This window comes from Salvia miltiorrhiza, chromosome 2 (genome assembly GCF_028751815.1).
Source record: "Salvia miltiorrhiza cultivar Shanhuang (shh) chromosome 2, IMPLAD_Smil_shh, whole genome shotgun sequence".
NCBI lineage: Eukaryota > Viridiplantae > Streptophyta > Magnoliopsida > Lamiales > Lamiaceae > Salvia > Salvia miltiorrhiza.
Genome location: NC_080388.1, coordinates 40,272,812 through 40,416,990, shown reverse-complemented (window position 1 = coordinate 40,416,990; position 144,179 = coordinate 40,272,812). Strand labels below are relative to the sequence as shown.

Here is a 144,179-nt window from a genome sequence, read left to right as displayed (position 1 = left end):
ATTTTAATAGATTTTTAAAATTCAGAGTAATCTACATATTTCACACAGATTTTTCATGTATTTTGAAATTCTAAATAGATTTTGAACGGATTTTGTAGGGATTTTAACAAGAATTTGACGTAATTTTTACGGATTTGAAATCTACCATCTCAGCGCTCGTTAGAATTAATTGAGCGATGGAACAGAACCCAGCGAATCAGCGATCGCTGGGTTCCAGCGGCCGCTGGCCTCGTGCGATATAAAGCTTTAAACAGGCCCAGCGACCGCTGGCTTCTTCGAGCCACGGCCGCTGGAACCTAGCCGACGCTGAAATATGAAGATTTCCGAAATCTTGTGGCCTGAGGTCGAATTTGTTCATGTGTATTTTTTGAATGAAATCAATGAAAATCAGACCAATTTTAAAATCCATAAATTTTTAAACACCTCTAGATTTTCGTAGATTTTTAAAAGTCTGAAACGAATACCTCTGAATTTTTATACTCCCTCCGTCCCGTTAAAAGCGGCCACGTTCTTTTCGGCACGGAGATTAAGAAGAAGATTGTTATGTTTTAATTAAGTGGTCCACCAAAATTAAAGAGTTAATTAAGTATGGTCCTCTTTCTTCTTCTCACTTCGTCTGAACCATTTTCTGGCCGCCGGCGACGCCGGCGACGCCGGCGACGGCGACGGCAACGATCGCCCTACGCCCCTCTATCAAATCGCATAGCCAAAAATTAAAAATCAAAAATCAAAATCAGACCAAATCGCAAATTAGACGGAAACCAAAATCAGACCAAATCGCAATATAGAACTCGTCTCTTCAAATTCCAAATTGAAGCTGCTGCTATGGTCGCCGGAAATCGAAGCTGATGCGGTAGATCTAGGGTTTGTGAGAGAAGGGCGGCGCCTGGGGAAACGAGCGGCGGTGTGTGTGTTCTGAGGAGGAAGATGGCGCGCCCTAGATCCTCCATTCTCTCTTCCTATTTTCGATCTACGCCTCGCCGCCGTCGACCACGCCACCTCAGATCTAGGCGGCGGCGGCCATGGGGGTGGCGAGAGGGAGGGAGTAGAGGCGAGGGACAGGGAGTTCAGGGGTGGGGCGAGAGGGAGAGAGTAGCGACGAGGGACAGGGAGTTCAGGGGTGGGGCGAGGGGGGAGAGCAGAGGCCAGGGAGAGGGAGGTCGGGGGCGGCGACCGACGCCGGCGTTGGTGTCGTCCGCTTCTCGCCGGAGAAGAAGAGAGAAGGGCGAGGGGAGGGGCTGTGGGGGGGGGGGGGGGCGAGTAGAGAGAGAAGATGAATGTGTGTGTTTTGTGTGTGTGTTTGTTAAGTTAATGAGGGTTTAAGTTTAATTAAATTGATTAATTAAACTTAATTAAATACTAAATATTTCCATTTTAGGAAAGTGGCCACTTTTAGTGGGACAAACCAAAATGAAAATGTGGCCACTTTTAGTGGGACGGAGGGAGTAGAATTTTAAAAGTCTTGAACGAATACCTCTAGATTTTCATAGACTTTTAAAAGTCTTAAACGAATACACCCCTAAATCTAATTTGGATTCATCAAATCTCAATCAAGATTTATTATTTTTTCCCTCCTCTTGGAACACTAGATTAACAGCATAGCCTCCATTTTTTCTATTAAGAACTCGAAAGAATGATCATTATCGTGTACCAAAGTGTTTAGAAGAGTAAATTATTGATACTTGAAATCAAAAAGAAAAAATACCAGATGCCGAAACAACAATACTATTCACTAGTCTAATCCCACAAAACTGGATTCATCATCTCAGGCCATGTACGTATAAAAATACAAGATTCCTACTACTACTATTCCAGCTATCAAATAGTAAAACACAATTGTTACACCCACTCCTCACAAATGCATCAAGCATCACTCCAATGCAATGCCTTCGCACACATTAATTTTACCCATTCAAAGCAACTCTTGTTTACTTCAAAGACAAAACTCCCATCTCATACACTTCAACGCCCCTTCCCATCTACCTCGGTTAATTGGCCGTTCAACAAACACCTCGATTCTCAGTCAATCAGAGGCCTTCACTAGCGCAGCAGTTAACCTCATGTTCCATAGTCTGATGATAATATAACTGTTTATCCCTTTGTTGCATTGGATTTGTGATTCTCATTGCACCTACCCAACGACATTAAGCTCCTTTCTTCTTTAGGTCTTTGTTTTGTTTAATGTCCTTGGTTAGCATTCTAGGAGCTATAGCCATAGCCATGAGCTCTTGGAAAAGTAGCTTGCAAGCATATGGAATATGAACCTGCAACAGAAAAAGAGGGCAAGCGACGTTTATAATCACCATAAAATGTCAGAAAGAACGAACAGGCTGCCAGATGGATCAAAGTAAATTTTTTACCTGAACGATGTCGGTTTTGTTTTTGCACCCTCTGCACTCAAATGAATTTTTCTTGAGGTTAGCAATAGCTATTAATCCACATCGCTCGCAAACATGTATCCTGTATGCATCACTTTGATCAAACAACCTCTCCTTGAGAAAATGAGCGGCCCCATGTGCAATCATACAGTCTCGTTCCATTTCACCAAAACGAAGACCACCATCGCGGGACCGTCCCTCAGCAGGTTGCCTTGTGAGAATTTGCACAGGGCCTCTACCACGAGAGTGAATCTTGTCATCAACCATATGCTTCAGCCTCTGGTAGTAAGTGGGACCAAGGAATATCATAGACGAAAGACGCCTGCCAGTATGGCCATTGTACATGGTCTCATAACCACGCATCTGATAGCCACATTTGTGAAGGGCTTTGCTGATATTGTCCACAGTTACATCAGTGAAAGGAGTAGCATCTCCTTCCTTCCCCATATGTGCAGCAACTTTGCCCATGATACACTCAATAAGCTGACCGATAGTCATACGAGATGGAATAGCATGAGGGTTGACGATGATGTCGGGAGTGATGCCTTCCAACGTCCATGGCATGTCTTCTTGTGTATAAGTCATACCCACTGTTCCCTTCTGCCCATGTCTGCTACTGAATTTGTCTCCAATTTGAGGAATTCTAACTGATCTCACCCTCACTTTGACAAATCTCAACCCATCAGCATTTGTAGTCAGCAGGACCTGATCCACCATTCCAGTTTCACTGTGCCGTAAGCTTGTACTATGATCACGTTTTGTGTAACGAGCAGCTTGCCCTTGGGCATCATCAGGAGCTATGGGAGACGTTTTCCCAATAATCACATCCTCGCCTGAAACTCTAGTTCCTGGGGGCGCAAGCCCATCATCATCCAACTTATCATAGGAGCCATGGCGCATGCCCATGGTGTTAGTTCTATCTGGGCGTCCAAAATCCTCTTTGACTAATGTCCCCATTTTCTTCTCTTCATCTCTGTATGAACGGAAAAATAAAGACCGGAAGAAACCACGGTCAACTGATGACTGATTCATGATAACTGAATCTTCTTGATTGTATCCGGAGTAGCATGCAATGGCAACTATGGCATTAATGCCAGCAGGTAGCTGCCTAAAATGCAAGTGCTCCATAGCCCGAGTTGTAACAAGTGGTTTTTGAGGATAGTACAGCACATAAGCCAAAGTGTCCTGAGACAAAAAGAAGCAGAAACAGTAAATACAAGAAATCGTCAACTTACCAGCCCAGACAGATAAATTTGGTGGAGAATCAGACCGTACCATTCGAAATTGGTAATTGGTGACATAAATGCCCATAGCTTGTTTACCCATAGCTGACTGATACGTGTTACGTGGAGACTGGGAAAGGGAAAACAGATCAGCAAACTGAAGAACAACTACAGATATGATAAGATTGCCATAATATTTACCTGGTTGTGATCCGGGAATGGAATAATTGAAGCACAAACACCTAGTATCAAGGAAGGATGAATTTCACAGTGCGTGTAAGTATCTGAATAAGCCTCCTGAGGTCTTTCCCTTGCTTGAACCAGATCCTAAGAAAAGAAACAAGCATTTCAGTGTCTCATGAATGACAATCTTTTTGTACGGAAACTGGCTTGCTTGATAATTGCTCACGTGTATTGTCATAGAAATCATAGTTGTTTCCTCTTCTTCTGTATCTATGTATTCTATGAAGCCCTTTGAAACTAGGTCATGCCAACCACCATCATCAGGAGATTCCTGAGACCAAAGCTCATGACATAAGCAACAGCCCATCAATGTAAACCAAATCGAAAAATTTCAGATAAACATGGCTGTTAAAAAGACTGTCCAACATACTCTCTGTTGCAAGGCCAAGATATCCTTCTTTTTTATAAGAAGTCTTTGCTTTTCCACAATAAATAATGGACGACTGCAGCGACCATAATCAGTGTATATCCTGAGTTCTTTCAGACGAATATCTCGGACCACCCCAACTTCTGTATTGACATCAACCTGTAAGCAGAATAACAACGTGAACCTTTGTTAGCCTGGGATATTGCAAATAAAACTATACATTACAAGGCACAAATCGTTCATAAGCAGAAGCAAGAACAATTCCAGTGAACTACTTAGGTATGACAATGACATTATGTTACAAAATACACCACTATCAAAGATCTGGAAGCCGGATTCTTCATCCAGCTTTACAAGTCCAGGATCCTAGGAACAGAAAAAACTTGACGAAAAACAGAAGTAGGAAAGGAATACTTACACGTCTCCTCAAGCGTCTTAGTGTAGACACCAACATATCAGGGTTGCGATGAATACCAACCCAACAACCATTTACAAAGATCTTAGTGGCTTGGGGAATTACAGCAGGAGATATTTCCTGAAATTAAAATATTTATATATATATATATATATATATATATATATATATTGTGATTAGAGATATATCAGCATGAAAGACATCCCAAAATTCAGCTTCACAAAGGTACATTTCGTGCAGCACCTCAAAGTTCTCAGTTCCCCATTCCTCTAAAAATTCTAAAATTGGATATGCTGCTGAGCCAACCGTAATATACACCATCAAAGCAAGGTTCTTCACCAACCCACATGCCTGCAAACAAGGCCAAAGAAAAGGTAGATTCATTACAGAAGGAAACATCAAAAAAAACTAAATTGTCCAATCGACACCTATACACAATCCACCCTTACCTGTCCTTCAGGTGTTTCTGCAGGACACATCATTCCCCACTGTGAATTATGCAACTGCCTTGGTTTAGCCAGTTTCCCTACAAAGATAAACAAAAGAGTTATATAAAAGGTAAAAGTAAATTATTAAAAAAAAAAAGGGAAATCACCACCAAAGCATTTAAAAATGAACCAAAATAGGCCAGCAGCTACCTTCACGGCCTATAGGAGAGTTGAGCCTTCGCAAATGTGACAAGGTAGAGGCATAAGTCAAGCGATTCAACACCTGCAACATTTCAATCAAAACAACTCATCCACCTTAGCACTGGATTTGGACTACAGCAAACTGAATGTTTGAACAGATGACAAGTACGCAATTCAACCTGAGATACTCCAGCTCTTGTGCCAGCTGCATTTGCTTGGCCCCAGTTACCAGTAGCAAGTGAGTATTTCAAACCACTGGTAATGGTTTTGGCTTTTATTGCAAATTGTAAATTCACATCCTTGCCATTGTCTACACACTGTCATTGTACAAAAACATGTAAATATATATTGAAACATACAAACATTTGCATGCTCTCCAAGTAACAAAGGAAAGAGGTAAATAAACCTTCTGAACGTAAGACCTCACATCCCTGGTCAACTTTCTGAATAGCTGCACCGTAGAGAGAAGATCAAACTTCACATCAACACCTCATTTCTAAGGTTAAATGACTGCAACAAAATGCATATAAAAAAGAAACCATTCGGAAGAGGCCACCCAACAAAGGACCAGCAAGATCCAGTCTTTTATTGCCATAGTGGTCTCTATCATCCTCTGCTCTTCGGCCTAGTGCACATAAAAGAAGTCGATGGATGATATACCTGGAGAGAACAAAATTTGGTACTGGTTCAGGAGCAGCAACCAACCACATACATGTAGATAGAGAGTTACAAAAGAAGAATGTCTTACCCAAAGTAATAAGCTTTTTTTGTTTCACAGTACTCCCCAACACCAACATGAGGAAGCATTTCCTTTTGAAGAATCTCTTTGGCATACCTGCATAAGAATCGGATATATAATTTAGATGAAAATGAAACAATAATGTCAAGTGTAACAACTTCAGCAACACAAACTTGATTCTTTTCTCTTTGGTGACACCAACAGTGGCACCTCTTTTCCCAATGTAGTCAAGAGCAACCTGCATTTTCGTAAAAAGGTTAGGTCATTACAATCCTAACGAAAGGAAACAGTTGAGGATTATAATAGGAAAAGCACAGACTAGATGCAGAAAACAGAAGCCGATGCAACAATGCACACAAGCACCTGTTGATTCTGGATAACAAATGCTTCTTCCAAGGAAGGCCGAAGCAGTTCCATCATTTGAGTATCCTGAAAATTGTAGCAGATATGTTCTAATATATCTTTGTCAGCAACAAATCCTAGTGCTCGAAACACAATAATAATAGGAATCTCAGTGCGTATGTATGGGAGGGTAGCACGTATATATTGGCCCGATGAACCCTGCAAGTATAAAAACATTATACTCATTAAAACTGCGTTAATAATATGAAAACTAATGGTTCATTTCACATGCTATTACCCCTTTGGCACTAGTTCGAGAAAGCATCCGGACGAACATGGTACTAGGTGGCCTGTTTTGTGTCTCCGCCATGGACCTAACTTCAGCCACATAGGCATACTTGTTTGGTTGCCTCTTTTTAAATACATAGACATGATTAGTGCTCATCTTCTCCTGAGCAATCAACACCTTTTCACTACCGTTGATGATGAAATAACCACCTTGGTCATATGGGCACTCTCCAAGCTCTGTCAAATCTTTCTCAGAATTCTGATATAGTGTGCAATAACTTGACCTCAGCATTATAGGAACCTATTCAGAGAAACAAAAAACGTGGTGTTACAAAGGCACTTTCACAATATCAGGAAGCCTCTCTGATCACCACTATATGTACCTTTCCAATAAAGACTTTTGTGAAATCCTGAGTCTCGGTAACTTCCTCGCCATCATGACCTTTCTTTATGACTTTCTTGGTAACATCAACATACAATGGAGCTGAATATGTCAAATTCCTTAGCCTTGCAGCCTTGGGAAACAAAGTAGCTGTTTCTCCATCAGATTCTGTCATCATTGGTTTACTGAGGTATATCTGACCGAAACTGATCTTGTATATAGTCTGCACAAGCGAATAAGACAAGGTACATTAGATCCTAATTTTGGAAAGTTCCTATAGTTGTAAGCGAAATGCAAAATGATGCTCTAAACTAAAAAAATTAACCAAGTTTCTACCAAACTATCAAGAAAGCTACTACTCTCCATCAATTTATTCTACAAAATGACAGCTAGTAAGTCCACGGATCATTGCTTTATCAATTCCCCCAACTTATCTCTAAAGTCGACATAAATTCGTATCCAGTAAAAGAAACCCACAGTACCGACTCCGCTTGTCTAATTCCAGCAACAACTTATGTTTGCAGACAGCAGGACTCATCCAACCATCAACACCAGATTCAGAACGTCAAGGTTATAGCTCCTCTGGTTCTTTGGTTCCTGGGCTAATGGTGTCTCTAGATGACATGTGAACTTAAGCATGTACGAGAAAGTCTAGAATCAATCAGGAGTTCAATACTCATAACAACTCAAACAACCAAAATCCAACACAAATGGTGCCATCACTAGGGCCTCATTGTCCTTCTGTTACCTTCTTAATTCAGGTCTAGCAGTTTCAGCTAAAGGCACCCGAATCGCCATAGAGTTCTCGCAATCAAACAACCAACACAAATAACTTAGAAATTCTGCCTTAGACCTCTTGCTTCCATCTAGCTTCACCTCAGCAGTTACATTTTGCAAACCGCATTACCATAAACCACTAAACAAAACCCAGATAAACCCTAACCACGGAACCACTCCCATTCACTAAAACAACCATTTTCTCAAAGCTCAAAAGCAACGAACAACCGCAAACTAAACAACCTCAGCGAAGTCCGGTTGATGGCCGGGGTTGTGCTGCGATTCGGGGCGGATCTCGATGTCGGCCGACTCGTCGACAATCTCCTGCATCGTGTTCTGGATGAACTCGTCGAAGGAGTCGAGCTGCTGCCGCACCAGACCCTTCTCCTCAAAGTAAGCGCTGATCACCGCCCAGGCGTCCTCCTGCGTGATATCCTCCTCACCATCGCCGTCGCCGTCGCCCTCGCCGTCTTCGTACTCCTCGCCAATGTTGTACCCTTGCTCCTCGCCGTTGTCGCCCTGCTCGTACTCATCATCCATATACATTTTTCCGAGTGTTTTTCACCGATTAATCTTCGAATTTTCGGATTTTGAAGTCCAATTGAAGTCAAGCTGAAAACCCCTCCGATTTGGGGGAGAACTGGAGCGGAAGCAAATAAACGAGATTTGTGAGAGGCGGCCCTTTTATAGGTCGAAACTCATAGGGCGGTGAACTGTTTTTTTTCCATAGGGGTGTAACGTTCTTCACATTCACATATATGAGGGGGAAAAAAAAGGTTAATAGTGTTTTATTATGTAGCATTTTTTCATAAATGTCTCAAACTTTTATTTTCTTTTAAAAAAATTTGAATTTTTAGTTTTTTCATAAAACATCCCGCTATACAAAATTCGATGACGGAAAGATGATAAAAAAAATCACAAACTTTCAGCATTTTCCAACAATAATAGTTCCTAATATGATTTTCCAACAATGACGGTCCCAAAATATTTCTTTTAGCGAGATAATTCATCTTTTTGTCATCAAATTTTGTATAACGGGACATTTTATGGAAAAAAATTGAAAGCTCAGAGTTTCTCATTGAAAAAATTAGGTAGTGTTTATTCTCTTCTTGTAAATAGTTTCTCATTGTAATAGTAAATACTCCTATTTGATAATATTTATAATATCAATGTAAATATAAATATTTATATAAATTTTTTAATAGATGAAGTTTAATTAGAGGTGGAGATTAATTAGAGATTTAGAAAAAAATAAGAATAAATAAATATTGATAATATTTAATAGGATTGTTTTAATACGCATGGAAGCAAAGAATTTGACGTTGGTGAAATAGAGATGTATTAACCAAATTAATTATTACTCCATATTGAGCTCAAAATTATCTGGTGGATAGAGATGTGTTAAACAAATTAATTCTTTTCATATTATTTAATGATTTTTAGATATTTAATTATTTTTAGATATGAAAATTGATTAGAAATTTTTTTAAAAAAATAAGAATGAATAAGAATTAAGAAAAATTAGAATGGAGTGATTATAACATGTACTATGATTTATTTTGCTATTGTATATATAAAGATCTACATCCGCGGAGGGTTTCTTGGGGTTTTCAGTATGCTTTGTGTGTGTTTACATTGTATAGAGTTGTTTCTTGAATAATGAATATAACACTACAAAAAAACGCGAAAATACCGGCGGGATTTACCAACGGCGGAGCCACCGCCGGCCCACCGACGGCAGGGGAGGCGACCCGCATTTTTTAAAAATTAAGTGGAAACACCGGCGGCATTTCTCGCCGCTAATCACCGGCGACAATGCCGTCGGTGAACAAGACGGCCGCCAGTGATTAGCTGCGGGACTCTCAGCCGTCGGTAAATGGACTCGGGTAGGTGATTAGCGGCGGCGTGGGCCGCCGCTAATTTTGAAAACCCATTTCCTAGGTCAGCAGTAGTAGCAACAACCCACACACACAACCCTCTCTCTCCAGCCCCCCCTCTGCCTCCGCCGCTGTCGCCGCCGTCCGCCTCCGTCAAGGTAAGCCCCTAGCCTTCCTTTTGTGTGTCTCTCTCTCTCTAATTTCAGCTTGCTCCTGCAGCGCCACCGCTACTGTTCTGCCGCCGACCACTACCGTATGCTCTCGTTCTCGCTATTTCATTTATTTATTTATTATTATTTTTTTAGATCAAAATTAATGTTAATTAGATTAATTTTAATTAATTTATAGTATGATTAATTTTAATTAGTTATATTAATTTTAAATTTGTTTACTATTATTTTGTTAGATTAAAATTAATGTTAATTAATTTTAATTAGTTTATAGTTTGATTAATTATGAAGCATGATTAATTTTAATTAATTTGTTAGTTTATAAAGTATGATTAAGTATGAATTTGTGAGATAATTTTGTTAAATTAAGTACGCTTAAGTGAATTTTAAGTATGCTAGTATGTCTCTAGGATGAAATTATATATTATTATATATTATATATTGTGGGATAGATTTAATCAATTTCTTAAGGATCTTTTCCCTTTGGGATATAAATTGATTAAGGATATTCTCCCAACAAATGATTGTTTTTAAATTACTTTATTTTTTATTGCTTAAGATTATTGTATTGTTTCGACAATGGGAGGCCGGGTAGACCTAGTATAAGCTTAGTAAATTAGGAGCACTATGGTCACTATAACTGCTGGTAGAGTCTATCACTTGGTAGTTAGGATAGTGGGATTATGCTGTAGAAATTTCGTTTGATTCAAGTAATTTATGATATATTTTTCTTTTTTTTAATTAGAAGTTACAAGAATGAGCGATAATCGTATGTGGATGTACGCGAGATACAATGATCGTTCTGTATTTGAAATGGGACTTGAGAGTTTCCTTGATTATGCGATAAATCAAACGGCGTACACAGATAGAGTAGGCAACATTAGGTGTATGTGTAGGAAGTGTAAAAATGAAGCATTTTTATCTGTACCTACAGTCAGATAACAAGTTATTAGGCGTGGATTTGTCCACAATTACACAACCTGGGTTTATCAAGGGGAAGCACCAGTGTATATGCCTACAGAACATTATGGAGTGGACGAGGATGATGGGTCATGCAGTAACTACCAAAGGATGGTGTATGATCATGCTGGACCTAGTAATTACCAAGATCTTCCAAATCTCGAGGAGCTGCCCAATCCTGACGCTCAACAGATTTATGACATGTTGAACGCAGCCGACAATCCATTATGCCCTTCCTGTGAGACTTACTCGCAATTATCCTTTATGACACAATTAATGAGCATAAAGGTTGAAAACCACATGTCTGAGAGATGCTACAATCAGTTGTCTTCGATGTTTCAAAAGGCTTTACCGAAGGATAACAACTGTCCCGATGACTTCTATAGTACGAAGAGAAATCTGCGCGGTTTGGGTTTGTCAATTGAGAAGATCAATTGTTGTGTTAATAAATGCATGTTGTATTGGGGGGACGATAGTGAGTTGCAATACTGTAACTTCTGTGGCAAGTCACGATATAAGGAGAACTTGCGTGCATCTGGAAGCCACCGAAAGAAACGTGTGACCACCAAACAGATGCACTACTTTCCTTTGACACCCCGACTGCAGAGGTTGTTTGCATCTCTAGCCACAGCCGAAAATATGCATTGGCATGCGACTTCAACAGACGATGGGATCATGCGTCACCCGGCAGACTCTCTAGCATGGAAACACTTGAATTCAGTCTATCCTGGATTCACTAAGGAGACCAGAAATGTGAGATTGAACCTCTCTACAGATGGTTTTACCCCCTTTGCACAATCAGGACGTCAGTATTCTTCTTGGCCGGTTATTGTCACACAGTATAACTTGCCTCCGTGGTTATGCATGGAAGAACAATTCATGTTCCTCACAGTCCTCGTGCTTGGGCCATCTAACCCAAAGAGGAAGTTGGACGTATTCTTGCAGCTACTGATACAAGAGTTGAAATATTTGTGGGAAGTAGGTGTGAACACTTACGACATATATTTGAAGCAAAATTTTCAGTTGCGGGCAGCTCTTATATGGACTATCAGTGATTTTTCAGCGTACACTATGTTGTCAGGGTGGGGTAAAGCTGGAAGATTGGCATGTCCACATTGTATGGAGGAAACAGAAGCATTCACTCTACCGAAAAGTGGAAAACAATCGTGGTTTGACAATCATCGAAAGTTCTTGCCTCGTAACCATGTGTTTAGAAAAAAATAAGACTTCAATTTTTAAAAATAAGACCTGCAATGTGAATCCACCAGAACAGAGATCACATGAATAGAAATATTGAATCTAATCGATGGGTTGGGCTTCCTGAAGGTTACAAAAGACTTTCATGGCAGAAACGCTCAACTCGCAAAAGATCAACACATTGGGTGGAAAAAGAAAAACATATTTTGGGATCTTCCCTATTGGAAGGATATTTTGATTCGACATAATCTGGATATCATGCACATTGAAAAAATGTGTTTGATAACGTGTTCAACACTGTCCTCAATGTGAAGGGGAAGACGAAGGATACAGAAAAGTCGAGAGAAGAATTGAACATCTTCTGTCGACGGCCTGAATTGAAGAAACTGAATGGAGCCCGACAGTATCCAAAAGCATGTTACACGCTTGAAAGGGATGAGAAGAATATTTTACTTCAATGGATCAAGAGTCTTAAGTTTTACGATGGGTACGTGTCAAATATTAGCAGATGCGTTGATTTGAATGCCCGAAAGATGCACAATATGAAAAGTCACGACTGTCACGTGTTCATGCAAATACTGCTACATGTTGCCTTCAAAGAACTTCTTCCTAAGAACGTTTGGCAGACAATTAAGTTCCTTCTTTAGGGAATTAACATTATGCAGTATCTCAATACATGATATGAGAATGCTTAGTGAGAAGATAGTTGTTACTCTATGCAAACTTGAGCGTATCTTCCCACTGAGTTTCTTTGACTCAATGGAACACCTACCAGATCATTTGGCAGATGAAGCACGACTTGTCGGTTCAGTTCAGTATCGAATGTATCATTTTGAACGATATTTGAGGACATTGAAAAACAATATCAAAACCAAAGTCAAGGTTGATGGATCCATCAGCAATGCATATACACTAGAAGAAATGACAACCTTCTCTTAGTATTACTTTGAGGATCATGTGACTACAAAGTGGAGAAATGTGCATCGCAATATTGATGAGCGTGTTGATGAGAATGATGATCCTAATGAACTCTTAATATTCAAACAAGTTGGACGTTCGATTGGCCGAATGACAAAGAGATACATGGAGCCAAAAGAATACATTGTTGCGCATATGTATATTTTGAGCAATTATGCGGAGATTGCAGACACATATGTCAAGTGATTATTCTCGTTTAATTTATGTTTATAAATATTCATCGTACATAGGTAGTAACTTCCTAAGAACTTTTTCTTTGTATCCAAGTATCTTCGAGGAGGAAATGCGATATGCAAATCCTTCAATCACCGAGGTTGCGTTTGATAACCATTTTCCTGAGTGGCTTCGTCATTATGTAAGATGAGACATATTTATGTTAAATATACATTTACTTAACTAAAATTGGCTTGCAAATTTAAATTTTTGTGTGTAACAGGTGAGTCGTCCTTGTAACGACGATTTGAACCTATATATTAAGTCGCTTGCAACTGGGCCCTTAAATGAGATTGAAACGTACTCCGGGTATTTTGTGAATGACTATTGATTTCACACCACTGATCATGATAGAGAAAGTGCGACTGTGAACAGTGGCATTTGCATTAAAGGCTCGATCTATGGCAGAGATGTGCTAGACTTTTATGGGCGTCTGTAAGAGATGTCCGTGCTGGAGTATCAGGGGTATCCAATTAAGAAGACAATCTTGTTCAAATGTGAATGGTTTGACTTGTCTGATCAGGGAACTACTATTGATACAGACTTCAAGTTGGTTTCAGTAAACCACACAAGGAGATATAAGAAGTACGATCCCTTTGTTTTAGCGAGTCAGATCGTTCAAGTGTTTTACTGCCCCTATCCCAGTACGAACCAATCAAAGAAAAACTGGTAGTCAGCATGCAAAGTCAACGCAAGATCAAAGGTTGAAGTCACTATTGTCGCATCTAACTCAACATTAGATCAATCGTTTCAAGAAGAGGCTGTTACTATTATGTCTACCCACACAACTGTAGACATTGACCCGCCATTTCTTGTTCATCCCCTCAGTGGAATCGTTGACATTGAAGATGAGGATGGACCAGTCACTAATCAAGACATAAACACGTCATCTGATGACGACAGTAGTTTTGATGACGGTAGTGATGGTTAGGAAACAGATTGGTGATAAGAATAATTATAAATGTACAATTTGAAATATTTGGCAATGTATTTGTTTGTTTGTTATTTTATGTGTTATGTTTCTTATTTATTTATTAATGTATTTATAAATTCATATAACTGGTTAAGTCGAACACTTGGTAGTTAGGATAGTGGGGTTATGCTGCCAAAAATTCATTTGATTCAAGTAATTTATGATATTTTATTTATGTCTATGCTTATCTGAATCAATTTGAAACAGGTAACATGTTTACTTGTAAAGGTTTACTTAGGTTTTCTTCTCGTGCTCGGTCTGCACAGGATGAGCAGTAGACTGATGACACATCTTCAAGGTTCGGGCTGCACATTTCTATGACTCCTGAGACTCCCCAGGCCTCTTCTAGTTCACGGGCTAGAAGGCCAGAGGCCCATCCCTAGCTGAGATCAGGGCCAACTCGACTAGGGACGGAGGGAGGATTGTCTTTGAGATGATGCCTAATGGGTAAGTATTTTAATTTAAATCATTATTTCTTGTATAACAAATAATTCCTTAAATTACTTTTACACAGTGAGTTGAAGGAGCCATCGGGCCTATCCGGGCCTGCACGAAAGCATTTAGGAAGATTGATAACCCAAACGGGTACACTTGGAGGTTGACTCCGCAGGGGTTGAACGACGCGTAACTTGAGGAATTAAAGGTATAATTGAATTTATAGTACATATAAATTTATCATTATATATTGTTAAAATGTTATATATTAAATTAACTATTTCTTTCAACAGAAAGAGTTTGTTTGGTCGCCTGATGCTGAGCTTGAGGCGAGGTAAATGCGGGAGCAGAAAGCCAGCAAAAGGTACAGTGACATGATGAGCGACTACAAGAGGAAGCATAGGGCGAAGATCGAGGCAGGGGAGACGATGGATAGACCCCTGGGCATGTCTGACGAGTTCCGGATGGGACTCCAGGCATACTGGGAACGGTAGGATGTTCGGGCCATTTTCCAGCGAGCACGTGCGAAGCAGATGTCTGAGCCCGATGGACCCGGTACAGGGATCAACAAGCACGTTGGAGGGTCTCAGTCCACTCGTATCCTGCAGCAGAGTCTGGTTAGTAATTATCAAATAAGTTCATAAGTAATATTATATATATATATATATATATATATATAGGGTGAGCTTCAACAGCAACCACTTGCTTAGATAGAGAATAAAGACCATATTATGACCATTAGATTAATATGAATCAAGGGCTCAGATTCATTCGATCATATCAGTTTTTGTGAATTAGATTTTCATGAAATTAAGGGCTCAAACAACTGGGCTCAGATTCATTCGATCATATCAGTTGTTTTCCTGTAATTCATGACAGATTGTGAAACTGGCAATGCATATAAATAACCTATTTTTCTAATTTGCAATCTCTTTCTTTTGCAGCGGATGAAATTCATCACAATATAACTGATCCTTCTCATTCGTGCATTATAACTATCCATCAAGGCAGAACAATCTCAGACCTTCGGGCATTATAACTATCCATCAACCAATAGTTCATCTTCCGTGGTAGATCTTGAATTGGGAGATCAAGTAAATGATCAAATCCTAACTTCGCTACAGCTTGCTGCTGGAGAGCATTCATCTGGTTCATTGCTTTCATCAATACACAAGGAGTGGTCCTTGTGAGCAATGATGGATAGTCCTCTGCTCGTTTCACAACCAGTTGTTTGTAGTTCACCAAATTATTACTTGTCTACAGACTATGAATTCACACTGATTATTTTACAGAATGCATTTCATTAATATATTTCTCTATATATGTTGTATGCACTAAAGATTCCAACAGCATGAATCACAAATCATAACGGTTTGCACCAATTTAATAGAACCATAACAACCAATATTAAATTAGATAGCACAAACTCCACCCGCACATCACTGTCCAAAATAAATTGAACACGTCCACATACTACACATCATGCATCACATACTAGCCAAAACACGTTACATACATTTTTGACTCGAGGCTTCTAGACACATCGGTTGTCAGTTTCATTCGCGACGCACGCACCCAACACCTTATTCAAGCAGTATTTAATACAACCATATCAAAATAGATTACAAACGACCACTACGCAACCTCTTTACCACTGTCTTAGGGTTTTCATAAACCCTGTTTTCTTTGCCATCTTTTCACTCAATTCCTGCAATATTGGTCTTTGGCCCACGCGGAGGTTGCACGTGCCGGTTCCCAGCCTGATCAGCCTGACGATTCACGTGGCAACACAACATATTTTCGTCTGCATCGTCATTGCTCTCTCCAATTATTATACCTTTACCCTTCTTCTGGGCCAGGTACGCTGCGATTCAAATGACACTTCGTAAGGTTGAGTTAAGGTTTCTATATTCAGTAATACATATAGTTTCATATGAACGATACATATGGTTCATGCTTCACAAGTTAAAGTTCATTCAAATATAGGAATATGGGTGACAACAATCCAAATTAATCAATACAAGATTATCATTGATCCAATTATCTAATGTACTGAACCAATGGTAAATGTCCATCAGCACGACAGAACAAAAAATAAATAAAAATGAACATAGATTAGGGTTTGCCAACAAAAGGTATATTCCAGCGGCACGACAAAACTTTAAAAAATGTATAACTGGGGAGACCACATGGGTCATGAATCTATGACCTTAAAAAAAATATACACAACATTAGATCCACCAAATCAGACACAAGACCACACAAAATTCAAATATCTGATAACGACAGTTCGAAGAACATTCTCCTTTCGAAATAAACAAAACCAATGAAGACTACTTAAATTTATGATGTTTAAACAAAAAAATCCTGTTTTTCGAAACCTATCACTATTGATTCATATGACTTTTTTTCCAAAACAGTAAACCAAACGAAGACCACAAGACCAAATCGCACCAATTCGCCATTTTGTTCAACAAAGACACCAAAACCAAAACAACAAAACAAAATACATAAATGAAATCACAGCATTATCGTCTACATACCTGCTCTATTTGCTTTCGTAATCGCCATTGAAGAACCTTATATCCCTTTTTTTTCACCCACCAAAAGCTTCGTGTGTTTTTCTTATAGTCGTCGGAATCGCCCTCTGACGGCATAAAACCTTAAATTTTTTGGCCTCCCTTTCACCTGAATCTGCCGCCGAGAAGGGATTAAGATGATTTATGAGAAATAAAACCCTACACCTTCTAATTCATACCATAAACAATAATTATTTATTATTTATCCACAAAATATATTAGCAATGACATTATTATTAAAGATTCGTCTAACCTAATCTAAACAATTGAAATTGCAGTCAAATCATACCGTATACGAATTTCCAAATAAATGGGGCACTATTTTCGGAGCTAGTTTGGTGGAGATAATCTGCCGTTTTTTTTTTTACCAAATTACCCATATCCTCAAAATTGTGTATGATTCAGAACATATATTAATTTGAACCGAGCCGTAGGTCGAAATCAAATCTGGACCGCAGGATTAATTAAATCTATGGTTAATATTCATTCCTATTTTAAACACTAAGGGGTGTTTTCACCATAGCCCAACCCTATATATATATATATATATATATATTGTTAGGTCCGGAGGGTCTCGAATAGGTGTATGGGGGGAGGAATACACCTATAGGCTATTTTTACTTAAAAATAGTGGGATCTCAAGATAGAGATCAGAACGAAACTTTACACGCAAACTTAGATGCCTGTTAATAGAAAAGAATTTTGACCAAACAGGGTTGACGACTGATACTGAAATACTCTTCAGTAGTGAGTTATCAGTTAAGTCACTGGAACTTAATTGATGCACGTTAAGGCTTCAGTCGAGTTTGCTAAAACAGAGATGTTACAAGTCTTCCTAACTATCAGAGGATAGATCAGTCATACTGATAACATACGCAGTGGAAATAACTTTGTTTCGAAATAGCCTTTGTTGAGCACGTTGTTAGTCTTAGGTTTCTCTTTGCATTTAACCAGTATTCAGTTTATCAATTGAAAAAGCACAAGTAAGAATGTAAAACTGAAAGCTGTAAATAACACAGAGATTTTTACGTGGTTCGAAAAACACTTCCTACATCCACGGTCGGTTGATCAGACCAACAACTTTACTCCGCAAGTGCTTTTACTGGTGCACTGTAAACCTATCCGTGTGCTTAGCCGGGTGCACACAACCGAATCAACTGAAGATCCAATCTTCAGTACCAACACTTCACTCGCGTTGGATTTCCCACTCCTAGCACGAACTTGCACTAGGATCTCACAGAGTCAGAGTACCTTCCTGAACTCCTTTTCAACTCAAACACTCGATTCTATCTTTCGAATGGAGATCTTGCCAACTATACTTCAAAGAACAAGTTCTTTGGAGTTAGTTTTGACCTAGGCTTTGGGTAAACAGAGGTTAGCCTAAGGTCTAAGAGAATGTATGTAATCAGCAGTGACTGATTTTTGGCTTTGGTATTCTCTTCTTCGATTCAAGCTTTGGAGAGATTTAAGTTTTTGGCTGAGAAACAATTTTGGCAGAGTTTCAGCTTAAGTTGTTGAATCGGTGAAGATTGAAGTGATCCTCGAGCGCTATTTATAGGAGAGGTCTTGAATAGATCCATCGGCGGAGAACATCTTCAAGATTTCTTCCGTTGGAGAGCTTTTCGAATTTGGGCTGAGGCTTCAATCTTCGAGGTTCCTTGTTTGGTGAGAATGACTATGTTGAAGAGCAGGAGATGCGACGTCTCTGATAAAGTAGCCACCAAATAGGAATAACCTCTGCAGAGAAAGGAGGATCCTGAGATCTCTGCATTTAGTGCGGCTGTACTTTTGGAGTACGTGGCTTCCTTTGAACGTTGGAGGTTCAGTCCGATGAAGAATGTTTAACTGATACTTGACTTTAGTATCAGTCCGCTGAATCCACGTGGCACGCATTAAGTAATCAGTTCCAGACTGATTCTTCAACTGATACTTCAGTTGGTAACTTCAGTCTTCAGTTCTTCGTCCTTCAGTCTTCAGTCCTTCGTCCTTCAGTCTTTAGTCTTCAGAACAACAAACTATACTAGGAAAGACCTCTAACACTTAAGTTCGAACAATTATAGTCTATTACAATTAAGGTCTATGGATTTTGGTATCATCAAAACAAGGATTATGATATTTCAATAAGTTTCCAACATATATATATATATATATATATATATATATATATATATATATATATATATATATATATATAGGAGGGCTAAAATAAAAACACTTCTTAAAATATAAAATATAAACAATTTTCAGCCCTTAGATCATCAAGATCTACGGTTGATTCGTAACCTTGTTGGATGAATTCGTGGTCCTGGGTTCGAATCCCAAAGGTAGCAAAAATTTATTTTTCACAATTCGTAACCATGTTGGATGAATTCGTAACCATGTTGAATAAAATTCGTACATTAAAAAACGTTTATATTTATATTTTAAGAAGTGTTTTCACTGTAGCCCTCCCCTATATATATATATATATAGAGAGAGAGAGAGAGAGAGAGAGAGAGAAATGTTATGCTACATACCTTATATGAGCACCTTATGTGAGCACCACTCATGTTTAGCTCTCGTTAGCGTTATCCTTTTTGTTTTAGGTATTTATTTTTATTCTAATACTTCATATATTGTTATTGAGATCATTAATTTTATAAATTATATAAAAATCAATGTTCGATTTGTTCATATTCCCTTTAACTTCAAATAATTAATAAAATAAAAAATTAGGCTTTGATTTTTATTTAATTTATAAAATTAATGATCTCAATAACAATATATGAAGTATTAGAATAAAAATAAATGCCTAAAACAAAAAAGATAACGCTAACTAGAGCTAAACATGAGTGGTGCTCATATAAGGAGCTCACATAAGGTATGTAGCATATCATTTCTCTCTCTCTCTCTCTCTCTCTCTCTCTCTATATATATATATATATATATATATATATATATATATATAGGAAGAGGTTCTAATAAAAACCTCTTTTAAAATGAAAACTAGGAACCACATCTTAGCCTTTAAAATTGAAGATCTAGTGGTTGGAATTAATTTAGAAAAATATGCGCCTAAAATGGTTCCAATAGTTGTAGATAGCCGTTTTTTTTAGTTTTTACTTAGTCAAAGGTTATATTTGTCTTTTACTATTTACTTAATTAATCCTAAATGTTTAGTTAGTCTAGTTAGTCGTGTGTTTCATTGTTTTGTTTTTAATCTTTGCTTTTTTTAATAAAAGAGTCATAATTGAAAAAGATTATTCTTTTTAATGAAAGAGGATTGTTTATTTTTGTTGAAAAAGATGATAATGCACAGATGATATTAAATTGCACATATGATAATGCACATGAATTAATGTATATAGCACAGATATATGATGATAATGCACATATTAGATAATAGAATTTGATCATTATTCGTACTAAAATACCTTTTGTAAATTTTTATATTTAAATGGTGTACTGGCTAAAAAAATAATGCACATATTCTACTATTGTATATTCATTGACACAACAAATAAGAAATAAGTATATTTACTGCGCATCTATGCAACAATAATTATAATTCATATGCACACCAACATGTTCTGCTGTGCAACTATAACATTTTATTGTGCACTGAAGAAATATGTATTTTACGCAATTGAAACCAACAATGTATCACATATTAGAAAAAAAAGACGTAAGATCAGATGTCCTTTATAAAATAATGCAAAAATTGATGTAAATGATAACAAAATAGTTTAAGAATAACTCGTCATACGTAATCATATTAGAAAACAAAATTTGTTCACACACAGTGTACTATTCAAACCAAAAGTCATCCAAAATATCTTTTCCATCTTCTCATCTGGTACGGATAAGAAATTTTGATTATATTTAGATGCACCCCTCATTACATCATTCTTGACGTAGTTACTTGTCCATCCTATTATAGTTGAACACTCTTGTACGAAGCCTAATCAAATGCCTTTTTGGATTTTAGCAGATGCTTTCTTCACATGAGGCATATTTAACTGTGCAACAACAAAAACATTATCAACTTTGTATGCTAAAAAAATTAGGGAATCATAACTATGCATTTAAATGTGGAACAATGCAATAAGACATTGAATCTGTACAAATAGTAACCAATAAATCAAATTTGTGCAAGTGTGCATCTATGCAATATTCCAAACTTTGTATCACTTAATATACTAATTTTATTTTTAATTATTGAAGTAAATGGTGTCCGTGCAGCATAAGGATTACTAGTTCCATCAAAACCTTATCCACTTAGAGGTAGAGTTTAAGATCTTTAAAAAGGGCGAAAATTTATATTTTATATAGGAATAAGTTTGGACAGATAAAATTACAATCTTATATATAATATATAATCACAGGACTTTCATCAAACACTTGGCATACGAAACACTTCATATTCCCAACATTTCAAGATTTGCGATACAAATTCTCAACATTTTGAGCATGTATGCATCTATGCATCTATGCATATGTGAAGAACCAATGAAAATAATTCATCCAAGTCCTTAACATTTTTACACAATTTAACTATCAATGAAGATCCAAGCTTGTCGTTGGCAATGCTCCCATTATTAACGAGCTTGCTTTTCCTACCCAACGGGTTTGTATAACAGTCCAAAACCTTAAACCTAGTTCAATTCCACACAAGGACAACACCGAATAATTCATCGAATTTCCAAATTAAAGATGCATCATGAATATGTGCAACCAAAACCAACATCTATGCAAGTTAAAATCAAAATCAATAACTAAATCAATTCCACCCAAGAACAACACTGATTATTCATCGAATTTCCAAAATTATAGATGCATCATTCATCTGTGCAACCAAAACCAAAATCTATGCAAGTTAAAATCAAAATCAATAACTAAATCAATTCCACCTAAGGACAACACCGAATAATAATGCATCTGTGCAACCAAAACCAACATCTATGCAAGTTAAAATCGAAATGGTTAAGTAATTACCTGTTTTGAATCGTCGAAATTAAAATCGACTTCAGTAAATATCTCCGCCGTCGCCGCCTTGTACAAATCGCTTTGCCTCTGCCGCCGCCTTCAACAGACCACTTAAGTAAATCGCTCTGCCTCCGTCGCCGCCTTGTTAGAATCACCGGGGAACAACCCCTTAAGTAAATCGCTCCGCCTCCATCGCCGCCTTCAACAGACCGACGCCTAAGTATCTCCCCGTCGTCGGAAATGCCTTCGTCTTGCACAGTTCTACGTCAATCGCCTCCGCCGCCGACGTGCACAAATCGGCGCCCAATTTTCCTTCAACCGCCTTCATCTTGCACAGTTAGATTCTAACACCGGAAAATTCGATCGGCGTCCAATTCTCCCTAGTCGGCTTTTTCACCAAACTCAATTTTGCCGTGGGAAACTTCGATCGGCGTCCAATTCTCCCAAGTCGGTGGATTTTAGGTGCATAGGCGACTCCTCAAGTTTAAACCCTAGATAAAAGTTCAAATGTGAAAATGAATTGGGAATGAGAGATCGTGAGAGTGATTTAATTATTGTATTACATTTTTAACCTTTGAATTTCAATTACATTTAAATTAGTAATTAAATTGTGCATCTGTAGTTTAATCTCAGCCATCTATTTTTTTAAAATCAATGGTTTAGATTAGGTTCCTAGTTTTCATCTTAAGGGGGGTTTCTACATTAACCCCACCCTATATATATATATATATATATATGGAGAAGCTCTATGAAAACACAAAGTTAGATGGAGAATGGAGACGCAATCTGGTTCGTTAGATCAATCTTGATCAATGGCTGAGATTAAAAATTAATATAATTAATTCCCATAATTAAATTGGTAAGATCCCTAAAATTACTCACTTCCCATTTTTTCTCCCTCATCCGTCTCCCTCATCCGTCTCCTTTGTCCTCTCTCTCTCTCTCTCTCTCTCTCTCTCTCTCTCTCAGACGCTTGTACGTCTCCATTTTCCATTCTCTAGCAAACTCACCATCTCTCACACACCGCCCGATTCGTCCGCACCACCGCTGCCGCTTTCGATCGCCCTCAAGTTCAGCCACCGCCGCCCAAGTTCAGCCCTCAAGTTCAGAGCCACCGCTGCCCAAGTTCAGCCACCAGAATCGTCGACCGCCGCCTCCCTCCATCATCTCTCTGTTCTCCACACCACCACCGCCGCCTTCGACCCCCGCCTCCCTCCGTCATCTCTCTGTTTTCCACACCACCACCGCCGCCTTCGGCTGCCCTCAAGTTCAGACACTGCCACCCAAGTTCAGCCCCCAAGTTCAGAGCCACCGTCGCCCAAGTTCAGCCATCGGAATCTTCGAACCGCCGCCTTCCTCCGTCCTCTCTATGTTCTCCACACCACCATCGCCGCCTTCAACCGCCGCCGCCCCTAATTTGTCTGCACCACCGCCGCCGCCTTCGACCGCCCTCAAGTTCAGAGCCACCGCCGCCCAAGTTCAGGAGAACTTTTGAACTTGTACATATAATTCTGTGAACTTATACATATAATTTTATTGAACTTGTACATACTCCCTCCGTCCCGGCCAAGACGCTACATTTACCTTTCGGCACGGGATTTAAGGAGTTGTAGATTAATGTTTTAAGTGTGTAATAATAAAGTGATAAAATAGGAGAGAGAAGTGGAGAAGGTAAGAAAGTGATAAAGTAGGAGAGAGACAATGCTAAGTAGAAACGCGAAGATAATCAAGTGATAACGTAGGAGAGAGAATGTAATAAAAAAATACTTAATTAGTGTTCATTAAATGTTTAAAATTCCTTATTTTTTGCCAATATAGACATGTAGCATCTTCGTTGGGACGGCCCAAAAAGAAATATGTAGCATCTTGGGCGGGACGGAGGGAGTATATTTCTGTGAACTTTTTATTTTCTGGTATTCTGAACTCCGGTCGCCGCCCCCTTCTCCGTACATTGAACATTCTCCGGAGAAGAGGAAGGGGGCGGCAGATTTTACAGATAATTTTATTGAACTTATACATATAATTCTGTGAACTTTTGAATTTATGGTATTGAACTTCTGAACTCCGGCCACCGCCCCTTCTCCGTACCTTGAACATTCGCCAGAGAAGAGGAATGAGGCGACAGAATTTACAGAGAGAGAGGAGAGAGAGAGAGAGGAGAGAGGGGACAAGAGAGAGAGAGATGAGGGAGAGAGAATGGAAAGTGAGTAATTTTAGGGATATATGAATCTTACCAATTTTAATTATATTAACTTCTAATCTCAGCCTTTGATCTAACGAACCAGATTGCGTCTTCTCCATCTAATATTGTGTCTCCATAGAAGCTAACCCTACATATATATATATATATATATATATATATATATATATAATAAACATAATTAATGAAAAGCTACTGTGGAAGAATGGCACACAAAATTTCTCCATTAACCCAAAACCAAAACGTAAGATCCATATGTCATGTAGGAAATAAATCTTGCGGGCGATTACAAATGTAATAGAAAATGTAGAAGATCAGAATACAGGAAAATAAACTGTATTGAAATTACAAAAAGAGAAACTAGGAAAAACAATAGGCTGAGTGAGAGAGAATCCTCTATCTGCAAGACGAGATACGTCCAGGTAGTGCTCACGGTTTGGACGCGTCGTCTCCAAAGATGAAACGGCTTCGTCGCGTGGGTAGCAGCACTGCAGACCAACGAGCTTCGACGAACTGAAATGAGGCGATGACAGAGCTCTGGACTATATGAATGCAGAGAGTGCTTGGAATGCTAGAATACAAGATTCCAGGCTATCCTATTTATAGGCACAATCCACCCATGGGGGAGCGTGCAACCTTAACTCCCATTAAGAGAGATTCAAATGTTGTTGGGGAGTTACTAGTGTAACACCAGGCACCGTGTGCACGTATGGGCCCAAACGAAATGGGCCTCGTTCTATTGGGTTGAGAAATCGGTGGTCCAAAATAATAAGTTCGTTGGGAGCTAAGGTTAGGCCTAAAGACCAATTGCCAAATCCAAGTCCAAGTCCACGGTCGAGGCCAGGGTGCCGAGAGCCGAGGCCGGCGGGCGGCGGCAGCGGCGCGTACGTGTGGGCTTTGCAACCCATCACTTGTGCACATAGTTTTATTATATGTACTGATGTAATAACTTATATACTGTAATAATTATTATCCACAAATCAATGTGAGATAAGCATTAATATCTCTTTAATGCTTATCACTTTCCCACAACTCCATGTTTCAAGTACCCAATCTTAATTAATTATTTTTCACTCACCGAAGATCGGTTTTGAGTAAATAAATATACTACGATCATCTACTCGAAATGTAGATCAATCATGTGCCATTTAATTCTATTAAATTAAATATTTTCGGTACTAAAAAATTAGTCAAATATTGGTAAACTCAATAACCAATTTTCTACATGTCATACATCCATAACAATGATCAATCAGTAGTACGTACAATCCTATAAGCTCAAAGCTAGCAAAAAAATACAGCACTCCAAAAATCAGAGGGTATTGTTGTCATGAAATTTAATCACAGTAGCTTAGAATTGGCTAATCCTCTAATCCGATCTGTTTCCAAATGGCATTCCTCACCCTCTCAAATTCCTGCCCTTCATGCACCCACAGACTAATTAAAGAGATGAAAGAAAACGGAGAAAGAGAGTGTGCGTGTGTTGGTCAAGCGGTAAAAAGGTTAATGTCCAATTCTAAAGGTATTGTGTAAGACTGTTTCAACGTGGAATAGGTCAAGATTCAGATTTACATCCATAACTAATGATATATTTGTAATTTAAAATATTAGCAAAATTACAAATATACCATTAAATATTACTATGTCCTTTCACAAGGAGTATACAACATTGGGTTTAGTATAATTTTTAATAAAATAGTTCGTATATGTGTGTTTAGTGGATATAAAGAGTATCATCATGTAAAAATGAGTGGTGTGGGTTGAATTGAGTGTGAGTTTTAATTTTTTGATAAATAAGATTGAAATATAAGGAGAGATTCATTCCTAAAAAAGAAATACTACTATAATATATGGATATCTAATAAGGTAATTATTAGTATATATTTTTTCGTGAACGGATGAAGTTTGAATTTTCTGAATCTTAACCTGTCTCATAGACTAGTAAGACGATGTTACACAAGTTTTTGTGTTATATCGTTAATGCTCTCCTCGTCAACTTCTATCAAATTCTTGATCACCGTATCCCCTGCGCTTTCGAGAAATTCCGACCAATCCCTATGCACATACATGATTAATCTTAGATAAAGCTACATTCACATATATCAAACTACTCATAATTCTAGATCAATATTCGGATCTATAATCATTAATCACCACAAAAACATCAATAAGATCTTATAACTATGTCATCTTATATAAATTTAGATATTAATTAATATGAGCATAGCCGGACAAATTTTGACCCTTAAAAGGATATTTAACGCAAGTTTTGTGATATATTTATATGTCATAATTCAGCTTCTAGGCTACAAATAATAATACGTTGACCTTGAATTTCAATCAATGTGTCATGTGTGTGAGTGTATATATATATATATATCTTCGAATATACAGCAAAATTTCAAATTTCAAATTGAATTGGCTTTTTTCAAGGAAATGGAAACAATTATAATCATATTGAATATTCAGCAACATTTCAAATTTATTTTACCAATAAGACCTTGTCTGGTTTTTTATAATGTTCAAGGAAATGGAAACAAACTTGAAACTTGTCTGTACAATCACGAGAATTAATTAAAACTTAATACAAACACACACCACTAGTGCATGCAAATATGCAATATAATTAGTTCAGGAAAATTTTGTATAAAGGGTGCATATATCCTGATATCCGGTTGAATCAAACAAAAAGAAAACCAAAAATACATATATAACAGTAGTTTCAAACCAGAATTAAAAAAAAAAAATCTCATATCTATTGAAATTTTAAAAATAAAATAAAATAAGGGTTTCTATCTAATTAGTGATGGAGTGAGATAAGCTGTCAAAATATCATTCGATAATTCCTACTAGACTCAACAATTTGCTGCTTGCAACAAACCTAAACCTTAATAAAGCAAATTATATTGAAATAGTATTAATTTGGTCCGATAAATTAATCAAAGACTCATTTAATTGAATCAAAGTCCTAAGTTAAAGGCAGGCCCGAATGAATTAAAAAAAAAGTTGATTCCGAGTTGAATTACTCTTGTGTTGATTAAAGAAATATATATATACATATATATATATGTGCATAGAAGCATACCCTCTAATAGTATCGAACGTTAGTCCAACCGTACACTTGGCATCTTCCAAAGCCGAGCGGAACCTGTGGAGCTCCGAGCCAGGGCAAGACCCGTCGTCCTTGACCCGGAGCTCCGAGGGTTTCACGTCACAAAAAATTGGGACGACCCTTTTCTCCCTCTCCACCATCAAACTCAACTCGTGCAGGCAAAAATATGAGTCGCAATACATCGGAGAGAACACGGCCACCCCGACCTTGCATCCCTGTATGGCTGCAGGGATCTTCTCGGAGAGCTTTTCGCCGGGCTTCATGCTCTTGCTGTCCAAGAATGGCCGGAGGCGGAGGCCGAGGAGGTGGTAGTAGAGGAGCCCTGCCACATTCCGCTTTGTGTCCACCCCACGGTGGTTGATGAACACATCGCAGGGCGCCTCCTGGCTCCCGCGGCCGCGCCTGAGTTGGCCGGAGATGGCTTTGAATCTGGCGGAGTATGAACGTTGCATGCCAAAAATAGGGGTTATTATTATTGTTGGATATGTGTAGTATTTGGTACTTTGTTTATTGAAATTCTTTTCTTTTCTTTTTTGGCAAAGTTTAATTTAGTGTTGTACTACTAGATAATTAAGCGACGTAGGGTGTGTTTATATATAGGTTTATTTGACGAGTTTGACTCTTGAAAACCGTGGTTTGGACTCTTGAAAATACTGGGGAATATTGGAGAAAAAATGGGCCAAGATTTCATTTGAACGATTCGACTCTCTTCTCCTCACATACATAAATTTAAATATAATACATACACACTAATTTTTTGCAATGTTTAATCCTTCAAACACGCTTATGCAATTTTTTATTGTACAAAATTAACACCAAGCTGGATGCATAGTATTGAGACTCATAATTAATTAATCATAATTATTACATGTTCACCTATTTAAGTTTTTTTTTTTCCCAAAGAAACCTATTTAAGTTATTTTGTTTGATCTAATGAAAACCAAAGCTAAACTAATGGGTTTTGTAGGTTGTACATGGGGTAAAAATGAAGAGTCTAGCAATTTTCAAAAACTATCTAAACTTTCATTTATGTTTTAGCACCCTAATGTAGCCAAAATCTTTTGGTCGTAGAAATTCTAGCCATACTAATAAAAATTATAGAGATAATAACATTTCTAATCATACTCTTATATAGTATGTAAATTATATTATTACACACTTTTGCTTTACATTGTTACACAATTTTCACAATTTCGTGTAATAATGTAAAAAGTGTATAACAATGTAAAAATGTGTAATACTTAATTAATATCATTGGGAAATGGCGGCAGCGACACTAGATAATCAAGGCGGCGAGGCTGTGATGGAGAGAGAGAGAGAACCGTGAGGGTGAGAGAAGGGATGTAGCGGCAAGGAGGTGGGAGAACCAAAGGCCCACGACGAGGGCGGCAACGCGGAGAGGTGGGAAAGATAGAAGCATGCTGCCCAGTGGCGGCTGGTAAAATTGTTGGGAGGGGGAGCGAGCGACTAGGGAAATTTGGGAGGGTTTTTTTTTTTTTTTGGGAGGGGGAATCTCTGTTAGGGTGGGGAGAAGCGGCACAAGGTATCTAGGGCTCTGACAGTGCGGCGGCTTACGGAACGGGGAGGGCAGCACAACTAGCCTCGTATAGGCGGGAGGAGCGCTGGAAGGGGAAGGTGAGAATGAGTGGGCTACACTGAGATTTGAGCATTAGGGTTGGGCAAGCGCGACAATCAGGGTTGAATAAACATAACTTTTTAAATTCATGATACCCGTAGATTTGAACTTGAGATTTTGAACTTCAAAAATTAATCAGGTCTACCATTAAGTCATACTATGTCAATACACCTACATTGCTCTTGAGATTCTTTGTCCTCTTGGGATGACTTAGTGGTACAATGAATATTTTTTTTAAGACATAGATTTTAGAGTCGATTAGTTTCAATAACACTTTGATAGATATGAGTTTGTCACACCTGATTTTTCAAATGTAATTTATTCGTTCTTGTTGTTTATATGCTTCTACACACGATTATAGTTCTCATAAACTAAAAAAAGGGTTAATTGTAGTTTATGGCTCGAACTTTAGAGTCATTTATAAATATAGCCCGAACTTAAAAAATATACAGAAAAATAGCCAGAACATTGAAGTCATTTGTAAAAATGATCCAAACTTTAAAAAGTACAGAAAAATGGCATGAGCTTTGGAGTCATTTGTAAAAATGGCCTGAACTTTGGTGTCATTTGTAAAAATGGCATGTTCTTTAACAAATACAAAAATAATTTGTATTTTGAAGATTTGTAAAAATGGTTTGAACTTTAAAAAATACAAAAAATAATTTATATTTTTAAGATTTCTAAAAATGACATGAACTTTAAAAAAATCTAAAATGACTTGATCTTTCACAAATACAAAAAAATGACTTTAATTATGACGACGTAGAAGGTCCGAAGTTGATATGAAAAGTATGTGAAAATTCGTTGCCTATGCGTAATTAGGATTTTATGAACTCGAATTTTAAAAAATTCGTGTTGTCAATAATATTTTACGAGAGAAAAATTATCTGTGCGAGATTAAAATTCATATGAGAAGAGAATTATTATACTTTCTTATGAATATTCCAAGTGAATTTATAATTTTCACATAATTTTCACACCAATGTCGAACTTTAAACATTGTCATAATTCGAAACCGAAAATGTAAGCTCAAACTATTTTTATACATTTTTTAAAAGTTGAGGCCTTTTTTTATATTTAATAAAGTCCTTGCCATTTTTATAAATAACTTCAAAATTAATGCCATTTTTTAGTATTTTTAAAGCTCGTGCTATTTTTACAAATGACTCCGAAATTCAGGTCATTTTTACAAATGACTCCAAAGTACATGCCATTGTTCCATATTTTTTAAAGTTCGGGTCATTTTTGCAAATGACTTCAAAGTTCAGATTATTTTTTAACATTTTTTAAAATCAGACCATATTTACAAATAATTCCAAAATTCGAGTCATAAACTACAATTAACCCCCAAAAAATCCTCTCTATTTCTTGTGCGGCCATACTAAAAAAATTCATATGACTTTTGAATAACTTTATGAATTTATTGATGCATATTGTCACAGTTATGACTGCTTCAAATTCCGTTTTCCATTTCTATTAAACGTTGCTGAAAGTTAATTCATCATCGATCGAGAAGGTCATTGAAGAGTAAGTAATAATCAATACTATTACTCATGAAAAATGTAGCTTTCTTAAATTTATTCAACTTGCATAAATGTTTGATCTAACGGTAAACTATATGCTAATTATTGTAATATTCTGGACAGTGATTTTTCTAAGGTTTTTCTCCCTTTATAACTTGAACTAATCAAAATTTTAATTTCAGAAATGGAATTATATTATTCTAGTCTTATTTAGTATATTCAATTTTGTTAGTTTTCGTTCTCCAACACACATATATACATGCATGTGCGTAAATTCGTTGAAACAAAAAAATTAGTACATGCAATCCACGCTTTTTTTTTCTTCTTATGAATTCCTATCAAGTTCGAGTCCAAAGCCGTGCCCCTCTTTGATATTCTATGCTCCTATTTGCATTAACAATGTGACATGTCTCATTTTCTTTGAATTTACATCGAAACAAGCGCAATTAATGCTTCAGAATATAATGAAATTAATTATGATACAAATAATTTATTTCAAATTTAATTGATTTTCTCTCAAACAATTGTGATCACCCTACACTACAGGGAATCCATATATGTTTGTCAATATACAATAGTGAATTGACATATATTGTAACTCCCTCCGTCCCGCCGAGCTTGAGGCGTTTCTTTTGGGCACGAGAATTAAGAAGTTGTAGATTAATTAGTGTTGTAAGTGTATAGTATAAACGTGATAAAGTAGGAGAGAAAATGTAATAAAGAGTAATAAAGTAGTGATAAAATAGAAGAGAGAAGGTAATAAAGTGATAAAATAGGAGAGAGAATGTAATAAGGGATGCAATTAGTTTTGTAAATTAGTGCTTTAAATTGCCTAGTTTTTGCCAAAAAAAAAAAGAAATGACTCAAGCTCGATGGGACAACCCGAAAAGGAATACGACTCAAGCTCGGTGGGACGGAGGGAGTATTAAACAACTGAATGTACTCTTTATAAATGATTATATCCATAAACATATTTATAGATACACTAATTCATGCATATCAATCATGAAAAAAAAATTAAATTGTGATTAGGGAAATGGGTTAGGCAAGTTAAACCCTGATTTGACTGGTCTATGTATAGTTATTGACATAGTCTTGGATATGGACCACATGCTTTAAAGATACGCATGCATGCTTCATTAAAATAATGATACTTGGACAATTCTATCCAAATACACTTTACAAATTAAACAGTCAGTTTTTTTTTTTTTTCTGAAATAGTATAAATTTTTAATATAATAATGCATACCTAAATCAAAACTTTAATTGGTCCAGTTAGGTTCTTAATTAAATTTTTGAATCGTGTTACAGGTTGCATGGGTAGTCATGCGATAATAACAATATACTGTAAAATATAATAGGACGAATTAATGTTTGATGACTCAATTATGATTTAACCAGTGTTTAATCCGTCCAAATTCGACGGATAGTTATTTTATTTTGTGTTTATGATTATAATAAGTAAAACAATTTTTAAATCAAAGTGATATATTTGAATTTGAAATGTAAATATGTGTTAACTATTCACACATATTTAAATGAAACAATAGGGCCGGATGGTCCTATTGGTGATTGAAACTTAAATTTTGTCCACAAAATTTAAAATATCAATATTTGGCCATCTTTTATGTGCTCTACCTAATCTATCCTTTAACCCAATAGATCCAACAACTTCATTTGACCCGGATCCAGATTTAGGGATTAACCCATGCCTTGTCTACCCCCAGACCCCCGACCCCACCCACCCCCCCCACCCCCCCCCCCCCCCCCCACTACCCACCCCAAGCCAAAAAAAAAAAAAAATTTACTTCCCCTGCTTGTCTACCCCCAGACCCCCGACCCCACCCACCCACCCACCCCCAAGCCAATTTTTTTTTTTTTACTTCCCCTGCCTTGTCTACCCCCCAGACCCCGACCCCACCCACCCACCCACCCCCAAGCCAAAAAAAATTTTTTTTTTTACTTCCCCTGCCTTGTCTACCCCCCAGACCCCCGACCCCACCCACCCCCCACCAACCCACCCCCAAGCCAAATTTTTTTTTTTTTTTTACTTCCCCTGCCTTGTCTACCCCCCAGACCCACGACCCCACCCACCCCCAAGCCAAATTTTTTTTTTTTTACTTCCCCTGCCTTGTCTACCCCCCCAGACCCCCGACCCCACCCACCCCAAGCCAATAATTTTTTTTTTTACTCCCACTGCCCTGCCTAACCCCTGACCCCCGACCCTACCCCCCACCCCCCCCCCCACCCACCCCCAAGCCAAAAGGAACTTTTTAAACACTTCCCCTAGGGTTTAGATATTCCATTTAGGGTTTAGATTATCCATTTAGGGTTTAGATGTTCCATTTAGGGTTTAGATTATCCATTTAGGGTTTAAATGTTCCATTTAGGGTTTAGATGATGCTGTTGTTTCTATATTTGTTCTGCATGTTTGGCACTTATGGCACTAATAGTGCCATAAGTGCTAAAAAGACCATTTTACTTTATTTTATTTTGGATTTTCGTTGGCACTTATGGCACTATTAGTGTCATAAGTGCCATAAAATAAAATAATAAAGTAAAATTTTTTGGCTTGGGGGTGGGTGGGGTCGGGGGTCTGGGGGGTAGACAGGGCAGGGGGAGTAAAAAAAAAATTTCGTTGGCACTTATGGCACTAATGGTGCCATAAGTGCCTAACCCGACCCGCGTGCCTGATCCTACCCGGCACGCGACCCGCGCTCCTGACCCTACCCAGTCCGCCCAATTAAGGGCAAAAACGTCCCAAAGCTATAAAAATGGCCAAAATTTATGTTTTTTCAATGAGTGGCCATAATTTGTGTTTTATGATTCATTTTGGCTATTCCAAAATTTTACTCTAGAAAAAAAAAACCGTATATGCATGTTGGTAAATGTCTGTAACCGTCAAGAATATATGTTACTCATGCCTCGGCATCAATCTCGTATCAAGGCCTTCTAATTTAGTAGGCAACTAGGCATCGCCTATTTCCAATTCAAACTAACTCATCAAGCCCATGGCTTTCGTGGTTATGTGGATAAACATAAATAAATTGTCCTTTCTTTTCCCAGGTTTTAGTTTTAATTTTTCTTAATTGAGAAATTATCTTTATTATTTCAACTTCATTTGTTTGAGCATTAGGATTGAGGCTTAATTACCTTTCATGAATGTACGGGACATTTAATTTGAAGGATTAGCTTTAATATTAAAAAATGGTAAGACTAATTTCTTATTTTACTTTGATTTATTGAAACTTTAAAATATCTCAAGACCCTTGATTATTTCTATCATTTAAGCTAATTTTATTGGATTCTTATCCCATTAAAATGGTGGGATTGAAAAAATCATACTCTTAAAAATAAAAATAAATTTAATCATTCAAAGTAAACATCCCATACTAATCATAGGGTTGGACGATTGTTATCAAAAGTTACGCAACAAAGAAATAACACTACTGTTTCTTAGATTATGCACCACCCTCTTAATTATCAAAAAAGTGTTAGCTTAGGAGCTACTTTACAAATACGAAAAAATTTGACAAATTCTGCTGCATTCTCCAACCCAAAATGTATGTCCACCGTAGCCTCAAACAGAGAAATAAAGAAGATAAAGCCTCTCGTGTGCGTGCGTTGGCTTAACGGAAGAAGGTTAATGCCCAAAACCTGAAATCCTGGATTCGAGTCCTCCGTCGCGCTTTTTAAATTTTCTTCATTTACTTATGTCATATATATAATAAAAATAAAAAAAGACGATAAAGCCTCTCACCCTCTTCATCAGTCTTCTCAATCCTAAGCTAATAACTAGAAACTCAAAAACAACACTAATGAGGAACAAAAAATCACAAGCCCGCCTCTTTGAAATTATGCTAGGTATCAGATAAGGGCACTAAATGAGGAGCAAAAAATAGAGACTATATATTTTCCACCACTCGATGAAGAGCAAAAGGTCTACAAAAAAGAGGATGAGCCACTGATATATACAATAGATGTGCATCTAAGCTACTTGATATACATAGTGATTTAGCAAAACAAAATCACTGCTCCAAAAAATCAGATCATGTCAACCTTGGGAAAATCTTTGAAAAAAGTCCCTGAGATGTTGCTGTGTATATATATGCTAGAGCTTAATTACCACTTTACGTTTCGACTAAAACTCTGCTGGTGTCGTTAGCTAATAAAGAATGCAGAAAGAATGTGAGCAAAGTGAACCTCGAAACGTCCCTAATCCACTCTGAACAGATACTTCAGATCTTCTACTGTAAGTCGACTCTGTCTGGTACCTGTTTCATCCTCTCCAAAGGCATACGCGACCATCTTCCTCTTTTTTTGCTGGAGTAGACCAAAAGCATTGCAAAAAAAGAAATGGAATGAGAGGATGAATTATAACCCATAAGGGGGTGATAGGTTAGATTGACAATGCATACAATTGGGTATTTGAAAAAGTTACATAATTAAATTAAGAGCAAAATTGGTTAATACATCAAAATATGTGATGGACTAGCAGATTATACTATTTTTATCGATCTAAGCTATCACCCAAAAGTTTGCGAATTTGCTAGTAAACAGAGGAAATTTGCAAATAAAACAAAATCTTGAAAAAAAAATGTACCTGTAGGGCCAAAATGCGATCTTCCACTGTGTCCTTAACAGTTAGCCGATAAACTGAAACAGGGCGTCTTTGTCCAATACGATGTGCTCTGTCTATAGCTTGATCTTCAGTAGTCGGGTTCCACCATAGGTCCAGAAGAAGCACATTACAAGCTGCCACCATGTTCAGCCCGAGACTCGCAGCCTTCAGGGACATGATCATCACAGAAACCTGAAGAGAAGTTTTTCACAATTAAAATCTCGAAGGTACAAGGCAAATCAATTATCAGACTGCCAGTAATCGTACAGACCTCAGGAAGTAAATTGAAGTCTTTAACAGCTCTGTCTCTAGCACCAATAGGCATTGTACCATCAAGTCTACGATACTGAATATTAGAACTTTTTAGACAAGATTCAAGCAAATCCAACATCCCCGTCCACTGGGAGAACACTATGGCTTTCTGCCCCACAGGCTGGAACGAATTGTTCGAGTCACTACGTTTATCTGATGTTCCACAGTCATCCCCGGAATCAATATGCAACTTTTCTGAGCCATTGCTTCCTTCAATATTCTCTGAGGAACTCGTTTTGGTGGTACAATCCTGTGGTTTAGAGAGGGACAACAAGATGTCGAGAGCAGCCCTAATTTTGGTAGAATCTTGAGGACTTCTTAACATTTGAGTTTCAGAAGCTTCAGCAAATCCGGAACCAGCGCAGTCGGCAGTACTTTCGGTACCCAGTTGACCGAACATAGCAGCCCGTAGGGTGGTTATAGTAAATACACTAGACATAGTAAGATGAGTTTTACATTTCTTGGCCGGACACTCGGTGTCATCACCTGATATATGCTCGGATATGCACTGATTGCAAAAGACGTGTCCACATACAGTTACAGCAGCATCTTCGGGTGGATCCTGTAAATAGTAACGTTTTAAGCACAAAATTTCAAACCCCAGTATTATGAGAAGTGAAGTAAGTAGTTTACAAGTAACATAAAAATATTTATATATAAAATCTTGGAATTATTAAGTTGAAATGGAAGATAGGAATTGATTGCTTTGAATATAATGGGAGAACCATCTGACAAAGATACAATGAAGACATCATTCTCGAGTTTCATTGCAAAGATTCCAATTATAAATTTGCATAGTGAAATACAGAAAACTGAGATTTGGGAGGTTTGTTAACTCTCGCAAGCTACCAGTACCTAAACCAAGAAATATCTAATAAGCATTTTTAGCTGAGCATTCTAGACGATTTATAAGAAGATAATTGTCTTACTGTCCAAATTAGTGCATCTACGTTTAGAAGCATAATCACACCTTTCAATGTGAGATGCGAACCTCCACAACAGAAACCGAGAACCACAAAAAAGAAAACAAGACAAGGGAAACAACGTTTTAATAGGGAACTGGCGAGAACCCCTAATGACAGAAAGAGCAGCAGTAACCAAATGACCCACAAAAAACTGCTTACACTGCAAATTCCACAGATTGCCAAAGAACCTTCCAAACAATCCAGAAGAAAACTCTGTTTCTCCTGAGGAAGCTTCTTAACCGTCTCAATTGATGAAGCAATTTTTGCATTAGAATTGTAGCCTTTAACAAGAAGAGGGTGATCACAAGCTTGTCGAAGCCTTAGAAGCATTAATAATATGTTGACATAATTCTGTTTCACAGTGCCAGCTGCTTGGTATTCCTATCATATGCATAAAAAAAGAGGTTAAGATTCAGATCGACTAAATATCCTTGTGTAACAAGAGATCTGATACAAGTAAAAAACATACTGCAAATTGAGCACGCGAATCAGCTTCGAGCCTACAGTAGAAATCACGCTCCTCCTTGGAAAATTCGACCTTCTTCAGTTCAATAGTTTTTGGCGGGAGATCAATAATCGGTTCTCCATCAAGAAGAGTACCTGGATTCAAAAATTCCATCCAAATAATATCAAGCTCTAGAAGGATGCTCATTTGGTCAAAGATACTTCATAAACATTGCAGAACCAAACAGGACTTTCAAATGACCAAACAAAGCTAGCATGGTTTCCAATATTATGCCAAAGCATGGACCTAAAACCAGTCCTATAGGTTAACAAGTAGAAAGAAGGCCTATAGTCGTTTTCATGATCTGCAGTAGAGTCACTTATAAAGTGCTACGTCGACACTATGCTTCACCTTATAGGACTCATAGAACCTAGCAACCGAGATAAACCACTAACTGACGTCATAGAATCTATAATGATTAAACAAGTATCTACCACAACCTCAAAAGAGAGTTTTCCTTTGCATGACTCACAAAATTAAAAAACAAAGACGAACCACTAACATGGACCCTAACCATATAGGATCAAGTCTGAATAGTTTCATCAGCTTGCATCATCTCCAGAGATCTGAGGGATTGTGGATCAACAGTTAAACGTATATTTTACTCACATAAGACAACCTTGAGCGAGGAAGACATCTCAAGAAACAGAAAGGCATATAATACTATAAAGGAAGACAACCAGCTTGTTATAACAGCAGACAACTGAAATAACAGTAAAACTAGATTTGAGGATAATTTTTACCTTTCGTTCGACGCAACATTATAGTCTTCAGCACTGCTTGTAATTTTTTGTAACCATTCCTCGGATTTTTATTGATTGGGACTTTTAGTTGCTCACAAAAAGTCCTAAAGACAGCATATGGCTCATGTCTGAGAAATCTGAAATAGCTATAAAGATCATCTATTGCATTCTGGATAGGGAGTCCCTGATAAGCACCATCTCCGTTTAGCACGAAGACCCCAGCAAGCCCTAGCTGCTTGAGTTCGATGATTCTTAATACTCTGAGCCTCATCCAATACAACCCTAAACCATCCAACCTGGGCAAGAGGACCAGATGCATCTTCAAGCAATTCATTGTCTACTCCTTTGCGACTCTTCTTGCTCTTAGAGGATTTCTTGTCAGACATAGTTTCGAGTAGCTTCCTTTTTCCACCAAACGAGGAGTCTTTATATGATGACGAACCTATAAGATCATCATTTTCATTAACAACAGGCTGTTTTGGCACCTCCATGCTCACAATTGCATATGTTGTAACCACCACATCATATTTAGCCAGCTCATGTGGATCCTTTGTACGATTGCTTCCATAATATACTAGAACAGAAAGAGCAGCTTCTTTAGTTACTTTGTTTTGCAACTCTTCGGACCACTGCCGAAGGACACTTGTTGGACATACAATAAGGGTGCCACCAGAAGGCCTGCCCTTTGCTTGCAAAGGTATCTTGCAGTTGTTGATAGGATATCCATTAACTCCTTCAGTAGCATGGCCTTTTTCAAGAACACCATCATCATCGTCATCCAAATTTAACATTTCTGTCACACTTTGTTTTACATTAGTTTTAGAAGCTTTAGACAAAGGGGCCCTCTCCTTTAAAATGAGTGCAATTGTTGATATTGTCTTTCCAAGTCCCTGTCAAAATTGAATTATGAGAATGGTTTCACTGAAATTACCACTGAATATACCCAAGATAGGTAATAAGCAAAACCACCAAAGGAACCTGATCATCTGCAAGAATCCCACCAGAGCAACACGCACTCCTTGTTTCCTTGTTAGCCATCCAAGATAGAGCAATACGCTGTAAGGAAACTCAAATAGAATCAGTAGAAATTTAATGTATAGTTAAAGAGATGTAATATATACCCCCGGCCCAGGGCCCGCCCGCAGAGAAGCATACAATCTTTCATTTATGCTAGAAGTTGCAGGGCTGTCACATAGGATGCTGGGTACCGGGGTATTACCCGACCAGACCCAAACCCGATCGGGTACCAATTTACCGGAAAAAAATGGGTACCGGGTCGGGATCGTGTAGTATATCCGCAGTTTAATCAGGTATCGGGTGTCATTTATTATAATTTTTTAATATATAATTATTTAATTTGTATCAAAATTACAATTTCAATATAACCAGGGGGCTTAGCCCACTGGCCACCGGGTCCTCACTTAAGTGAAGTGACCCGGGTTCGATCCCTCTTGGGAGCGAATTGGAGATTGGGGAGATATAAGGTGGATTTTGGTGAATGGAGAGATAAGGTGGTTCTTGGAGTGGATGGGGAACTAACTACTAACATCTAACATGACTTTGCCCGATCAAAAAAAATAAATTACAATTTCAATATAATTATTAATTTTACACAATAAATAAATACACAATCTCTCTCAGACCTTGGTCGCTCCGTCTCTCTCTCGTGCCTCTCTCGCCTCGCCTCTGACCTCTCGCTCACCGTCGTCTCCTCCAGTCGCCGCGCCCACCAGCACAGCCCGCACCGGCCACCAGCGCAGGCAAGCGCCATACCAGCTCCGCCTCCGCCCCGACGCCCCCCCACCTCTCAGCTGTTGTGCCGTCCCATCACTGCCGGCATGCCGCTCCTTTTAGGTTTGAATTTTTCTGTGTGACTGCCGAGAAAGATTTCTTTATTGAAATTTAAGGGTTTGATACAGAGATCGTAGAATTTTAGATAGCAATCGTAGGAATGATGATCATCAGAATCAGGGTATTTGGATTTGAGTTGGAAAATGGGTTATAGACAATAACGTTGAATTCGAGATTGATATATTTGTAAGAATTCTTAGGCCTTCATTGTGGCTGCAGTTTTGCACAAGCTATCGAGTACGAGCTTTTTCTTGCTCCAGATCTCTGAAAACATTTTTAGTGTTGTTTGTGTATGTGTCTGTTTTGGGATCTCTGCACAGTGAGTGGTTCTTTGAGTAAGAATCTGTGTGTTGTGTTGTATAGAGAGAGACGAAGAATGTGAAACTCTGTGTGTTGTGTTGTGATTCTTACTCCACAATGGTACCGCCCCTCTAAATCGATTCCTGCTGCATTTACCATAATTTATTTTAAAAATCAGATATTTTGGGTACCCTAATACCCAACTTGGGTACCCAAGTCGGCTATTAGGGTATCCGACTAGCATACTCGGGTGGAGGTGGTCAGTGAATTTTTGATAAAATTGGAGTTGGGTACCCGATATTTTCAGGTAGGGTACACGACCCGCACCGAATAGACAGCCCTAATGATAATAATATTATGATCATCATATTGAACAATTCAGAAGATGCATAACTAAGTGAACTATGCACCTTAAAGCAATTGTCTGTCAAGAAACTCAATTAGAATCATTGTGTTAAATAGTGATGCTGAGGGGAGATAATAATAACAACATAATAGCAAGAAATGTTCATGCCACACCCAAAGTAAGAGCATCTCTCATGGAATTATGCACTCTAAAGTGATATCCTAGATGAACATTTGTATTGTGGATAATATGTATGCAAGCTTACCAGCTGAGTAATTATTCTACCGTCACTGAAGCACTCTTTTAAAGATGCCATTTTAAGTTGTTTTATGTCAATCAACCAAGTATATTAGCCCAGCTACTCAATAAATAGATCCAAAGAAAATATGAAATACCAAGTTCCTTAATAATCTTCATGCAATCAAACATAACAATTGTGAAAATATATAAGCTGATAATGCAGTAGTATTTCAACAAGAAGGCATATTCATGGTCACCCGTATCTTGGGCAATCTAAAAATCGAGATAGTTGATAGTTATACCACAAAGAGTCAAACTTTGGATCAAATTCCTGACAGCCTGACAATTACAAAGTGCTTTATGGTCTCAATTACAACAGCATTCGATGAAATGAAAGATTGTTTGCAACACTATTCTTAAATGGACATAAACTAAAAATTTGCATCAGACTCGGTTCAGAAAATCTTGAGGATTGAAGACATACTCGAAATATATAGACAACACGAAAGTATTCACAATAAGGATACCCACAAAATATTGTTTCTACATGCTAACTTTTACCTTAACCAAAGTTACAAAACCACAAAATTATCATCAGATAAACATCAAATTCTGCGTTGTTCTCAAAATGAAGTGAACATATGTACCTGGTGTTTCAGCAGGGTCACAGACAAAACGCCATCTGGTGGACTAGCTTCTAATTTTGGCTGTGAAAGATCCTGTAATGGATCAAAATCTTGTGTAAGTATTTTCTCCAACTACTCAAGATCAAACACTCTCCAAGAAATGGCTCATGTTATTTCAGGTACAGTAAGTTCACCACCTCAGTATCAAAACATGAAACTACAACCGATAAAAACGAAATCCCTTGTGATATAGGAATGTTGCACCTCAATATTATCACTCCATGAAAATAATTTTCGGAGCATTCAGAAAGCCCAAAATGGATAAATATGCCAGTAAAACATGAAAGTTCGACAGAGTATGGGAAAAACGAAATCCCTTGTGATATAGGAATGTTGCACAAAATTTTAAAATATCTGCAGCACTTCTGTATCCTTTTTTCTACCCGAAAAGGCTCTCACCCACTTGACTATCGCCACCTCAAACTGAGGGCACTTTTGGGCACAAATTTTGGAAAAGGGAAGCGGTGCATATTTTTCGAAAAATATACATGGGGATTCGGCACTATGTATTTAACACGAGGGTTTTCATGCAACATTTTCTTATCACAAGGAATTTTCATGCATTTTACCCATTAATTTTTGTACGAGGAAAATAGAGCAACGAATTAGTTTAGATATATATCCCACACACGACGACCAAATAATAGCAGTCACCACCTACAACCACAAGCTTGATAAATTTCAAACGAGGACTGAACTTGCAGAAGAAAATACTTACTAACCAAGGAATATACTTTTATGATCACCACATCCAAAGGTTGAAGCCACCAAAAGTAAATAACATACATGAAAATTGGTTTTTTGAGTTCAATTGCTGAGGTACTCGAAGAATATGATTGTTAAACTGAACAAAGACATAGTCTAAAGGCAGTAATACATACATAGGCTCCACAAATTATACGTGAAATGTACAAAAGGTACTTATAGATTTCCAAGGAAAACAATAATATGTTCTCCTGAAAGGAAACTAAAGAATTATATGAATAGAAGCCACAGAATGATGGCAACAACAAAGGCAGAAAAAAAACAAAACGTCAATTCAGTTGTAGATCTGAGAACATCCAGTAATCACTATATTTCTCAATGCTTTACATTATAACAACTAGATTATAAATAGTAGAATTAGTGGTTAGGTACAGAAAAAGAAGTTAAAGGCATAAAGTAGTTAATTCGAGCTAGCAGAGACAGCATAAGGCTGATTAGAGATTCACCTGCAATGCAACTCGGAAAATGACTCTTTCATCATTTGGTTTCCGCCTTGAATGTGTTGTTACCGTTTGGGTGCCAGGCTCCCTGGACGTCAAAACTTGTTTAGTGCCGACTGACCTTTCACTCATTGCAACATGATTTGAACGTGCTGGAGCACTCATATCCTCGAGAATACACAAATCAGAATCATCCTCAGCATTGCTTTGATCGGATGTCTTACTCTGAACCCCTAGGAAATTGACTTTTGAAATATGACAATCGTAGAACTTTGGCACCTCTTTTTCCATCTTTATGGTATTATTTCCTGTGCTAACTGATGGGGGAGGCATGACTCCAGGATGCTCCGCAACCTGAAGAACAGGTGCCCGATTGTGAGCAACAGAAGCATCACCAGCCATAGCAGGAGAAGGGTGACCTCTCCTTGGCTGAAAAAGTTCCTCTTCTGTTTCAGCCTTTGAATTGATGCCATAGTTCTTAGATGAAGACCACTCTGTGCCTTGGACCCCGTTAATGGTATAATTAGCTACTTCAGAAGCTCTGGAAACTATGTTGGAGGACGGCGTTAAAATGTTCTTCTCAACCTTGATGCGACTTTGTATTCTGCGGTACCCATTGGAAAAGGTATCAGAAGACTTTTTAGTTTCATTTCTGCTGGCAGGTCCTCTGGCAGGCCTACCACTGTATTCCATTCGAAATGGATCCTTATCACGGTTCAACTGACAAAAATCTGAAGAATCTTGCTTATGAATAACATTACTAAAACTATTGAAGGAAGATGTCTCAGTGTAGTTGGGCGTCTCAAATGGAGTTAAGTTAGTGCCTTTTTCATCAGAAGACTGCTGAATAACAAGATTAGCACTGTTAAAATTAAATTGTTCTCTATGATTTGGTGTCTCAAATGGAACTTCCTCAGAGTCATTGGTGTAATAAGACGGGGAATTATGCAAACCACCACCTATATCCATATAGGAAAATCCATCATCGTGACTAATCTGGGATGGTGAAAGCTCAAGCATTTCACAATAGGGCAAGCTGGAACTCCAATCAGATTTCACTAAACTGTTGGCAGGTGCCCTCCTAGATTCTGAAGGTCCAATCTCATCTTCTGCCCATAGCAACTCAGGCATATTGAAAAGGTCATTGCCTTGACTAAACTGGGACGAAGGTTCAAGCACTTCACCATCCAGATTGCAAGAATTCCTAGCAGATTCCACAAAACCATCTGAAACTGTCCTCTTAGATTCTGAGGCTTCAAAGCCCCAGAACATGTCTCCTGAAGTCTGTATTCCTGTGAAAGTAGCATTTGATAATTTGAGTAGGTTGAAGTGTGGCACATGAAGATAGAATTTTTAATCCTATTGATAAAAAGAAACACAGGTATATGTATCAATTTAAGTGAACCGAAGGTAACCACTGCACTCTTAATGAAGACGAACCAAATATGTAGTTTGAATGAAGACGAACCAAATAGTAGTTTGAATGAAGAGATGCAGAAAAGAAAAAAAAAATGCTTACCAACCTGTTAGGTCATCAATATGAGATAAATTATCCAACCCATTACAAATATGAAGACGAACCAAATAGTAGTTTGAATGAAGAGATGCAGAAAAGAAAAAAAAAATGCTTACCAACCTGTTAGGTCATCAATATGAGATAAATTATCCAACCTATTATCCTGCAAATTGGAAGTAACAATGTTAAATTGAAACAACTTCCCATGTTCAAATTAGATCATATGCTCGACATGCATGCAGATGCACCACGAATACTAACAGAATGGCAGAAAGTCATAATGCAAGGGAGAAGCAGGTGGTAAATTGATGGAAAATAACGCAACAACGCCATTTATGAGACATTATTGTGAATATTATCTCAACATGCCAATGAATGCCCCAATTCAGTTAGTAAATATCCCGACTCCTGTGCCACTACACCTTGCAAATGATATACAGCCACATCCCTATATTCATGCCAAGGGTAAAAATCTTCTACACTGTCCAGTAGACCAGTTCAAAGTCTATACAGATACACCTCCAATTATCAATGCTTCAAGTGTGGAAGCACGGTAAACACAACATACATCTGGCAAATCGACTTAAATAAAATGGGTGTGCATAATTCTGGAAAAGCATGTGATAATATCATGCAAGAAGCCAGTTCAACTTGGATCGAACACAAAACCATGGTCTTGCATGAACTCGAGAAACAAGGAATGCTGCAACATCATACACAAAAATGCACCAAAACCAAACTTTACAACAAGTTCTACCTGGTAAATAACTACCCATCAATAACGGTTCCCTTCAGATTCCACCAATCGAAACAAAATTTCACTAATAAAATAGAAGGAGAAGGAGAAAACTTGAAGACAGAATTAACCTGTGGAGGATTAGAGGGCTCGTCCATGAGTCTCCAAAAATCATCAATTTCTATTAAATCAAACTGGTCGGCAGTTTCTTCCTTATCCGCTCTACAAAACTCCACCGCCGGCGATCCCTCTTCTGCCTCCAACATCATCATCTCAAACTCACCGCCACTATAATTAACTTTTTTCTTTACAAAAAAAAACCAACTGAATTTCCACCAAAACGCCTAACCCCCGAACTTCAATTCTTGAGCAGAAGACACAGAAACCGCGGAATTGGGAAGTATGAGTACAAAATTGAAGACAGAAAAACCGCGGCGATTTCGAGAATTGGTAAGAGCTAAAAAAAAGAATAATGATTAAAAGGGGATCGGTGAGTCAATATGCGCCGCGGTGGGCGTTTCCCAATTGGAGTAGGAAAAGATTAGGAAGTAACGTGTTTGGGAAAAAAGTCATATGCAGAGTGCCAAATATTTTAACTGCGTTTCTTAGAAGAAGACTATAATCCAGTGCAGTGTTGGTAACGTGTGAATGAATGTATGTAAAATCATGCTCTCTCTCTCTCTACGATTCCTCTCAACGACTATATGTACAATTCGCAATCCACAGCCGTTATTTCAGCTCATTTGGTTACAAAATTTTGAGAATTTATAGAGGATAATATCCGTTAATTATCGAACTTAAATCTAGATTTACATATTATATAAAGATTCTGATTCTGTGATCTTGAAAAATAAATCTAATATTTATAAACATTGATGACATATTTATATTTTATTAGTGTTTTGTTTTATTTGGATGCGTGTTTATGTACTTATTCAATGTATATGAATTATGCAAGATTGATTAATTCGGAATTTCACATTTCTATTCTTAAGAGCATCCACAATGGTGGTGTCTTAGGAGTGGGCCCCACCTAAGACACACCCCTCTCCAATGCATTGTGTCTTAGGTGGGTGCTTAGATCTTCATTTCCACAAAATTCATATTTCTACACTTTTATTTTTAAAATTCAAATTTCATTAAAATTAAAATTCTACATTACAATAATTTAAATAAAATTAAAAACATAATTAAAATACGATAATAAAATAAAAAATAACATAATTTCCTAATTTAAATAAGCCCTCGACGCTTGAGCACTTCTTGGACTAGGTGGTTGTGCAAAGCCAATTGTGCATCCGTCATACCCGTCGTATCCTTGTTCAAGAGCTTCATATCCATCTCCTCTCGTTTCATCTCGGCTTGCATTTTTTTGGCCTCGGCGATTTCCCCCGTTTTGAGAGCATGCTCCTTCATGCTTTCGGCCACCTTCTCGAGGGCGTCGGAGAACGTCGATCCTCCTCCCGAAGACCCTTCTCCCTTCTTCGCCTTGCCCTTGTCTCGCTTTGCCGCTTTTTGGCCTTGGGGTCTCGCCGTGACACTCGGCTCCGAAGAAGTAGTGGTTGCTCCACCATCAGAGCCCTTCGACTTTTGGCGGAGTGGACATCCCCGGCTTGCGACGTGAATCTTTGGCAGTCACGAAGCACTTTCCAAGCTTTGACGTAGGAGAATTGCTTCTTGAAATTCGCCTCGAACATCGTCTGGGCTTGTTGGAAGATTTGATCGTCGCTCATACCACTCCCCCAATTCTCCTTGCAAGTGTTGTAGAAGCCCTCGAAGAATTTTGTCTCCTTTTAGACACGGGCGAAGTGGGACTTGAGATGATCCGGCTTTCGCGGCGGCGCTCCCGACGTATTGAGCGCGTTGAACTTCTCGGCGATTGCTCCCCAATATTGGAGCAACTTTTGGGAGGTCCCCAAAATAGGGCTCGCGATCTATCACAGATTGAGGATAGAGAGCATGTGGTGGTGTCATTTGGCGGTAGGCAGGCCGGTTTGCCGATATCGCGGCGGGCGATTTCGGACCGAATGGGGAATTAGGGCTCGCCCTTGACGTTGAGCGTGTGCAGCCGGAAGCTCCGGGGTTTAGGGCCCAGGAGAGAGGGAAAGGTTGCGGCGCCCGTCGCCAGCCTCAGCGGAGCTTAAATCAGCACGGCGGCGGCGATCAGATTTTGGAGGAGGAGGGCCTTCCTGTTTTTTTGTGCGTGACTTTTTGAGAGAAAAGAGAGATGAGAGATAATTTTAAAAAAAAAAAAAAAGGAAAATGTGCAGATTAGCCCTTGAAGTAGTAGCCCATGTAGCGTAAAACCCCCCTTAGTCACTGTGTGTGCAACTAACCCCTGAACTCCGAGAAATGGTGCAAATTTCCCCCTCTGACCTAACGTCGTTAACAGCTGTTAGTCAGATGGGGGAATTTGCACTCTTTTCTTGGAGTTCAGGGGTTTAATTGCACACACAGTGAGTAAGAGGGGTTATACGTTATAGGGCTACTACTTCGGGGGCCAATCTGCACATTTTCCCTAAATTAAATGATGTATCAAATAAATATTAAATATAGTTAGAATATAAGTAAATGAAATTATTTTTTCTTAAAAAATAAAATAATCTACATCAATTACTCAGTAAAGATCCTTAATTTTATTTTATAATTTTGAAAAGTATCATTTTTAATTTTCCATCTATTTGATGGAAAACTTTTTTTCTTCCTTAAAATTATAGAATAAACACATCATTTAAGTTAAAAGAAACAAGAAGAAACAATAAAAAAAAAGAGTTTTCACATCATAATATATAGTTTTAAAACATAAGCTAATCATGCATAAAATTATTTTTTTTCTAAGTTAGCTCATTACCTATGTCATCTTATTAGAAAAGCTTCAATTGATAAGTAGAAAATAAATTATATTATTAGAATTTATTAGAATACTAATAAAAGAGTTGAATAATTATTTGATACCAAATCAAAGATCTTGCATTCATCTTTAATTTAAGATATATATATATATATATATATATATATATGATGTGGTTCTAGAGAGAACTACATTATTTGTGAGAACGGGAGAACCATCAAATCTAATGCATTCACTGTAAAAATTAATGCATCGCTGTTAAAATTAATGCACTAAAAAAATTTAAAAAAATGCTCCCTTCAGGATTCGAACCCAGGATCTGCATTCATCCAACAAGATGATGCATCCACCGTAGATCTTGATGATCGAATGACTGAACAATGGTTCTCCGGTCTTCTTTTATTTATGGTTCTTTCTTGAACCTCTCCCTATATATATATATATAGAATATTTTTTTATAAATAAAATTTGATTTTTTTAAAAAAATCATCAAAATATGAAAAGAGAGAATATGAGAGAGAAGAGAAATAATAGAAAATTGAAGAATGCGTAGATGAAAGAGAGGAGAGCGAAAATATATGAGATATGAGATTTGTTGAGTTTTATAAACATCCTTTGATTGATTCTTTTAATTACAATTTTGGCACAAACTGTGTTGTTTCATATAATAAATAGATTTGATTAATTTATGTTTAGTGTATTCCTTTAGCTTTTATTTAAATTTCAGTTGATAAATTAAAATTTATAAATTCATAAATTTTGAATATTTTAATTAATTAAATTATTATTATTTACTATTATTCATTTTTTTCTTATAGCACTATTACAAATTCAAATTTAAAGGTGGCAACATGTTTCCAATTTCAAATCCAAAACACAAATTAAAAGGACTTAACAATCCGAAGTTGAGCCAAAAAGAGGTGACAACCTCAAAAATTTCATTTAACTCTAATTCAATTTCAAAATTTCCCACCATTATAATAAGCCGTTATCTATAAAATGGCAAAAATATGCCAAAATACAACATCCTACACTAAGTTCATACTCCACAAACCAGAAGCTAAAAAGAAGAAGAAAAATGCCAAGAATGAAGGAATTGTCCAATGAAGAAAAGACAATCAATAGGCTTGTTTCTACTTCAAAATTCAATCGACGGCAAGCTCAACTACGAAACTCAAAAGGCTGCCCTCGAAAAGTTCGGCTGTTGTAGGAGCTCAGTAGCTCGTTTATGGAAGGCTGCAAGAGAGCAACATGCATAAGGTCAATTAATCAATGTTCAAAGCAAAAAAATCAATAAAGTAAGAAGAAAAAGTTCAAATCAACTTAGAATTCATTGCAAATCTGGAATTGCACAAAAGAGGCACCGTTCGAAGGTTAACAACAGGTATAGGCTGCTCGAAGAGTACAGTGAGTAGATGGATCACAAGACTGATCAGAGCTCATACAAGTGCTATCCGACTAAATTTGACAGCCTCCAACAAGTTATTGAGGCTAAGATTCTCTCTTGAACAAATAGAGTAGATAGAATATGCATGACCCTAAAGTTCAAGAGTATGCACAATGTAATGCACAATGTTAGTGCATATAGATGAGAAATGGTTCTACATCCCCAAAACTCAACCACACATTCTACTTGACTCCACAAGAAACTGAGCCACATCATACATACTAGAGTAAGAAATTTATAACTAAGTTAATGTTCATGTGTGCAGTTTGTAAACCCTTATTCAACATAGATGGAAGTGTTTTATTTTATGGCAAGATATGGATACTCCCTTTCACTGAGATGGTACCAGCAAAGAGATCGAGCAAAAAACAGTACAACTGGAACACTAGAGGTGAAACCTATTCAGTCCATCACTAAAGAAGTGATTAAGGATTGTGTCATATCCAAGGTACGGAGGACAAATGTATTATGCCTTCAATGTATAGCTAATATACTAGGATTTCATATGTTGATTTCATGTGTATGGTGAATAAACAATGTGTTGGGAACCTTGTGGAATATCCTATCCTAACCCTTGTTTTGATGATACCAAAATTCATAGGACTTATATGTAATAGACTAGAATCGTTTTGAACTCAAGTGTTTAGAGTTCGTTCTAGTTTAGTTGCGGTGTCGAAGACCGAAGACTGAAGACTGAAGAACGAAGACTGAAGACTGCAGTTACCAACTGAAGTATCAGTTGAAGAATCAGTTGAAGACTGATTATTTAATGCGCGCAAAGGACTGATACTAAAGTCAAGTATCAGTTGAACATTCCTCCTAGGACTGATCTTCCAACGTTCAGAGAATCCACGTACGCACAAGTACAGCCGCATTAAATGCAGAGATCTCAGAATATCTTATCTCTGCAGAGGTCATTCCTATCTGGTGGTTACTTTTCAGAGATGTCACATCTCTTCCATCAAAGAGAGCCGTTTCCACACAGACAAGGAACCTCGAAGATTGAAGTCTCAGCCCAAATTCGAATTGCTCTCCAACGGAAGAAATCTTGAGGACGATTTATGCCAACGGATCTATTCAAGAGTTCTCCTACAAATAGCGCTCGAGGATCACTTCAATCTTCACCGATTCAACGACATAAGCTGAAGCTCTGCCGAAATTGCTACTCAGCCTAAAGCTTAACCCCAAAGCTTGAATCGAAGAAAGAATTCTAAAGCCAAAATCAGTCACTGCTGATTACATACATTCTCTTAGACCCTAGGCATATATCTGTTTACCCAGAAGCCAAAGGTCAAACTTGCTTCAAAGAACTTGTTCTTTGTAAGTATAGTTGGCACTCGTTTAAACCTCTCCCCCCTCTTAAGAGTGTTTGAGTGATTCGGAGTTCAGGAAGGTACTCTGAACTCTGAGTGAAAAGTCTGAGCACGAGGTGTGCTTAGCAGGGAAATCCTACGCGAGGTGTATGGGTGCTGAAGAGGGGTTATCTTCAGTTTACGGTTTGCACCAGCAAGCACACGGGTACGGTTTGCAGTGCACCAGTGAAGCACTTGCGGAGTGGATTGTTGGTCTGATCAACCAGCCGTGGATGTAGGAAAGGGTTTTTCTAACCACGTAAAAGTCTCTGTGTTATTTACAGCTTTCAGTTTTATATTCTTACTTGTGCTATTTCAATTGATAAAACTGAACACTGACTAACAGCAAAGAGAAACCTTAATCCAACAACCTGCTCCACCGAGGCTATTGTGAAACTAAGTTTTTTCCGCTACGTATGATATCAATCTGACTGAACTATCCTCTGATAGTAAGGAAGAGTGATATCATCTCTATCTTAGCAAACACGACTGAAGCCCTTACTTGGATCAGTTAAGTTCCAACAACTTAACTGATAACTCATTACTGAAGAGCTTTCAGTATCAGTCGTCAACCCTGTTGGTCAAAACTGTTTCAGTAAAAACAGGAGTCCTTGTTTGCATGCAAAGTTTCGTTTCAATCTCTGACTGAGATCCCTCTGATTGAGGTCAGTAGATTGTTGTAAAAATAGCCTATAGTGTTTCCGACTTCCCCCCCCTTCGCCCCCCCTCCCTTCCCCCCCCCCCCCCCATACACCTATTCGAGACCCCCCGGACCTAACAATTGGTATCAGAGCAGGTTGTTCGCAAGAACTATCTGCTCTGACTAGGTTCTAATTGAACTAGATCCTTTTGGGGAATTGTTGTTTTTGATCAAAAATCTTTTCTCAAGATTACTCTTGAGATTGCTTGCTCTGTGTTCGTTTCCTGTTTCCTGTTTCTGTATGCTTTTCTTCTTTCTCTAACAATGTACAGGAACAAGAAAGATTCCTCCAGCGATTATATTTATACATACTTTCGAGGAATCAGTGGACTTGAGATGGGATCATTGGATTCTGATGAAGAAGAAATATCATTTTTCCAGAAGAAAACCAGAGTCCAACCCACTCACAATCAGAAGCAACGAGCAGATATGATCAAACTCGACTAGAGTATCAACACCTAAGAACGAGATTTGAAGATCTCCTTAGGGAGCACAAACAGATCATCAAAGAGACTGATCGTGTGCAAGATGCTCGAAGGATCGTCATGCGCCACTTCATTTCAGATGAAGACGAATCTGACAAAAGAGAAGTAAAGGAGCGCAGACTGATCAACAGACTGAAACTTCTTCAGTCTCAGAAACAAGAACTTCTACTACGTCTCAAGGAAGCAGAGACAGAATTCAAAATGGCGTCAGAAGTTTTTGAAAGAGTGATTCATGAGGAATCACTACAGCACAGAAGAAAGATGGAACGTGAAAGGAGCGTGCAGCAACAGCCAACGAACTTGAAATCAAGGGAGAATCAGTCATAAAACTCAGGGGGAAATTACGCTTCAATCAATGATGAAATTAGTGATAATCACTGTGTAAGCTTCTCTCAACAATATCACTTGTATCTATGACTGCTTTTCTTAATCATTTTTCGGCTGCATTGTGCTTAGTCTGACGTGTCTAAATGCTTACTATCTTTATTCTATGTAATAGACACGTGCACATTTATTTTAAAACGGTTGTCACACGATCACACGAACCCGCCCTTTTTACTAACAAGCGGAGTGATCCACGTGGCACGACTCCATTTGCACGGATTTCAAACGATTATTGAAACCGCCTTTTGCACGATCTTTCACACTCTCTTCAAAAACGTTTCATCTTCGACTAAAGATTTACTCAATCTCAGAGAAATCTTTGTGTGCCAAATTTCTTGAGAATACCTTTTTCTGCAAGACTAACAGTAAGAATCCACAGTTCTATCTCTGTGAGAATCGATCATCAGACTTTTGCAGAAAACCTCTCAAAGATTCAAATGGGAAAATCAGCATCGGAACAAGTTGTTTGTTACGAATCTATTGCTACATTGGAGTCACTCCAACTATTTGCTGATTTCAACAAGATCAACGAGATCTTAGAACGACATGGATGGATGAAGTTCGTCCAATGCTCACCTAGGTTTCTTCTCGACGAGTCGATCATCCGAGAATTCTACGACAACATCAAAGCAGATGAATCGACTGGTGAACTCAAAACAGAGATTTCTGTTTTCACGAATGAAGGCTTTTCAGAGTCAACCAAGATGTCCATCAACATATCTAAAGCAGTGAGAGATATTTCAATCTCCAACTATGGACCAGCTCCATTCTTCACCGATGAAGAAGCCACAGAGCACATGAAGAAGCTCTGACGAGCAATGCATCTACCGATGCGTCATCACCAATGTTCTGAGCATTTCAAGAATTCATCTTCATCTCAGACCCATTGCCAAAATGATCAAGAAATGCTGGTTCGGCACTCTTGGATCCCCTGGTCATCTCTCAAGACCACATAAATTAGTGTTGATCGCCCTGATGCAGAAAGGCCCATTCAACTGGGAGAAGGCCTACATTCAGATTCTCGCTGAAGAAAGAAGGAATCTCACTCCACCAAACATCTGCGTCAAGGAACAAGAGTCTCAGCACTCATTCTTTATTGTGCTAAGAGACACCTTGCTTCTGGAAGAACACTACTCAAGTGTCTTCCACCATCCATCTGTTTGAAAAAGAAAAGTTCACTCAGAGGGAATATCAGTATCTCGACTGAAATTCCTCTCCTCACTTCTGAGCCACGATACAAGACTCGAGGCTCAACCAAAAGAAAGTTCGACAGCGTATCGTTTCCAGTCAAGATCTCGCTGGACACTCCTCAGAAATCTCACAATGAGGAACATGAAGAAGATGCACCAAAATCTTCTGAAGAAGTTCCAATGCCAAGTACGGAAACTCCTCAACAACAGGCTCCGTCTGTCCCTCCAGCAGATGAAGGAAATCAACCGACAGAGGAGACACAAGCAACCAATGACAGAGAAACTGATTCTGAAGAACTTCCTCTCAGAGGTTTCTTCCATTACTGTCTTGAAGGGTTCAACAAGAAGGCAAAGTTTGATGAAGTCACTGACGTCAATGCCGCATCCTCATCCTCAACCTTTGTCAATCAAACTGCCCTTCTCAAAAACTTCGTGACACAACTGTCCGAACACTGTGTCACAACCCTTTTTCCCACTGTCTTAGCCTCCCTGAATCCTGAAGAGTTCCAAGCTCTTGTCAGCTATTTCTTCTTTATCTTCGTCAAAACCCTACCCAAATCCCAATACAGGAGATTGATGAAGTTCTCACTGAAAGAGAGATGGAAGCCTTGGAGAATAATCTTTGAGAAGTTCAGAGTCACAAATGTTTGGGATGGCATCCACGACTGGGCACCCAACTTCAGACTGTACCTCACTTCCAGAGGTCTTCTCAAAGAAGATAATGCTGAGGACTTCGAAGTCCACATGAATCTCCACGCACCAGACTGCTCCAGCCAAAGCAACAGAAGAAGGGACGCCAGCTGAAGAACAAGAACCTGCTGAAACTACCACTGATGAAAGAGTTCAGATGCTGGAAGAGAGCTGCTCATTCAAGAAGAAGTTTCATATGAGCTGAGAGTCAAGATTGCAATTCTTGAATCAACAGTCACTCACCTTCAACAGCAACTGGAAACCCAGAATAAATTCAGCGAGGTCCCTGAGTCTGATGACAAGGACAAACGAGAAGAGACAGAAAAGGAAAAGGGAAGCTGACTGAAGAACCAAAAGGAAGTCCACCAAGGAAGCCAAGCAAACAACTCCGCATCAACTAAGGACTAATGAAGATCAAGGAATGTCATCTAAACAGAAACTCATTATTTTGATATGATGTTCTTAGATTGTATTAGTTCGTTCTTCCTTATTAAGTCTTCCACACTTTTGTTTGATATATCGTTCTTTACTGAGTTTAAGCATATTCATGTTTATTCAGTCTTTGTTCCTTTTGCCCATTTTACTCTTAATGTTTATGGGTTATCTAATTTAGGGGGAACACTGTTTTAGTTTTTCTTTGATGCTAACTATTGTCCTTACTGATTGTTTGGGAACTTGTTCGTATCCTCTATGATTCGGACTAGTAATGGTACTAGGGGCTATGAGTGATTTTGTTTAAACTGATGACATTGCGTTCTGTTTTAGGTTTTCAATTTACAAAATCTCTTTTTGTGCATATCTTTTCAAATCATTGCATGCACCATACGCCGCCTATTTTCGGCAAGAGATCATGACAAATATTCTTATCAGTTTATATTTCATTTTTCTAGGCACTTATCTGACGGGCATTTATTACGGACGTCAAAAATTATTGTAATTGATTTGGCGCGCAGATTTCAAACCGCCCACGTCTTTTCGATTGCCCTAGGAAACTGTTCATCTCCCACGATCACACTTTCTCCATTACTGCCATTCCTCAATTCTCCTTCACCTCTGCTCTCTCTCTCTAACATTCAAAATCCACAGCACTCTACTGTGAGATCACTCTCTGCAAAATTCTCTTCACAGATTTCCTATTCAAGATGGCCAAAACTACCATGAAGAAGGTTGATAACGAGAAGGAAGCTTCAATAGAGAAAGAAGTCAGATATGAACAGACGGTGCATAAGGAATCCTTTGAAAAGAAACCGGAATATACAAAGGTCTCAGAAATTCTTCACCGGAACGGATGGATGAAATTTATCACCAGTGAACCGAAGTATCTACTCGACGACGCTGTCAGAGAATTCTACAGGAATCTCAAGTTCAACGATTCCGAAGAATTGATCTCTAAAGTCAGTATCATCATCGGAGCAAAGTGCATTAAAGAGACTCTCAACGTCTCTAAGACTGTCAGGGAATTGTTCAATCTCCCAAACAGCGGATATCTCCTCTCTCATTGACTGATGATGAAGCAAATGAAACTCTCAAGTCTGCACTGAAGGATAAATCTGAATCAACAAAGAGTCAAGTCACTCTTTCTCATCTTCATCCAGAGTTTGCCATGTTGGGTAAAATTATCCAGAAGTGCTGGATAGGTGCTACAGGGACTCCCGACAAAGCTTCTCAACCGCAGAAGAATGTCATGGCTGCTCTTATGGAGAAAGAATGCTACAACTGGGAAGAAGCTTACCTGAAGCTTCTTTACAATGAAGCTCACAACACAAGGCCTGCGACGATGGTCCGACAGGGGAACAGGGTATCCCAGATCATCATCGAGGGGACAAAGAAGCACAAATATGTGCAATGGCCTAAGATGATCGAATTCACAGACAGCCTGCGTCTCTTCAAACTGGCCAGAAGAGATCCCAAACCTTCCTCGAAGGCGAAGGTAATTGACATCTCTTCTCCTCCATCATCTGACTCTGATGATACACCTGATTCATCGCCATCAAATTATCCTGCTCACACAAATGTGCCACGCCGAGTTCGTACCAATCTCCCTAAAAGACCCTCCAAAAGACCTACTGAGATGCCTTGGAAACTGTCTCCAAAATCCAAAGGCAAAGTAGTTTTGGAAACTGTCCCAGCTTCAACCCCCATCCTTTATTCAAAAGGAACTCAGGAAGCAGTTGAACTTCAGACCGAAGCTCAACAAAATGCTACAGATTACCTCCGACGTATAGTTGGTGATGTTGATACGTCATCAAAAGTCTACCGGAACCTTCATAGACTTCTGACGTATACATTCCTGAAAACGGCGCCATGCCCAAGAATCAGCAGTCTTCACAGCCCTGAAGCCGAAGATTCGTTCGAAATGGAAGAGGCTTCCCTAATTAGCCTCTTTCATATTGAAAGTGTTTGGGATGTAATTCATGACTTTGACAAATTTGCCATGAATTACTTGTACATGTCAATCAACGCTGATGCTGAAACGCCAAAGACGACTGAAGAGCCTCTCACAATAGAACAAGTAACTTTGTTCTCAGCTCTCCAGTTGGTGACACTGATCAACCAGCAGAATCAATTGCTGATCCTGCTGCTGCTGAACAACCAATGACTGATTCGATCAGTCAACCGGATTTGCCATCTACGCCTCCAACAAATTCTGCTGAAGCAGAATGGACTTGTATCCCTGAAGTTGTTGCTATTCCACCTGAAGGCCACGATATCAGTCAAGAGCAAGCAGTTCCACAATCTGTTGAAGAAAGAACAGATCGCCCTGCCTCAACCAATCAAGCCGAGGCCTCCACATCCAAAACCAACAAAGAGCGTCAGCAAGAACAGAATTCTCCTGCCGAATCAGATGTTCCAATAGAACACGTCGAGCTTCCTCGCGCAGAAGGACCTGTTCTATTTGATTCGGATGCGGAAACTGATGAGCGCCTCACCGTCTGGAAACATAATCGGCCGCGCAGACATCTATTACGGATCTCTGATAATGAAGAAAGACCAATGGATGTACTGCTGAACCAGCTTGCTGATCAACGGTTTGAAATCGACTCACTCAAGCACGAGCTCGAACTACAGCAAATCTATGGTAAAAAGTTCGTGAAGAAGCTCAAAGAAGTCGAGAAACAGGCAACAGCAGACATGGTCTATCATGCCGGATTGATTGATAGGCTCAAACAGCGGATAAAGGCAGAGAAAAGGGCCCTGATCAATTATAAGATTGAAATGCTTGATCCAAAGACTGGTATCCCCAAAATTCGGAAGGATCACACGGAACTGCACACCCTCTTTCTCGAATCAGAGATTGAAAGGAAGACACAGTACGTTGGTCTAACTACAAAGATCCAGGAATTGGAACTTGAGTTCCTAAAGACGTTCATGCCGAGAACCGAGGTCAGGGAACTCGTTGCAACGACAGTACAACCTATCCTGGAACGACTAGCACAGGTGGAAAAACAACTCCAACAAACCAAAGAATCTCCTGACTCCGCTCTCGTTCAGAAGATGCTCAATGATCTTCAAGAGCTACAAAGCAGACTTCCTCCAGCTGATGCCAAAAAGGGGGAAGAGGATATATTGAGGCGTATGCAAAAAGCGGAAATGCTCCCCTGTCTTCAAAAGGGTGGAAAACAGGGCTGAGGAAATCACTGCAAGGGTTGCCCCCACTTTCGCCTCAGTTGAAGCCAGCAGAAAGAGAAGCAGAGAAAGCTCCTCAAATGAATCAGAACTGAAGAAGAAGAAAACTATCGACTTCATTTCAACTCTAAGGAAGTTCAAAAGCTTGAACATTATCTCAAAATGGATTGATTGTATCTCATCTGGAAAAGTTTGAGCGACCAGATAAATGGATACCGTCAGAGTTGAATGATTGGTGGGAACAAATCAAGGAACGCTACACCAAATTGGATGGTGTTTGCAAGTATCCAAGGCGACAAGGAGCGCAGGTATGAAGCCTGGAAGTACTTCCTCATGCATTTGGAAGAACGAGATCTTGTTCGTCGAATGCTGGACGCTCAGAAGGAATATGGACAAGGCATTCCTGACCCGCAGAAGAAAGCAGTGACTCCACCAAGGATCAAAAATGGAGTCGATAGAGAAAAGATCAAGAAAGAAGTCAGAACCGTTTGCAGGATTTGGAACTTTCATCCAGACTCCGATAATGCCAGAAAGGTATGGGAAGTAGTCTTCAAACTCTACAATCAGAAACCTTGAGTCAGTTGGTTGTCCTCTGTAATGTTCTTTTTCTGTTTTCAAGATGTAATTTAGACTGATGATTTATCAGTCTTTTCTTAAATAAAAGAACAACTTCCTATTGATCTCAACCTGAAGACAATGACTCTTTGTCCAGGCTCTGATTATGGTTTTTCTGTCTTCTTTTAGTTCTGTTTTTAGAACTGTTTTCGTTCTTGCTCTAAGTACAAGTTTTTAGGATCTATTGTTAAGGGGGAACTGCTTTCACCCCTTGTTTAGAACTTGTACTGTGAGTTCAGTCTTTTTGCTGTCTAGAACTGCTGTGTGGTTTTGGCATCATCAAAAAGGGGGAAATTGTTGGGAACCTTGTGGAATATCCTAACCCTTGTTTTGATGATACCAAAATTCATAGGACTTATATGTAATAGACTAGAATCGTTTTGAACTCAAGTGTTAGAGTTCGTTTCTAGTTTAGTTGCGGTGTCGAAGACCGAAGACTGAAGACTGAAGAACGAAGACTGAAGACTGCAGTTACCAACTGAAGTATCAGTTGAAGAATCAGTTGAAGACTGATTATTTAATGCGCGCAAAGGACTGATACTAAAGTCAAGTATCAGTTGAACATTCCTCCTAGGACTGATCTTCCAACGTTCAGAGGAATCCACGTACGCACAAGTACAGCCGCATTAAATGCAGAGATCTCAGAATATCTTATCTCTGCAGAGGTCATTCCTATCTGGTGGTTACTTTTCAGAGATGTCACATCTCCTGTCCATCAAAGAGAGCCGTTTCCACACAGACAAGGAACCTCGAAGATTGAAGTCTCAGCCCAAATTCGAATTGCTCTCCAACGGAAGAAATCTTGAGGACGATTTACGCCAACGGATCTATTCAAGAGTTCTCCTACAAATAGCGCTCGAGGATCACTTCAATCTTCACCGATTCAACGACATAAGCTGAAGCTCTGCCGAAATTGCTACTCAGCCTAAAGCTTAACCGCCCAAAGCTTGAATCGAAGAAGAGAATTCCAAAGCCAAAATCAGTCACTGCTGATTACATACATTCTCTTAGACCCTAGGCATATATCTGTTTACCCAGAAGCCAAAGGTCAAACTTGCTTCAAAGAACTTGTTCTTTGTAAGTATAGTTGGCACTCGTTTAAACCTCTCCCCCATAAGAGTGTTTGAGTGATTCGGAGTTCAGGAAGGTACTCTGAACTCTGAGTGAAAAGTCTGAGCACGAGGTGTGCTTAGCAGGGAAATCCTACGCGAGGTGTGTGGGTGCTGAAGAGGGGTTATCTTCAGTTTACGGTTGTGTGCACCAGGCAAGCACACGGGTACGGTTTGCAGTGCACCAGTGAAGCACTTGCGGAGTGGATTGTTGGTCTGATCAACCAGCCGTGGATGTAGGAAAGGGTTTTTCCGAACCACGTAAAAGTCTCTGTGTTATTTACAGCTTTCAGTTTTATATTCTTACTTGTGCTATTTCAATTGATAAAACTGAACACTGACTAACAGCAAAGAGAAACCTTAATCCAACAACCTGCTCCACCGAGGCTATTACGAAACTAAGTTTAATTTCCGCTGCGTATGATATCAATCTGACTGAACTATCCTCTGATAGTAAGGAAGAGTGATATCATCTCTATCTTAGCAAACACGACTGAAGCCCTTACTTGGATCAGTTAAGTTCCAGCAACTTAACTGATAACTCATTACTGAAGAGCTTTCAGTATCAGTCGTCAACCCTGTTGGTCAAAACTGTTTTCAGTAAAAACAGGAGTCCTTGTTTGCGTGCAAAGTTTCGTTTCAATCTCTGACTGAGATCCCTCTGATTGAGGTCAGTAGATTGTTGTAAAAATAGCCTATAGGTGTATTCCCCCCCCTACACCTATTCGAGACCCCCCGGACCTAACAATTGGTATCAGAGCAGGTTGTTTGCAAGAACTATCTGCCTCTAACTAGGTTCTAATTGAACTAGATCCTTTTGGGGAATTGTTGTTTTTGATCAAAAAAAAAATTATTTTCTCAAGATTACTCTTGAGATTGCTTGCTCTGTGTTCGTTTCCTGTTTTCTGTATGCTTTTTCATTCTTTCTCTAACAATGTACAGGAACAAGAAAGATTCCTCCAGCGATTATATTTTTACATACTTTCGAGGAATCAGTGGACTTGAGATGGGATCATTGGATTCTGATGAAGAAGAAAGAATCATTTTTCCAGAAGAAAACCAGAGTCCAACCCACTCACAATCAGAAGCAACGAGCAGATATGATCAAACTCAACTAGAGTATCAACACCTAAGAACGAGATTTGAAGATCTCCTTAGGGAGCACAAACAGATCATCAAAGAGACTGATCGTGTGCAAGATGCTCGAAGGATCGTCATGTGCCACTTCATTTCAGATGAAGACGAATCTGACAAAAGAGAAGTAAATGAGCGCAGACTGATCAACAGACTGAAACTTCTTCAGTCTCAGAAACAAGAACTTCTACTTCGTCTCAAGGAAGCAGAGACAGAATTCAAAATGGCGTCAGAAGTTTTTGAAAGAGTGATTCATGAGGAATCACTACAGCACAGAAGAAAGATGGAACGTGTTCATGAACTATCGAGGCTATCCAACAATCTGACTGAACTATCCTCTGATAGTAAGGAAGAGTGATATCATCTCTATCTTAGCAAACACGACTGAAGCCCTTACTTGGATCAGTTAAGTTCCAGCAACTTAACTGATAACTCATTACTGAAGAGCTTTCAGTATCAGTCGTCAACCCTGTTGGTCAAAACTGTTTTCAGTAAAAACAGGAGTCCTTGTTTGCGTGCAAAGTTTCGTTTCAATCTCTGACTGAGATCCCTCTGATTGAGGTCAGTAGATTGTTGTAAAAATAGCCTATAGGTGTATTCCCCCCCCCATACACCTATTCGAGACCCCCCCAGACCTAACACAATGTTTTATTTAAGTTTATTCAATTTTTCCATTCAAATACACGTAATACCTGCTATTAAGGCAAAATGGCCTCCAAATGCAAGCAAAACTGTATTCATACAACAAGATAATGCAAAACCGCACATAAAAGACAGTGATACATATTTTAGAGCGGCAGCAACACAAAATGGATTTGATATAAAGATTATACATCAACCTCCAAATAGCCCAGACACCAACATCAATGACTTGGGTTAGTTTAGGGCTATTCAAAGCCTGCAAGTCCAATCAGTTTGCACAAATGTGACAGATCTAGTAAAGGAGGTCCAAGATTCATTCGAGGAACTCAGCCCTACTACTTTAAATTCAGTTTTCTTGAGTCTACAAGGGTGTATGATGGAAATAATGAAAGTAAGAGGTCAAAATTGTTACAAGCTGCCTCACTTGAAGAAATAAATGCTTCCAAGACACAATGCACTTCCAATGACTGTGGAAGTTCCTAAAGAGATAGTAGAACAATGCATGTCCTATTTGGTTGAAAAAGAGTTGTAGATGGTATTCAACAACTGAAATGTTTGTTGCGGTTAGAATAATACACTTTTGAGACAATGGATGATGCATTCAATCAAATAAGGTTGATTGAAGATGCCTCCATTGTGTAGTTTAGTTTTAAGAGATACTTTTGAAAACATTTTGTGAAAAACAAGTGAATAGGTGCATACATTTTGTAAATGCATGCCTCTCATTTTGTTAAGTAATCAATGCAAATAAGAGTTTTTGGGGGTTTGAAAGCTCCGTTTTGTCAAGGAACACAGCCTGGAATTTTTCAAGCATAAAAAAACAGATGCATGCTAAAAAAAAATAAAAAACATAGGGACACAGCCCTCATACCAAGTATGCAAATCACAAGAGGAACACAACCCTCATACCAACAAATCTCATCACAAAACATATGAGCATAGAGGGACACAGACCACATTCAATTATAAATTCGTCACAAGAAAGAACCAGGCAAGAGGGACACAACCCTCAATCCAAACATAAGGACACAGCCATAATCTTATCAATTAAGGCAATTAATCATAGATTTTTGGATAAGGCAAACAAATTAAACACATGAGCATAGACTCGTCATCTCATTATAGTTTTTCCATCTACCACAATATTCTCGGCCAAAAAACCAAAGGAACACATGTACCATATCTGGGTGAAAACCCTAGATCTCATAGAAAAAAGGGCAATAAGAACAATCTCACCCTTTTAGAGCCGGAAACATGGTCTCGAGCACAGGGTCGGCCCTTATGTTAAATTGGTGGGGCAATGGCCTAGGGCCCCCAATTTTTGGGGGCCCCAAAATTTAGGCCCACTTGTATTATAACCCTACCATAAAAAAAAATTATTTACCTAATTCTAAGTGAATAGACGCCCTGAGAACGCAGCAGCATTAAAAAAGAAGAAAAAAAATTCAGAACGCACAACGGCTCTCTCTCTCTCTCGGTCTCTCCTCTCTGCTCTCTCATGCTCTTCTCTACTCTCTCAGTCTCTCAGTCTCTCTAACTCTCTCTCTTTTTTCCATCTCTCAACTCTCTCCTCCATCTCTGACTCTCAACTCTCTCTTCGACTCTTCCATCTCTGTCTGTGCTCTCTCTGTCTCTCAATCTCTGTTGTTCTGCTCCTGTCGGCTGTCTGGCTTCCAGCCTCCAGTGGTCGCCGGACGACGCCGGTGCTCCGGCCTACTGCTGCGTCGCCGGTTATGTAGCAGAAATAAGTCAATAAGGCGGTGTGTTGTTCCAATTTTAAATTTAATTTCTTTGAGGTTTATGGTATTTTTGGTGGATTTGTGTTTGATTGTGAAATTGTGATTCGAATTTATTTGTTATAGTGGATATTGCTAATTGTTATTGTTTTATTGAGGTTGAATTTTTTTGTGGTTATAATGTTGCCTAGAAAATATGCATCGGGTAGTCAAAAAAGAAATAAAAGAAAACGATTTGATGAGGTGATTAAAACTCAAAAAGGAGCCATTCATAAGTTTCTTATACCTAGTTCTAGTTCTTTGGTTAAAGAAGTTGATGTGATTGAAAATGAAGAGGTTGATGCTACTATTGAGAATGAAAATGATGCTTTGAATGGATTAGCGATTTTGTGCTTTAAAATTGATAAAATCGTATTTACGTTCTACTATGTCTCAAGAAAGGTTGAATGGATTAGCGATTTTGTGCATTGAACATGAGGTATTAGAAAAACTTGATCTTGAAGAAATTATTGATGATTTTGCTTCTCAAAATGCTAGAAGATCTAAGTTATTTTTGTAATTATTTCATCATTGTTTTTCTAGTTTATTGCACTTTATAATTAATAGGGGCCCCTTTTTTCCTTTTCGCCTAGGGCCCCCGGAATGTCAGGGCCGGCCCTGCTCGAGCATCCCTCGCAAAGCAGGGGAACACCAGGGCCACCACTCATTGACGCCAGCCTCTTTCCTCTCACTCACGACATCGTCCCAGTTCTCCGTGCATAGGAAGGGGACTAAATCTGACTCTTCTTTCTTCATCGCGATAGAGGGGCGGTGATAAATAGGGCGGTGGACTGGAGACTGAAGTGCAAGAAGACCGCCATCAACGGTCATCACCCCCTCTTCGGACGCACCGTCGGAGGACTTCTCGGCTTCCATCTGGAATTCGCCGCTCATCTCAACCCGACGGCCGTGACGGTAACGGAGGCAAGAAATTAAAAGACATGAAATTCTCTGAATTGGGGATGAATTCGGAGTTCAAATTGGCAGCCCAACCTATTTTATCTGCCATGGCACGTAGATCTAGGGTTCCAGAAATAGGGAGGCGGAGATTAGGGTTCGAGGCTGAGGGCGACGGATATCTAGGGCTCCAGAGGAGGGCGGCGCAAGAGGAGAGTTGTAGCTTTAGGATCGGCGATAGGAAATAGGCGGTGAAGAAGAAGGGTAGTGCAGATGAGGGCAACAGATGATAGATCGGAGAAGCAGGGTGGAGAGAGTGAGAAGAGAGAAGGTTCCAGAATGAGGGAGGCGGAGAGTGGACCAAGAGAGAAGTGACCAAATTAGGGTTTTTTTATATATTTATATCATAATTAAGGTTCAACTAATTAGAAGGTGTTAAGCCCTAATTATTTTCAGAATTAGAAGTGTGTCTTTATTATTGGGATAACCCTGGTGAGATAAGTATCAACACCTTTAAATAAAACGAATAAAGAGCAGAAGGATTTTACGTGGTTCGATCGAATGATCTACATCCACGGGAGATTGCCGAAAAATTCCACTATGTTTGAGAGAATTTACACTTTACATATTTTCTGCTCTTGAGAAAGAGATGACCCCTCCGATCTAAATGAATACAATGCCCTATTTATACAAAAGATACAAAGGGGTAAAACGGTAAATCTAACAATGTTCACGCACACTGCATGGTGTCTAACTAACTATAATCTGCAAGAGCACTAATGAAAGCCGATTGGTCAATTTTTGTCGGATGTCACTATGTCTCCAACGTTGATGTCTGGTCGTCAATGATGAAATGACGTTGATTTGGCCTAGCTCTCGGTTGCTACAGTGTCTCCTCATAACTAGTCAATGCTGGCATCTCTTCAAAGTCCATGTTCTTCTTGCAACATACTCATTTAGTCCTTCATTGAGGTCTCACGGTATTAGCATTACCTTTGAATCTTGGAAACTCCGTCTCTTTGTTTTCGAGTCAAATTCACCTATTAGACGGCGTTGGCTTCTTTGACAACGCTGACCTTTGTCCTACTTGAAATCGGTCCTCATTGACTAACTCTCGGCTAGTCGTGGATTATATATATATATATATATATGAAAAGAAATATAAACGATTAAAGTGTTGTCAAGGCTGATGTATATTTCACTCCTCATTAGCTACTCCCCCTAGTTACAAAAATGAACTATTTAGAAAGAATTTTTGTGGTATGTATTTCCTCTTTAGCCAACGCTGCCCTATCAAATAACTCTCGTTACATTGAGTAGCGCTATCCCCTTTTAATGATTTCGAACTCCCTTAATTGATGTGGGTCCCCTTTTCTGATTTGATAATTCCCTAGCCAACGCCCCTCTTTTTGGCGATTTATGATTCCTCAACCAAAGGCGGCCCCACTTTTACAATTTATAACTCCTTGGCCAAAGTCGGCCCCACCTTCACAATTTATAATCCCTTGGCCAAAGTCGACCCCACTTTCATGATTTATAACTCCTTGGCCAACGTTGTCAACGTTGGCGACGATACCCTGTTTAACAATCCTCGATAGTTTTTTCATCCTTAGCCAACGCTGTCGATGCTACCTGGTTTAATAATTCTCGCCTCTTTCACCAGCATTGATTTTCTTGTAACTTTCTTGGTGTTTTTTCTCCTTTAGCCATCGTTGACTTTTTTGATGATTTTATCCTCTTATTTAGCACGATTCTCTTTGACGTCCAACTTTGCCCCACCGAGCGACTTTCGTTACATTAAGTAACATGATCACCTTCTAGCGAATTTTAACTCCATCTGTCAGCGCTGACTCCCTCTTCGATTTTTCTTTCTTTCTCTCTCTTTTTTTTGTCAGCATTGGCTCTTTTTGTGGTCTCTAATGTTTTTTGTCAACGCTGGCCCCTTTTGGTGATTTTGGGCTTCCTATCCAGCGCTGGCCCCTTTGGCAATTTCCGACTTCTTAGTCAGCGTTGGTTTCCTCAGAAAACCTCTCAGCATTCGACTCCTCTTTTCGACTTCTCCACTTTTCTTTTTCTCTTTCTTTTTTCGATTCTATGTATGAGAGTGTCACACTCTATTTTTGCCTGGTCCACATACCCGTCAACACTGTTGCCGCATCATCGTTGGAAAACTTCATTCCAACCAACTTGACTGTGATTTTCCCAATTCATGAGTTCTTATTTTTTTAGTAATTTTATCATACTTGTTATGATTATCGAAGCTTGTGATTGGTTGAATCATGCATCAATGATTACTTGTGAGAGCATTGAATTTCTCCCCATACTCCCTATTTATTGATCTAAGTTGTCGCCTGTCAGTGTTGACAATCCTTGGCATTGACTTTAATTATCCTGTCTAGGGCTGTCGATCGGTTCGGGTTCGGTTACCCATACCCGAATTTTTGGTTACCCGAACCCAAAATTGTCATATTTCACTAACCGTTCCCGAACCGTTTTAGGTGTTCGGTTACCCAATAACCGCTTCGGTTACCCGATTCGGTTATTTGGGTATCCGAAATACCCATTTAAAAAATTAAAATTCAAATAATTTGCTAGATAAAGGATTTGACCCCTAGTCTCCAGAAAATACACAAAACAACTTATTTACTAAACTAAAGCTCATTCTTATACTTTAAATATATCATAATTTTATTTTACCTAATAATCGATTTTTTTATTTAAAAATAGATAAATTAATGAATTAATAATTAAAATGTATATAAAATATATATTATATAATTTATTAAATAATTTTTGGTTATTTCGGTTAACCCGTTTTGGTTATTGGGTTATCCGATACCCGAAATTTTTCTAAAAATGATACCCGAAACCGAACCGATAACCAAAAAATTCGGTTATTGGATACCCAAACCCGGAAATTTCGGTTCGGTTAACGGATTATCCAAAACCCGATAACCAATTAGACAGCCCTAAGTCCTATCGGTGTTGGCAATTCTTAGCATTGGCTTGATTGTCTTGATAGCGTTGGCAATTCTTAAGCATTGGCTTGATTGTCCTGTCAGCGTTGACAGTTCTTAACATTGGCTTGATTATCATGCTAGCGTTGGCTATCTTTAGCCTTGGCTTGGTCATTGTGCTAGCATTGGCAATTCTTGGCCTTGGCATTGGCTTGGTTATTGTGCCAGTGTTGGCAATTCATGGCCTTGGCTTGGTTATTGTGCCAGCTGATGAGCCCATGTTTGTGCTTGTTTTTCGTGTATGTTTTAGGTCTAGATCGAGTCTTTTTCTTTCATTTCGTTAGAGTCAGTCGCCTAGGAGGGCGTAGTTCCAGGGCAGGCCCGTTCTTTGGGCAGAAGGTGCTTTTAAGGCATAATGCTGCTGCATTCGGCGAAAGAGGCATGAGTTTGAAGCAGAGGAGTTTGGGACACTCAGAAGCTTGTTTTGAAGACCAAAAGTTCGAGAAGCAGGAAGTTGGGCAAACTGACCCTTTGCCCCTAAGTACCGCGCGGGATCCAGTTGCACCGGAAAAAGGTTCTGGGCATAATGCGACTTCGGTTCGGGAAAGAAGTATGAGGACAAATGCAAAGCCAATTGGAGCTTGAAGCAGCAGGTTACAAAAGTTTAAATGAAATTTGGAGTTGCTCAAGTCAACATAGCGTTTTGCCTATAAGCACCGCATGGGATCCAGATGCATCAGAAGATGATCAAGGGTAGAAGGTACAGGCGGGGCATAGAAGAAGAGTGCAGGAGATGAAGTACATAAATTCGTGTTGAGGGCAAAGGCAATGCAATCTGATCAGATGATGTAGATAAGGAAAGAAATCCAAGATCCTTATCCCTTGAGGGTTGGATAAGGACAAATCAGCCTGCAGATCTGGAGGCAATCTCTGGTAGAAAGAAGCCCTAATTCCAGCCCACTCCTTTGGGCCCAGCCTTTTGTAGCCCTAACTCATGCATATAAATACCACATAGTTGTGAACCATTGAGGGGATGAATTTTGGGGTGGAGAGGACACACCAAGGAGGACGAATTTTTAGAGACCAATGTTCTATTTTTACTTTCCATAGTTAGGGAGGAGCACTCGCCCTTTATGGGCATAGTTGTATTGTTTTCTATTCATGTTTTGTGCGGCACTTTTGGCCGTAAGTACTCTTTGCCTTAAGTAAGTTTCTATTTCAGTTATTACTTTATGTTTTCTATTATGTCTTTTGTCTTTGTTATTTATTTTATGTCTAGCTAAGTTTATATTCTGATTTGGGCAAGATAAGCTAAACATGAACACTTAACTCGAAAGATCTAATTTGGGCATAATAATTGCATGAGCATATTCCTGATATACTAGGTCTGAATCAAATATGGTTTGGGCAACTTGGTTAATTAATTGATTACTAGTTAACTAGGGAGTTTTGGCCACAAGTAAACTTTGGGCAAAGGCAACACGCCATCGACCTCCAAAGAGTACGACAAGTGTTGGAGCCGTGACTGTGGTGAAATACTCCACATAAGAGTCAAGTTGGGTCTATCGAAATCCTAATGCATCTTGGGCAAAACACTCTTAGCGAGATGCCAACGTAGAGAGTGGATGTTTCATGGGATAGTTAATTCACATTAGCTGATAACTTCTAAGGGATTATACACTGAAAGGATAGATTGGGCAGAGGGCTATTACGTGCGTGACGCGTGACAATGGGGGCATAGCTGTCTTTTGCCTATAACCAACTGGTATGCGAGTGTAGTAAAATATCTTTGCACCAATGATCGAGTGCCTAGTTCATGTTTAGCGAGTCAAACCCAAGTCAGAATTGTTTTGTTATTTGATCTAGTTACTTTTGTTATTTCAGTTTGGTCCGAAACCCTGTTCTGCCCATAAGCAAGTTATGGTCAAAACCATCAAGAAACAAACCCTTTTTAGTGACACCCTTGGAGGAAAGATTACAACTCAGTTCCTTGTGGATTCAACTCTGGACTTACCGCTAGCTAACCTAGTTGTGGGCACAGGATAAATTTATTTGCACGAAGCTCAAACGACGGCTTCGTCACTAGCTTTGGCAATTCTTGGCCTTGACTTGGTCATTGTGCCAGCATTGGCAATCTTTGGCCTTGGCTTGGTTTAGATTTAGTCGTTTTTAGTCTAGAATATATTTGAAATTATTCAAACCCTATTTATGGCTTGTAACCACAGTAACCCTTGCAGCTCATAATTTGAGCAATTTATTCTATGATTATAACTCGCAATTGGGGCAACTAGCATGACTTTGTTTCTCTTTTCTTGCTCGTGATTAAGGTAGCTTATCCAGCTCACGACTTAAGCAACTTTGTTCCCACTAGTAGCTCGCGGTTAAGGCAGTTTTTCTAGCTCACGACTTTAGCAGCTTTGTTCCCACTAGTAGCTCGCGGTTAAGGTAGCTTTTCTAGCTCACGACTTAAACAACTTTGATTATACTTGTAGTTCGCGGTTAAGGTAGCTTGCATAGCTCATGACTTAAGCAACCTATGCCCGCACCAACTATTCTTAAACATTCTGTCAGCTCTGCCCTCGTGTTCATGAAAAAAGTTTTTATTATAGGCATATGAGAGTATATACCCCACTCCCCCTTGATGACATGTGCATGACTTAATAAACATGTCGTATGTGGCGCTTGTTTGTGCCAAATATGTCAAAGATGACTTATAGCTCACGGTCAAAGCAGCTTATACCCTATCGGAGATAACTTGTGTCTCACGATTAGAGCAACTTCCTAGCTTGCGATTGGAGTAGTTTAAAGCATACTGAGAAGTGGCTTAGAATAGCTTGCGATTTAAGCAGCTATTTCCCATTTTCGAGTGCGCGATTTGAGCAGCCTAGGTCATGTCAGCGATGACTTATGGCTCGCGATCAAAGCAGTTATATCCCTATCAGCGGCGACTTGTAGCTCGCGATTAAGGCAGCTTTTGTAGCTCACGACTTAAGCAGCTTGTTCCCTACTCATAGCTCGTGATTAAGGCAGCTTTTATAGCTCGCGACTTAAGCAGCTTTATTTCATTTTCCTAGCTCGCGATTAAGCAGCTTTGATAGCTCGCGACTTAAGCAGCTTTGTTCCCTTTCCCTAGCTCGCGATTAAGGCAGCTTTGATAGCTCGCGACTTAAGCAGCTTATATTATGTTCATCCCCATTGTTTTTTTAAAATTTCTGTCAGCCCTGATCTTGTGCTCATTGTGAAAATTTTCCCTTCTTGGCAGCCTTATCAGCCCTGCGTCCAGATATTTTTAAACGATCCCCTGTCTTACGTTTTTCTCCCTTTACTAGCTTCTTTAGACAACAATTTTTCACCTTCCTCCACAAGATTCTTCGTTTGCGGGAGCTTTTTCCTCTAGAGCGAATTCGAGACCTATTAACCGATCTCGTGAAAAATGAGACCTTCTCTTGCAGCTTAGCAGCCTTACCGTGCTCATTCGTGTGCTTCACTGGTGTGGTTTGGCTTGTTGAATCACCCACATCCTCCATTTCCACACTATTGGTTACGAAAACTCTCATCTCAGTTTGTTATCCTTCATTTTTATTGAAGATCGTTGGCTTGGCCTGATCTCTTGGTTCGGCCGCGGCTTTCATGGTGGGGCCCTCTGGAAATTTTGTAAGACTTGGCGGTGCTGAGTTATTTGTGCACTGATCAATTCTCGGAACATTCAGTGGTGCAGAAGTGAATGGAGTTCCTATCATTTAGCGCAGAACGGCATAATTTAACATAGCTAACATTGACTCTGGCATAGTCACATTGACTAACCCTCCTCCTTGCATGCTCGTGCCAATAGCGTTTGTCTCGGTAATAGTAGGAATAGTTCTAGTTGGAGTAGAAGTCAGCCCTGCTGCAAGTAAAGATGTAAAAGTCTCTACATTAAACCCTGGGGGTGGCGTGAGGTGGATGGCGGTAGCAGTGGTGTTCGGCGTAGGTGAAGCCCCGATGGCTTTGTTGAGGTTGGGCAAAGTCGAGGTCTCTCCTTCAAAGTCCTTGCTTAAGTCTCGATTGGTGTTATCAACATCTATAGTAGTTCCCTGAAAAGAAAGAAAAATGAGTAATATTCTTAAGCGTCTGTCAGCGTTGCATGTCCTCTTGATGTTGGCAAATTTATTTATGAACTTTAACGCCACGTGAAATCTACAAACAGAAATAACTTGAACCACGTATAGATTAAATGTACGGGTTGAGCCATTTTTAAAAGCCAAATAAAGATTCCCTTCAAGAACGTCCTTCAAAGAGATAAGCCATTTTCTGGGAAATAAACCTAGAAAACGGACGAAATAAACTCCAATAATTCCAACTGTTAATAAGAATTCCGATCAATAATTTCACATATTCATAAGCAATTTCAACACCCAGTATCCGCATAACAAATTGCGGACTACAAATTGTTGTATTTGACGGATAACGTTGCAGAAGATCATACTATTATTTTTGTAATCCCTGTAATATCTCAAAACAGAGCACAAAAATCTAACAAGAACAGAAGTATAAACAATCCACTAATTCCTCACTCCTAAAGTCACACGGCAAGCCATCATAGAAACCACGAAACACAGCAAGATCAGTCTCATGAACTGGCACGCACACCGATGAACATAAAACATAGATTTCACAAACTACGAAGGCATCATAGGAAAAACCAAGTCTATGGAGTGGCACATATACCGATGAACATGAAATGCAAATCTCTCAGACTGCAATCAAGCATAAGAGAAACCCATATGCTGGCACATATATCGATGAACATGAACTAAGTTGCAATTAAACAGGAGAAAAACATTATGAAAAATCAGATCCATATGCTAGCACACATATCGGTGAATCATAAAGCATAAACCCCCCAAACTACATCAAGTGATCCCATAAAAACATTCTCAGAACAAGTCCAGGTAAAAACATTATGAAAAAGAACTTGAAACATAATCACGTCTTAACTCTACTTCCCACAGACGTCGCCAGTTGATAAGATAAGTATCAACACCTTTAAATAAAACGAATAAAGAGCAGAAGGATTTTACGTGGTTCGATCGAATGATCTATATCCACGGGAGATTGCCGGAGAATTCCACTATGTTTGAGAGAATTTACACTTTACATATTTTCTGCTCTTGAGAAAGAGATGACCCATCCGATCTAAATGTATACAATGCCCTATTTATACAATAGATACAAAGGGGTAAAACGGTAAATCTAACAATGTTCATGTACACTGCATGGTGTCTAACTAACTATATTTTGCAGGAGCACTAATGAAAACTAATTGGTCAGCTTTTGTCGGATGTCACTATCTCTCCAACGTTGATGTTTGGTCGTCAAGGATGAAATGGCATTGATTTGGCCTAGCTCTCGGCTGCTACAGTGTCTCCTCATAACTAGTCAACACTGGCATCTCTTCAAAGTCCGTGTTCTTCTTGCAACATACTCCTTTAGTCCTTCGTTGAGGTCTCTCGGTATTAGCATTATCTTTGAATCTTGGAAACTCTGTCTCTTTGTTTTCGAGTCCAATTCACCTATTAGACGGCGTTGGCTTCTTTGACAACGCTGACCTTTGTCCTTCTTGAAACCGGTCCTCATTGACTAACTCTCGGCTAGTCATGGATTATATATATATATTGGGTTTGGCTGTTTGTGGGGCGGCGAAAGGGTCCGAAACTTCTTGGGGGCAATGGTTAGGCCGGAGTTCCTGAAGTTGTTTCACCTTTCGTTGCCTTTTTGGCTGTCTCTTTTTTCTTGTTTCTTCGTAGACGGGTACTCTTTTTCCTTGCTAAGGTTTTTCCCCTTGGGTTTTCTTTAGCAAGGTTTTAATGAGGTCCGGCCCTTAGTCTGCTTTCTGTGCTTTCAAGGGTTTCTTTTAGGTTCTTTTTTATTAAAATCGCTATTTAAATATATATATATATATATATATATATATGAAAAGAAATATAAACGATTAAATTGTTGTCAAGGCTGATGTATATTTCACTCCTCATCAGCTACTCCCCTTAGTTACAAAAATGAGCTATTTAGAAATAATTTTTGTGGTATGTATTTCCTCTCTAGCCAACGCTGCCCCATCAAATAACGCTCGTTACATTGAGTAGCGCTATCCTCTTTTAATGATTTCGAACTCCCTTAATTGATGTGGGTCCCCTTTTCCGATTTAATAATTCCCTAGCCAACGCCCCCCCTTTTTGGCGATTTATGATTCCTCAACCAAAGTCGGCCCCACTTTTACAATTTATAACTCCTTGGCCAAAGTCGGCCCCGCCTTCACAATCCTTGGCCAAAATCGACCCCACTTTCATGATTTATAACTCCTTGGCCAACGTTGGCGACGATACCCTGTTTAACAATCCTCGATAATTTTTGCATCCTTAGCCAAATAACTCCCTAATATGTCTGTCGGTTGGTTCAGATTCGGTTATCCGAATTGAAAAATTCGGTTACTCGAAACCGATTTTCGCCCATTTTCAATAACTGTTCTCGAACCGATTTAGGTGTTCGGTTACCCAATAACCAATTCGGTTATTTGGATATCCAAACACTCATTTAAAAAATAAAATTCACATAAATTACTCGTTGGAGGAATCAAACTCAGGTCTCCAACAAGTACAAGGAACAACTTATCCACTGAACCAATACTCATTCCTTTTTTTATACAACATAAATTTATTTTAAGATATCCATTTAAAAAAAAAATATTATATATATATATATATATATATATTGAATTATCAACTAATTAAAAATCGGTTATTCAATTAACCGGAATCAATTATCGGGTTAATCGATACCCGAAATTTTTTAAAATCTAATAACCGAAAAAATTGATTATTGGATAATCAAATCCGAGTGGATCGATTTAGTTATCGGGTTAGCCAATACCGGTATTCGTTTAGACATCCCTATTCCTTAAGAGAGAGAGGGACATGAGTTTTAAGGCAAAATTGTTGAATGTATCGGAAGTGGTGAAAAGATGTTATAATTAATATTATACGTTGTGAAAATGTGTTATAATTAGTATTAAGAGTGATGAAAAATTAAAAAATAAGAATAAGTATGGTATTATTAGTGGTGAGGTAGTGTCGGGACAATATCTCAAAATTAATATGAACTTATTTGAGAAATTACTCAAAAAGAAAAAATAAGAAGTTATTTCGAAGAGGATGGAACATTTCTTCATATTTTTTTTCCTACACATTAATCTGTTATAAAACTTCATCGTATGAGAACTTATATAAATGAGTATCTCAATTATCTCAACAAAAAATTAAAATTTAATTGGTTAACATGGTTGGTGAAACTACAGTTGGAAAACCGGAGCTCAAGAGAAAACTAGCTGTTATATTCCAAAGTAAGAGATAGCGTAGTCACAATGCACGAGCTCAGGCTCTATTTATAGATTACATAGGAGGGCAAAATGATAAAATCATCTATGGTTCATGCGCTTGGCGTGGTAGAAGGGCATGTCGGTAAATTTGTCTTCACGCGGGAAATCTTCCGCGTCTCTGGCGGTTCCGCTGATGAAGGTAGTTTCTCTGGCGACGGTGACTTCTCTGGCGAGGATGACTTCTCTGGCGACGGTGACTTCTTTGGCGAGGGTGACTTCTCTGGCGAAGGTGACTTCTCTGGTGAAGGTGACTTCTCTGGTGAAGGTGACTTCTCTGGCAAAGGTGACTTCTCTGGCAAGGGTGACTCCTCTGGCGCGTGAGATGCCTTTAGTGAGTAAGATCCCTCTGGCGAGGATAATTTCTTTTGACGAGTGTACTTCCTCTGCCATGCTTATTCCGCTGGTGGAGTCCATTTCCCTACTCTGCACATATCACTCCTCATCAACCACTTCCCCCTCTAGTCTGGTTGAACCGGGTATTCTTCGTGTTCAACCAGCGAAGTATTGTTAGAGCCAGCGCTATGCTGTTTTCCTTGGTCCCTGCAAATTATGAAGACATGAGAGCTCTTATATTATAAGAAGATAAAGGTAGGCCCTGTAAATTGTTCTCTGGCATTTTTGTTACTCCCTCCCCTGGTCTGACTAGTTCACTGTGGGACGATGCAACTAGTCAGAGGATTCACCCGTGTGGATGACGTCACTATCATTAAATGCCCGCCCTTTCTACAGTGCTTTTTCCGTACCCCGAGGTTACTTTTTAACCTTCGCGTCTTTTCGTCTCTCCGTAGAAATCCTTAGCCATTGATTAATTCCCGTATGTCACACGTCATTCATCCCGTATGGTGGTAGTTGCCCGCGTACGTTACTTAGTCAGTTTCGAAATTTTGCTTCCCACTATTCATCTTCTTCACTTTTTCCCTAATTCCTTCATATGCGATTTCCGGCGATTTTCTTCCCGTTCCGGCGTGTTTTCCCGCGACTCCTCCGCTCCAGTTTTTACTGCCAATCTTTTCCTGACCTAGGTAACTCGCGTATCCTCTTCTCCCGATATTTGTGATCAGTTGCAGTGTAGTGGTATATTTGTTGGTGCTCTGATTGAGCGTGCTAGAAACCCTAGGATAAAAATTTCTGATAATGGCTTCCACTTCCGCTCCCCAGCCCTCGCGTTCGCCTTCTCCTTCTCCCCATGCTTCTTCATCTTCTTCCTCCCAGCTCCAAGGTCTCGAAAACCTTCCTTCCCCATCTGTCTCTCACGATTCCCAGGCTACTCCGAGTCTTTCCCGACCTAAAAAGAAAACCAGAAAGACACCCCAACCTCCCAAGTCTATTCCTTAGTCCCGCCTTAGCGTTGCGGAGATGGAAAAGATGAAGGCCAAATGTCGTAACCCCGCAGACCTGAAGTTTGAACCTTTTTCTAAGGCCTCAACGCCCCCTGAGAGAATGCGTAATCCTAAAATGGTGGTCATTTGGAAGGCCCAGATTGATGCTGGCCTAAGGCTTCCCCCCTGCTCTTTTGGCTGAGGTTTGCAACCATTACCGTATCCCCTTTTATCAAGTCACCCCCTCTGCTATCCGTAGGTTATACGCCTTCCACATTCTGTGTTGAGCTCACGGTGTTGGAGACACCGCCCAATTATTTTTTCAAACCCAGTCGCTCCGTATGCAGGGCAGCCCTTTATACAGTTTCGCTGGCCTCCAGAAGTATCCCACCACCTTCCTTTCCTCCTTAAATTCTTATGACGAAGATTTTTTGTTTCAATACTGTTACGTGCGCACTCTTGTTGGCTCCTGGCGCAATTACGGCGTTGCGGAGTTGGAATGGCATAACCCTCGTACCACCTATAAACCTGCTTCTCCGGGTTCCCCCTCCCCTTTTGACTTGGGGGTTATAGCTCACCTCAATGCCCTGAACGCCATCGAGCCCCTCCCTTGTAGATATCTTGCCGAGAACAATTCGGCTTTGGCTTTTAACGGCCTATTTCCCCTATATCCAAAGAAATCGATAGGTAAAAGAAAATATGAGTTAGAAAATATATTGACTTTTGTTACCCTGATTCTAACGGTGTAGAATTTTTATTCGCAGACATGTCTTGGAGGAAACAGTGCGGAACTAATTTGGCTGCCATTGTTTCTCCCACCCGCAGCGGGGAACATGGCTCGGGGGGCTCTGCTTCCCACATGGACCTTCCCGTTCAACCTACTGGGACCGAGATGGTTATCACTCTCCCTGTGGCAGAGATCCCAGAGAAGAACGTGGAAGCCTCCCGCACATTTGATGCAGAGGAGGTTGATGCAGGTGGTCATGTCCACGGGCACAGACGTTCCAGTACTGGTGACGCATCTGGTACTGGTGGGAAATGTGTCCAAGTTGTGGACATTACTGATGAAGCTGCCTCTCCCGACTCTGCCCAGGACACCGCCACTCTCGATCTCTCGAAGAAACGGAAGATGGGCTCTCTGATCTCCGTGGGTGAGAAGGAGAGACAGGAAAGCCTGAAGAAGGCTGGCAAGTCCGCGACTCCGGCCAAGAAGTCTGCTGGTGGTTCGAAGGTCCCTCCTTCTGCTGGGGGAAAGGGCAAGGGCAAGGCTGTGGTCCCTGCTGAAGATGAGTCGGAGGATATTGTCCCTGGCCCGATTTCAAGCTTGTCGGGGCAGGGATTTATTGATGCCTTGTCCTCTCGTGTTCATTCGAAAGACAAGGAGAAAATGGAGAACTTGACACGAGGGGCTTTGGCAAGTCTACTTGCCCAGACGGCTCTTCAGGTATTTTGCAGCTGGAATCCTTATCTAAAAATTTAAGTTATTAACCTTTTGACTGTTCTGGTGGAGCCCCTTTCTCTGAAGAAAATCATTCCTTTGGTGAAGATGGTTTCTTTGTTCTGACCTAATCCATTCTATTTCCCTGCAGGTGGAATCTCGGCTCTTGGGAGCTATCCAACGCATCCACGATTATGATGTGTTGGAGAAGGAGAGAGAGAAAGAGCAGGCAGACATTGCCAAGCGTGATGACGATGTCGCCGGGGTGGTGGAGCGCCTGAGTGGAGCTGAGGCAGAGATTGCTGAATTGAAGGCCAAGCTGGCCCAAGTAGAGGTGGAAAAATCGTCCCTGGCCTCTGAACTGACAAGGGTGACAAGGGAGAGCGACGAGAGCCTTATGAGGTTCAAGGCGGGGTACGAAAAAGACTATAGGGAAGCCAGGTGTGACTGGAGGAAGACACTGGTGGAGGCTCAGAACCGTGCCTATGTCCTGGGGGCACGAGACCAGCGTCTGGAATATTTCTTATCTCCACAAGGCCAGCACTTCCTGGAGGTGATGCTGGAAGATACATTGGCGGCCTTCAAACGAACTCCCGAGTATCTAGAAGATTTTGGGCCCCTCTTTGCTTATGTGATACAGTGATTCGCCACGAAGGCGTTAAAGATGGCGGGGGCATCTCCGGAGCAGCTTGCCACCCTGGATCTGCAGGCCTTGATGGAGAACCTCCAGGATGAGGACATAAACAAGCTGATGAAGATCCCTGAGAATTCCCCGGAGAGGCCGGTGTGGTGGTATCCAGTGCTGGAGAAGGCCCTTCCTTATTTTACCTTTGGAGTTGGGTCTGACTCGTTGCCCTCCGTTCCCAAATATATGCCTGCCTTCTCTGCTTCCCTGGTGGGCTTCGTGAATCGGCTACAGGATCCTACTGGCAAAGGCACCCGGAAATTTTCTCAATATAGCATGGTGCCTCCCCTGCCCTCTGACTTAGCGGCCTCAGCTTTTGAAGACTCGGCTTCCTCTTGTTCTGCAGTGGAACAGCTTTTTACCCTGTACAGAGACGAGAAAACATATGTACAAGAAGCTGCGAAGCTGCTGGACGTGGATTCCCGTCTCCCGAAGATGAAGGAAGCTGGCACGCTACCGGTGTTTACAGAGGGAGCCTCTGCTAGCCATATCCCCGCAATTGCCACCTCTGCTCCAGTCTCCCCTGCCCCTGCTGAAGATTCCTCTGTTCCTCCTGCTTGATAACCCTGCTCTCCCTTTTGGATTTGGCAAATATTTTTGTAACTTTTCAATTTCCAAAAACTCGATACTTACCTCTGATGTTCTATGTATAGCTTGTCTCTTTGGCATTCTTTATTTGAATGAAATTGCTTTGCTATTTGTCTTGCCTTTTTAGTTTCTATGCTGCTTCTGCCTTCCTTTGTACTTCGTGTTATTCTTGTTATCCGCTAATGTTGAGTTTGCGTTCCCGGATCTCCAACTGTGGTATATATTTTTGGTGTTGATGTTGATATCTGACTTTGTCGAAATCTGAATGACCTCTCTGCTGATTTTGACTGACTCCTCTGGCGAGGATTTTGATGGCTCCTCTGGCGGGGATTTTGGTGATTCCTCTGGCGAGGATTTTGATGACTCATCTGGCGAGGATTTTGATGACTCATCTGGCGAGGATTTTGATGATTCCTCTGGCGAGGATTTTGATGACTCCTCTGGCGAGGATTTTGATGACTCCTCTGGCGAGGATTTTGATGACTCCTCTGTCGAGGATTTTGATGACTCCTCTGGCGAGGATTTTGATGACTCATCTGGCGAGGATTTTGATGATTCCTCTGGCAAGGATTTTGATGACTCCTCTGGCGAGGATTTTGATGATTCTCATCCAAGCATTCCTTTGCTGCTTCCCATCCAAGCATTCCTTTGCTGCTTCCCATCCAAGCTTGAACACTCTGCGCGGAGCATGGAGGACCCGGGGGGGCGTAACCAACTTTCGCGGCTTACGATTAAATAGTAACCCTCTGCGCGGAGCATGGAGGGCCCGGATGGCGCAACCAACTTTCGCGGCTTACGATTAAATAGTAACCCTCTGCGCGGAGCATGGAGGACCCGGGGGGTGCAACCAACTTTCGCGGCTTACGATTAAATAGTAACCCTCTGCGCGGAGCATGGAGGGCCCGGATGGCACAACCAACTTTCGCGGCTTACGATTAAATAGTAACCCTCTGCGCGGAGCATGGAGGGCCCGGATGGCACAACCAACTTTCGCGGCTTACGATTAAATAGTAACCCTCTGCGCGGAGCATGGAGGACCCCGGGGGTGCAACCAACTTTTGCGGCTTACGATTAAATGAACCCCCTGCACGGAGCATGGAAGACCCGGGGGGTGCAACCAACTTTCGTGGCTTACGGTTAAATGCAACCTCTGCACGGAGCATGGAGGACCCGGGGGGTGCAACCAACTTTCGTGGCTTACGATTATGTGCAGTCTCTGCGCGGAGCATGGAGGGCCCGGATGGCACAACCAACTTTCGTGGCTTACGAGCGCTTCCCTCCCTCTGCACGGAGCATGGAAGGCCCGGGTGGCACAACCAACTTTCGCGGCTTACGAGCGCTTCCCTCCCTCTGCGCGGAGCATGGAAGGCCCGGGTGGCACAACCAACTTTCACGGCTTACGAGCGCTTCCCTCCCTCTAAGCGGAGCATGGAAGGCCCGGGTGGCACAACCAACTTTCGCGGCTTACGAGCGCTTCCCTCTGATGGCAGCATGATTCCTCTGCTTTTCCCCTTGACTTGCTGAGGAGTAATTTTTGGATTCTTGAATTTAAAAATTGGGGACTACGGGTGTACACCCTACTCCCCCCTGGTGACATGTGCAATACTCTGTTATGAACATGTTGGCCCAATTATTCCTTATTCCATCTCCGGCCCATAAACTCGCGTGAGCCCGTTACCTCTTGGCCCTTTTTCTTAAGCCCAAAACCATCTCTATATATACCCATCCACCCTTCATGACCTAGCTTAGAATCCCTCATTTTATTTTCGCCGCCCCAATCTGATCTCCTCTCAAACCCTAGATCTCCCGACCCTTTGTCTCTCATACCACGTATCCCTTCCTCTCTTGGTTGTAAAGCACTCAGTCGGGGGAGTGAGTCCTGTTAAGAAAGTGCGCAATGTTGAAGACTGAAAAAATAGGACTCTCCCCCGCCTGAGAGTTTTATCTCCAGGGTTCTAAGGTGTTGCGGTGTTGTGTCTGAACGGACATGACTTCTCCCCCACTTGAGAGTTTTGTCACCTGAACCCTGAAGAAAGTCCTCTCTGATTCACCCCTGACTTGGTTATAAGGCACTCAAGTACGGGAAGTTCCCCTCAGAACACTCACATCCCTGAAGGCTCTGCTTTTCCCTCTGTGCTTCCAGTGCAGATCTCTAGCTTTGTGGTTGTAAGGAGCGGACTTCCCGTATTTGAGAGCATTATTACCGGGTTCCCGAAATCTGGATGTTGGTTGATCTATTCCTCCGTATTCTTTCCTTTTGGCATTTTGACTTGTTTGTTTTTTCTTGGTGTTCTGCAGGCGTGAGGTAGATCTGGAGTAGATCTGAGAAGTGGGCATGTCTCCGCGAAGAAGAAGAGCTTGAAGTGTTGGCGTATGGAAGAGAAGTCGTCAATCCCTGATGTTTGCTTTCCCTTTGACCCGCTAAGAAGCAATTTTTGTATTTGTTTCTCCCTTGTCCTGCTAAGAAGAAGTTTGTATTTTGAATTTGTAAAATGTGGGCTAGGGGTATACACCCTACTCCCCCCTCTGGTGACATGTGCAATGCCCTGCATGAACATGTTAAGTAGCATATGTAATGTAAAAAAGCGATAATTTAAAGTAAATAAAACAACACCAGGGAATTCCCTAGAACCACATATCTGTTTTATTGATATTATGGCCCCGGACCTCGTTAAAACCCCTGTGGGGAAAAAGAGTATCCGGTCTACATTGGCATTAGTCCTGCTAAGTAGCAGTTATACATAGAACTTTTTGAGACTGTTAATATTCCATGGTCTAGGAAGAGCTCTGCCGTCTGGATCCGACAATGTATAAGCTCCACCCCCTATGACCTCTGTGATGATAAACGGTCCTTCCCAATTAGCTTCGAACTTGCCCACTGCCTTCAATGCATCAGCCCGCTTGAGAACCAGATCTCCTTTTGACAATTTTCGCGCTCTGACCCGCTTGTCATACCCTGCCTTGATAATGCCTTTGTATTTTGCTGCTCTGACCCGGGCTTCATCCCTCTGTGCTTCCACCAAATCTAGCTCTGCTCGGTGAAGTTCAGCATTGTGCTCAGTATCGTAGGTTGTTATCCGATATGATTCCAATCTTGCCTCTGCTGGTATTACCGCATTAGATCCATACACCAGGGTAAATGGTGCTTCACCCGTGGCTGTCTTTGGGCTGGTGCGGTAGGCCCAGAGTACAGTATCCAGCTCCTCCACCCATTTGCCTTTGCTCTGAGTCAGCCTCTTCTTGATCCCTTCGCATATTGTCCTGTTGGCCAACTCCACTTGGCCATTCGCTTGCGGATGGGCTACCGAGACGAATATTTGAGTGATGTCCATCCGATCACAGAAATCCGCAATCCTCTGCCCAGTGAACTGGGTTCCGTTGTCAGAGACGATGATCCTGGGCACGCCAAATCTGCAGCATATATTCCGCCAAATGAAGCGCTCCACAGTCACCTCATCTATTTTCCCCACAGCTTCAGCCTCGACCCACTTAGAGAAGTAGTCCACCGCTACGAGCAGAAAGCACTTGCCCCCTGGTGCCGTAGGTAGCTTCCCGACTATGTCGATACCCACTTGTCGAATGGACATGCAGCGTACATAACACCCATAGGCTCCCCTGGAACGTTGATTCTCCCAGCGTGTCTCTGGCAAGCCTCGCACTTGCGGACGAACTCTCTGGCGTCTTTATTGATGTTAGGCCAGTAGAACCCTGCCCGAATGATTTTGCGTATAAGGTCCCGGAATCCCGTGTGACCACCACAGCAACCTGCATGAACCTCATTTAAAGCAAAGTTAGCTTCCTCTGGGGATAAGCACTTTAGTAAAGGCTGAGTAAAGGATCGTTTGTAGAGTTGGTCATTAAGCAAGCAATAATTTTCGTATCGGGCCCTCTGGTTAGACTCTTTGTTCAATCGCTCCCCTGTCTTGAGAAAATGAATAATAGGAGCCCGCCAGTCATCTCTGATCTCCACGGAGAAGACCTGTGAAGTCCCCATCTCTCTGGTATCACAGAGTAAAATAATTTCATCGCTCCAGGTTTGTTCCACTGCACTAGCCATTCGCACCAGTAGATCTGCTTTCGTATTATCCTCCCGGGAAATTTGCTCGATTTTGAATTCCATAAACTTGTCCTTCATCTCGCTGAGCTTACGCCTTCATGCGTTCTTCTTTGACATTATAACCCTCTGAATATTGTTGGGCCACTAACTGGGAGTCTGTCTTGATAATGACACATTCGGCCTTGAGTTCTGATAAAATGTGCGCCCCTCTAACCACAGCTTCATACTCCACTTCATTGTTGGACAGTCGGCAAGTGAATTTGATTGCAAACTGATACGTACCATATCCCGGTGATGTGATGTATACTCCAATTCCGCATCCCTCTTTTGTCACTGATCCGTCCACAAAGGCAACCCAAAACTCTGGTATGGGACGGCGAGTTGTTTCTTGGATGAAATCTGCCAACGCTTGTGCTTTGATCGCTGTTCTTGGCTCGTACTCCACATCATACTCCCCCAACTCCAAAGCCCACTTCACCATTCTGCCCGACAAATCCGGGCGCCCCAGCACTTGTTTAAAAGGTAAGGCAGTGCGCACCACTACCCGATGTGACAGAAAATACGGCCTCAACTTTCTCGTCGTGACCATGACCGCCAGAGCAGCCTTCTCTATCTCCGTGTAATTCAATTCAGGACCCTGGATGATTCGGCTGACGAAGTAGATAGGTTTCTGGTGACTTTCTTCCTCTCTGATAAGCACAGAGCTGATTGCATCTTCCCCCACTGCTATGTACAGATATAACGTTTCTCCTGGGACCGGCTTGGTCAGAGTCGGGAGCTTTGCTAAGTATACCTTGAGATCTTCAAATGCCGCTCGGCATTCCTCTGTCCATAGAAATTTAGTGCCCTTCCTTAAGATTTTGAAAAACGGCATGATGCGCTCTGCCGACCGTGATATAAACCTGCTCAGAGCAGTGATGCGTCCATTTAGAGTCTGCACCTCCTTGATCCCTCTGGGTGGTGTCATCTCCATGATGGCCTTGACCTTTTCTGCGTTAACCTCGATCCCTGCAGGGGTAACCTTGTAGCCCAAGAATTTGCCTGTTGTGACCCCGAAAGTACATTTTGCTGGATTCAACATAAGCTTATGCTTTCTAACCACAGTGAAGATTTCCTCGAGATCAGAGACATGGTCCTCTGCCCTTATACTCCGCACAAGCATATCATCCACATACACCGAGATATTCTTGGAGAGCTGTTCCTTGAAAATTTTCTCCATCATCCGCTGATATGTGGCCCCCGCGTTTTTCAAACCGAATGGCATACTCTTCCAGCCATAAACCCCGCAACAGACGGCAAAAGCCGTTTTAGCAATATCTCCTCTGTTCATTTTAACCTGATGGTATCCCTGATACGCGTCCATCATGGATAATAAAGCACATCCCGAAGTGGAATCCACCAGTTGGTCGATCCTCGGCAGAGGATAGTGGTCTTTTGGGCAAGCAGCGTTCAGATCTCTAAAATCTACACACATCCTCCAAGTATTTGTCTTCTTTGGTACCATCACCGCGTTTGAAATTCACTCCGGATATTGCACCTCAACAATGTGCCCTGCTTCCAACAACCCATAGACCTGCTCCCTTATTGCAGCGTCCTTCTCGGCCCCAAAATTCCTTGTTCGTTGCTTTGCTGGCTTAACTTTAGGATCCACATTAAGGCAGTGCTCTGCCAACCCTCTGTCAATGCCCTTTAAATCGGCGGTGCTGAACGCGAACACATCCGCATTTCTGCGCAAGCAAATAATGAGCCCGTCTCTGACTTGATCACTCATAGAAGACCCAATTTTGGTCTGAAACCCTTCTTTTCCTGGGAACAATTCGATCATGTTGCAGACATCGCTGGTAGACACCAACGCGGTTTTTTCTGTACTATCCCTGTCTTTTAATACATCTGCCAATTCCTGGCGCTCTTCTGCCGAGGCATTCACCTCGCCCACCTTCCCCCTCTTCCGTGTGTCCAATCCCTCTGTCACTCTTTCCCTTTTTTGTCCCGCTGAATGTGTAAGCATTTGCACATGGCAAGCTTTTGACGTTGTTTGATCACCACAAACTTCTCCTACTCTCCCCCCCTCGATGGGGAATTTCATTTTCAAGTGGAACATGGATATCACTGCCCTAAACGCCATCAATGCAGGCCGACCAAGTATCACATTGTAGGAGGGCTTTGGCATGTCAACCACTGTTCGCTATTATTTTTACTACGCCGCAAGTATACGGTGTAGTTGCAATATAGGGAAGCAAGGTCGTATTCCACAAGGATTAGTAGTCAAATTCTAGTGATTACCTTAAGTCATTATGCTAGAGCTATTTAGACTAAACAAGGAGGTGAGTGGTTTGATTAACTAACAAATTCAAAGACAAAATAAGAACAATCAAACAAAGTGGATTAATTAAGTGATGAAGGTGGTTTAGGGATTAGGCATCGATGGATTAGCAATGGACTTCAAATTAGCTCAATATTAGTCTTGATATTCCTATTTATCTAGAGTGATCTCCCCACTAGTTCTAACCCCCTCCCGGACGACTAAAACGATAGATTACGGGTCATAGTTGCCGTCCCCGGTCAACTTCTAACCTATAACTCCCAAAAGCACAAAGGATCGGTAAACTCTCACCCAACTCTCAACCTCCCGGTTTATTGAGTCAATATGTTTCAAGCTCCTAATCTATTATGATTATCCTCTCCCAATTCAAATCACAAATTAGAAATGCATAGAAAGTGACCAACAATCCATACAAGAATTAAAGCTAGGGCTTGAAAAGATAATAACAAGGAAATAATCAAGACATATATTAAGCATAATAATCAATCCATCACATAATCAACTAGCCTAATCCCCAAACCAATGGGGGATTTTATCCAAACATGTTCACAAACAACAAACCTAAATCAAAGAAATACATAAATGAAAGAGAGAGTAAGAAGTGACAAATCCTATTAATGAGCTTTCTTCAATCTTCTCTCCTCTTCAATGCATTCAATCTTGGTAAAAAGATGTGGTAATGGAGGCTAGGGTTTGGTGTGGAGGAATTGGGGAAGATGGAAAAATGGGTGTGTTGAATGTTGGGGATGATGAATAGTGTGAGGAAAAGGGGGAGAAAGGGGTTTAAGGGGTGAAAAACCCGACTGGGGCCCACTTGGGGAGGCTCCGCCCTTTTCCCGCGGTCCTGGCCCGCGCCCGCGGCCGGCAAACGTGGGGGAGAGTCAGGGGACCCGCGGTCCCACCCCGCGACCGCGGGTGGTGACCGCGGGTGTCTCCTGAGTCGGGGGCAGCTGACCCGCGGTCCCACCCCGCGGCCGCGGGTGGTGACCGCGGGCTACTGGGCGTATTGCGCAGGCCGCTCGTTTTGCTCCGTTCTCCCTCGTCCGGACTCGGATTTGGTCGCCGTTTGCGCTCACGGATTCCTCTCGAGACGTACTTCAATCTCATATCTTCAAAATCCTCCAATTAATCATTGATGGTTCCTGAAATTACTCCAAAACTACACCAAGATATCAAATCTTCATAAAACTAAATATTCGGGCACAAACAAGCATTCACAAGCAAAACATGAAGGGAAATGACAACAAAACATGTGGAATTGAGGTACGAAAACCATGTTTGTCAACCCCCCAAACTTAAAGTGTTGTTTGTCCCCAAACGACGAAGAGAAGAGAAATAAAAGTAAACAAACATGTGAGCATGAATTGGTGTCATTTCAAGGGCTTCAAATTTTACAAAAAATCTTTCAAAAGTGCATCACAAGTAGAAATGCATTCCAAGAAGTCACAAGTGATAATGAGTTCAATATTATAACCTCCAAGCTTGAATCCTAACAAAGTGGATGTTTCAATGACGCACTCAACTCTCAAGTGTTTAGAATGGACGTGTTTGTACTCAAATTGAAACAAATATGCAATCTACCATAAGCTTGCCATTTATCCTAACTCTCTATACTTCAATGTGTTACAAATAAAGATCAAAAAGGGCTTCTATTCAGGTTGCAATGAGAGCTCTTTGGTGAGGTGAGGTGTTTATAGGCAAAGTGACTCATATCCCATACAATTCCCAAATTGAATATGTCATATTCACCATTGTTCTTATCAATCAAAAACCAAAATCCCCACATTTCTTCTTTTCACTCTTAGTGATACTTATCATGATATGATTCAAAAGGCAAATCACTCCCATTTATGCTCTTTTATTCACATTCATTTTCATTTCTTTTTCTTTCTAAGCTCATAGGGGACTAGTGATTTTCACTCAATCAAAGCTTGATAAGCAATTTCAATCATTTCCCAAACCTTTTCATCAAAGCCATCACTAACAATCTAAGTTCTACCCATCATTGGTTAATTCAAAGAAAAGTTATAAGGCACAAAAGTGGGTAAACTATGATCATATGAGAATTTGGACAAGATTTGGGTTAAGTGGTTTGCAAAGATGGCCTTCAATCATCTCAACATTCATAACACATCTACTTTTATTTTTTTGAGAGAGGACTTATGGCAAGTTCTAGAGATTAACGAACATGTTCAATTGATTTACACTCAAGAATGAAATGAGATTGTGATAATATGACAATCAATGGCTCAAATCTTACAAGCTCATTATCAAGTTCTTGGAGGCAAAACATTTAACTCACTTGTCACAAGTTCAAACTTTTCATGCATAATCCACAAGTGATACACACAATTTTTCCAAGAAACAATTCATATCATAAGCCCAATGACATTCAATCAACATCACAAAGTTTGATACAATTATCTCAAGCAAAACAAAAACAAAAATATCAACCCAACTAACTCTCAAGCTTTCATTTATTCAACAATAACAAAAACAAGACAACAATACTAAAACAAACAAAAACAAGTAAAGCTTAAGATAGATGAGACAACTAATCCATCTCTCCCCTCCCCCCAAACTTATTTCACACAAAGTGAAAATGAGTTTGGAAGAAAAGAGAAGGAGAAGTTGTCTCGGACTCACAAAAAAAAACTAACATATAAAAAAAAATAAACCATACAAAAATTAAAGGGTACCTTGTTGGGGTGCCTCCCAACTAGCGCTTAGTTTAACGTCATGAGCTAGACGTCTCCATGATGGTGTTATGGCTCGGGGGTGGTTCCAACGAACACTTCAACTTTTGGTTTCAAGGGCAAAAATGCCTTGATTCTTTCCTTCTCAACCACAAAGGTTCTTTCATCCTTCTTTCTCAATTCAATTGCTCCATTGTTGAAAACCTTGTTGATTTTGAAAGGACCCGTCCATTTTGATCTTGGCTTTTCCGGAGGTAGTGATTGACGGAAGGTGAGGAGAAGGACTTCATCATCGGGTGCAAACTCCCGTTTGTGCATCATCTCGTCATTAGCACTTGTTGTCCTCTCTTTGTAGAGGCTTGACTTCTCAAATGCGTGATACTCATCTAACTCTTTGAGTTGGAGTACACGGTCTTGCCCCATTGGATGTATCTCATTCTCACCAAAGAATGCATACTTCAAGTGTGTGGGGAGAAGCTTCAACTCCAAGCCTTGGGCTTCCTCCTCTTTCCTTTCTCCCTTCAATTTTTCTTTCATGTTGATGCAAGGTTCAATCACTTGCATCAATTTGCATTCCTCCACTCTCATTCTTTCTTACCCATCTTTGTGCTTGGGAGCTTTGTGGATTGAGAAGGTAACACTCTCATCATTCACTCTCAATGTGAGCTTGCCCTTTGCAACATCAATTAGGGCCCTCCCCGTCGCCAAGAATGGACGTCCAAGGATCAAAGGTACATCCTTGTCCTCAACCATATCCAACACCACAAAATCCACCGGAAAAATGAATTTGTCAACCCTCACCAAGACATCCTCCACTATCCCTTTTGGATATGAAACGGAACGGTCCGCCATTTGCAAAGCAATCGTGGTTGGCTTAATGGTTCATATTTCAAGCTTGTTGAAGATGGAGAGAGGCATCAAATTTATGCTTGCTCCCAAATCACACAAGGCCTTTCCAAAACGGCCATTACCAATATCACATGGAATAGTAAAGCTCCCGGGATCCTTGATCTTGAGGGGTATCTTCTTTTGAAGAACGGCACAACATTATTCGGTGAGGTTGATCGTCTCAAATTCTTCCCATTTCTTCTTCTTGGATATGACCTCCTTGAGAAATTTTGCATACTTGGGCATTTGTTGCAATGCTTCAACAAGTGGGATATTGATGTGTACCTTCCGAAAGATCTCAAGGAATTTAGAGAACTCACTCTCCACATTTTTCTTTTGAAGTCTTTGAGGAAATGGAATTGGTGGGCAATAAGGTGGTGGTGCCTTGTACACATCTTTCTTCTCCTCCTTATCGCCTTGCATTTGTGAGGAAATGTTCTCATCATTGTTCTTGACTTTCGGAGGTATCTTAGATTCTTCAAGTATCTTCCCACTTCTTATAGTGATAGCCTTGCAATGTTCTTTTGGATTCACAACGGTGTTACTCGGAAATTGCCCCTTTTGATGTTGGTTGCTTAAGGATTCGGCAATTTGTCCCACTTTCATCTCAAGCATTTTCAATTGGGTTGCTTGAGCCTCTAACCTTTCATCGGTTCTCGTCATGTGGGCTTGAGTGGCCGTCATGAATTTCATTAAGATTTCTTCAAGGTTGAGCTTCTTCTCTTCCTTGATCATGCCATCACTCACCGCAAAGAATGGACGTCCAAGGATCAAAGGTACATCCTTGTCCTCAACCATATCCAACACCACAAAATCCACCGGAAAAATGAATTTGTCAACCCTCACCAAGACATCCTCCACTATCCCTTTTGGATATGAAACGGAACGGTCCGCCATTTGCAAAGCAATCGTGGTTGGCTTAATGGTTCCTATTTCAAGCTTGTTGAAGATGGAGAGAGGCATCAAATTTATGCTTGCTCCCAAATCACACAAGGCCTTTCCAAAACGGCCATTACCAATATCACATGGAATAGTAAAGCTCCCGGGATCCTTGATCTTGAGGGGTAGCTTCTTTTGAAGAACGGCACAACATTCTTCGGTGAGGTTGATCGTCTCAAATTCTTCCCATTTCTTCTTCTTGGATATGACCTCCTTGAGAAATTTTGCATACTTGGGCATTTGTTGCAATGCTTCAACAAGTGGGATATTGATGTGTACCTTCCGAAAGATCTCAAGGAATTTAGAGAACTCACTCTCCACATTTTTCTTTTGAAGCCCTTGAAATGACACCAATTCATGCTCACATGTTTGTTTACTTTTATTTCTCTTCTCTACTACACCGTATACTTGCGGCATAGTAAAAATAATAGCGAACAAGTTTTTGGCGCCGTTGCCGGGGGAAGCAAGGTCGTATTCCACAAGGATTAGTAGTCAAATTCTAGTGATTACCTTAAGTCATTATGCTAGAGCTATTTAGACTAAACAAGGAGGTGAGTGGTTTGATTAACTAACAAATTCAAAGACAAAATAAGAACAATCAAACAAAGTGGATTAATTAAGTGATGAAGGTGGTTTAGGGATTAGGCATCGATGGATTAGCAATGGACTTCAAATTAGCTCAATATTAGTCTTGATATTCCTATTTATCTAGAGTGATCTCCCCACTAGTTCTAGCCCCCTCCCGGACGACTAAAACGGTAGATTACGGGTCATAGTTGCCGTCCCCGGTCAACTTCTAACCTATAACTCCCAAAAGCACAAAGGATCGGTAAACTCTCACCCAACTCTCAACCTCCCGGTTTATTGAGTCAATATGTTTCAAGCTCCTAATCTATTATGATTATCCTCTCCCAATTCAAATCACAAATTAGAAATGCATAGAAAGTGACCAACAATCCATACAAGAATTAAAGCTAGGGCTTGAAAAGATAATAACAAGGAAATAATCAAGACATATATTAAGCATAATAATCAATCCATCACATAATCAACTAGCCTAATCCCCAAACCAATGGGGGATTTTATCCAAACATGTTCACAAACAACAAACCTAAATCAAAGAAATACATAAATGAAAGAGAGAGTAAGAAGTGACAAATCCTATTAATGAGCTTTCTTCAATCTTCTCTCCTCTTCAATGCATTCAATCTTGGTAAAAAGATGTGGTAATGGAGGCTAGGGTTTGGTGTGGAGGAATTGGGGAAGATGGAAAAATGGGTGTGTTGAATGTTGGGGATGATGAATAGTGTGAGGAAAAGGGGGAGAAAGGGGTTTAAGGGGTGAAAAACCCGACTGGGGCCCACTTGGGGAGGCTCCGCCCTTTTCCCGCGGTCCTGGCCCGTGCCCGAAGCCGGCAAACGTGGGGGAGAGTCAGGGGACCCGCGGTCCCACCCCGCGACCGCGGGAGTCTCCTGAGTCGGGGGCAGCTGACCCGCGGTCCCACCCCGCGGCCGCGGGTGGTGACCGCGGGCTACTGGGCGTATTGCGCAGGCCGCTCGTTTTGCTCCGTTCTCCCTCGTCCGGACTCGGATTTGGTCGCCGTTTGCGCTCACGGATTCCTCTCGAGACGTAATTCAATCTCATATCTTCAAAATCCTCCAATTAATCATTGATGGTTCCTGAAATTACTCCAAAACTACACCAAGATATCAAATCTTCATAAAACTAAATATTCGGGCACAAACAAGCATTCACAAGCAAAACATGAAGGGAAATGACAACAAAACATGTGGAATTGAGGTACGAAAACCATGTTTGTCAACCACCAAGAACCGCACCATCCTAGTTTTGCTATTAGCAGCCGTAGTGCCGAGATTTAACGGTAGCTCCACATAACCCAGAGGCATGACCATTTCTCCTCCGAACCCAAACAAAGGGGCATTCGTTGGCTCAATGTGAACGTCGATTCCCATGTTTTGAAGGCACTCCCAATATAAGATGTTCACCGCGCTGCCCGAGTCTACGAAGACATGGTGAATGATACAGCCGGAAATATCTGCCATAATAACCAGTGCATCATCGTGCGAGTACATTAATGTACGTAGATCCTCTGCCCCAAAGGTGATCATCGGCTCTTATGCCGCGGTTGTAACCTCCATAACCTGCTTGTGGTAGTATCCTGACTTTACTGCTCTGACCACTTGTTTCTTAGCCCTATTTGATGTGGGCGTTCCATTCTCTCCACAGATCATATGGACTTCCCTCCGATATGGGGATGAGGTACTTGTCTTTCGGGCCCTTCCCTACGATTATCCCGATTGTCATTTCTCTGATCCCTATGATTCCCCTGTTCTTGTCGCTGATCACGGTTGTTTCTCTGATCCCTCTGATCTCTATGATCCCTCTGATCATTCCTCCTCTGGCCCTCATTTCCCCTGTCAATGAACTGGTCGAGATTTCCCTGGCGCACCAGTAGCTCTAACTGATGCTTGAGATGTCCGCAATGTTTTGTGTAGTGTCCAAAAGAGTTGTGATACTCACACAGCTTATTATTGGGCCCCTCCTGTGGTGGCCCATCCTGGTAGGTTCCCGGTGCCCGAAAGAATGGTTGATCCTTTACCAAATGAAAGATTTCCTCCTGAGGTTTATTTAAAGGCGTGTATTCAGTAAACCGCGTGACTTCATTCACGGTACGTTGCTGCTGGGGCGGCATTCCTCCCTGGGGTGGCAGTACCCTCGGAGGTAATCCTCTGAATGGTGCTCTATCCTGATGTCTCTGTCTCTCTGGGGCTTCCTCAGCTCTTTTAGCTTTATGTTTATCGTTTTCCGCTTTTCTTGCCATCTTGGCGTCTTCCAACTGTAGATAGCCTGACAACCTTGCCATAATATCATCGAAATCCCTCGCTGGTCGGATCTGTAGCTCGTCAAAGAAAAGCCCCGGCTTGAGCCCTCTGACGTAGGCACAATTCTTAATATGAGATTCCGCCTCTGGCACTTCCAGAGCGGCTAAGTTGAATCTAGCAGTGTATTCTCTCAATGTTTCAGTTTGATCTTGTTTGATATCCATCAGCGACAGAGCTGACTTCCCCACCCTTCGCGAGCTTGCGAACTGACGTAAGAAGCGGATCTGTAAATCCTCAAAAGAGTGAATAGAGTTGGGTGCGAGCGTTCCGAACCATAGCTGGGCTGGTCCAGTGAGAGTAGTGGAGAAGATGCGGCACTTGATGCCCTCCGTATACATATGCAGAGTAACCAACCCCTCAAAACGATTGAGGTGTACCTCTGGGTCGGTAGTGCCATCGTAATCTAGCGAGATGGGTTTATAGCTCCTGGGTAAAGTGTCTGCCAAAATATCATCAGAGAAAGGACTGCGGTTGCTGATAGGATGAAACCTTGAAGTCTTGGCCCTCTTGTCCTCCTTGTACCTTCCCTGCTCCCTTCTATCCCTTGGCGCGTCACGATCGTGACGCTTGTGAGCCCGGTGTCCTGGCCTGCCGGAAGAATACTCCAGCTCTCTTTCCTCTGATCTTTCGGTGTATCGTGATTTCTCTGGGCGGTGGGACTTCTCTGCCCTGTACGACCGTTCTGACCTCTGTCCCCTGTCATCCCTCCGGGATTTCTCCCTCAACGATTCTTCCAGATTCTCGAGTTGGTGTTTCAGCTGTGACACTTGGTTTTTCAACCGTGCCTTTTCCTTCGGTCTCTCTTCCTCAAACACAAGGGAGACGGATTGACTATCCGACTCGTCAACCCTCTCCCTCCTGACGACACTGTTGAGCCTAACACGGCTCCCCTCTGGTCTGGCTAGTTCTCTGTCAGCAGTGTTTCCTTGCATTTCCCCAGGCATCACAGCCTGTTTGTTGATTGCCAAAATGTTCGCCTCCTGAGCAGCGAGAGGCGGGGCCTCAGTGCCCTGCGGGTTGGCCGCTCCAGTCGAGAGAGCTACAGTGGGGATAACAGACAGCATCGGAGTTCCCAGTGCCTGATGCATGTTAGCATAGCTGAGTAATGCCATCATCTGCTCCGCAAGCCCGAAGTTAAGCGACCCCCCTCCCGACGTGGGAGCCAAGTTTGGCAGATCAGAGCCTGGTGTTACCAGAGCAAACCTCTGGGTGTTGACGTTCAACCCTGTTGTCGGAGTGGCGGAGATGGCCTGAAAGCCCGGTGGCACAGTGAAAGTGGGGTTACCCTGAAGACCAGTGAACAGTGAGGTAGGCACCTCGGTAGTGACAGCAGCAGAATCAAACTCCTTCTCCAAGTTCCGGTGAGCATCAGAGGATCCCATAGTACCTATATAAAAACAAAGTGAGAAGAAATCTAGATAACAAATGGATAGAGCCTCCCCTACTGATTGAAAACCCGATATGAGAAATTCCAAGCACCGGCGCAGAGGCCGTTAAAAAATTCCCTCAAGGTGACTCTATACACTGGGAAATAAACCCAGGGTACAGATTATAATAGCAGGACCCGAATAACAGAAATATCCCCTGTATACTCTTATCAAGATCCGGCAGAGGAAACAGAATGTCCAGAAAACCAAAGTAAGATATCCAAAGATGGGCATAAACATAACAACCACCAAAAAGCTTGTTAGCGCAAAACGTTAAGCATGATATATAATAAAGAATTTGCACGAAAACGCACATCCTAACCCGAAATTATCACGATCATGTGCTATTTTAACCACAGAAACCCAAAAACAACAGAGTTATCATGACAATCAGCCGGATTAGCAATATAACGTGCTAAACAGAGCCTATAACAAGGATTAGTCGAAGAAAATATGGAGCCCACCAACAATTATCATCCTCAGTCGAAATATAGTCGCAAATTAACAGTGCAAACCCAATCATCACAGAAACAAGTCATTACCCCATAGTTCACCGATAGAAAACGAAGATTAGCCACAAAAACACGAGAAATATCGACAATTATTACCCTTAAACGAAAAACATCCATAAATCAACAACACAAGCCCAATCAACAGCATTCTACCGAAGCGAAACCCCATAAATCGTCAACCGAAACCCAATTCAAGCAGAAACAGAGCGATATTCCACAATTCACCGGTATAAACATCAGATCTATAAATAAAATCCCGATCCTACGAAGAAACTTTGTATTCACCCATAACTGAACCGATCAATCGGTAAATAAACACATATTCCCCCAATTCATGATTTATGACTTTCGCCACCTTTCCCCATGCACCAAAAGCATAATTAAACACAGATCGTAAAGAATTGAAAGCATATCAACCCGAGAAAACGTAATTAACAGCTCGCAATCATCTGGGTGTCCGAATTATCGGCTCCCACGGTACCGACGCGTGCAAACCCGATTGGAATTTCAGATCTGCCCGCGCCGGCGTCCGTAAACTCACATCCTAACTCAGTAGCCTTCCCACAGACGGCGCCAGTTGGTGAAACTATAAACCAACACCTAATCTAAAGAGTAATAAACATGATTATACCTAGCGTAGATGATCGGAGAAAGTAAAGTAAACAGTTGGAAAATCGGAGCTCAAGAGAAAACTAGCTGTTATATTCCAAAGTAAGAGATAGCGTAGTCACAATGCACGAGCTCAGGCTCTATTTATAGATTACATAGGAGGGCAAAATGATAAAATCATCTATGGTTCATGCGCTTGGCGTGGTAGAAGGGCATGTCGGTAAATTTGTCTTCACGCGGGAAATCTTCCGCGTCTTTGGCGGTTCCGCTGATGAAGGTAGTTTCTCTGGCGACGGTGACTTCTCTGGCAAAGGTGACTTCTCTGGCAAGGGTGACTCCTCTGGCGCGTGAGATGCCTTTAGTGAGTAAGATCCCTCTGGCGAGGATAATTTCTTCTGACGAGTGTACTTCCTCTGCCATGCTTATTCCGCTGGTGGAGTCGATTCCTCTGTTTTGCATCATTTCCCTACTTTGCACATATCACTCATCATCAATGGTTGAGATTAATATAATTTAAAATGTAGTACTACTATTTATTTAAGTTAATCAAATTAAATTATTTATAAAAATAATTTATATAAAGATATTTGATACGTCATTAGCCATTATTATAAAAATAATATAAAATAATTATAAATTATAATATGAGTAATTAAATAACAATATAAAATATTTTTTCCTGTCGAATCGAATTTCGACGGATACACTGGTAATAAACCTTGGTTTACTTGAACATCATATTACGTGTGTGTGTGGGTTTTTAATAGTTGAGTTGTATTTTACAGTGCTTTAATCACACAAAAATGGCGTCAACCATTGTAGATGGTCGTAGCAGATAGCAGTATTTTTTTCAATCAATTTACAGCCCCCCCCCCCCCCTTTTTTTTTTGAGGAGGCAATCAATTTACAGCCTTGTTTCTTGTTTTCTAGACAAAATATTGACTAAAATAGTTACAGTAACAGAGTGAAAAAAATTGCTTTTTGTTACCAAAGGTTAATCAAGGGGAGAAATTAGTGTTAATGTTCCCTATTTTTTTTTTTTTTACATGGGGGCTGAAGACGAGGGGCGGTGGTGATTAATACTGATGTCATTGTTTTGGATTGTCATTCGCGAACTCGCTGAAATCCAAGCTATGGTAAATAAATCATCTCACTCTCCATCTCTCTCCTCGCCCAAAGAAAATTGAATTTCTCTAATTGTAAAAGAATCACATTTCGTTTGATAAATTATTTGGGTTTAATATGTGCTCCTTGTTAATCAAAATTTCTACGTTTTATTCATATGATGTTCGATTTCGTTATGGGCTTGTAATACGCTTCAGGGTGTGCAAATTATTTAGAATGGCATTTCGTATTCAATTTTAGTTTTGATTTTTATGGGGTTATTTTATTGCAGTGTTTTCTAAATATTCAGTGCGAGTAGGTTTTCTTTGTATAAACTTCTTGTAGTTACTGGTTTTTGGGATGGTTATTGCATTGCAGAATATCATAAAAAGAAGAAAACTTGTGAAGGAAAAATGCTGAGGAACATTTACTTTTTCTTATTTCAAGAATATGAAGAAATTGCTTCTTTTAGGGATTGGGTTATGCATATGATGGCAACAGTAGAAATGGTCTTGGTTCATTTTGTGTAATATTATAAATGTGTAAAATGATATTTAACCTGCAATGTACTTGAAATCTACTTCGTGAACTTATTACATATTGTTTCTGTAATTAGTGGGCATTTTAACTTGTTAGGTTGATTATACAATTATTTTGTGCCATTGACTTTCTTTCTGGTGCTTCTGTGCTATTATAGATGATTTTCTGTGCATCGAACTTGTTGGTGCCAATGCATTTTATTTGTGTACTTGGTTTTCTATTTGCAGGCTACATCGAAGAAAGTTATAACCAGAGTAGAGTGGGAGAAAAAACTCAAGGATGTTAAAGTTAGAAAAGACGATATGAATAAATTGGTTATGAACTTTCTGGTTACTGAGGGTTACGTGGAAGCTGCTGAAAAATTTAGACTTGAATCTGGGACAGAGCGTATCCTCTTTGAATTTTTCGGTGCCCAATTTTCTTTGACTCCATGTCATACATGACTTGTCTGTAGTTTTAAGCACATATGGATTTCCTTATTAGTAAATAGCGGACATAGATCTTGCAACCATTACTGATCGTATGGCAGTTAAGAAAGCTGTGCAGAGTGGTAATGTGGAGGATGCTATTGAAAAAGTTAATGATTTGAACCCCGAGGTGCTAATATTTTTGCTTTGTTCTCTCCTTCGTGTCAAATGGGTTAAAAAAATAGAACTAAAGCAGGACACTTATAGGTACCTTACATACTTGTTTTGTTTTCATTTCTTATAGATAAATTTGATTGTTTTTCTTGCAGATATTGGACACAAATCCCCAACTCTTTTTTCATCTCCAACAGCAGCGGATGATAGAATTGATCCGGAATGGGAAGGTTGAGGCAGCTTTAGAATTTGCTCAAGAGGAACTTGCTCCCAGGGGAGAGGAAAACGTAAGTATTCAATTGATTTGTCAACTTCATATAACCTTATTCTATTCTTTACTTGCACATGAATCATACTTTTCCAATTCTTATGCTGTTATCATTAGAGAGACGTTTGAATTTGAATTTCATTATTACATTGATATCACTTTAAATATCTGTAATTGCAGCAAGGCTTTTTGGAAGAGTTAGAAAGGACTGTTGCGTTGCTTGCTTTTGAAGATGTTGCCAATTGCCCCGTTGGTGAGCTGCTTGATATATCACAACGGCTCAAGACTGCTAGTGAGGTGAATGCAGCTATCCTTACCAGTCAAAGCCATGAAAAGGGTTAGTTCTTCAGCTGGATGCAATTACAAGTAGATGCAATTAAAGAAGACGTACAATACTTTCTAGTACGTCGAATCTGGTTCTTGGTTATACTTTATTACCAAGTAAAAGTCCTTACTGCCCAAGTTTTAGAGTTTTGGTGTCTTGACATTAAACTGTCTGGTCCTTTCTCTGAATAAATAGCTCTGCATGTTGTGGAGCAGTCTTAGGGGATGTTTGGCTGAGCTTATAAGCTCGTGAAAAGTGTTTGGCAAAACAAGCTTCTAAACAACTTATAAGATGTAAAAATAAGTTCCAACAATTATAAGCTCCCCAAAAAATAAGTTCATCAGTCCCAACTTATTTTTTCATAATCTTATAAGCAACAATCATTACAAAAATAATCATACTATGGTTTGTTATTTTCCAACATATATCCTTTCAATTTCATCTCTTTGATTTTCTCTTTCTAGCTTATAAGCTCATTCAGCCAAACACTTTGACAACTTATAAGCTCTTGAGATCTTACATCTTATAAGCTCTCTAAAATTAGCTCAGCCAAACACCGTCTTAATACACTCATGAACTATGCAAAATAATATTCTATTCCCTCAAATTTAACCAGGGAGCAGGAGCATTTAAACGAGATTTATAATTTCTTCATGCTGGTTCGATTCGTAGTTATAAATTTGGCTGGTCCTTCAAATATTGTTGATTGCTTGGTGCCAGTGGGATGTATCTCTGCTTGTAATTTGATTTAGCTTTGACTAATTAGTAATTTTGCCATATAAACTTATTTTCTGGAAAAATGGTATTTTTATCTTGTTTTCTAACATATTGCAATATCTCATCCTGATATGAAAGTCGGTCCTGCATGAAACTGAAATGCAGCTTGTCTATGCTTTTCCCTCTGTTTGTCTTGAAACTTAGCTAACACTAGTTCAGCTCTAAATTGAGTTCAGGAAAAATATCTTTCTGGCTTTCTTGTAGCTGTCAAAGCCTCAAAGGATGCACTTATTCTCTAACCTAAACCTTGCAAAATGCGTCTTTGTGCATAACTTTCCAGGGTTAAAATGTTTGCTTATCATTGTTTTGCCTTTTTAAAAGAAGTTTGTTTTGCATTTATGAGGAAGTGGTGAGATTGACTGTTGCATTAGATTCCAGACTTGACCAGTTTTCCGCGATGTTCTACAGATCCAAAGCTCCCGAGCTTATTGAAAATGTTGATACGGGTGCAAAACCAGTTAGACGAGAAAGCCTCTTACCCTCGAATAATTGACTTATCTACTGCAGCTTTGGAAGATCCTGTTGTTTGATGATAAGAGGAAAAATTTGGTGTGGTTGCAAGTTACATGGAAGAGGAGAGGTTATTTCCTAGGAATTAGTAAGAGTGAGTGCTGCATTTGTGGTCATAGCTCATGTATATTCTAATATCATACCTGGCATTAACTTCATCCAAAGAAATATATGTAAGGTTACATTTGCCCCTTCAATTTAGTTAACTCACTTGGTGTGGTTCACCAGATTATCTTTGCTCTTCAAGTGTGTGTGTGTGTGAGAGAGAGAGAGAGAGATAGGGTGTTTATTTATTTCAGTATTAAATGATCACAAGCTTAATATTATTGAGTTAATCGAAGTATGTTGCGGATTAGCATATATAATATTTTTATTTATCTAAGTTAAAGAATACTTTTACCACCTCATTGTCCATGGTTTAATCTATGGGCAATCAGAATGTTTTACAATTAATCATTAATAACACCTATGTGTGTGCCTGTGAACAAAAAATGAACACCTAGGGGTGGGAAAATAGGGTTCGGGTATAGGGTACCCGATTACCCGACCCGAAAAAATCGGGTATCGGGTACCCTATACTCGAAAAATTAGGGTTCGGGATCGGGTTTGGGTATTTAGGGTGTAAAAAAATTGGGTATCGGGTATACCCGAAAATACTCGAAATACCTGATTAAAAATAAGGCAGAATTTAAAATTATAAAATTATTTTTCAATTTCAATTTTCATCTTTCAATTCAGCCGAATCAGCCCTAATTCTCTCACTCCCTCCCTCAGTCCCTCCCGCGCCTCCCCACTCCACAGCTCCACGCCTCCGCGTCGAACCCGTCACCGATCGTCGTTCCCGTCGAACCCAGGCCACACCGTGCAAGAATTGAACCCCTCCAGGCTCCAGGCTTCCACCGCGCAGCAGCAGTAGTGACCTCCACCGCGCAGCAGCAGCAGCAACAGTCGTCGTCGTGCCACGATTCTTTTTTTTTTTTTTTTGATCGGTCAAAGTCATGTTAGATGTTAGTAGTTAGTTCCCCCATCCACTCCAAGAACCACCTTATCTCTCCATTCACCAAACTCCACCTTATATCTCCAATCGCCAATTCGTTCCCAAGAGGGATCGAACCCGGGTCACTTCACTTAAGTGAGGACCCGGTGGCCAGTGGGCTAAGCCCCCTGGTTAGTCGTGCCACGATTCTGCCGTCCCATCGCCAACCGTGTTTAGCTGAACCTCCGGCCTCGCAGCAGCAGTAGCGCAGCCTTCGCCCATTTTCTCCCTTTGCGCCTCCATAAATAATTCCCAATGACCTTTAGTTTTCCTTTTCTTAAATTCATCAATGGTTTCACTATGTACAATCTTCAGATGAGTGAGAAAATTATTTTTCTAAAATATTTGTATAGTTTTGGTTGTCGATATTTGGAGTTAATGGCGCCTATTTGGGAATTGATTTTTCATTCCGCACACATGTGTAAAGCTGCGCTTTTTTGTTAATTTGGTGAAACTGAGTGATCGATTACAGGTATGTAATTAATTGATTTCGTAGGGTAATTTCAATCGGGTAATTTAGGGTACCCTAATACCCGATTCGGGTATCCGAGTTCTTTGACTTAATGAGTTAAGCTTGAGCCTGACATTGTTTTTCTTAACAAGCTTGTTATGTGTACTAGCTCGAAAAAAAAATACTCCTATTAATTTTGTATGAACTTTTCATTTTATAAGGAAATGATGAATTTTAGTAAAATCATTATATTTTGAGAATTAAGTAGTTTATTTTTTATCAAATGATTAAACGTTACATCGAAAGGGGTGTTTTCTTTGATGGAACATATACTCCCTTCCTGCCTATTATATAAGCTAATTGAATTTTTCCACAAGGATTAAGAAAAAGAAAATTATACAAGTAACTTCCTAATATCTCTATATTTATTCTTTGATAATTCATTAACGCTGGAGCTAATCAAAACAATAAATAGGGGTGTTTAGTAAATGACTTAAAAGTGCATCACCTTTTATAGAAATCCGCTTATATATTTGAGACATTCAAAGAAAGAAAATGAACTCGTATAATTGAACGGATAAAGTATTTTTACTTTTTTTCCACTCTTTTCACACGTTCATACATAATTTTTCCGAACAACATAGAAAAAAATATTGACAATTTATTTATTCTCTATTTTCACTCCAAATCATTATACTATTTAGTACTTAAAAGAAAAGCTTTAGATATCAAGATATGAGTAGCTTGAGATACGTGCTCAAAAAAAAAGCTTGAGATATGTAAAGTGATCATAATGGAGTGCAAGAGGTGAATCAGAACCTAATAAGTAGTTCTCACATAATATCATTAGGGTGTGTTTATTTTGGTAGTAAAATTTTCATTTGAAAATGATAGATAAGAAAAAGTGAGATAATATTATATTTTTCTCCTTTTTTTTATCATGTGTTTACTTTGTTAGAAATAGATGGATAAACAAATTGAAATGTTGGAAAATATTTTCACACCTTCCCAATAGGATAATATTATCCAACATTTGTGAGAAAATGAGTGAAAATGGGCTGCCCGAATAAATTTTCCAGTCTGATCGGAGAAAATTATCCATCATAGGAAGCATGTGAAAATGATGCTTTTTTCTAACATTTTCTATCAAAGTAAACACACCCTTAATCACCTTCCAATTTCAAATTTAACCACCCCATACACTAATCAAATAGCACTAATTAACAGCAATTGAAAAAAAAAAATTATTCTAGCCAGCTAGGTTCATCCAACAACAAGATGGCTACTTGAGTAGTACAACATACACCAAGATTCTCCTATTTTGTGCAAATTCCTCAAAACCTTCTTCCCTCCTTCTCATCCCCTTCTCAAACCCATCATCAAAATTCATGGCATAGCTATATGGATCATACTGGAACCTCACTTGCCGTCTGCTCCTCGCCGCTCGTATTCTCCAGTACATCCTTCTGCACTGCCTCTCAATTCTCCCTACCCTTTCTATCAACCCCATTTCCCCACAACTACTATATTTTCTACCTTTTCTTCGAGACAAGAAAAAGTAATTTGAGTTTACAAAAGAGATTTCTTGAATATATGTAAGCAACAAAAATGGAGGGCCTCAATTATTCCATGAGAAATTGGAAGGAAAAAAAAAATATAATGGAGGTACAGACAAGAGAGAATATTTACAATGGAGTATAATTTTTACACACAGTGAGTAGGCTCATTTCACTATCAAGATTAGTTATACAGTGGCAGCCAAACGCTCTCACACATTTTCTTGATTTCTATACTTTTGAAAAACTTACCTACTATTCATCGCTAGCTAGTAAACAAATTAGAATTACACTCACCTTATTTTTTTCTTGATTTCTACTTTTGTACTCCCTTCGTCCCAATGTGATTACCTTTTCATTTTGATTTGTCCCATTAAAAATGGCCACTTCCTTAAAATGAAAATATTTACTTTAATTAAATCTAATTAATTAATCTGTGTAACTAAACCTAAACTCTAATTAAATAAACTCACACACACCAAAAACCACTCACAATTCACACTCAGCCCCCTCCCCCCACCCCAACCCCTGACCCCCGCCGCCGCCGCCAACTGACCCCCGCCGCCGGCCTCTGCTCTCTCCCTCTCGCCACCCCCATGCTTTCTCTCTCTCTCTCTCCCTCTGCTCTTTCCCTCTCTGCTCTCTCCCTCTGTTCCTCCTCGTCCACCACCTCCCACCACCGCTGACGGCGGCGCCTCCACCCCCACACCCTTCTCCGCCATGGGAAACTGCAACGCCTTATCCGAGCTCCCGAAGCCGACCTCCCAACTAGTCAAACTCAATTGCTTTCTCAAGAACCTCGTCCATGCCCACAGATTCGCCGACGCCCTCCATCTCTTCCAACAAATCCATTCACTCCGCCGCCTCAAACCCGACCACTACACTCTCTCCACCGCCCTCACCGCCTGCGCCAACTCCCGCCAAATCAGAGTGGGCGTTCAACTCCACGCCCTCTGCGTTAAATCCGCCCTTCAAAGCTTTTCCCACGTTGCCAATGCCCTGCTTTCCTTCTACTCCAAGACGCGGGACTTGGCATCGGTAAAAAGGGTCTATGCTGGAATAAGCGATCCCGATGTATACTCGCATACGACATTCTTGTCGGCTTGCACAAAGCTCGGAGAAGTTGATTATGCCCTTATGGTGTTCGACCAAATGCCTGAAAGAAACGTGGCAGTATGGAATGCGATGATCACGGGGTGTGCTGAGAATGGACATCAGGGGATTGCGTTGGATTTTTTCCGGAGAATGCGGATCCTTGATGTGCAAGCGGATAACTATGCGTTTGCTAGTGTTTTGAGCTTATGTTCATCTGGGCAGCTTGATTTTGGGAGGCAACTCCATTGCTTGGTTTTTAAGAATGGATTTTTGAGGCAGGGTTCCGTCGTTAATTCTTTGGTTACTATGTATTTCAACTGTGGAAGTGCTGGTGATGCTTATGGTGCGTTTGAGGAAATCGGGCGACAAGTTGGTGACGAGATAACTTACAATGCAGTTATAGCAGGTTTGGTGAATGTGGAAAGAGATCAAGAAGCTCTCTTGATGTTCAAAGATATGCAAACCCTTGGTCTGAAACCAACTGAATTGACTTTTGTGAGTGTAATGGGAGCTTGTTTCTATTCGGAGATCGCTACTCAAGTACATGGCCAAGCCATTAAGATGAGTTTTGGAGACTCTACTAAAGTTAACAATGCAGTGATAAGCATGTATTCTAACTGTGGGGAGTTAGCTGCAGCTTGTTTGGTTTTCAGAACGTTGGAAGAGAAGGATATCGTCTCATGGAATGCCATAATAGCAAGCTATGCTCAAGAGAGCTTGAGTGAAGATGCTATCTCCACCTACCTTCAGATGCAGAGGAACGGCATTGAACCGGATGAATTTACTATTGGAAGCTTGCTAGCAAGCTTAGATCTGATAAGGGTAGTTGAGATGATACAAGCAGTTGTAACAAAAAGGGCGCTCATCTGCAGAGTTGAAGTTGCAAACGCATTGCTTTCAGCATTCTCTAGGAATGATGAGATAGAGAAGGCGCACGAAGTCTTCTGCCAAATGCACTCCAGAAATGTGATATCTTGGAATTCAATGATCTCTGGATTTCTGTTGAATGGATTGCCAGATGAAGGGCTGCAACAGTTTTCGAAATTACTAGAAATAGGGTTGAAACCAAATCATTACACACTGAGCCTTGTTTTGAGCATTTGCTCGAGTATATCGGATCTTCTTCATGGGAAAGAGGTTCATGCATACTTACTGAAGCTAGGTTATTTCTTCCACACCTTGCTCGGTAATGCCCTCATCACGTTGTACTCCAAGTGTGGGACTCTGGACTGGTCATTGAGAGTGTTCCACAGCATGACCAAGAAAGATGCTGTTTCTTGGAACTCGGTGATCTCTGCTCACGCACTGCACGGAGAGGGCAAGGAAGCCATCCGATGGTTTGAGGCTATGCAGTGTTCGAGTGCAGTGAGACCCGATAAGGCGACCTTCACTGCAGTCCTCTCGGCTTGCAGCCACACAGGTTTAGTCGCTGATGGCATCAGGATCTTCAATTTGATGGTGAAGGGATATGGCATTGAACCCGAGATGCACCAGTTCTCTTGCGTGGTCGACCTCTTAGGACGAGCCGGGTTTCTTGATGTAGCAGAGAGACTGATCAAGGATAGTGGGACTGATATTGATCCGAGTGTCTGGTGGACTTTATTGAGTTCTTGTGCAGCCTACGGTCATCTGCAGTTGGGAAATATAGTTGCCAAGTTTCTTCTTGAAACAGGGCAAGACGATCCTTCGCTTTACATTCTGCTGTCGAATCTCCATGCTAATGCTGGGAAATGGGAAGAGGCAGCTAGGTTTAGAGAAGTGATGAAGAGATATGGTGTGATGAAGCAACCTGGAAGCAGTTGGATCTCTTCGTGCTGATGAATTGATGGGAAAACAAGGGGAACAACATGGGCTGTGATGAAACAACCGGTTCCTTCACCCTTTTAAACAAGGATTCAGAGAGTTTAAGGCCAAGGAAGAGATCAAGAATGAGGAATTGAAGAGAAGAAAGATGACGTTAAGGCTGATCGAGAAGAGAAAGAAGAGGTGGTTTCTCATCAAGTAGAAGATGAGTCCTCTTCTAGTACTAACGAGAAGATATCCGAGGGCAAGAACGACGTCCTTGAGGCAAAATGCAGATAAAGGGAATGAAGGAAAAGGTTTGAGCATGATGCATATATCTAAAATTTATATGAAATTTATCACATGAATTTGGATTGTGTTTGTTAATTCTTGGCATGATTGATTAATGTGGTTTTATGCATGTATTTTGATAATTAATCTTTCAAATTTATGTTGTAGTTTGGTTTGCAAAAGCGGGCCTTAAGGTGGAGGAGAGCAAAGAGTTGGATCAAGAAACAAAACCTTCTCCAGAAGAGAAGAAACCTATTGATCAAATGTATGAATTATATTTTGGATTTTATTTTGTATGAATATGTGTGAGTAAAGGTGATTGATGCTGGAAAACGAAAAAAATATTGCAAAGAAAACTCCTCAGATTGAGGCCAACAATAATTCTATTGTCCCAATTCTAATCAAGAAAAAGACTCCAAACAATGATAATAGAAGCTATACCTTATAGTTGCAGATATTGAAAAAGTTAATGATTTGAACCCCGAGGTGCTAATATTTTTGCTTTGTTCTCTCCTTCGTGTCAAATGGGTTAAAAAAATAGAGCTAAAGCATGACACTTATAGATACCTTACATACTTGTTTTGTTTTCATTTCTTATAGATAAATTTGATTGTTTTTCTTGCAGATATTGGACACAAATCCCCAACTCTTTTTTCATCTCCAACAGCAGCGGATGATAGAATTGATCCGGAATGGGAAGGTTGAGGCAGCTTTAGAATTTGCTCAAGAGGAACTTGCTCCCAGGGGAGAGGAAACGTAAGTATTCAATTGATTTGTCAACTTCATATAACCTTATTCTATTCTTTACTTGCACATGAATCATACTTTTCCAATTCTTATGCTGTTATCATTAGAGAGACGTTTGAATTTGAATTTCATTATTACATTGATATCACTTTAAATATCTGTAATTGCAGCAAGGCTTTTTGGAAGAGTTAGAAAGGGCTGTTGCGTTGCTTGCTTTTGAAGATGTTGCCAATTGCCCCGTTGGTGAGCTGCTTGATATATCACAACGGCTCAAGACTGCTAGTGAGGTGAATGCAGCTATCCTTACCAGTCAAAGCCATGAAAAGGGTTAGTTCTTCAGCTGGATGCAATTACAAGTAGATGCAATTAAAGAAGACGTACAATAATTTCTAGTACGTCGAATCTGGTTCTTGGTTATACTTTATTACCAAGTAAAAGTCCTTACTGCCCAAGTTTTAGAGTTTTGGTGTCTTGACATTAAACTGTCTGGTCCTTTCTCTGAATAAATAGCTCTGCATGTTGTGGAGCAGTCTTAGGGGATGTTTGGCTGAGCTTATAAGCTCGTGAAAAGTATTTGGCAAAACAAGCTTCTAAACAACTTATAAGATGTAAAAATAAGTTCCAACAATTATAAGCTCCCCAAAAAATAAGTTAATCAGTCCCAACTTATTTTTTCATAATCTTATAAGCAACAATCATTACAAAAATAATCATACTATGGTTTGTTATTTTCCAACATATATCCTTTCAATTTCATCTCTTTGATTTTCTCTTTCTAGCTTATAAGCTCATTCAGCCAAACACTTTGACAACTTATAAGCTCTTGAGATCTTACATCTTATAAGCTCTCTAAAATAAGCTCAACCAAACACCGTCTTAATACACTCATGAACTATGCAAAATAATATTCTATTCCCTCAAATTTAACCAGGGAGCAGGAGCATTTAAACGAGATTTATAATTTCTTCATGCTGGTTCGATTCGTAGTTATAAATTTGGCTGGTCCTTCAAATATTGTTGATTGCTTGGTGCCAGTGGGATGTATCTCTGATTGTAATTTGATTTAGCTTTGACTAATTAGTAATTTTGCCATATAAACTTATTTTCTGGAAAAATGGTATTTTTATCTTGTTTTCTAACATATTGCAATATCTCATCCTGATATGAAAGTCGGTCCTGCATGAAACTGAAATGCAGCTTGTCTATGCTTTTCCCTCTGTTTGTCTTGAAACTTAGCTAACACTAGTTCAGCTCTAAATTGAGTTCAGGAAAAATATCTTTCTGGCTTTCTTGTAGCTGTCAAAGCCTCAAAGGATGCACTTATTCTCTAACCTAAACCTTGCAAAATGCGTCTTTGTGCATACCTTTCCATGGTTAAAATGTTTGCTTATCATTGTTTTGCCTTTTTAAAAGAAGTTTGTTTTGCATTTATGAGGAAGTGGTGTCATTGACTGTTGCATTAGATTCCAGACTTGACCAGTTTTCCGCGATGTTCTACAGATCCAAAGCTCCCGAGCTTATTGAAAATGTTGATACGGGTGCAAAACCAGTTAGACGAGAAAGCCTCTTACCCTCGAATAATTGACTTATCTACTGCAGCTTTGGAAGATCCTGTTGTTTGAATTTGGTGTGGTTGCAAGTTACATGGAAGAGGAGAGGTTATTTCCTAGGAATTAAGAGTGAGTGCTGCATTTGTGGTCATAGCTCATGTATATTCTAATATCATACCTGGCATTAACTTCATCCAAAGAAATATATGTAAGGTTACATTTGCCCCTTCAATTTAGTTAACTCACTTGGTGTGGTTCACCAGATTATCTTTGCTCTTCAAGTGTGTGTGTGAGAGAGAGATAGTGTTTATTTATTTCAGTATTAAATGATCACAAGCTTAATATTATTGAGTTAATCGAAGTATGTAGTGGATTAGCATATAATATTTTTATTTATCAAAGTTAAAGAATACTTTTACCACCCCTTGTCCATGGTTTAATCTATGGATAATCAGAATATTTTACAATTAATCATTAATAACACCTATGTGTGTGCCTGTCAAAAAATGAACACCCTATGTTTGTTTGTTTGTAAGCGAGACAAGTCTGTGAGTTGTTTGAATATCGAGTTAGTGAAAATTCATTCATTAACTTAATGAGTTAAGCTTGAGCTTGACATTGTTTTTCTTAACAAGCTTGTTATGTGTACTAGCTCGAAAAAAAAAATACTCCTATTAATTTTGTATGAACTTTTCACTTTATAAGGAAATGATGAATTTTAGTAATAAAATCATTATATTTTGAGAATTAAGTAGTTTATTTTATCAAATGATTAAACGTTACATCGAAAGGGGTGTTTTCTTTGATGGAAAAAGATAGAGAACATATACTTCCTTCGTGCTAATTATATAAGCTGATTGAATTTTTCCACAAGGATTAAGAAAAAGAAAATTATACAAGTAACTTCTTAATATCTCTGATTTATTCTTTCATAATTCAATAACGCTAGAGCTAATCAAAACAATAAATAGTAGTGTTTTAGTAAATGACTTAAAAGTGCATCACCTTTTATAGAAATCCACTTATATATTTGAGACATTCAAAGAAAGAAAATGAACTCGTATAATTGAACGGATAAAGTATTTTCACTTTTTTTCAACTCTTTTCACACGTTCATACATAATTTTTTCGAACAACGTAGAAAAAAATATAGACAATTTATTTATTCTCTATTTTCACTCCAAATCATTATAGTAGTACTTAAAAGAAAAGCTTTAGATATCAAGATATGAGTAGCTTGAGATACGTGCTCAAAAAAAAAAAGCTTGAGATATGTAAAGTGATCATAATGGAGTGCAAGAGGTGAATCAGAACCTAATAAGTAGTTCTCACATAATATCATTAGGTTGTGTTTACTTTAGTAGTAAAATTTTCATTTGAAAATGATAAATAAGAAAATGTGAGATATTATTATTATTATTTTTTTTTATCATGTATTTACTTTGTTAGAAATAGATGGATAAACAAATTGAAATTTTGGAAAATATTTTCACACCCTCCCAATAGGATAATATTATCCAACATTTGTGAGAAAAGAAGTGAAAAGGGACTGCCCAAATAAATTTTCCAGCCTGATCGGAGAAAATTATCCATTATAGGAAACATGTGAAAATAATGAAAAATATGCTTTTTTCTAACATTTTCTGTCAAAGTAAACACACCCTTAATCACCTTCCAATTTCAAATTTAACTACCCCATACACTAATCAAATAGCACTAATTAACACCAATTGAAAAAAAAAATTGTTCTAGCTAGCTAGGTTCATCCAACAACAAGATGGCTACTTGAGTAGTACAACATACACCAAGATTCTCCTATTTTGTGCAAATTCCTCAAAACCTTCTTCCCTCCTTCTCATCTCCTTCTCAAACCCATCATCAAAATTCATGGCATAGCTATAAGGATCATACTGGAACCTCACTTGCCGTCTGCTCCTCGCCGCTCGTATTCTCCACTACATCCTTCTGCACTGCCTCTCAATTCTCCCTACCCTTTCAATCAACCCCATTTCCCCACAACTACTATATTTTCTACCTTTTCTTCGAGACAAGAAAAAGTAATTTGAGTTTACAAAAGAGATTTATTGAATATATATGTAAGCAACAAAGGGCCTCAATTATTCCATGAGAAATTGGAAGGAAAAAAGAAATATAATGGAGGTACAGACAAGAGAGAATATTTACATTGGAGTATAATTTTTACACACAGTGAGTAGGCTCATTCCACTATCAAGATTAGTTATACAGTGGCAGCCAAACGCTCTCACACCTTTTCTTGATTTCTATACTTTTGAAAAACTTACCTCTATTCATTGCTAGCTAGTAAACAAATTAGAATTACTCTCACAGCTATTACTCTCACCTTTTTTTTTTCTCTTGATTTCTACTTTTGTAGTATTTTTTTTTTGCATGGATTTGTACTGACACCTCTCGTCGGATACCCATCTAGATATTCATTACTTTTAGGTGTGTTTACTTTGGTAGTAAAATTTTCATTTGAAAAGGATGAATAAGAAAATGTGAGATAATATTATCTTTTTCTCATTTTTTTTTATCATGTGTTTACTTTGTTAGAAATAGATGGATAAACAAATTGAAATATTGGAAAATATTTTCACACCCTCCCAATAAGATAATATTATCCAATATTTGTGAGAAAATGAGTGAAAAGGGGCTGCCCGAATAAATTTCCAGTCTGACCGGAGAAAATTATCCATCATAGGAAATATGTGAAAATGATGGAAAATATACTTTTTCTAACATTTTCTATTAAAGTAAACACACCCTTAGTGCAAGGTAAGGAGTTCAAATAATGTTAACAGTTTTTTTGTATGACGCATCAATCCCTATTCTTGTTTTTGGCTGTTTGAAAGCTAAGTTTCATTTTTTTTGTTGGATGTATTCGAAGATTGGAGTTAGCTATGTAGGGTGGGGAATTGGGTTCTTGTCTTGTTTATTTGATATACAAAGGAGTCTACTTCATTGATTAAGATTCACAAAATAATACAAAGGAGTCTACTCCATTGATTAAGATTCACAAAATACCAAAAAATAATGCAAATAAGAGTGAAATTTTGTAATTCTAAAAAAAATTGTAGCTTATTTGATAATAGATACTTTTTGTAATTTTTAAAAAAGAAAAAAAAGTGAAATTTTGTACTCTTTTCATCTGCAGACTGAGGGATGAGCGGTGAACGGCGCCGAAGAAGAATCAACGACGACGTGCGACGATAGCGCGGGAAAAAAAATTCACCCCACGCGTGGCAAGATGTGAGTCCATCGAAACTTTCCGTCAATGACGAAAAGGCCGCTCAGATCGAAACTCACCTTCTTCTCCGGCAATGGGGACGCCATCGATCGCCCCTCGCTCCTCACCCTTGTATTTCTTCCCTCCTTCTCGCTCCGATTTGCTAGCGATAGGGCCGCCGCCAATCGGAGCCCTAGGCCCCCAAAACCTGACACCTAAATCGCAGCTGATCACTATTTTTTTAGCAACAAAAATACCACAACTAACACGGTGTAATCATAGCATAAATAGTAAGAAGAGTATCGTATCCACGAGGACTGATAAACGAAAATACTTTAAGTAATCCTGCCAAGACCCTACCAATATCCAGGCAAAACACTAATATGAATAAATGAATATTAAAACAAAGCAAATAAGAATCAAATATAAAATCACATAAAAAACGACTGACCCTAGGGATGTAAATTCATCAATCAAATTCACATAATCACCGCATTAATCCTAATTAGAAGTTTAATCCAACTATGATAAGAGATCACACAAATAATCAATTACTCTCGCTAGAGCAGCAATGACAGTAGGTTAGTAAATTATCTATCTCCATTAGGTCTCAAGAAATCTACTAACTCTCAATAGCTTCTAAGAATAGCTCTCTATGATCCACCTATATCCGCTAGGTCTCAAGGTTAAAATAATATCATACATTCCCGAATCCGCTAAACAGTTATATCTGTTAGGTCTCAAACCGAATAGTTAAACATGCAAATTATTGATCAGATAATCCACAATAAACCAAGCACCAGGAATTATGAATCATAAACTGGAAGGCAGAAAGGTATTAACAAGTTAATCACATGAATCTAATTGACTATTTACAAACCCTATAATTAGATAAAAAAAACTTAGCCAGACATAACAAAAGAAAACATAAACATAATTAAAGAGGCAACAATTGTAAAAATTGAATTATATAAAAACTCGTACTAAAACTCTTAGGTCTGAATTCCCTAGATTGTATCAACTTGCTGTTGATAAGGACAGCACTGTCGACGAATGGGGGAGTTGGGTTAATGGGGTGTGGGAGTGGGAGTTCAAATGGAGAAGGGACTTGAGGGATAGCGAGAGAGAGGCTGTAGCCCGACTTACTGATCATATTTCACAGTGCTCCCCTTGTGCAGGTCTCGAGGATAGATGGATTTGGGCGGTCGCACCGGACGGCAGATTTTCCACAAAGTCAGCATACACAACAATCAAGGCAAGCTGCCATGAAAATCCAAGGACGAATATTGATGTGAAGATGCTTAACTCGGTCTGGAAGGCAAAGGCACCACAGAAAGCTATTATGACAGCCTGGAGGGTGCTGAAAAACCGTATCCCGACCTGCGATAATTTGAGGAAAAGGCAGGTTCCGTTGTGCGAAGAAGACATCAAATGTAAAGAATGCGGAATGCAAGAAGAATCAGCCTATCATGTTTTCCTGGCATGCCCAAAGACGGAGGAGGCGTGGAACGATTTGCAGAAATGGCTGGGAACTGCTACGGTACGACCAAACTCGATCGAAAGTCATTTTGGTACGTTTGCCGCTTTTGGGAAAGAAAAGAAGGTTAAAAATTTGCTCTTGGCTATTTGGGTGTGTTGTATTTGGTTATTGTGGAAGAAGAGGAATGAGAAACGCTTTGAATATAAGGAGTGGGATCCTAAAAAACTTGTCATGGAGGTCAAAATTAGGATGTGGAGTTGGAATAGGATTTTTGGGATAGTTGAAGATGTTTCTAATTTGGACTCTTGGTGTGCTGATAAGTTTGTTCCCAGAATGATGTAAGATTGCTTCTTGGTACCTCTGGTACCTCTTCTTAATAAACTTCTCTTTTTCGATAAAAAAAAAACAATCTTGAATCTTCAATCCTTGCAGAAATCCAATTCAAACTCTAAGTTATAGAAAACAAATAAACTAAAAGCTATGAAATTGAATAATAAAGTCTAGAACCCTAAATAGGTCAATAATGAGCCCTATTTATAGTCTCAGGGAAAAATTCAGTACAAAACTCGAAAATAACTAAGAAAAACGCAAAAACCTAAAAAATGCGAATGAAACGGCGACCCGAACGGCGGTCCCCGTTTCGGTCGCCGTTTTCCTTCACAAAAAAAGCCAAATTCGGCGACCTACTCCACCGGTCGCCGTTTCTGGACTGTTGCCCGCAATGTTTTTGTTTCGGCCATATCTCCATTGTCCGAACTCCGATTTGCAATTCGTTTGCGCTCACGAACTCCTCTCGAGACGAACTACAACTTCTATTTCAGACCATTTTTCCAAATGCGATCTCAAGATTCCTGTAAATTCCATCAAAGTTCGAGCAAGCATCATATTTCACAAGATAAAGCAATATAAACACAAAACAATCAACCAACACTCAATTTCCTATAAAATTGACATCATATGAACATTAAAAACCATGTAAACATGAGTGTTATCAGAAACCCCATGCCTCGATTTCCAGCGACCACAGGGCGAAGCCCACCGCCGCCGATTCTAGCCCTCAAATTCCGCCGACGAGAGCTGCCATCGCCTCTCTCTCCCTCCATGCACATATCTTCCCCGACTGGACAGCTAACGGCGGCAGCAGAGGACCCACCGCCTGAACCCTAGCTTCTTTCCCAAACTTCGACCGACAGTGATAGGTTAGAAGAGACAAAGATGAGAGAGACGAAGAAATGTGGATAAGTTAGAAGAGAGAGAAATGAGGGTTTAATTAGACAACCCTAATTTTAATTAAGTGGGCTTAATTAAGCCCAAATCTTTACTACTCCCTCTGTCCCATTAAAAACTGCCACTTTCTTTTGGGCACGGAGATTAAGAAGGGGATGTTATGCTTTAATTAAGTGTGATCCACTAGAATTCTGACTTTTTCAATGACTTAATTAGTGTATTAATTACAACCAACTTCTTAACAACTTATTTCAATCATAACATCTCCAAGAAGCTTGCTTAGCTCCTCGTCGTTCCTCACGGCGAGATGAATGTGTCGGGGAACAGTTCTTGTCTTCTTATTATCCTTGGCATCGTTGTCGGCCAATTCGAGAACCTGAAATTGATGACAAATTGATGTTCAATTAGTCTGTTTTTTTAGCGAGAGTGATTCAAACCCTAAATTTTGGGAGTGCCATAAATTGAAAAAATTGTTCACATTGAAAAAACACACAAAAAGGAAAATCATCAAATCGAAGGAACTAGAAGCCAAAGTTTTAAACAAATTAATGAATTTAAGTGATAAATCACCATGAAAGTTAAGTCAGCCAACAATTGAAAAAAAATGGAATTAAGATAAACCAAAATTCAAAACCCTAGATTCGAAATTAGTGGGAAAAACGAAAATTGAAGATTATCACCTCAATGACAAGGTACTCGAGGACAACGACGAGGTAGACTGGAGCACCGACGCCAACTCGTTCGACGTATTTTTCGGCCTTAAGAAAACGGGCGATGCGATCGACGGGAAACTGAAGCCCGCCCTTTCTGTTTTGAGAAACGGAGAAGCCAACGACTCATCATCGACAACAAGGCCCATGGGAGATAAATCGGCCGCTATAGATCTAAGAATCGATGGCGAACAGCCGACAGAAACTCGATGGTGTTGTGCGGCGGATAGAGAGAGATGAGAGAGAAAGATGAAATGAAACAAAGTGTAGCTAGGGTTAGACCAAAAAATAGAGCAGATAGGTGTAATTTAAGAGGATAATTAAGAGTTAATCTAATGAGCTTAATTAAGCTCAAACCATGCTTTATTTTGGAAATGAGCAATTTTTAATGAGACAAACTTAAATAGAAAGATGTCCAGTTTTAACAGGACGATGGAAGTAGGGCTGACAAATCGTGTGTGTCGGATCGTTATCGGGTCGACCTGATATCGATACGACCTGATAAAGCCAAACCTGAACACGATCTGTTAAGGAAGTGCTCGACACGGATACGAACCCGACACGATTCACTCAAACCCGAACCCGACACGAATACGATAACAACACGATTTGAATCGTGTTGACACGATACGATAACGACACGATCTGATTAAAACCTGATTAAACACGAAATCCTAAAGGCTAAAGCGTAGAAAAAATTAAAAATAAATATTTAATAAAAATAATAATATTAATTATATTAGGTGACACGAATTCGACATGAAATTATCAGGTCGACACGATAAGGACACGAACCCGATAAGGTTTGACACTAACTCATTAATTTCGTGCGATTTTGTATCGTGCTTTCGTATCGTGTCAAAAATTGCCAACCCTAGATGAAAGTATTTTGAAAAAAAGGACCCCTAATAGTGAGACAAATCAAAATGGAAAGGTAGCTATTTTACTGTGAGAGGGGGTGTATTATAATATGACCGCATTCTTTTGATTGAAAGGCCAGAGTAGTGATGCAAGAGTATCATTTACAATTTTGTCGTATAAATGAGTTGAGTTAAGGTGGTCAAGATGATGATGATGATGATGCGAGCAGAGAATTGTAATCTACAACTAGTCAAACTCAATTGCTTTCTCAAGAACCTCGTCCATGCCCACAGATTCGCCGACGCCCTCCATCTCTTCCAACAAATCCATTCACTCCGCCACCTCAAACCCGACCACTACACTCTCTCCACCGCCCTCACCGCCTGCGCCAACTCCCGCCAAATCAGAGTGGGCGTTCAACTCCACGCCCTCTGCGTTAAATCCGCCCTTCAAAGTTTTTCCCACGTTGCCAATGCCCTGCTTTCCTTCTACTCCAAGACGCGGGACTTGGCATCGATAAAAAGGGTCTATGCCGAAATAAGAGATCCCGATGTATACTCGCATACGACATTCTTGTCGGCTTGCACAAAGCTCGGAGAAGTTGATTATGCCCGTATGGTGTTCGACCAAATGCCTGAAAGAAACGTGGCAGTATGGAATGCTATGATCACGGGGTGTCCTGAGAATGGACATCAGGGGATTGCGTTGCATTTTTTTCGGAGAATGCGGATCCTTGATGTGCAAGCAGATAACTATGCGTTTGCTTGTGTTTTGAGCTTATGTTCATCTGGGAAGCTTGATTTTGGGAGGCAACTCCATTGCTTGGTTTTTAAGAATGGATTTTTGAGGCAGGGTTCCGTTGTTAATTCTTTGGTTACTATGTATTTCAACTATGAAAGTGCTGGTGATGCTTATGGTGCGTTTGAGGAAATCGGGCGACAAGTTGGTGACGAGATAACTTACAATGCAGTTATAGCAGGTTTGGTGAATGTGGAAAGAGATCAAGAAGCTCTTTTGATGTTCAAAGATATACAAACCCTTGGTCTGAAACCAACTGAATTGACTTTTGTGAGTGTAATGGGAGCTTGTTTCTATTCGAAGATCGCTACTCAAGTACATGGCCAAGCCATTAAGATGAGTTTTGAAGACTCTACTAAAGTTAACAATGCAGTGATAAACATGTATTCTAATTGTGGGGAGTTAGATGCAGCTTGTTTGGTTTTCAGAACGTTGGAAGAGAAGGATATCGTCTCATGGAATGCCATAATAGCAAGCTATGCTCAAGAGAGCTTGAGTGAAGATGTTATCTCCACCTACCTTCAGATGCAGAGGAACGGCATTGAACCGGATGAATTTACTATTGGAAGCTTGCTAGCAAGCTTAGATCTGATAAGGGTAGTTGACATGATACAAGCAGTTGTAACAAAAAGGGCGCTCATCTGCAGAGTTGAAGTTGCAAACGCATTGCTTTCAGCATTCTCTAGGAATGATGAGATAGAGAAGGCGCACGAAGTCTTCTGCCAAATGCACTCCAGAAATGTGATATCTTGGAATTCAATGATCTCTGGATTTCTGTTGAATGGATTGCCAGATGAAGGGCTGCAACAGTTTTCGAAATTACTAGAAATAGGGTTGAAACCAAATCATTACACACTGAGCCTTGTTTTGAGCATTTGCTCGAGTATATCGGATCTTCTTCATGGGAAAGAGGTTCATGCATACTTACTGAAGCTAGGTTATTTCTTCCACACCTTGCTCGGTAATGCCCTCATCACGTTGTACTCCAAGTGTGGGACTCTGGACTGGTCATTGAGAGTGTTCCACAGCATGACCAAGAAAGATGCTGTTTCTTGGAACTCGGTGATCTCTGCTCACGCACTGCACGGAGAGGGCAAGGAAGCCATCCGATGGTTTGAGGCTATGCAGTGTTCGAGTGCAGTGAGACCCGATAAGGCGACCTTCACTGCAGTCCTCTCGGCTTGCAGCCACGCAGGTTTAGTCGCTGATGGCATCAGTATCTTCAATTTGATGGTGAAGGGATATGGCATTGAACCCGAGATGCACCAGTTCTCTTGCGTGGTCGACCTCTTAGGGCGAGCCGAGTTTCTTGATGTAGCAGAGAGACTGATCAAGGATAGTGGGACTGATATTGATCCGAATGTCTGGTGGACTTTATTGAGTTCTTGTGCAGCCTACGGTCATCTGCGGTTGGGAAATATAGTTGCCAAGTTTCTTCTTGAAACAGGGCCAGACGGTCCTTCGCTTTACATTCTGCTATCGAATCTCCATGCTAATGCTGGAAAATGGGAAGAGACATCTAGGTTTAGAGAAGCAATGAAGAGATATGGTGTGATGAAGCAACGTGGAAGCAATTGGATCTCGTCGTGCTGATGAATTGATGGGAAAAGAAGGGGAACAAAATGGGCTGTGATGAAACAACCTTTTAAACAAGGATTCAGAGAGTTTTAGGCCGAGGAAGAGATCAAGAATGAGGAATTGAAGGAAGGGAAGAAAGATGACGTTAAGGCTGATCAAGAAGAGGTGGTTTTCTCATCAAGTAGAAGATGAGTCCTCTTCTGGCACTAATGAGAACATATCCGAGGGCAAGAATGACGTCCTTGAGTGAAAATGCAGATAAAGGTAATGAAGGAAAAGGTTTGTGCATGATGCATATATCTAAAATTTATATGAAATTTATCAGATGAATTTGGATTGTGTTTGTTGATTCTTGGCATGATTGATTAATGTGGTTTTATGCATGTATTTTGATAATTAATCTTTCAAATTTATGTTGTAGTTTGGTTTGCAAAAGCGGTCCTTAAGGTGGAGGAGAGCAAAGAGTTGGATCAAGAAACAAAGCATTCTCCAGTAGAGAAGAAACCTATTGATCAAATGTATGAATTATATTTTGGATTTTATTTTGTATCAATATGACAGAGTAAAGGTGATTGATGCTGGAAAACGAAAAATATATTGCAAAGAAAACTCCTCAGATTGAGGCCAACAATAATTCTATTGTCTCAATTCTAATCAAGAAAAAGACTCCAAACAATGATAATAAAAGTTATACCTTATAGTTGCAAATCCTACTCCAAAGCACATGCAAAACATGAGCATGACTCTTCAATGAAAACATAATTGCAACCAAACCATAATTGAAAAATAAATAAAAACATAAAACAACAATTAAATAGAAACTAATAATTCACGATAGCTCATCTCACGCGTTTGTAAACCATCAACGATCGACTCTTGTTATCAACTGCTCCCCCATAAAAAATAGCCTTGTCTTCAAGGCGCAATTAGGGAAACTAACCTCGAACATCTCCAATAACGATCCATGTAGCTTATTCAACACTCAAATCATCCCATTTGATCAAAATTTGCTCTACCTGCTGCCAATCACATTGAACTGATCGATGCTCTAACATGATCGTGGACAAGTATGAGTGATCCACCGAGAAAAGCTCATCAGGCAGTTGAGGTTTGGCACTGGCAACCCCAAAATAGCTTTCCTCAATAGAGAAATATGAAATACAGGATGTACCGGCGACCCAACTTGAAGCTTAAGGCGATAAGCCACATCACCCATGCGTGCTTCAACCTCATACAAACCATAGAATTGAGGGGAGAGCTTGCGATTTCCAACTTTGAAGAGAGTAAACTATCGATACAGTCAAAACTTCAAGTAAACTAAGTCCCCGACTTGTAACACCAACAGCCTCGCGAACCATACGTTGTTGTGCACGTTCCAGGTGGAAACGCAAATGGTCCAAGACCTCATCTCAGGACTGTAGGGACTGAGTAAGTGCATGCACTCGCACTTCCCTTGGTAAAAATTGGTGCAACGTGGGTGGAGGACGACCATGCACAACTTCAAAATAAGATATGCCTACCATTCGGAACAATTCACGCCAAAAAGAGCTGAGTAAAATAGGACCACGATCTGAAACAACATAACTTGGAATGCTATGTAAACGAACCACTTCTCGTGTAAAAGCTTCAACGATAATCTTATCTGTGAAGGGATGACGCAAGGCTAAAAAATGTCCATACTTTAAAAAACGATCAACAACCACCAACACACAATCAACTCCTCTTGATCGCGGTAACAGCAAAATAAAGTCAAGGCTAATATCATCCCAAACATGAGAGGATATTAGCAAAGGAGAAAACAACCTAGTTGCGACTTTGTCTCATACTTATTTCATTGACTGACACATCACACTGCCACAAACTAAGTAACTTGCTTCATCATACCCGACCAATATATGGTAGTAGCCAAACGCCGATAGGTGTGGTATGTGCTTGCATGACCACATGATGGGGTTAATGAAACAATGTAATCAACTTATGTATTCAGTCGGTCTTTGTTGAAACCACCAATTCGCTCTTATAAAAAAGAATTCCATGCATAAGAGTGTAATTTTTAGTCGTCGTCTGCCCATTCTCCAACGCATTCACAATTGGTGCTAAACTCGAATTGGTCGATGCGAGTTGATGTATTGACTTCCAACACTTCCAACCAACTCACTATGGACACAAGATGGCTTTAAATTCACTATCCTCCCCGCGCCTTGATAATGCATCAATTTTCCTATTCATGTTTTCATCCTTATAAATTACCGTAAAATCATAGCCAAGTAACTTGGCTGCACAATGTTGTTGTGCTGGCGTGGTCAACGACTGAGTCAATAAGTGGCACAGGCTTATTTGATCTGTCTGAATAACAAAGTGTCCCCCCCCAAGACGGTATGCCCGCCAATGAATTCAACTATTTTATTAAAACTATTTTAATAAAATTCGTGCCATTTAGAAATTGATACTTTTTATATAAGGACGAAGATAGTAGTAAATAACTCAGAATCTTACATAAGAGGTACATCCTTATAGATTCCACCAACGCTGATCTTTGATCCGTAACATAAGACAACATAAAATTAGTTTGTATGGTTCTATGACCCAATTTAATCTCTTGGCCACATGATCAACTACGAATCAGTGACTCACCCGCTCTCGATCATCATTTTAAAGCGTGTGTCTCATATTTTACCGAACAATTTCATTGTTTGATAGCCATCCAACCATTGATGTCAACTCTGATTATTGCAGGTGTTGTGTAATCAGTGAATCATCCTTCTTGGTAACATCCAGAAGTACTTTTTCCGACACCATTAATTCATCGTCGAAATCTAGGGGTGGTGTGCAAGAATCAAACATCACCGAAAAAATCGACAAAACCGACTGATTTTAGTGCGTTCGATTCAACATGTATTGGTGCAGTTTTCGGTGCGATTTCTAAAATCAAGAATCAATTTTTTCGATTCGGTTTCGATTCGTCCAAATTTTATCGATCGAGCACCGAACTGAATTTATATATATGATTTATATTATATAGATATATTAATATATTATTAATAAAAGAAACAAAATTCAATTTGAAATGAAAAAACCTCAAATTGCATTTGCATTATGTTGCCTCCTTCTACAGTGACCATTCTGCTATTGCCGCCGCCGCTTCCCATTCTGCCGCTCCATCACCCGAAGATCGTCCATCCTCACCAGCACGACGGAGCCATCCTTGGTCATCGCGTTCACCATTGAGGAACCACTTCTTCTTCTCCATTTTCATTAACTCTTTCGCGTTCGCTGCTTTCGCCATTCACCGCCGCCCCGCCCTCTGGTCTCTTCCCCCTTCATAGTTAACTATGTATAATTAAATGGATTACTGAATAAACAAATGCAACAGAATATAAAAACCAGGCAATAAATTTTATTTTGTCCCCCTACTTTGATTTCCCTTTCCTTCATAATACATATATGTATTCTCCGGGTGTTCCATATATTCAATTTCTTTTATAGTTATTTCTAGGGATGGTAATCGGTTCGATTAAAGCTTATTTCACTAACCGCTAACCGAACCGATTAGTGATTCGGTTACCAATCGATTAACCATAAGTAACATATTTGAAATTTTTAAAAAAATACATGTACTGCCACTTGGTAGAAGAAGGATTCGAACTTATGCCCTTTAGAAAGAAACATAACACTCTTAGTTAGGGGTGGACTGGTACGGTATGCCGAATTTTTATTGTCATACCGTATACCGTACCGTAAATTGCGGTATGTGATTTTTCATACTGTTATCGTACCAAACTCTTCGACATATTGAAGATCGGTATACCGAAAAAATCGGTATGAACTTTTTCATGCCGATGTCGTACCAATAGTGCGGTATACCGTATCAAGGTTCGGTATACCAAAATTATTGGTATATCATTTGATGTCTAAATTACCAAAATTTTACGGTATACCATTATCTGTACATACCGAAATTACATCAAACAAATATAATTATAAAAAAATTATAATTTATCACTAATTTTTTTATGTACATATATATATATATGTATAATTTATTTCAATCGATACAGTATATCGGTATTCGATATATATCGGTACCGTGATATATACTGCGATATCGGTATATATTGGTATACCCTGGTAAGAGGAAAATCGATACCGTTATTATACCGAAATTTTTCGGTACGATACCATGCCGTACCAAAATTTACGGTATATCGAAAATTCGGTATTTTCGGTATTTTTTCGATACGATAAATGCGGTATACCGATTTTTCGGTATTTTGATCAACCCCTACTCTTAGCCACTCCACCAACTTGTTAATTTTTAAAATAAAATAGTAATATTTTAATTATTAATTCAGTTAATCGATTTTAACCAACCGGTTATTGGTTAAACCGATTAATCGAATTTTAGACAATTCAATAACCGAAAACCAAACCGAATCAGTGAAAATTGGTTATCGGTTAACCGATTAACCGAAAAATTCTGTTTGGTTACGATTATAACAGGAAAATCGAAACCGTTTTACCACCCCTAATTATTTCCAACATCTAGTTATAATCGGCTGTCTCAATTTGAAAACTAAAATTCAAATTTATAATAATTCAATCACTTAATTTAAGGAACAATTATATTATATCCTATATTCTATACTATTGGTTATTTAACAATTAAACTATTGATAATCACAATACATTAGATTGAAAATTAATAAAAAAAATATATATATTCTTCGTCCACAAGACACAAATTTTAATAAAAATTTAAGAAATGTATATGAAGTAGAGAAAGCGACCTACCAAAATTGAGTGGAAAATTGGATCCATCAAAATTAATGTTTAAATTAATAAATTTTTGTAAATATTGAGTATAAATTATTATAATTATTAATTGTTTTAGATATTTTTACTATTTTAAAAATAATTTGTGTATTTTATTGTAATTATAAATAGTTAACCAATAATTTAGAATACACTATAGTTTTCCATAATTAACTTATTATATTTTCAACCTACATCAAACCTTGATTAAGTCAAAAGCATCCGAATTTATCGGGGCTGCTCATAAAGTTCATTAAATTAAATTGAAATCTTTGATGAAAATTGGTTGCCGAAAAGGTCCAAAAAGTGTAAAGACGTTCTGATTTGGATGCCGTCTAAAACTCTAGCGCACATGGCGCATGTTATCCGTCTTCAATCATTCTCCAACCGATTTCATTCATTATTAATACTCATGTAAAAAATCTTTCCTCAAAAAAAAAAATACTCATGTAAAAAATAGTATTCCAATAAGTTACCATCTTTATGCATATATTTCCACAATTTAAACAAAAAATTCAAGAAAAAAATAAACCCAACAACTATTGCATATACATTCTCCAGTTAAAGAAGGGGGCTTGTGAATCTCGATCTAAATAGATTTCGGACAAACCCTAGGGTTCGATCACCCACCAGCCCTCTATTTCAGGGCCATTCATTATTTTTCTCAACAAAATTTATCTCCTTTTCGCTCATTAAGAGCTCGACTTCGAGTTAAATTTTGTTGTTTTTGTCTTTCTTGTTTTGTGTGATTGAGGTAGGTAGGTAGTGAATCTGAATTGGGATCCAAGTGTTGTTCTTGGACTTTGTTTTCTCAGTCTTGGTATTATTGCCCAGTTCAGGCATGTGACAGCATTTTTGCTGTACTTATATGCCATGATTTGCTAGGTTGGGAACTTTTAATCTGGGATTTTATCAGATATATATAATTTTTATATTTCAGTAGAGATTATTATTCTTGATTTTGGTCTGTTTAGTCAAGTGGGTCTGAGATTTTTAGTTGAATTCAGCATTATTAATGGCATGATTGGGTTAAGTTGAATTGTATTGCTTAAGTGATAAAGATTGAATCTTTGAGTTCGAAATACCATTGGGGAGTAAGTTTTGGGGATAGAAATTTGCCCTTCTTGAGCTGTGGTTGGAGATTGGATTGTGAAATAGTTGGATGAGGGAGAGGGGGAGATGAGAGGTGAAGTTTGGGGATTGAGGGGACAACAATGACTACAGGGTCATTGGGTCTTCGATCTTCGGGAAGTTATGGATCGTTGCAGCAAATACAGAATGCCGCATTCTGTTTGCCAATACAAACGACGCCACCTGTCTCAAGGAAGCCGCCTAAGATGCTCAAGGAGAAGGATAGATTCTTCCATTGGATCTTTAAATTCGCCCCTAGAAAGAAGATTGGAATGCTGCTATTGTGTTTTGTGTCCCTCGTCGTTTTCATGTGGGTGTTGATTGTTGGCAAAGGTTTGGTTTCCTAAGCTCCGCCTTGTTGTGCTTTTGGATCTGGACAACATAGAGATCATAGGATAGCTTAGTTTATTCGAATAACTGAGAGCATATTTTTGGGTAGAGAAACAAGATTGTGAACCCCCTGTGATGCTACATTTAACTATAGACGTTAGAAGAAATATCTGTGAAGAATTTGTGTGGTTTGCATATGATTTTGCTCGCTTGATTATTTTAGATAGCTTGGGTAAAGGTTCACCGATTGATAACAGTTTTGATGTAAAACCTGCTTTCAGATCTGATTTTGTTTTCGATTAATTTGATTGCTGACAAGTTATGATTTAGAAGATCTCTTTGCTAAATGATATAGGCTGCTATCTTGCAGGTGAGGAGGCTCGAGAAAACATTCTTCCGCGGATAAATATTGACTCTGCACCAACATCTGATGAGAAAATTATTGTGATTGGAAGTTCCGGTTCTCAAACTCTGGAACTGCTGGGGAGTGCAAATGTCACCCTGTTACCTCTACCTCAACCTCCACCTCCACCTCCACCTCCACCTCCACCACCACCACCTGTTTATTTTACTGGGTATAAACTCCCACCTGGGAATCCATGTGAGCATTTCACGTTGCCTCCGCCTCCAGCGGATAAGAAGAGGACCGGGCCACGTCGTAAGTTTTCTTGACTCTAATGTTTTAACAACTGGCGACCTTCTAGCTAGATATATTTACGGTTCTCCTTTTTGTTTCTCCTTGCAGCATGCCCAGTATGCTACCTGCCTTTGGAAGACGCCGTTGCTCTGATGCCAAATGCATCTTCTGTTTCTCCTGTGATTAGGGATTTGACATACATTCATGAAGAAAATTTAACTAAATCTGAATTTGGAGGGTCACTATTTGGTGGTTATCCTTCCCTGAGACAGAGAAGTGATTCATATGATATAAGAGAGTCGATGAGCATCCACTGTGGGTATGGTAGTTTCTTTTTTTGGACGTTTAGTGTGACTCTTTGGACTTATCAATCTGTTTTCTAACAAATAAGCTACGGGTATAACTGGATTTGACTGTTTTTTTTTCTTCTTATTTTTGGTGAACTTGTACTAGGTTTGTCAGAGGAGTGAAACCGGGTCGTGAGACAGGTTTTGACATTGATGATTCTGACCTTCTTGAGATGGAAAATTGTCGAGGAGTGGTAGTTGCATCAGCAATATTTGGTACTGGCCAGCTACATGATGTTATATCTATTTTCTTTAAATCTTTTTTTTTAAAATTAATATAAGAGAATTATTCTTGACCAGGGGCATTTGATTTAATACGACAACCAAAGAACATCAGTGAATATACCAAAATGAATGTCTGCTTTCACATGTTCGTGGATGAAGAAACAGCAGACTTTTTAAGGAACTCCACCGAGCTAGGCAGTGACAAGAAAGTTGGGCTGTGGAGGATTATAGTTGTCCATAACCTGCCTTATTCTGATCCAAGACGCAATGGAAAGGTAAAAGCTAGCTCGTATTTTTTGAGCTGAAGTCAGATTTATGTGTTTTGCCCTTGAAAACTGGCCTATTAATTGTTTCTCTACTTGTTGTTTGTGGTTCTGGTGAATTGTAATGGGGGCTAGGGTGGTGGAAAGAAATTCGCATTATTAAGATGATTATAGGAAATATATTTTCCTTTCATATTATTTCTCTCCTTGTTTGTTGTGATGATTAAGGGTTCAAGAAATAAAAAAGCAGATGATTTTCTCATAAAAAAGTAAGGAGAACTTGAATCATTATAAGAAACTACATCATGTAAAGTAAGGACATAAAGCTTGGAATATTAGAACAATACCATAAAATGTATTCCGTCCTAGTAATTTTGTTGAAACCTTTACTTTCTTTGTTTACCAAATTGTATACAAATAGAAGTTTGTTACCCCCAGGGCTAGTTACCATGCCGTGTTGATCTCGTCCGATGAATAGATGTTGGCTGATTATTCCATTCCATGGCCACGTCAATGTCTTAGCATGATGTTTGTACTTAGTAAAGTCTTCTGCATAAAATATGTGCATTGGAGGGAAATCCGGTTCTACCTTTTATAACTTTTCATGTTAAGTGTGATCATCATCCCCAGAAGATTACTCTGATTGGTGCTTGTTGATTCAGCAATTGGGTTTCTATTTTGTCGAATAAGGTTAACTTGGTTGCTTTCTGAATGCTGATTGTGTCTTCTATCTAGCAAACACTCACTGTCAACTGCTTGGATTTTCCATATCGTGGTATTATCAAATTCGTTAAACATATTTCAGCATAAATATCTCTGAGATGTGTTCTGTCTCATATGCAATAAGCATATAAGGATTCATGGTTGGAAGCTAAATGGTCTATTATTTGTTAAAGCACAATGTATTATTAGAGTCTCTTGTGCAAAGGTGCGACCTTGTATCAATCCATCATTTCCAGCAAAGGGAGTTTAACAAAGCTTGCATTATGTACGATGATCCATCTTTATACTAGGCTCTCGATTCTCTCCTGTACCATTTCCGTAGGCATGCTTTTTCTAGTTCCATATTTCTCTGTAGTGATTCGCTAAGTTCATTTTGTCCATTCTACTTTGTGACAGTGCTACCTGTGTCTGATATCTGCTAACTGATGTTTTGCTTTTTTGGTGATAGATTCCCAAACTTCTACTTCATCGGCTTTTCCCCAATGCCCGGTACTCATTGTGGATTGATGCCAAACTCGAGCTGGTTGTGGATCCCATTCAAATTCTTGAAAGGTCTGTCTGTATTTGTTATCACTTTCTATGATGAATTGCTTAACTGGTCGTCTAACCGTCAATCCACACTCTAGCTTAAACTGAAATTGTTGTCTAAGTGAAGCTTCTTCTGCTACTGTTGCAGATTTTTGTGGAGGAAAAATGCAAGCTTTGCGATATCAAGGCATTACAAGCGGTTTGATGTGTTTGTTGAAGCAGAGGCTAATAAAGCCGCTGGGAAATACGATAATTCTTCTATTGATTTCCAGATTGAGTTTTACAAAAAGGAGGGCTTGACACCATATTCGGCGGCAAAGTTTCCCATTACTAGTGGTATGACCGTCTTACCTTTCATTCCTGTAATCCTTCGATTTAGTTGTAAAGCCTGCTACTTGAATTTTCTTAACAAGCTCTCTAAAATAAGCTTAGCCATTCACCCTCTTAGTTGTGCCTGCTACTTGAATTTGCTTAATGACATTTAGTATCGTGCAGATGTTCCTGAGGGATGTGTTATTGTCAGGGAGCATATTCCTATCACCAATCTCTTCACCTGTCTATGGTTTAACGAAGTGGACCGTTTTACTTCGAGGGACCAGATAAGTTTTTCCACCGTAAGGGACAACATCTCGTCGAAAACTAATTACACGATCAATATGTTCTTGGACTGTGAAAGACGCAACTTTGTCGTCCAGGTAAATCTTATTCTATCAGAAATCTTTTCTATTAACGCCAGTAATCTAATTTGGATGTATGGTGCATCCATCCCAATTAGTTAGGGTTTATTAATCCCTCATTAGTGTTTATTAATCACAATTAGGATTTAATTAGGAAGGATGCACCAGAGTTTGCCTCCCCTCACACACATACACAGATACACCGTGCACATACGTATCTATTAAGAACGTGTTAACATTACTTTGCCTATTGCTTTATAGGAGGAAATAGGAGTGAGAAGTTCATGATCTTGAGTGGGGTCATCGAATCATTATTCGTTGCCAGTCATCGAACATTGACGAACTCAACGAACTTTTGAGTTTTTACTGACTCCTAGATCCATTTTCTAGCATTTAGAGAAATTCATAGCTGTTATTCCAACATCAAATTCGACATCTATCTTCAAATTGTTTCTTCCATTCACCATTCTATGGGTGGGGGCGGAGGGAGTATAGGTTTACCACGAAATTAAAATCCCCAAATTTTCGAATAGTGGTCTGTAATATAAATAAATAAATATATATATATATATATATATATTTGCATCGTTTAACTTGAATTTGTAGTGTTTTAGCTTGTTTTTTCAAACCTTTTCAAAGTCATGGATTTTAGCTTGACTTTTTTAGCATCATTGACTTTGAAACAAATTTAAATTCGACGATATTAGTTTCGTGGTAAAATTATAACAAACTGAAAATTTATATATTGTCATACTAAAATTAAAGTTCATCTCAATTCATGAATTGGCTGAAAGTTTGTGTATTTACTGGAAAATAGTATTCCTTAATGGTATATGATATTTTTTAGGTTAGTGGATAATTTGGAGTTATTTTGGATAATTTAGCCTTTACAATCCATGTCTAAAACCAAAATCATGTCAAAGTTTATGATTTTTTTTGGCATTTACCCTGTCTATGATAGTCATTTTTTGTTCATCGCATTCACAAACTTGTCAGTCCATTTTAGTTTAACTGGTGCTCTAGTTTATGTTGGTTTTGATGCACATTCCGAGTTCTCCGGTTACTATCGCAGGGTTACCACAGAGACTTGCTCGCGAGCTGGTCTCCGCCTCCGCCCCCCGCTGAAATTGCTGATGTTCATCCTCCGCCACCTATTATCACCATTAACGACAATAACGGAACCTCAGCTGCTGGGGTTGTAGCTGACAGCCTCAGAGGCAGTCAAGCTAAGAAGGTCCCCACGAAGCACGGGAAAGACAGACGGTCGAGGCGCCACCGGAAAGTTGTTAGTGGCAGTAGAGATGCCACCACCAATTCAAATTTTGTCTAGACATGATTCTTAGATTCTTTCCTCCCTTGTTTCAAGATGTGCAACGTAAGAATCATAGGTATATTTTTCAATATAAGGTTAAAAAAATTTCTTCTTTTTTCTGTATGTGTTGTACTTTTCATTCTTACAGATTACACATTTTGATCCAATTTTTTGATGTATATATACACAATGATCCTAATAATTATCACATGGGGTTATTTTAATTGTTGGTTATGCATAGCTGTTGCTGAAGTTGAATATTTGTTGGTAATGAAATAGTGGTGTTGATGTTCACAAAGAATATGATCCAATAATGTGGGTGTGCTGTCATTATTTTGTGAAAATTATTGGAACTTAGATAATGATTGTTATGGGGGTTGTGTTGTTACTATGAAATTGTTTGTATGATTAATTTTGAGATTTTATCTTTTGAAATCACCTTTTTTTTTTTTCCTTGCAGTAAGAGAAACCTGTAACTATAACTCAAGGTTCATTTTAGGTAAATTATGCTTTCATATGCTAGCATGCAAATGTTCACGAATTTAAATTTAAATGGAGGATTCTGGATTCAAAAGCACACGATCTCATTTACCAATTTTTTTCTATGATATTTGGTAAGGAGAAGAATTTGAAATGGAAAATATGAAGTAATTTCTTTCTTTACTAATATTAGAAGTATTAGTGAAAAAAAGTATTAGTTTATTACTGGTAATTGGTCATATGTAAGAATGGAATTAGGTCGAGAAATCCGCTGGATGACACTGACATCAATAAAGAACATATACGAGAATTTACGTAGCTCGATCTTAAACATCTATATTTATGGAAGGTCAACATAGAAAATTCACTATCATCGATAAAAAATTACAGTTATAAGATCGAGCGAGAATAAGATCTCAATCACAGAGACATGCACTACTTTCTTTCTATCTCACTCTAATTAACTTATCTCAATTTTTCATCCGTAACAAATGAAACAGAATATAATTGACTTTTATAGAAAAATCAGTAACTAGCATAAGTTAATAAACCCCCATCTTTATCAGCTGACTAATTTTATGAGATAATCCTATTAGCTAACTTCATCAGCTAATTGTCTTACCCTATAAGCTTAGGTGACTGACTTAGCTGATCTTCTTAACTGAGTGAACTAATATGTTGAATTTGCTCTCATGCTTCATACCATTCATCTATAAATGTAATAAAAAGATTTTATAAATAGAGAATAGAAGATCGGGCTTGCCAAGAAAAAGAAGTTCATTTAGCAAATTTCATAACGGAAAAAGCAAAAATGAAGAACATAGTTTGTTATAAAAAAGTAGTACCATACACAAACCGTGCATGCCGAATAATTAGTACATATTAGTTAATAATTATGCTTGAGAATATATTCCAATCATGGGTGTAAATTTTCGCAAGAGTAATTCAATGGCTCTAGCTGAAATGGACGCAGACAATACATATTGAGAGACATGATTAATTTCATTGCATATGAATTTGAATTTTCAAGTAATTAATTGATAAAAATGAGTTTAGAGATTAGCAGTTCAAGAAATGTGGGGGCAACTCCTCCCTTCTTGATCAAAACCTTTCAAATAGTGAATGATGCAAACACAAATTCCATAGTTTCATGGGCTCAAAATGGTGACAGCTTCATTATTTGGGATCACATCAAATTCTCTGCACAAATACTTCCCAATTATTTCAGACACAACAATTTTTCAAGCTTTGTCTACCAACTCAACAACTACGTAAGTATACAAATATGTTTATGTGTGTGTGTGATTGTCCATATAATTAATAAACAAGTAGGTGTTTAATTTGTTGTTGATGATGATTTTAGGGGTTTAGAAAAATAGGGGTGGAATATCAATGGGAGTATTCAAATCCATACTTTCAACAAGGAAAACCAGATCTCCTCCCAAACATGAAGAGAAGGTCAGAGCAGAATAATCCAACTCCTCCACGCCAAAAAAACAGCCTCAACCCTGACATCCTAAGGAAGTGTATCGAGGAATCGAGGCGCGAAATGAAGAAGCTGAAGCAGCAGAAATCAGACATGGAGTTGAAGATGGTGGAGTTGAGGCAAACAGCCAACAACGTCGAGGCCACCACCAAGAAACTCATAGTGCAGTGGGCCAAAGCTTGCGAGATGATGGTGAAGGTGGAAGAAGAAGATGCAGCAGAACCTCTAGTTTTACCATCGGCCGCGGATGATGAATCCAAATCCGCAGCCATATTGAGGGTTGAAGACTACTCGGTTGAGTTGGATAATATGGACAAGAGTGATGATCAAGTGTATGGAGTTGAAGCTCCAAACCAGCATGCCATTGCTATTGCCCAAGATTTTCAAGTATGGCTGATTGAGAATACTCTTTGATGAAGATTGGACGTAAGTTTATTTCTTTTATTATTATTATTATTATCTATATATTTCTTTGAGTTGTGCAGAAATAGATGCTGAATTGATTCTGTTACTGCAGGTGAAGCACGAGGTAGGAGAATGATGTTATATTAATCATTAGTTATATATATGCTTTCTGGTTATGTAAGTTGCTCTAATTTATAGTTATCCAGCTTTTATGCTAGTTTATATTATTGCTAATTACAATCAACGATGTTAAACAATGCTTAATTCTCGATATGCTTTTAGCTTTCCAAAAATTGGCATTGTTATTTCATTCTCGTTGTTTATGGTTTGAAATGCAATTGACAATTAGCATGAGAAAAACATCTATATCTCAACTTTATTAATATATCACCATTAATATCGATTAATTTAATTATTAATATAGAGATATTCTTTTGCAATCTCATATATATAGATACATGTAATTAATTTGTTTAAAAAAAATCTATATTTAAATTAATTAACCAACCTAATTTAGTGTTAATCAATAGATTTTCAATTTTAATTTTAATAATTTGTATAGATATTCACATATTTCATTATTTAAAAGTAATTAATTTAAATATAAAATTAGCACACATCTTACAAGTGTAGATATTCTCATACATGTAGGCATATATTAACATCCGTCAAATTTAAATGTATATAATTTTAATATAATTTGTGTAACTAAATTAATTAATTTTTATATGGATCTGAAATACAATACTATTAAATTTTTTCACCCAATTCATAATGTTAGAATTTGAAATTTGATTTTATTTATATAATAGTAATAAAATTAAAGCAATTTTTTTTCTTCCTAAACTGCAGCTATAAATTCCAAAAAACATTTCTTAGCCAAATCAATTATTATTTCGATTGGAAAGTTTAATTATTTGTTGGCCAAAATTGATTGAATTAATTTATCCATTTAACGCATAAAAAATATTTACAATGTCATGATCATTGCTCATCTATTTCAGGATAATTGTGCAAGGCTATATTTGTTACTCCCTCCATCCATGATATTGTTTCCACTTTTGCCGTTTTGGTCCGTCCATAATATCATTTTTACTTCCATTTATAGCAGTAGAGTTCAAAAATTCCACTCATAGTAATAGTGGGACCCAAACTACACTTAAAACAATACCCACTACTATCCAGCATTTTCTTAAAACCCTTGTCATCCACAAAGTGGAAATGATAACGTGGACAGAGAGAATATTACTTTATCAAAATACAAAATTTAAAATTAAACTATATATTCATTATATATATATATATATATATGAGTGGATTTTGAAAAAAGCCACTTTTATATAGCAAAAATAAATTTTACCCACTCAAATAAAAACTTAAAAAAATACCCACTTTTTGTGTTAAAGGACTAAATTACCCTTCTATATAAATGGGCAAACCCTAGCCTCCTCTCATTCTCTCATTTCTCTCTCTCTCTCTCTCTCTCTCTCTCTCTCTCTCTCTCTCTCTCTCTCTCTTCTCTCTCTCTCTCTACACGCTCTCTCTTTCTCTGGCTCTCTCTCTTCCAAGCGGTGCCGCCGCATGCTCCCACGGCCACCGCCAACTCCGTCGCCCACGACGAGGCCAGTAGCAGCGCCACCGACATCGGCGGCGGCGCATCCGCCGTCTCCGCTTCTCCGATCTCAGCCAGCGTCGATCTCTCTCTCTTCGTGAAAATTCACCTGCTGCAGGCGGCGGAGGTGGCGGTGAAGATGTTGCTCGTTGTTATTGTGATATCGAATCTGGCGATCTGTAAATTGGAATTTCAGATCTGGAGCTGCCTAGCCAAGTCTGCCGGAGAGGAGGCGGTGGACGACGATCAGTAGCCCCGCCACAACCCGCGGCGCCGCCTTGCTGCGGTAGGGCCGTGCGTTGCCTTCCCCTCCAACTCCCTCTGATAATCAGTATCCATAACCGATTGAATCTCTAAATTAAAACCTAATTTCAATTCAATTAAAACCTAATTTTCGATTGTGAGAGAGATGGAGAATTGGGGGAGAGTTGATTGTTGATGATGAGAATGATTGGGATGTAGACTTTAGTTATATTCAATTTGAATTTAATCGAAAAAATACAAATAACGAAGAAATTGATGAAAATCACGCAATTTTGTACAAATGTTCTTGAATTCACAACCAGGTTTATCAATTCACAACTGAATTATCGGTGTTGGTTGTGAATTCACAATTGAAATAGTGTTGATTGTGAATTCAAGTTTTATTGGTTGTGAATTCACAACTTGAAATAGTGTTGGTTGTGAATTTAACTTTTATCGGTTGTGAATTCACAACTCGAAATAATGTTGGTTGTGAATTCACGCGAATTCACAACCAACACTTGTTATTCACAACCAATACTTGAATTCAGTTGTGAATTCGAGTTGAATTCACAACCAGTGAACAGTGGGTATTTGTAAAAAATTTATATGTAAGGATAAAATGGTAAATGTGGGTATTTTTTAAAGTTTTTATATTAGTGGGTAAAATTTATTTTTACTATATAAAAGTGGGTATTCTTATATATTAACACTATATATATATATATATATATATATATTAGTATAATTTTTCTATAAGTTATTTTAATATAATGTGTGTATATTATACCAGCTTTAACTGCCATGTCAATTTTAATTTGGGCGATACTAAAATTCATGGCAAATTTGAAAATGGGCTAAAGTTTATATATTTATAATACAAATTTATAAAGTTAGAAAAACACTAAAATTCACTAATAGTTTATATATTTACAACTAATTAATGCCTAAAAAAATATGTTGTAAAATGCAAATCTACAAAAAGTAATTAAAGTTTTAAAATCTCTTTCTAGATTAACAGAAAATTTGAAAGATTAAATATCTAGATTTTTTGATGAAAATTTTAAATAGATAATAATAATGGACAAATTTTTTTAAATACCACACAACAAAGGAGAGAAGTTATTTACACTCATTCATAAGAGAATAAATTTTTCATACCAAAATGTGTTAAATTACAACACTACCTTTAGTATACACTAATAAGTTAAAACAAATAATAATAATAATAATAATAATAATAATAATAATAATAATAATAATAATAAACCTTTGGTCCCCCTCCAAGAATCGTCCCCACCCCCAACCCCACTCTTCCTCTCTCTATTCAAACTCACTTAACCATGACACTCACACACACTACACGATCGTTACCCTCGATGACAACATCATGAGTGGAAATCAATCGGAAGCCGACCACGATGAGGAAAAAATGGTGTTGAACTCGGTGTCGAATGGTGGGATAGGAGAATTTATTGATAATTGTAGTGGATAAAATTCGTAATAGTCCAATTAGCAAAAATTATAAGGCCCAACCGGCTAGCTCGATAAAACGGTTCATATCACACTCATAGCACAAGGCCCAAAGTCAAGCCTATATACGGGAGATACGTGAATCCGCAAGGGAAAACCCTAAACGCGGCAGTTGCTTGGCGATCAAGTCAAACGAGAGTCGCGGGAGATCGTTTCCTAAGAAGTCGGAACTGCTAGGGTTGCAACGGGTATTCTAGCAGAACCCTAACCCTAGCCGCCTCCCCGTAGGTCCGTCACCTATATATCCTAACTCACTAATGAAATTGAGCCATCGACAATTACTCGTATCCACTCTTGCACTTGCACACGATCTCTCACTCTTGTTATCTCCCGCTCTCCCCGCTCTTTCGTTCCGCCTCCACGCTCACAACATTTAAGGGTTCCGATCGCCCGACTAGCCCCGTTAGCCCGAACGTCCGTCGCCCCTTATTCCACATCGCCCATTAGCTGTGACTCCGACTACCGGGACATCCTGATCCTCCGGAGAACATTATTTTTGCTATCTATTTCCTATTATTTATTTATTTTATTACGTTACTTACGTCTGTTACTTATCTCAATTCACTGACTAGAGCGTCGGAGGCCCTTCCATCGACACCCCCACCGGTGCTCATTGAAGGGCTCTAACGTTGCTTGTGGTTTCAGGTTGCTAGTGCCCATCGATCCAGACGTGACTGACGTCACTTCCGTAATTGTCGGATTCATCCCCCACAATTTGGCGCCCACCGTGGGCCCCTAGCAATCTCAAGCTACACCATGAGTGCTCCGAATGACGCTCACAACCCGAACAACGCCTCAGACCAATTGGGTTCAACCCAATCGGAGTTGCTTGCCCAAGTGGAGGTGAATGCTCGGATCTCTGCTTTGGCCAACCAAATTACTCAAGAACGAGAGAGTAGGCTCTTATTGGAAAAACAGAATGCGGAACTACTCGCTCGGTTGAATGCTTTCGCCCAGATCCAGACGCCTCTTCAAATCTAAACACCCCGTACTAACCGATTCCGAGTTCCCATCAACTCCATGGTGGACATAGAGGATGTCCCGCTCACACCTCATGGAACTGAGATCAACCCAGATGACCCTTCATCATCGGTAAGGAACAATAGATCGGAGACTATCCATACTAACCTGGATACCCTTCTTGTGAATGCAGGTGAAATGCGCACCCTAGATCGGACGCCCGGAGCAACCGGGACAAACGTCACAGGTGCCCTCACACAGGCCAACTTAGCGACTGGGGAAATGGACCAGTCCACCCCGACCGGCCGGACCGATATCGCCCGTGATCACATAGTGCCGACACAACCACACGAAGATGCTCTCATGTGTGACGCCCCAACAAGTCAACTAGAGGGACCGAGGCGAGCGGTTCCAATCGGTCAGAATGGCAACACGCCAGATCAACCACCTCTTGGTGATCAGGGCCGACATGGCATGCTCAGCACCCACCAGAACTTGGATCCCGCCTTGGCTAGAAGGTTGGCAGACATGGAGGCCATCATTCAACGAATCCCGGGAGTTCCGGCTCCAATAAAGAAAAGTGCAGAGAGTTGTTACGCCGACTCCCTCTTCGTGGATGAGATAGCTTTGGTGGAGATGCCCAGGAAATTCAGCTTTCCACACATGAAGATGTTTGACGGTGCATCCGACCCGGACGACCATATAGCTCAGTACCGTCAAAGAATGTTCACCGTTGCTATTCCTCGTGACATGAGAGAGGCGTGCATGTGTAAGGGGTTCGATTCTAGCTTAATAGGACCGGCCCTCCAGTGGTATACGAACCTTCCTAATAATTCAATTAGATCTTTTGCTCAACTAACAGATGTTTTTGTTCAACAGTATGCAAGCAGCAGGAAATTGGAAAAAATCTCAGAAGACTTGTATGCAGTTGTCCAAAGGCATGGCGAACATCTTCGGGACTACATCAGACGCTTCAACAAAGAGAAAGTATCAATCACCAACTACAGCGAACAGACCGCTGTCACGGCATTCTGTAAGGGCCTTCTGCCAGGATCAGACTTATACAAGACTCTTACCAAATATCCATGCAAAACCATGGAAGAGACTACAGGGTTGACAGGAGATCCGGTCGAGATAATCGTGACAGACGAAGTGAACCCTACACGCCATCTCAGAGAGGGAACAAGGGGATGAGAGATTATGATCACGCACCAAGCACGCGCCCGCGCGAAAGAGCGAAACTCCCAGAGTACCTCCTATCCATTTCACCCGTAGAGGCGGTAACAGCTCTGATGAACCTTGGCGATAAAGTCAGTTGGCCGGAAAATGAGAGCCCCACCCGATCAAAGAGATAGATCAAAATGGTGTGACTTCCATAGTGACCATGGTCATCGCACGGACGAATGCATCGCGCTCAGACTGGAAGTGGCAAACTTGTTGAAAAAAGGGCACCTCACCAATTACTTGACTGACAAAGGCAAGCAGACCCTGCAGCAGGCGAGGGATAGACAAGAGAAACACAGAGACGACAGCCCACCAGACCCGCCACATCATGAGAGAACTGTAAACGTGATATCCGGAGGTTCCGAGGTCAGCGGAATCACCCACTCAGCCGCCAAGAGACACACCAGACAGGCTAGATCAAGCAAATCAGGAGTTCCGCCTTTCGGCAAAACTGAACCAACGGATCCAACTCTAACAATCAACTTTGCAACATCCGAATCAGACAAGCTTCTACACCCTCATCATGATGCTTTAGTTATTTCCATTTATATTGCTAATTGTTTAACAAAGCGTGTGCTAATAGACAATGGTAGCTCTGCCAATATTCTATTTTGCAGTGCATACAAGGAGATGGGTTTGGACGAGTCCAAACTAATCAAGAAAGCTGCCGTACTCGTTGGCTTCAGTGGCGAGAGTACGACTACTGTAGGGGAGATCGATCTTCCCGTCTACGCAGAAGAAGTCAACCTACCCACTAAGTTTCTCGTGGTAGACGCCCCGTCTGCATACAACGTCATCCTAGGCCGTCCAAATATTCACGGAATGGAAGCAGTACCATCCACCTATCATCAAGTCATACGATTCCCAACCAAGTGGGGAATTAAGGAAATCAAGGGAGAGCAGAAGGACTCCAGGGCATGCTACCAAACCACTATGAAAGCAAAAAGCCTGTCCTTATAGCAATTACAACAAGAAGCTCCTTCTCGTTCGAAGATGAATAAGGAGTGTACGTCGGATCGATCAATTACATCAGGAGGAACACCTGAATCACTCAACCATGTTCGTCAAACGAAGCACATGGGAGAACGGGAACACCCGAATGATACTCTGCAGTGCACTCAAGATATGAATCAGCAGACGGAGCACTATAACCGAGCTGCACGAACGAAGAGACCACGCAGCCGGATCGAGGAAGAGATGGTGGAGATAGATGAAGTTCAAATTAATGCGAGCTTTTCAGACCACAAAGTCCGGATTGGAGCACAACTCGAACCAGAGCTCAAAGAGAAGCTTATCAACTTCCTTTCTGATTATTACGATTGTTTCGCTTGGTCCCATGAGGACATGACGGGGATTGACCCTAAGATTATTGTTCACAGGTTGCAGGTCGCCCCGGATTACCCGCCGAGGAAGCAAAAATGGAGAAAGTTTGCGCCAGAAAGGAATCAAGTAGTGAATGATGAAGTCACGAAGCTCCTTAAAAATGGACTCATCCGGGAGGTCCACTATCCTGAATGGCTCGCAAATATGGTGGTAGTCAAGAAAAAGAATAACAAGTGGCGGGTATGCATTGATTTCACTGACCTCAACAAGGCATGCCCGAAAGACTCGTTGCCACTGCCACACATCGACATACTAGTGGATGCGACAGCAGGCCATGAACTGATGAGTTTCATGGACGCATATTCGAGATACCATCAGATACGGATGCACCCTGACGACGAGGAAAAGACGGCCTTCATAACCAACGTAGCATTATATTGCTACAAGTATATGCCATTCGGGTTGAAGAACGCGGGAGCAACTTATCAGCGCCTGGTCAATCGGATGTTTGCAAGTTTGTTGGGGAAAACAATGGAAGTCTACATCGACGACATGTTGGTCAAGTCCATCCACGCGAAGGACCACATTGATCACTTGAGGGAGACGTTTGAAATTCTTAGAAAATACAATATGAAGCTAAATCCTACAAAATGTTCTTTTGGTGTCAATGCAGGGAAGTTCTTAGGTTACATGGTTACTCAGCGGGGAATAGAGGCAAACCCGGCTCAGATTGAGTCAATCCAGGGAATCCCTTCCCCCACTTGCGTGAAGGACGTTTAGAAATTGACAGGAAGGATAGCCGCATTAAGCCGCTTTATCTCAAGATCATCCGAAAAATGCCACCTCTTCTTCAACACCTTGAGGAAGTCAAGAACGTTTGAGTGGACAGAAGAATGTGAGGAAGCGCTAAAGCAGCTCAAGCAATACTTGACTAGCCCACCTTTACTAGCAAAATCGAAAAACCTCGAGACCTTATTGGTCTATCTAGCCGTCTCTGATACAGCCGTCAGTGCCGTGCTGGTCAGAGAGGAAGATGGAAAACAATCACCAATCTACTATGTGAGCAAATCACTACTTGATGCAGAGACCCGATACAGCCAGCTAGAGAAGTTGGCCCTCGCATTGGTCCACGCAGTAAGAAAGTTACGTCCGTACTTCCAGTGTCATCTGATCATAGTTGCCACCACGTATCCCTTAAAGGCCATACTCCATAAGCCGGAACTATCCGGTCGACTGACAAAGTGGTCAGTGGAGTTGAGTGAATACGACATCACATACAAACCACGGACCGCACTTAAATCTCAGGTATTAGCCGATTTTGTTGTTGACTTTGCACCTAACCTTACTATACATGCCGACAAAGAGTTATGATGTCTGGCGGAAGAACCCGACCAAACTGGAATTTGGAAACTATATGTTGACGGATCCAACAACGTACAAGGGAGTGGACTTGGAGTCGTCCTTTCATCACCACGAGGTGACAACATCGAGCGATCAATCCGATGTGATTTCAAAACAACCAACAATGAAGCTGAATACGAAGCCATGCTATCCGGACTCGGACTAGCCAAGAAAATTGGGGTAAAACGTATTAACGTATTTAGTGATTCTCAGCTTGTAGTTAACCAAATGCAGGGAACTTTTCAAGCCAAAGATACTAAGATGACAGCTTATCTGGGCAAGACGAAAGAGCTCCAATCTTGCTTCGAGGAATTCACCATCAACCAAGTGCCGAGGGGGGAGAATGGTCATGCTGATGCTTTGGCCAACCTTGGCTCAGCAATTCAAACCGCACAACCTAAAACTATAACGATCACTTATCTTTGATATCCAGCAATCCAAAAGGATGAGGCTGAAGAACAGGTGACCGAAGTATCAGTCGAACGAACATGGATGACCCCCATAATGGAATATCTTGAGAAAGATATACTCCCGGATGATCGAAACGAGGCACGACGGCTTAAAGCTCAAGCAGCACGATTCTGCATCATCCGAGGTAAACTGTATAAACGTTCATTTACTGGTCCCTACTTGAAATGCATTAACCCTGCAAAAGCAAGATACGCCTTGTCTGAGTTACACGAAGGGGAATGTGGCAACCACTCAGGAGGAAGAAGCCTCGCGCACCGCGCAATAACCAATGGTTACTACTGGCCCACCATGAAAGCAGACGCGGCTGATTACACCAGAAAATGCGACAAGTGTTAACGGTTCGCCCAAATATCACATCTGCCCCCAGAGCCGATGACTGCTATCACTCCACCATGGCCATTCATGAAATGGAGGATGGACATTGTAGGCAAATTGCCTACTGCACCCGGTCAGAAGGTATATATGTTAGCGGTGACTGACTATTTTAGCAAATGGATAGAAGCAGACTCTTTTCACCAAGTTCGTGACAAAGAAGTCAAGGGATTCATATGGAAGAACGTGATCTGCCGGTATGGAGTGCCCAAAGAGATTGTCACGGATAACGGATCACAATTCATCAGCGCAGACTTCCAGGACTTTTGCAAGTTTTGGAATATAAAGCTGAGCTTCTCAACACCAAGGTATCCTCAAGCAAACGGACAAGCGGAGTCTTCCAACAAAACCATCATGAAGAAACGGCTAGAAAAGGCCAAAGGCAAATGGGCAGATGAGTTACCAGGCGTTCTATGGTCCTACCAAACAACTACAAGAACATCAACAGGGGAAACACCATTCTCCCTTGCCTATGGGATGGAGGCAGTAATCCCAACGAAAAGTGAAGTACCCACCGCCAGATATGAGCTCACAACAGACAGCGAGAATCAAGAGGCTATGTGCCACGAATTGGATCTCCTCGACGAGAAACGGAACAAAGCCAATATCCGATTAGCCTCGTATCAACAATGCATCGCCAGACACTACAATAAGCATATCCGTACCCGCACGTTCAAGCCGGGTGACTGGGTGTTACGAAAGGTGTTCCAGAACACCAAGGAAATAGGTATGGGCAAATTAGCCCCGAATTGGAAAGTACCATATTTGATCACCAAAGTGGTTGGACATGGAGTATACAAGTTGCAATCGACAGACGGACGTGACATCAACAACAGTTGGAACGCCACCCATCTCAAACAGTATCACGCTTGAACTCTATGCTTCTACTTTACTTCATAAGGTCTTCCGAGACCAACTCAATCTACTACACGTTTACTGACCTTTGCATGCAGGTCAGAACTACATTCGGGCTTGATCCCTTAATTGGGTATGTAGGCAGCTCTAAGGAGCGCAACCCCCCCTCCCCCCACACTCGGGGGGACAAAATTTTTTACGTCAAAGGCGTACGCCCGTATTACCCCGCACATCATGAATTTAGCCTTAAGTTTAAACAACTAAGTCTAAATGGGGGGACAAAATTTTCATGAACAAGACACAAGTCCGTCTCAACCCGAACATCCTGAATTTAGCCTTAAGTTTAAACAACTAAGTCTAAATGGGGGGACAAAATTTTTTACATCAAAGGCATACGCCCGTATTACCCCGCACATCATGAATTTAGCCTTGAGTTAAACAACTAAGTCTAAATGGGGGGAGAAAAATTTTTGTGTCAAACGCGCACGCCCGTCTTACCCCGAACGCCCTGAATTTAGCCTTAAATTTAAATAACTAAGTCTAAATGGGGGGATAAAATTTTCATAAACAACACGCAAGCCCGTCTTACCCCGCACATCATGAATTTAGCCTTGAGTTAAACAACTAAGTCTAAATGGGGGGAGAAAAATTTCTTGTCAAAGGCGAACGCCCGCCTTACCCCGAATGTCCTGAATTTAGCCTTAAGTTTAAATAACTAAGTTTAAATGGGGGGAAACATAGGGGGGAAAATATTCTTGTCCAGCTCGGCCCTACCCGACGATGCTTGATTGCCCAACGCAGCCCTGCTCGGAAGCATTCCACCATCCAGCCCAGCTCTGCCCGGCAGAGCTGAGCTGGGCAGCGCAGCCCTACTCGGAAGCTTTCGACCGTCCGGCCCAGCTTTGCCCGGCAGAGCTGAGCTAGGCAGCGCAACCCTGCTCGGAAAGCGCTCAACTGCGCAGCCCTGAGACTTGCATCACATCTACTAGTCTTGGCTCAGCAGCTAAGTCCGAATAGGTAAAGAAAAATATACAAACACTCGAATATAAAACAGTCATATATAGCCGATCCAGGGGGCGAACCCCCCGGCAATCCGGACACTCCGGAAAAATCATTCTCATGAATACAATAAAAAGTTTAAGTCCAGTCCAATGGCGTAGACTTAAACTAGTAAGAATCCAAGGGCACATACACCCTATGCAAAATTAACAAAGTCTGAAGGCATGAATGCCTAAATTACACATAAGATATTAGGGGCACATACGCCCAACCAAAGCAGAGTTAAGGAAATAACAACATCATTCGTCGCCATCGACGTCGCCTGGAGGGGCCATCCTGGAAAGCTTATCTTGATACGCCTTCCACTATCGAATGTTCTCAGCGTTGTCCCAAGTCTTGTAAGACCCATCCAAGACCTGCTGACTCATATCATCCCGGGACTTGAGCACAGCCTCATGGCAAGCATCGAAAAGCTCTAGCTCCCGATTTTTCTCCATCTCCGCCAGTTCAGCCTTCAGACGGCTAATTTTCTCATCTTTCGAAGCTAATTGAGCCTGAAGAGACGCTTCCAAGGACTCCAGGTCCGCCTGGCCTTTCTTGACCAACTTCTGAGCTTCTACAAGCTCGTTCTCTATCCTAGCCTTAGCAGCACGAACATCCTGTAATTGCCGTTTGTGCTCAAGCCTAGCCTGCTTCATAAAGATAGCATGCTGATAGTGCTACAAGAAGATATCAAAATACCACAAGTTAGTCAATAAGAATAAACATGTCAAAGGGAAAATAAAAACAAAAGACAAGTTTTATTACCGCGAAAGCCGAAGAGGAGAACACGTCATAGGCTTCATCCTCCCCATAGTTATTCAAAACAGCTCGGTCCTCCTCAAGTAAGAGCTTTTCGAGCTGACCTGACAACGCGTTGTACTCGGTATGAGCTAAGGCACCAGCAGGCAGAACCACGCGAACAGAACCATCAGATAAGCAACCATCATCAGGCGTGGGAGTCCGCTTCCGTGAGGAGCGACCGAAAGGGACGTCAGATCGCGGAGCGTCAGTCGTAATAGGCAGCTCTGTTGGCACACTCGAGCTTGATGCCTGCTTCTTCTTCTTCCTCTTCAATTGCCTTTCCACGAAGGCGTCAGTGTCAACCTCATTCGGGTTATAATGGAATTTCAATTCAGCCATCCAATCGTCTGCATATACTCGTTGCTCTGGGGTCAGTTCAGTCAAATTTTTATAAGCTTGCTTCACCCGCAAAATTTCCAAAGAACGGAGACCTACCACGACACTAGTTTCAGCAAGAGTTTTAGGGATGAATGTACCTTCCGGAGGAGCAGGGACTCGAGCCCAAATCGACGACTGCTTAATGTTCAGATCGTGAAGAATAACCCTCCAACTCCGATATGGAGGAGGGTATTGAAAGAACCGATTGTTCCTTTCTACCAAATTCAATACCACATGAATAGTTTTCAAACAACCTGCACACAAAGATAGTCAAAGTGTTAGAAAAAATAGTGGAAAAGAAGGAAATGAGAAGCATGAAAGACTACATCAATTCTAGCACTCACTAGGATTAGACCAAACAGAAGGAACTCTCTTTCCTTCCGGAATACACAAAGCACCGTATTTAACGAAAAAATATTTACTTTTCCAAGCTCTTTCACCATCATCCATGTCCGTAATCAAAGGCTCACAACCTTTCTTCTTACATAACTTGTAACGACCTTTGTCCTTTGGAACATTCAGAAGATCATAAGTATTCTTTACATCGGCGATGGAGATGTCAAAGCCATGCAACTCACTGAACACCTGTAAACTCAATAACAAACGCCAAGAGTTTGGCGTAAGTTGCCCGGGCGAGAGGTAATGATAATGGCAAAAATCAACAACCAAGCGGGGTAGAGGAAGCCGCATTCCCTGTTCGAACGGTGCTTGATACAAGCACACCCATCCTGGAGCATGGAAATTTGCTCGCATTTGCCTACCCGGAGCATGAAGAGCGACATGATCCGGAATACTGTAGGACTTCCGAAGGACGTGTAGTTGCCGCGTGTCTTTGAAGAATGACTCGGGATTACCGTTAGTGAGGAACGCCATCGTTGGCACCACCCCTGGGATAAGCCCTTCACTATGAACTCCAAAACCACCTCCATCATTGTAACTACCGTAATTACCTTGCCAAACTTCTATCTCTCGATTCGGGACGTCCGTGTGTTCGTCAACACAATAATTTATATCCTCAGACAGGTGCTGAGTCCTACTCGATGAACCAACCGAACCTCCCCGATTACCCAACATAGCGCGCGGGTATCCTAGAACAGGATAAATTCTAAAAGTTCAAATAGACGTATTACTCCGATCACCCGACGACATAGTTGCAAAAAACAAACAATACGAAGTTCAATAGACCGATTCGCCCGATCGCAAGCTACCCACTTAGCTACGTGCATATTTTAGCAATTTATATAAAGGACTGACACCCATAACGCCAAGAAGATACGAAGTAATTACATAAAACATTTCAAGGAACGTCATCTCCACACTAAAGGTATCAACCCGGAGCACCCGCATAAGCTAGCTCTACACTATCATTTTTACTTAGTAAAATTTTCTACATGCTTCTACAAACATAAAAAATGCATTTAAAAATAGATGGCATGGATCAAACACTATTTCTGCAAACGAATAATCAAAGTCATCCAAAGGCACAATACAACAAAAACTACAAGTATTCATGCTTAGAATATTTAAAGAACGTTTGAAGAACATTCGAAGAAAGTGGAGAGAAAAAACCAACCTCCAAAACTCTCCCAAAAATCTTCTCTCTACTCCTCCTTTCTCCAAAACTCCAACATTCAAATGGTCGAATTTTTTCTGTAGGAAATGAGGAGACAAGCTCCCCATTATATAGACAAAAAAAAAACCACGAACGGACTTCAAACAAATTCAAAGTTCAGTTAATAAAAATTTAGGGTGAGGACCGTGAGGTACAATTGTTCAACACTTGAGCTTTTAATCACAACAGCTATTATCTGGTACAAG

The 144,179-nt window shown here is 39.9% G+C and overlaps 9 protein-coding genes and 2 pseudogenes across 11 annotated transcripts; 7 read left to right on the top strand and 4 right to left on the bottom strand.

Annotated features, from left to right (window-relative positions):
* Nucleotides 1-1,709: 1,709 nt before the first annotated feature.
* On the bottom strand, nt 1,710-8,505 carry LOC131013392 (DNA-directed RNA polymerase II subunit RPB2). Of its 2 annotated transcripts, none has more exons than XM_057941458.1 (19): nt 8,027-8,505; nt 7,008-7,229; nt 6,635-6,925; nt 6,358-6,555; nt 6,168-6,232; nt 6,004-6,090; nt 5,795-5,915; nt 5,662-5,706; nt 5,435-5,572; nt 5,265-5,337; nt 5,076-5,152; nt 4,870-4,977; nt 4,630-4,746; nt 4,215-4,370; nt 4,011-4,115; nt 3,803-3,928; nt 3,654-3,731; nt 2,361-3,563; nt 1,710-2,264 (listed from the first exon to the last, which is right to left on the bottom strand). In XM_057941458.1, the coding sequence occupies exons 1-19, from the start codon at nt 8,327-8,329 to the stop codon at nt 2,145-2,147; spliced, it is 3,633 nt and encodes a 1,210-aa protein (XP_057797441.1). In that variant the 5' UTR covers nt 8,330-8,505; the 3' UTR covers nt 1,710-2,144. The 2 variants fall into 2 exon arrangements, with proteins under 2 accessions (XP_057797441.1, XP_057797442.1); XM_057941459.1 differs by lacking the exon at nt 8,027-8,505 and adding an exon at nt 7,755-7,986.
* Nucleotides 8,506-26,236: 17,731 nt separating this feature from the next.
* On the bottom strand, nt 26,237-28,151 carry LOC131013415 (probable 2' cyclic ADP-D-ribose synthase BdTIR). The gene is made up of 2 exons (XM_057941489.1): nt 27,416-28,151; nt 26,237-26,385 (listed from the first exon to the last, which is right to left on the bottom strand). Exons 1-2 carry the CDS (start codon nt 27,892-27,894, stop codon nt 26,283-26,285), a joined length of 582 nt encoding a protein of 193 aa, XP_057797472.1. The 5' UTR covers nt 27,895-28,151; the 3' UTR covers nt 26,237-26,282.
* A 6,335-nt stretch (nt 28,152-34,486) lies between these two features.
* On the bottom strand, nt 34,487-45,361 carry LOC131013391 (helicase-like transcription factor CHR28; annotated as a pseudogene).
* A 49,615-nt stretch (nt 45,362-94,976) lies between these two features.
* Nucleotides 94,977-98,614, top strand: LOC131013408 (protein GID8 homolog). 2 transcript variants are annotated; one of them, XM_057941483.1, is made up of 6 exons: nt 94,977-95,413; nt 96,149-96,308; nt 96,412-96,518; nt 96,658-96,789; nt 96,951-97,107; nt 98,281-98,614. In XM_057941483.1, the coding sequence occupies exons 1-6, from the start codon at nt 95,363-95,365 to the stop codon at nt 98,400-98,402; spliced, it is 729 nt and encodes a 242-aa protein (XP_057797466.1). In that variant the 5' UTR covers nt 94,977-95,362; the 3' UTR covers nt 98,403-98,614. The 2 variants fall into 2 exon arrangements, with proteins under 2 accessions (XP_057797466.1, XP_057797465.1); XM_057941482.1 differs by lacking the exon at nt 94,977-95,413 and adding an exon at nt 95,431-95,600.
* A 3,329-nt stretch (nt 98,615-101,943) lies between these two features.
* Nucleotides 101,944-104,456, top strand: LOC131013394 (pentatricopeptide repeat-containing protein At3g49740-like). The gene has a single exon (XM_057941462.1). The coding sequence runs from the start codon at nt 102,146-102,148 to the stop codon at nt 104,336-104,338; it is 2,193 nt and encodes a 730-aa protein (XP_057797445.1). The 5' UTR covers nt 101,944-102,145; the 3' UTR covers nt 104,339-104,456.
* A 72-nt stretch (nt 104,457-104,528) lies between these two features.
* Nucleotides 104,529-107,157, top strand: LOC131008450 (protein GID8 homolog; annotated as a pseudogene).
* Nucleotides 107,158-113,082: 5,925 nt separating this feature from the next.
* On the bottom strand, nt 113,083-114,979 carry LOC131008449 (probable histone H2A.3). The gene is made up of 3 exons (XM_057935327.1): nt 114,796-114,979; nt 113,525-113,679; nt 113,083-113,220 (listed from the first exon to the last, which is right to left on the bottom strand). Exons 1-3 carry the CDS (start codon nt 114,977-114,979, stop codon nt 113,083-113,085), a joined length of 477 nt encoding a protein of 158 aa, XP_057791310.1.
* LOC131013396 (pentatricopeptide repeat-containing protein At3g49740-like) lies at nt 114,665-117,419 on the top strand. The gene is made up of 2 exons (XM_057941464.1): nt 114,665-117,055; nt 117,213-117,419. Exon 1 carries the CDS (start codon nt 115,031-115,033, stop codon nt 116,804-116,806), a length of 1,776 nt encoding a protein of 591 aa, XP_057797447.1. The 5' UTR covers nt 114,665-115,030; the 3' UTR covers nt 116,807-117,055; nt 117,213-117,419.
* A 4,519-nt stretch (nt 117,420-121,938) lies between these two features.
* LOC131013395 (probable hexosyltransferase MUCI70) lies at nt 121,939-128,000 on the top strand. Its single transcript, XM_057941463.1, has 9 exons — nt 121,939-123,067; nt 123,435-123,722; nt 123,810-124,020; nt 124,155-124,264; nt 124,349-124,548; nt 125,708-125,811; nt 125,936-126,123; nt 126,283-126,482; nt 127,537-128,000. The coding sequence occupies exons 1-9, from the start codon at nt 122,818-122,820 to the stop codon at nt 127,792-127,794; spliced, it is 1,809 nt and encodes a 602-aa protein (XP_057797446.1). The 5' UTR covers nt 121,939-122,817; the 3' UTR covers nt 127,795-128,000.
* Nucleotides 128,001-129,111: 1,111 nt separating this feature from the next.
* Nucleotides 129,112-130,371, top strand: LOC131013407 (heat stress transcription factor A-9-like). The gene is made up of 3 exons (XM_057941481.1): nt 129,112-129,527; nt 129,620-130,168; nt 130,260-130,371. The coding sequence occupies exons 1-2, from the start codon at nt 129,303-129,305 to the stop codon at nt 130,154-130,156; spliced, it is 762 nt and encodes a 253-aa protein (XP_057797464.1). The 5' UTR covers nt 129,112-129,302; the 3' UTR covers nt 130,157-130,168; nt 130,260-130,371.
* Nucleotides 130,372-135,821: 5,450 nt separating this feature from the next.
* LOC131008448 (uncharacterized) lies at nt 135,822-136,679 on the top strand. The gene has a single exon (XM_057935326.1). The coding sequence runs from the start codon at nt 135,822-135,824 to the stop codon at nt 136,677-136,679; it is 858 nt and encodes a 285-aa protein (XP_057791309.1).
* The last annotated feature ends 7,500 nt before the right edge of the window (nt 136,680-144,179 follow it).

Excerpts from the sequence above, each read along its gene's own strand:
- LOC131013408 (XM_057941482.1), top strand. The coding sequence starts at position 95,520 with ATGTGCTCCTTGTTAATCAAAATTTCTACGTTTTATTCATATGATGTT. Across the intron at positions 95,601-96,148 it reads GGCTTGTAATACGCTTCAGG|GCTACATCGAAGAAAGTTAT; the intron begins GTGTGCAAATTA and ends TTCTATTTGCAG. Across the intron at positions 96,790-96,950 it reads CTCCCAGGGGAGAGGAAAAC|CAAGGCTTTTTGGAAGAGTT; the intron begins GTAAGTATTCAA and ends CTGTAATTGCAG.
- LOC131013392 (XM_057941458.1), bottom strand. The coding sequence starts at position 8,329 with ATGTATATGGATGATGAGTACGAGCAGGGCGACAACGGCGAGGAGCAA. Across the intron at positions 6,556-6,634 it reads CTCGAACTAGTGCCAAAGGG|GGTTCATCGGGCCAATATAT; the intron begins GTAATAGCATGT and ends TTATACTTGCAG. Across the intron at positions 4,747-4,869 it reads GGGGAACTGAGAACTTTGAG|GAAATATCTCCTGCTGTAAT; the intron begins GTGCTGCACGAA and ends TTTTAATTTCAG.
- LOC131013415 (XM_057941489.1), bottom strand. The coding sequence starts at position 27,894 with ATGCAACGTTCATACTCCGCCAGATTCAAAGCCATCTCCGGCCAACTC. Across the intron at positions 26,386-27,415 it reads ACGTTCGATACTATTAGAGG|GGATTGGTCGGAATTTCTCG; the intron begins GTATGCTTCTAT and ends GTATGTGCATAG.
- LOC131013395 (XM_057941463.1), top strand. The coding sequence starts at position 122,818 with ATGACTACAGGGTCATTGGGTCTTCGATCTTCGGGAAGTTATGGATCG. Across the intron at positions 126,124-126,282 it reads AAAGTTTCCCATTACTAGTG|ATGTTCCTGAGGGATGTGTT; the intron begins GTATGACCGTCT and ends AGTATCGTGCAG. Across the intron at positions 126,483-127,536 it reads GACGCAACTTTGTCGTCCAG|GGTTACCACAGAGACTTGCT; the intron begins GTAAATCTTATT and ends TTACTATCGCAG.
- LOC131013407 (XM_057941481.1), top strand. The coding sequence starts at position 129,303 with ATGAGTTTAGAGATTAGCAGTTCAAGAAATGTGGGGGCAACTCCTCCC. Across the intron at positions 129,528-129,619 it reads TCTACCAACTCAACAACTAC|GGGTTTAGAAAAATAGGGGT; the intron begins GTAAGTATACAA and ends TGATGATTTTAG.
- LOC131008449 (XM_057935327.1), bottom strand. The coding sequence starts at position 114,979 with ATGCGAGTATACATCGGGATCTCTTATTTCGGCATAGACCCTTTTTAT. Across the intron at positions 113,680-114,795 it reads GGCGGGAGTTGGCGCAGGCG|TCGTTGGCTTCTCCGTTTCT; the intron begins GTGAGGGCGGTG and ends GTCGATGATGAG. Across the intron at positions 113,221-113,524 it reads TCGAGTACCTTGTCATTGAG|GTTCTCGAATTGGCCGACAA; the intron begins GTGATAATCTTC and ends CATCAATTTCAG.
- LOC131013394 (XM_057941462.1), top strand. The coding sequence starts at position 102,146 with ATGGGAAACTGCAACGCCTTATCCGAGCTCCCGAAGCCGACCTCCCAA.
- LOC131013396 (XM_057941464.1), top strand. The coding sequence starts at position 115,031 with ATGGTGTTCGACCAAATGCCTGAAAGAAACGTGGCAGTATGGAATGCT.
- LOC131008448 (XM_057935326.1), top strand. The coding sequence starts at position 135,822 with ATGAGAGCCCCACCCGATCAAAGAGATAGATCAAAATGGTGTGACTTC.